The following is a 144179-nucleotide window of genomic DNA, read 5'->3' on the forward strand; positions in this document are numbered from 1 at the left end:
TTTATTGTGAATGTGTAGGCTATATTACATGGATTAATTATACTTTTAAAAATGGCTTGTAGGCTATGTGTGGAAGTCAGGAGATGCTAAATGTGTTTATGTTAATTAACGGTCAATTACCGTGAGACCGACAGTTATTTGCTTGACAATCACTGGCTGATGAAATTTCGTGACTGCCACAGCCCTAGCTGGGACTACTTGTTCGTTTACGTTTCACAAATTCTGCTTGGTAACTCCTACGGCATTTTTGCTGCCAATCTTCACTGTAATTTCACAGGATACAATTTTATACACGCATCAGTCATTATGTCAATTCTTATCATGGCCTTGAGGTTTGGACCATGAGTAAAATAGCAAATAATGATAACCTCTCTAAGTACTGTATACTGTAGCTCAGTTGATAGAGCATGGCGTTTGCAACGCCAGGGTTGTGGGTTCGATTCCCACAGGGGGTATGAAAAAAAATAAAAAAAAGAATGTATGCACTAACTAACTGTAAGTCGCTCTGGATAAGAGCGTCTGCTAAATGACTAAAATGTAAATGTAAATGTAATACTTTCTACCACACTCTTTGTCAAGCTAGAGGTTTACCCATATGAGCATGTAAGTTATTAATACTTCACGAGAGTATGTCATGAAAGTGTGGAAGCATGTGACTTGCATGAACACTTACCATAAGATCAGCTGTTCTCTGTGAACCTATAGCTTGATTTCCTATCATGCATCCCAGAAATATATCGACATGCATGCGGAATCACGCTTTTCACTCTTACTGCTTTAAGATGTCTCGTAGTGTAGCAACTAGCAAGACACTTCCCTTAAAATAAAACAGAATCCTATGTCATTAACCTACAATGCATTTGTAATCCGACACCGGCATCTAAAATGTCACATTATTTTGAAATATTTCCAAACCAATAGTTTGGCTGCTATGTGTAGGCTATGCAAGGCTTATGCACTACTTGATGATGTGTGTTTGTAAGTAAGTATGAATGAATGATCAAGTCACAGAGGAGTGCTACACGATGTCTTCACACATAACATCTTAATGACTGGCATATGTCCTCTCTCTTAGTCAATGGGCAAGTTGAGTAATTATTCTGGGCTATAGCACGTGCCTACTGTACACTGTAAAACGTTTCCCTGTAATATACAGCATTATACTGGCAGCAGAGATGCTGTAAAATGATTTACAGTAAGATAAACAGTGGTATTATACAATACGGCATTATACTGTAAATTAATGAGCATACTGTAATCATTACAGCAACACAGCTGTATTATATAATTACAGTAATTTGCTGGCAACTCTGCTGCCAGTATAATGCTGTATATTTACGGTACATCATTTTCCATAATCAGTTTTACGGTACCATTGCTCTTACTGTAATATTTTTTCCGGTAATTGTAATGAATGAACAAATGAATGAATGATTGGATGAATTAATTAAATTAATTGAGGCAAGATTGTGTTTGTATTTTACAGTAATTGCATGATATTGGTGCAAGCAGGTTGGCTGCTTGGTATTGTGTTCATATATTACAGCATATCAAATATATATGTGGTTGTACCACCTAGCTATCTTAAAATAAATGCACCAATTGCAAGTCACTCTGGATAAGAGCATCTGCTAAATTACTAAAATAGTAAAAGAAATATGAACAAAAAATATATACAGTACCAGTCAAAAATGTTGACACACCTACTCATTCCAGGGTTTTTCTTTATTTGTACTATTTTCTACGTAAAACAAATGGAATCATGTAGTAACCAAAAAAGTGTTAAACTAATCAAAATATATTTTATATTTGAGATTCTTCAAATAGCCATCCTTTGCCTTGATGACAGCTTTGCACACTCTTGGCAATCTCTCTACCAGCTTCACCTGGAATGCTTTTCCAACAGTCTTGAAGGAGTTCCCACATATGCTGAGCACTTGTTGGCTGCTTTTCCTTCACTCTGCGGTCTGACTCATCCCAAACCATCTCAATTGGGTTCAGGTCGGGGGATTGTGGAGGGTAGGTCATCTGATGCAGCACTCAATCACTCTCCTTCTTGGTAAAATAGCCCTTACACAGCCTGGAGGTGTGTTGGGTTATTGTCCTGTTGAAAAACAAATGTTAGTCCCACTAAGTCCAAAACTGATGTGATGGCGTATCGCTGCAGAATGCTGTGGTAGCCATGCTGGTTAAGTGTGTCACAGACAGTGTCACCAGCAAAGAATCCTCACACCATAACACCTCCTCCTCCATGCTTTACGGTGGGAAATACACATGCAGAGATCATCCGTTCACCCACGCCGCGTCTCACAAAAACACGGCGGTTGGAACCTAAAATCTCCAATTTGGACTCCAGACCAAAGGACACATTTCCACGGTCTAATATCCATTGCTAGTTTTTCTTGGCCCAAGCAAGTCTCTTCTTCTTATTGGTGTCCTTTAGTAGTGGTTTCTTTGCAGCAATTCGACCATGAAGGCCTGATTCACACAGTCTCCTCTGAACAGTTGATGTTGAGATGTGTCTGTTAGTTGAACTCTGTGAAAAATTTATTTGGGCTGCAATTTCTGAGGCTGGTAACTCTAATGAACGTATCCTCTGCAGCAGAGGTATATCTGGGTCTTCCATTCCTGTGGCGGTTCTCATGAGAGCCTGTTTCATCATAGCGCTTGATGGTTTTTGCGACAGCACTTGAAGAAACTTAAAAATTTCTTGACATTTTCTGGATTGACTGACCTTCATGTCTTAAAGTAATGCTGGACTGTCATCTCTCTCTGCTTATTTGAGCTGTTCTTGCCATAATATGGACTTGGTCTTTTACCAAATACTTGTCACAACACAACTGATTGGCTCAAATGCATTAAGAAGGAAAGAAATTCCACAAATGAACTTTTAACAAGGCACACCTGTTAATTGAAATTCATTCCAGGTGACTACCTCATGAAGCTGATTGAGAGAATGCCAAGAGTGTGCAAAGCTGTCATCAAGGCAAAGGGTGGCTATTTGAATTTGAATATAAAATATATTTTGATTCGTTTAAAACTTTTTTGGTTGCTACATGATTCATATGTTTTGATGTCTCCACTATTATTCTAAAATGTAAAAAATAGTAAAAATTAAGAAATCCTTGAATGAGTAGGTGTGTCCGAACTTTTGACTGGTAGTGTGTGTGTATATATATATATAAGTATTCAGACCCCTTGACGTTTTCCACATTTTTTTACATTACAGCCTTATTCTAAAATGGATTAAATAATTACAGTCCTCATCAATCTACACACAATACCCCATAATGACAAAAACTGAAATATCACATTTACATAAGTATTCAGACCGTTTACTCAGTACTTTGTTGAAGTACCTATTACAGCCTCGAGTCTTCTTGGGTATGATGCTACAAGCTTGGCACACCTGTATTTGGGGAGTTTCTCCCATTCTTCTCTGCAGAGCCTCTGAAGCTCTGTCAGGTTGGATGGGGAGCGTTGCTGCACAGCTATTTTCAGGTCTCTCCAGAGATGTTCGATCAAGTTCAAGTCTGGGCTCTGGCTGGGCCACTCAAGGACATTCAGAGACTTGTCCTTAAGCCACTCCTGCGTTGTCTTGGCTGTGTTTAGGGTTGATGGCCTGTTGGAAGGTGAACCTTCGCCCCAGTCTGAGGTCCTGAGCACTCTGGAGCAGGTTTTCATCAAGGATCTCTCTCTACTTTGCTCCGCTCATCTTTCCCTTGATCCTGACTAGTCACCCAGTCCCTGCCGCTGAAAAACATCCCCACAGCATGATGCTGCCACCACCATGCTTCACCGTAGTGATGGTATTGGCTAGGTGATGAGCGGTGCCTGGTTTCCTCCAGACGTGACGCTTAGCATTCAGGCCACATAATTAAATCTTGGTTTCATCAGACCAGAGAATCTTGTTTGTCATGGTCTGAGAGTCCTTTAAGTGCATTTTGACAATCTCAAGGCGGGCTGTCATGTGCCTTTTTACTGAGAAGTGGCTTCCGTCTGGCCACTCTACCATAATGGCCTGATTGGTGGAGTGCTGCAGAGATGGTTGTCCTTCTGGAAGGTTCTCCCATCTTCACAGAAGACCTTTGGAGCTCTGTCAGAGTGACCATCGGGTTCTTGGTCACCTCCCTGACAAAAGCCCTTCTCCCCCAATTGCTCATTTTGGCCAGTCTTGGTGGTTCCAAACTTTTCCATTTAATAATGATAGAGGCCACTGTGTTCTTGGGGACCTTCAATGCTGAAGAAATGTTTTGGTACCCTTCCCCAGATCTGTGCCTCGACACAATCCGGTCTCGGAGCTCTATGGGCAATTCCTTCGACCTCATGGCTTGGTTTTTGCTCTGACATGCACTGTCAACTGTGGGACTTCATATAGATAGATGTGTGCCTTTCCAAATCATATCCAATCAATTGAACTTACCACAGGTGGACTCCAATGAAGTTGTAGAAACATCTCAAGGATGATCAATGGAAACAGGATGCACCTGAGCTCAATTTCGAGTGTCATAGCAAATGGGATGAATAGTTATGTCAATAAGGTATTTCTGTTTTTTATTTTTAATAAATTAGCAAATATTTCCAAAAACCTGTTTTCGCTTTGTGATTATGGGGTATTGTGTGTAGATGTAAACATTTATTTAATCCATTTTAAAATATGGCTGTAACGTAACAAAATGTGGAAAAAGTGAAGGGGTCTGAATTCTTTCCGAATGCACTGTAAGTATGCACACCCGAGTCAATACATGTTAGAATCACCTTTGACAGCGATTACGGCTGTGTGTCTTTCTCGGTAAGTCGCTAAAACTTTGCACTCTTGGATTGTACAATATTTGCCCATTTATTATTTTCAAAATTCTTCAGGCTCTGTCAAATTGGTTGTTGATCATTGCTAGACAACCATATTTAAGTATTGCCATAGATTTTCAAGCAGATTTAAATCAAAACTGTAACTCAGCCACAGGAACAATCACTGTCTTCTTGGTAAGCAAATCCAGTGTAGATTTGACCTTGTGTTTTAGGTTATTGTCCTGCTGAAAGGTGAATTCATATCCCAGTGTCTGGTGGAAAGCAGACTTATCCAGGTTTTCCTCTAGGATTTTGCCAAATTCCATTAGGTGAATTTTTTTCCTGAAAAACTCCCTAGTCCTTGCCAATGACAAGTATACGTGATGCAGCCACCACCATGTTTGGAAATATGAAGAGTGTTACTCAGGGATGTGTTGTGTTGGATTTTCCCCAAACAAATTTAATCTCTTTACCACTTTTTCTTCTAGTTTTACTTTAGTGCCTGGTTGCAAACAGGATGCATATTTCGAAATATTTGTATTCTGTACAGGCTTCGTTCTTTTCACTTTGTCTTTTAGGTTAGTATTGTGGAGTATCTACAATGTTGGAATATTTGTATTCTGTACAGGCTTCCTTCTTTTCACTCTGTCATTTAGGTTAGTATTGTGAAGTAACTACACTGTTGTTGATCCATCCTCAGTTTTCTACTATCATAGCCATTAAACTCTGTAACATTGGCCTCATGGTGAAATTAGGAATGACGCCTGTATTTTTGTAGTGACTGGGTGTATTGATACACCATCCAAAGTGTAATTAATAAGTTCACCATGCTCAAAGGGATATTAAATGTCTGCTTTTTTATGTTAATGAGCCAGAAACAACAATACCATGCTCCCACTAGTGGTCAGAATGGTTTTTGGCGCTCCAAAAATACGGTAGGGTACTGTATTCTGTGGGGTGAAATTATATTACCAATTTAAATACAGTACTTATTTACAGGAATTTTACTGTTAAACCAACGTTTCATTGGAATTTACTGTATAATTTATCAGTTTCACCTAAAATCACCCAGAGTGCATTGCGATTTACAGCTATTTATTGTAAATAATTAATACAGTACATTGCTGTTAGTTTTATTGTGTAATACTGTAAAAACAACAATATTTTTAACAGTGTAGCCAGCAGCTGCTGTAAATATTATTCCACTTCACCGCCACTTCAAGAAGATATCTACTAAAATAGTCTGAGCTTCATGCGTCTCACCCGACAGCATGAGGTTGGTGCCTGAAACTGAAAATGTGACTCTACAGTAGGCATAAGCTATTACTGTAAAGAAATACAGTATATTAGAGTAATTTTTACAGGAAACATCCAATTGCAGTTAATAACAGTATTTTTCAGCATCTTACGCATATTGCAGTGGAATCTACAGCATTAATTCTGTAAAACACATTTAATGTATTTTTATGTATAAGTCTTAGTGTACGCTAAGCAATATTCCATGTTAGGGCAATGTCACTGATCTAGCCCCAGATAATGTTAATAGTTGGTCATTGATAGTCACATTTTTTAGATGCAAGTACTGCTTTACTTCCTCTTCTGTAAATATTATAGTGAAGAAACGGTAGTAAAGGTCCAGTAGAAAGCTAAAACAGCATGATCTCTCCAGCTCCAAAGATCACTCACAGGGCCATTTCTGCCGGGATACACTATGATTCATATTTGACTGACAGCTTCTCTAATGTGATTTTTTTTCTTTTTTTTTTTTCTTTTTTTTTTAAATTTATTTATTTATTTATTTATTTTTTTGGGGGGGGGATGGATCAGCTTAATATTGCAGATATATTGTATCTTCTATCAATGTAATTGTCTGCATCACTTCCAATCCCCCATGTTTTTTTTATTTTTTTTATTTTTTATATATATATATTCCCCTTTATTACTTTTCAACCCCACCATCCTTTCCCTACTTGGAGTAAATTAGTGAACAACAACGCCCAGGCCTCTACTTCCGGTCTATACTTACTATCTACACCTTATGGACAGAGTTAATTTTACAATAATTCTATATATATATATATATATATATATATATATATATATATATATATATATATATATATATATATATATATATACACATATACACACATATATATATATATATATATATATACACATATACATATATATACATATTTTTTTATTTTATTTTTTGCTCCTGAACTTCTTCTACTCTCAACCTCTCCGATCATTTTCATGATGTCCATCCGGTTTGCTTCTAAATGCCATATCTTTCTAACTGTGCTCTTTCCCAAAAGCTCCCAACATACAACCTATATACTTATTATGGACACAGTATGCTTACATTATTAGCTATCTTTGTTATTATTTGTTGTTATTTGTTATTAGTCCCATCCTTCAACTCTATTCAATACCTCCCATCTATCTCTTAACACCATCCATATAGGATTTCTATTTGCCATATATATTTCAACCGTACTGTGATGTTTTACAAAAGTTCTGAACCTTTCTATTCTCATTGCTTCTACAGATTGTGAATTAAAAATAAACATTTTTGCTAAAAGTATTATTATATTATTGATTGATTGACTCTGACTTTTCAGATCACCCAGTAATGCTATCTGCAAGGTTAATTCCAGGTAAATATTGCAATCCTTTAGCCATTCCTGGACCTGTGTCCAAAAACAAGCTACAAATGGACAGAACCAAAACAAATGATCTAATGATTCTATCTCTTCACAGCAAAATCTGCAGAGCTGGGAAGATTGTATCCCCCATATAAATAACATTCTATTGGTAGCAAGAATTTTATATAATAATTTTAATTGAAAGATTCTAATTTTTGAATCCGGTGTCGTTTTGCGTGTCAGTTCATAAACACTATGCCATGGGATCGGTACGTCAAAGATCTCTTCCCAACTATTTTGCAATCTATATGGGACGGCTGTCAATCCTTTGGTCCTTAAGTGAAACTGATATACTTTTTTATTTATCACAGTTTTCCTTAACCAATTATGTTCTTTAATGCAAGGCCGACAGACAAGTTCCTTACTTTCTCCCCCTTCAACTTTCCTCTTCCACTTTTGCGGTAAGGCTGCAATTATTTGGTTGTAATTTTGGGTAGAGCAGACATTTCCATATGTTTTTGTTAGCTGCATGTGCGACACAACTCCACCAGTCCTACCGATGATATCATTTACGAAGATTATACCTTTTTTAAACATTCTGTCAAAAAATAAAGGTTTTTTGTCAATTAGTATATTTGAATTTAACCACAATATTTGTTGCATTATTTGTTCTGTCGTTTCTGGAGGATTAAATTGAAATTGCAACCAACTTTCTATGGCTTGTTTTAGAAATAGTGACATTTGGGAGATTATTTCCTTTTCAAATAACTGAAAGTGAGAGGTTGTAATCTGAATAAAGGGAAAAAGGCCTTTCTTGAACAGTGGGTGAGACAATCTTACTAATTTGCTTGAGAACCAGTTCGGATTTAAGTATAACTTTTGGATGACTGAAGATTTTAGTGATAGGTCTAATGCTTTAATATTTAATAATTTCTGTCCTCCGAATTCATATTCATTATATAAATATGCTCTTTTAATTTTGTCTGGCTTGCCGTTCCAAATAAAATTGAATATTTTTTTCTCATATAATTTAAAAAACTGTTTGCTAGGCGTAGGCAAGACCATAAGCAAATAGGTAAACTGGGATAATACTAAAGAGTTAATCAGGGTGATTTTTCCACAAATTGACAGGTATCTTCCTTTCCATGGTAGTAAGATCTTATCTATTTTTGCTAACTTTCTATTAAAATGTATTGAAGTGAGATCATTTATTTCCTTTGGGATATGTATTCCGAGTATATCCACATCACCATCAGACCATTTTATTGGTAAACTACATGGTAATGTAAAAATTGTATTTTTTAGTGATCCAATACGTAATATAGTACATTTGTCATAATTTGGTTTTAATCCAGAGAGGTTAGAAAATGTATCTAGATCCTCTATGAGGCTGTGGAGGGATTCTAGTTGTGGATCTAAAAGAAAACATGAATCATCTGCGTACAATGACACCTTTGTTTTTAAGCCCTGTATTTCTAATCCTCTGATATTATTATTGGATCTGATTTTAATAGCTAACATCTCGATGGCCACAATAAATAGATATGCCGATAGTGGACAACCTTGTTTCACTCCTCTTGACAGTTTAAAACTTTCTGAGAAATAGCCATTATTTACTATTTTACACCTAGGGTTACTATACATGATTTTGACCCATTTTATAAGAGATTCTCCAAAATTGAAATGCTCCAGGCATTTATATATAAATTCCAGTCGAACTTTATCAAATGCCTTTTCGAAGTCTGCTATGAATAGCAGGCCTGGTTTCCCATATTTTCCATAGTGTTCTATTGTTTCCAATACTTGCCTTATATTATCTCCAATGTATCTTCCATGTAAAAAACCTGTCTGATTAGAATGAATAATATCCGACAATACCTTTTTAATTCTATGCGCTATACATTTTGCTAGGATTTTTGCATCACAACACTGAAGTGTAAGGGGCCTCCAATTTTGTAAATGGACTGGATCTTTATATTTTCCACTTGTATCCTGTTTCAGTAATAATGAGATCAGACCTTCTTCTTGAGTGTCAGATAATCTACCATTTACATAGGAGTGGTTAAAACATGCTAATAACGGTCCTCTTAGTATATCAAAAAAGGTTTGGTATACCTCGATTGGTATGCCATCCAACCCTGGAGTTTTCCCGGACTTAAAGTCTTTAATTGCATCCAGAAGTTCCTCCTCTGTAATTTCACCTTCACATGAGTCTTTCTGTGTGGCTGTTAATTTGACATTATCAATAGAAAAAAAATCTCTACAATTAGCTTCAGTTAGAGGAGATGGAGGCGACTGAAAAGAAAACATATGCTTAAAATACTTTGTTTCTTCCTTCAAAATATCATTAGGTGAATTATGGGTGACTCCGTCAATTGTAACCAGTTTCATTAAGTTCTTTTTGGTAGCATTCCTATGTTGTGATTTGTTTGTGCATGGCCTGGTCAGAGGTGGGGCTGTGCCATCAGTGACAGTCCTGTGTCAGTGTGGGGCTCCTGTTAATGTATCTGCTGGACTCTTGCAGGCTACTGTGCACAGCATGGTGATCAAGGATTGAGGGAAAAGTTTTATCATGTTTAGCCTTGCTTGTTATTGTGCAATTGTTCATCTACAATTTAGGTTTTCACATTCTTGGATTACAAGTATGGAGTGCGATTGTAATAACTATGCTGTAATTTGTGGCTTTCAGTGCTGTTGTACTTGTTTGAAAATCACTAATTTGTCATTAGGCAATGCTCTTTACGTCATTGTGTTGCCATCACAAAAACAACTCCCAAAAAGTAAACTCACACCCATCTTTCTCTGTGGGGGGTGCAGGTAGATGATGTATGCTCTGGCTGTCCTTGGCTGAGCCATACCACAATCCAGAGCATTTTTTCATTGTTTGTCATGGTATAGAAACAGACAGACACAATAGACACAAAATGTTGTACGTGTCTACTAAATCCTCAGGGAATAGATTATGACCACCTTGTGATTTTTGATAATGTCACTTTTTTTCTCAGACATGTATGTTGTAGTCTCATCAGTAAGCTGGTCTAGCTAAAATATGGGCTTAATGGACACTGCTTCAATTAGTAAAAGGTATACTTCAGCCAAAAATGTTATTACATTAGGAACATGTGGATTTATTAGTTTGTATATTTTTGTTGCTGCGAATAGTCGGTGTACAAAGATGGTAAGCATTCAGGGTCAATCCACTTAAAACCCTTTTAATGAAGATGGTAAACAGCTGCCGTATGTTGCGTAGGTAAATATGTGCTTAGTTTGACTCAATCAGAACAGTGAAAGTCATGTACTATCAACAGGGATAAGTAACTGTTTTTATAATCTGGGTCAGCAGCTTTAGAATATGATAAACATTATCATGTAACCCAATAGAAGCTCCTTATCTGTCCCAGGTTCTCGTCCATTATTTTGAATCAGTAGAAAACTGACATTGCACAATAGTTCTACCCATTTTCACTATGTATGTGTGGGCTTCTTCAGCTAAACTCACTGACTCACCTCTGCTCTGTCTCAGTGGCCGGGCGCTAACAATCTGGCTTTGTGTCTCCACTTGTGGGTAGAGGAACTCTGGGGCTGGGAGAGCGAGAGGGAGTGAGTAGGCACACAGAGCCATGCTTTCGCCTTCATACACTGCTGGAGCCATAGAGTAACGTCACAGTCAAGGCTTTGTTTTGGGCGCTCTGATTCCAAAATGCAACAATGTGTAGCAATACTTAGCCTTTTAGAGCACATTGAAATGAAACACTGCCAATTTCAAATATGTACAGAACTGGATGTGTTTAGTCTAGATGCCATAATAAAAACAGTATTGTATATGTGTTTGCCTTGGCTGTCATGTAAAACATTTTGAGTATTCAATGTTTCTATTGTTGAGAGATAACATAACTGATTGTCTATTCCTCACTCTGTTCTGAAATTCTGCCGTGGGTGGAATTAGATTGCATGCTTAGCGATTAATAGCTCTTGAAATTTTAACATTTTGCTTTGCCACACTGTGTGGGCTAGAACAAAGGGGTTTGTCACAGTGCAGACAAAGAAACAGAATAACACACACACACACACACACACACACACACGTGTCTGTGAACACTACACCCCTTCTCTTTCTTTCTCTCTCTTTTTCTCTCTCTGTCCTCGACCCTCCCTTCTCTCAACCACACAGTCTAGCATAGCATAATCTCTCTCTCTACGGTACAGTTCACTCAAGCAGACTCCCACTCCTGGTGTACACAGGAAGTAGCTTTATTAGTTGGTTCATCCCTTTTATACAGACATTTCCTCTGAGTCAGGCCCAAACAATGGGCAAGAGACAAATCCTTTTGACTAACAAGCAAACAGAGTGGAGTCCAGTGGAGTCCAGTTCATGACTGTATTCAATGAATTCCCTGGTCTTTTTATATGTTCTATATCTGGGGATGTCACCATAGTCATATCAATTCAAATTTGACTGGTTTAGCAGATGTTATTGGGGGTGTAGCGAAATGCTTGTGTTTCTAGCTCCAACAGTGCAGTAATGTCTAACAAGTAATATCTAACAAATTCACAACAATACACACAATACACACTAATCTAGAGTAAAGGAATGGAATTAAGAATATATAAATATTTGGACGAGCAATGTCAGAGCGGCTTAGACTAAGATACAGTAGAACAGAATAGAATACAGTATATACATATGAGATAAGTAATGCAAAATATGTAAACATTATTAAAGTGACTAGTGTTCCATTATTAAAGTGGACAGTGATTTCAAGTCTATGTATATAAGGCAGCAGCCTCTAATGTGCTAGTGATGGCTATTTAACAGTCTGATGGCCTTGAGATAGAAGCTGTTTTTCAGTCTCTCGGTCCCAGCTTTGATGCACCTTTACTGACCTCGCCATTCTGGATGATAGTGGGGTGAACAGGCAGTGGCTCGGGTGATTGTTGTCCTGGATGATCTTTTTGGCCTTCCTGTGACATCGGGATGCTCTCAATTGTGCATCTGTAAAAGTTTGTGAGGGTTTTAGGTGCCAAGCCTAAGGAGGCAATATATTTTTCTATAGCCCCTTTAATAGCAGCAACCATGGTCTAACCTTTTCTCTTGTCTTCTCTTTCCTCAGGTGGTATGTGTTTATGGAGATAACTGAACTCGAGCCGACTTTAAACCGTGTCATGACCTGAAACCTGGAAGTCCCCTAAAACCCAGCTACCAGACCTTAGCTACAGGAACAGAGTGTGTCCTGATCACAACCACTACTCCCCCGGCCAGTCCCACCAGACCCTGTACCTCTGAGACGATGTGAATGTGGACTGGGTTGTGGGTACAGAACCCCAAGGGCCCAGTCAGGAAGATAATCAGACCTTCAGGCTGATATGGACTATTGGATCAACACCTACTGAATCCTGTCAGCTCTGCTTGGAACTGTGAGTAACCCCTTAGTCAATTTCATTTAAACTCAGTCAATTTAGGGAATCAATCTAAATGCAATCTATTAATGCAAAGGGTCCCTTGTTTTCAATTAGGATTTCAATTCAATTCTTGAAGTGACTTTGTTCCGACACAGTGATTAGTGGCGTATGGGAGATTACAAAAACAAGATTATGGTACAGCTTCAATGTTAGTGCATATTATACTGTGACGACTTGTATATATGGTTAAGCTTAGCGCATGTTAGCTGAAAGCAAAGCCTATAACAGAGGCTCAATACTGTATCATGCTTCTGAACAGACAAATATTCAACCTTCCATCATCCCACAACAAAGGAAACATATCAGTTTTTGTCAACTAGCCATTCTTATGACAATTGATGTCAGAGTTATAAAGCATATAGTGGTGATCGGGACATTTGTCTGTAGCATGGCCTGCTTCTTGCCAGTGAAGTCATCCTTCCCTCTAGTACTGTTGCTGTTTGTCTGATAGGGAAGTTTCCCATTATGGCTGCTAATGCTTTACCCAGGGCCCAGACATTTATCTTCTCCAGCCTATCATCTCTCCTCAGATTCTCTCCTCCTCTGTTCACCCACTCAACTGACATGTATTTGATCTCCACTTCTACTGTCTGCTCCAGCCAGACAGCCATGCTGCTGACTGTTTGGGTGTTGCTTTCCACTTTCATTGTTTTCTCTCTCCTTGTAAAAAACCCTAAACATTTTGTGTGTCATCCATCTTACTCCCCGAAGCAAAGATGCTGCTTTTAGGTTTTATTGATTCATGGAGAAATCTGAACTTGAATGGATGTGGGTTGGGTTGCCATATAAAGATGAATGTTTTCTCTTTGTTTCCTAAGACAAAGGGTACACTAGTCTAGCCTATCTGATGAAATACCTTTACAATTGGAGATAAGGAAAGATTTCAAGGGCAGTAAATGGATTGCTATATTTTGGATGCCTTTTCTATGCCTGGATACAATTTTACAATCCCTGTATGTTTGCACCATGTCCATTTGTAAAGAACATGCACAAAACATATTTACATGCTCGTGGATACAGTATCCATTGTCCTCTGACATTGGAACCCATAAGATATGTTTTAACAATTTATAAATCATGAATTTCTTAATCCATGGCTCACCCATTACTATGTGCCCTTTAGTTGGGTTCATCTGAGTTCTTGTCAGGTCGTATACCGTAATGTTTTTCTTTACCCACATCATGTCAGAGTGGATATTGTGGTCACAGTGTGCAATTAGGAATTCAATGCATCCTCTTCATCAAATGAAAGTGCCATTCAGTTATACATGCAATCATGTGTGTGTGTGTGTGTGTGTGTGTGTGTGTGTGTGTGTGTGTGTGTGTGTGTGTGTGTGTGTGTGTGTGTGTGTGCGTGTGCAGATGTGCAATAACTTTCAGGGCTTACTGGAGTAAAGTAACAATGAACATTAGGATTTTCCACTCAGGGTTATGGCTGGGATTAATATTTACCTACCTATCAGTGTTGCTGAAGGTCAAACTAGATCAGAGGGGATTCATCACATTTAAACAGTTACTTTCACGTCGTTTGACACACATACCTATGACCGTAGTATTTATATTAGCAATTGCTGCACAGCTTAGTGGTGGATCAAGTGAATGTTTTTGATCCAGAACTTGTATGTTTTTGATCCAGAACAAATAAGATGAAATGTGAGTGAAATATGAATTAATGTTATTGTACATTGGCTGTAATCAAATCAAATCAAATCAATTGTATTTGTCACATGCGCCAAATAAAACAGGTGTAGACCTTACCGTGAAATGCTTGCTTACAAGTTCTTAACCAACAATGCAGTTTTAAGAAAGATTAGAGTTAAGAGAATATTGACAAAATAAACTAAAGTAATAAAATAAAAGAGAAACTATAAAATAACAATAACGAGAGTGAATGTGCGGGGGTACAGGTTAGTCGGGGTAATTGAGGTAATTTGTACATGTAGGTAGGGGTAAAGTGACTATGCATAGATAATAAACAGCGACAAGCAACAGCGGAAAAAAGGGGGGGGGGGGGGAGTCAATGCAAATAGTCTGGGTAGCCATTTGATTAGCTGTTCAGCAGTCTTATAGCTTGGGGGTAGAAGCTGTTAAGAAGCCTTTTAGGCCTAGACTTGACGCTCCGATATCGCTTGCTGTGCGGTAGCAGAGAGAACAGTGTATGACTAGGGTGGCTGGAGTCTTTGGCAATTTTTAGGGCCTTTCTCTGACACCGCCTGGTATAGAGGTCCTGGATGGCAGGAAGCTTGGCCCCAGTGATGTACTGGGCCGTACACACTACCCTTTGTAGCGCCTTAAGGTCGGAGGCCGAGCAGTTGCCATATGAACAGGAAGAAAAAACCTCTAAAATCTGAAAGCTCCTGTACAGTTGTAATACATACAGTACATTTAACTGCTTATCTCTGCTTGAATTAATAATAAAGAGAAATGTAAAGGTTCCAAGTCTCTTGAAAGGATAAGATACAATAAATATATGAGCATGCTATTTCTTATTTCTCAAGGTCTGTCATGCTTGCTCATGTTTGCGTGTGAGAGTTGAGGTGAGGCACAGCTGTTCCTTGTTGGGATAAAGCTGTCATCAGATTCTCCACTTCCTGCATCTTTCTTACCATTAATTTATTTTGGTACATTATAATATTTATACTGAACAAAAATATAAACGCAACATGCAACAATTTCTAAGATTACAGTTCATATAAGGAAATCAGTCAATTGAAGTAAATTCCTTAGGCCATAATCTATGGATTTCACATGACTGGGAATACAGAAGTGCATCTGTTGGTCACAGATACCTTAATAAAAAGGTATGGATCAGAAAACCAGTCAGTATCTGGTGTGACCACCGTTTGCCTCATGCAGCGCGACACATCTCCTTTGCATAGAGTTGATCAGGCTGTTGATCGTGGCCTGTGGAATGTTGTCCCACTCCTCTTCAATGGCTGTGCGAAGTTGCTGGAAATTGGCGGGAACTGGAACACGCTGTCGTACACGTCGATCCAGAACATCCCAAACATGCTCATTGAGTGACATATCTGATGAGTATGCAGGCCATGGAAGAATTGGGACATTTTCAGCTTCCAGGAATTGTGTATTGATCCTTGTGACATGGGGCCATGCATTATCATGCAGAAACTTGAGGTGATGACGACGAATGAATGGCACGACAATGGGCCTCAGGGTCTCATCACGGTATCTCTGTGCATTGAAATGGCCATCGATAAAATGCAAAAGTGTTCATTGTCCGTAGCTTATGCCTGCCCATTCCATAACCCCACCGCGACCATGGGGAACTCTGTTCACAACGTTGGCATCAGCAAACCGCTTGCCCACATGACACGATATACGTTGTCTGCCATCTGCCCGGTACAGTTGAAACCGAGATTAATCTATGAATAGCACACTCCATCGAAAGTGAGCATTTGCCCACTGAAGTCGGTACACGACGCCGAACTGCAGTCAGGTCAAGACCCTGGTGAAGACGACGAGCACGCAAATGAGCTTCCCTGAGACGTTTTCTGACAGTTTGTGCAGAAATTATTTGGTTGTGCAAGCACACAGTTTCGTCAGCTGTCCGGGTGGCTGGTCTCATACGATCTCGCAGGTGAAGAAGCCGGATGTGGAGGTCCTGGGCTGGTGTGGTTACACATGGTCTGCGGTTGTGAGGCCGGTTGGACGTACTGCCAAATTTTCTAAAATGACGTTGGAGGCGGCTTATGGTAGAGCAATTAACATTTAATTCTCTTGCAAAAGCTCTGGTGGACATTCCTGCAGTCAGCATGCCAATTGCACGCTCCCTCAAAACATGAGACATCTGTAGCATTATGTTGTGCAACAAAACTGCACATTTTAGAGTGGCCTTTTATTGTCCCCAGCACAAGTGGTACCTGTGTAATGATCATGCTGTTTAAACAGCTTCTTGATATGCCATATCTGTCAGGTGGATAGATTATCTTAGCAAAGGAGAAATGTTCACTAACAACAAATTTGTGCACGCAATTTGAGAGAAATAAGCTTTTTGTGCATATTTAATATTTCTGGGATATTTTATTTCAGCTCAGGAAACATGGGAACAATACTTTAAATGTTACGTTTATATTTGTGTTCAATGTAGTTTAGCAACTTTCTCTTTTGGTTTTTATGTTTTGTTGTAGATAAATGCATCCATTAATGTGTAATTAATTGCTAACATTATGTATTAATAACATTACCTGCATGGAGAAATCCTCATTAGGTAAATGCATTTTGGATTATGGTAATAACATCATGCAATGCTTGAGAATTGCTACTGCAGCATGCTTAATGCCATTGAGGCAGTTTTATTGAATTCACTTTGGGAGCTTTTATGATCAACAGGTGTTGATGACACTGTAGTTATGGGTCCAACTCTTAACATGCTTTTGATAGTACGGAGAAGGACTCTACTTGGATGAATGAGTTAAATTAAGTAGCTCAGACACATGAGGATGCTTTAGATCTCCCCTGGTCTGCATACACTACATGACCAAAGTATGTGGACACCGGCTAGTCTAACATCTCATTCCAAAATCATGGGCATTAATATGGAGTTGGTCCCTCCTTTGCTGCTATAACAGCCTCCACTATTCTGGGAAGGCTTCCCACTAGATGTTGGAACATTGCTGCGTGGACTTGCTTCCATTCAGCCACAAGAGCATTAGTGAGGTCGGGCACTGATGTTGGGCGATTATGCCTGGCTCACAGTCGGCATTCCAATTCATCCCAAAGGTGTTTTTAACGGGGTTGAGGTCAGGGCTCTGTGCAGGCCAGTAAAGTTCTTCCACACTGATCTCGAAAAATAATCGTCTAGAATGTCATTGTATGCTGTAGCGTTAAGATTTCCCTTCACTGGAACTAAGGGGCCTAGCCCGAATCCTGAAAAACTGCCCCAGAACATTATTCTTCCTCCACCAAATTTTACAGTTGGCACTATACATTCACTATGCATTTGGGCAGGTAGCGTTCTCCTGTCATCTGCCAAACCCAGATTTGTCTGTCGGACTGCCAGATGGTGAAGCGTGATTCATCACTCCAGAGAATGCATTTCATGAAGCTCCCGACGAACAGCTCTGGTGCTGACATTGCTTCCAGAGTCAGTTTGGAACTCGGTAGTGAGCTTGTTAACACTGAGGAGAGATTGGACACCTTCAATATATATATATATATATATATACACACACACACTCTACCGGTCAAAAGTGTTAGAACACCTACTCATTCAAGGGTTTTTCTTTATTTTTACTATTTTCTACATTGTAGAATAATCGTGAAGACATCAAAACTATGAAATAACACATATGTAATCATGTACAGTGGGGAGAACAAGTATTTGATACACTGCCGATTTTGCAGGTTTTCCTACTTACAAAGCATGTAGAGGTCTGTAATTTTTATCATAGGTACACTTCAACTGTGAGAGACGGAATCTAAAACAAAAATCCAGAAAATCACATTGTATTATTTTTAAGTAATTAATTTGCATTTTATTGCATGACATAAGTATTTGATACATCAGAAAAGCAGAACTTAATATTTGGTACAGAAACCTTTGTTTGCAATTACAGAGATCATATGTTTTCTGTAGGTCTTGACCAGGTTTGCACACACTGCAGCAGGGATTTTGGCCCACTCCTCCATACAGACCTTCTCCAGATCCTTCAGGTTTCGGGGCTGTCGCTGGGCAATACGGACTTTCAGCTCCCTCCAAATAATTTCTATTGGGTTCAGGTCTGGAGACTGGCTAGGCCACTCCTGGACCTTGAGATGCTTCTTACGGAGCCACTCCTTAGTTGCCCTGGCTGTGTGTTTCGGGTCGTTGTCATGCTGGAAGACCCAGCCACGACCCATCTTCAATGCTCTTACTGAGGGAAGGAGGTTGTTGGCCAAGATCTCGCGATACATGGCCCCATCCATCCTCCCCTCAATACGGTGCATTCGTCCTGTCCCCTTTGCAGAAAAGCATCCCCAAAGAATGATGTTTCCACCTCCATGCTTCATGGTTGGGATGGTGTTCTTGGGGTTGTACTCATCCTTCTTCTTCCTCCAAACACGGCGAGTGGAGTTTAGACCATCTTCCAGATGGTCAATGGCAAACTTCAGACGGGCCTGGACATGCGCTGGCTTGAGCAGGGGGACCTTGCGTGCGCTGCAGAATTTTAATCCATGACGGCGTAGTGTGTTACTAATGGTTTTCTTTGAGACTGTGGTCCCAGCTCTCTTCAGGTCATTGACCAGGTCCTGCCGTGTAGTTCTGAGATGATCCCTCACCTTCCTCATGATCATTGATGCCCCACGAGGTGAGATATTGCATGGAGCCCCAGACCGAGGGTGATTGACCGTCATCTTCAACTTCTTCCATTTTCTAATAATTGCGCCAACAGTTGTTGCCTTCTCACCAAGCTGCTTGCCTATTGTCCTGTACCCATCCCAGCCTTGTGGAGGTCTACAATTTTATCCCTGATGTCCTTACACAGCTCTCTGGTCTTGGCCATTGTGGAGAGGTTGGAGTCTGTTTGATTGAGTGTGTGGACAGGTGTCTTTTATACAGGTAACGATTTCAAACAGGTGCAGTTAATACAGGTAATGAGTGGAGAACAGGAGGGCTTCTTAAAGAAAAACTAACAGGTCTGTGAGAGCCGGAATTCTTACTGGTTGGTAGGTGATCAAATACTTATGTCATGCAATAAAATTGAAATTAATTACTTAAAAATCATACAATGTGATTTTCTGGATTTTTGTTTTAGATTCCGTCTCTCACAGTTGAAGTGTACCTGTGATAAAAATTACATACCTCTACATGAAAACCTGCAAAATCGGCAGTGTATCAAATACTTGTTCTGCCCACTGTAGTAACCAAAAAAGTGTTAAACAAATCTAAATATATTCAAATAGCCACCCTTTGCCTTGATGACAGCTTTGCACACTCTTGGCAATCTCTCAACCAGCTTCATGAGGTAGTCACCTGGAATGTATTTCAATTAACAGGTGTGCCTTCTTAAAAGTTAATTTGTAGAATTTATTTCCTTAATGCATTTGAGCCAGTCAGCTGTGTTGTGACAAAGTAGGGGTGGGGGGTATGCAGAAGATAGCCCTATTTGGTAAAAGACCAAGTCCATATTATGGCAAGAACAGCTCAATTAAGCAAAGAGAAATGACAGTCCATTATTACATTTTACATTTTAGTCACTTTTTTGGTTACTACATGATTTCATATGTGTTATTACAATGTAGAAAATAGTAAAAATAAAGAAAAACCCTTGAATGAGTAGGTGTTCTATAGCTTTTGACCGAGAGAGAGGGAGAGAGAGAGAGAGAGAGAGAGAGAGAGAGAGAGAGAGAGAGAGAGAGAGAGAGAGAGAGAGAGAGAGAGAGAGAGAGAGAGATCCAAAAAGAAGTTTTACAATGGCAGTATTAATGATTATATCTATGCCATACAGCATTTTCTAAGGCTAAGATGATTTTAACAGAGAATAAAGTGGTGCTCTCAAGTCTGCACATGAATAAAACACTAGACAATAACTGTACTCTTATTTACTACAGCCTATGTATCCTGGTATGTCCTTCAGGCTACATGGTTACTCAGTGGTAACAGGAGATTCCTCTTCGTTCAAAGTGATCATTCCGAGAAAATGATATTTCTCATTTGGTTTTCACTGTTTCTCACTCCCTCCTATCCAAGTGCTGCTTTTTGCTATTTCTTTATGTGTGCGGCTGCAATGTGAGATGCACATCCCTTGAGCTTATGTTTAGCTTTGCTCCTGTCTGTCTAGGACTGCAGGGGATCTGGTTTCTGTTGTCTATGAGATAATGCTGCCTGTTTGGACGTTGATATGTGTATTTTAGGGATGTGAGGTCAGAGGAGATGCACCATACTGCTAAGTGGATATGCTAGGACAGGACAGGAAATTGATAGGCTACAAGGAGTTACAGAATCATACGGTCAGAGGGCCTGGCATCATCCCCTTATTTTCACTGACAACACTGACATCGTCAGGCCAGAATTTGTTTGTGTTGTGTGCGCCCTCTAGTGGAATTTATTTAGTGGATTTGTTTTGTTTACTGCATTATGTATTCACTCATGTTCTGTTTTATCTCCACAGTCACAATGGTGTTGTTTCTGACTGCAACTATAATAACCTTGAATAACTCCTCTCATGAGAACCAGACTACAGGTAAGTAACTTTCATATGAATAGGGAATTAAACAGAGCCTCGTTTCCCAGTAGCGATGTAACTTAAGCATTTCGATGAGCTTACCAGATGCATTGTTTATTACGAGTCAACTTTTTAAGAGTGTTTCCCAAACAAGCACGTAGAGAGAACGTTCGCTAAGTGCATCGTTAGACCATTAGTCGATACTGATATAATCGAAAGAAAAGCAGCGCTGCTCTCAGATCAGCTTTCTCCATTCAAATCTTACCTTAGCATTATAATTATAACAAAATACTAATGACAGATCAGCTCCTAGAGATATATTACCACTTATGGCTGCAAATATTGAGGCGGCTTATTCTAAATGCTGAACCTATCCATTTTAGTATTAGTATTTATTAGGATCCCCATTAGCTGCTGCAAAGGAAGCAGCTACTCTTTCTGTGGTCCAAACAGGATTAAAACAATTACATCACAACAAAACAACAGCCTACATCAAAAATAAAACAATACATCATACAAGACATTATTACATTATTAATCTATTATTACAAATTTAAAATATAGTATAGTATTACAATGTGTTTGTGTGTAGAGTGTGTGTGTTAGAGTGTGTGTGTGTATGCATTTGTGTGTGTGTCCGCGTTGTGCTGTGAGGTGTTGTTTTAGCAGTTTTTTTAAATCTGATTTTACTGCTCGCTTGAGTTACTTGATGTGGAAGAGAGTACTATGTAGTCATGGCTCTGTGTAGTACTGTGCGTTTCTCAGAGTCTGTTCTGGACTTGGGGACTGTGACTCAAAAGAGTTCTACCTGGAACCAAAAAGGGTTCTACCTGGAACCAAAAATGGTTCTCCTATGGGGACAGCCGAATAACCGTTTTGGAACCCTTTTTTCTAAGAATGTGGGTGTCTGAGCTGTGTGTTACCTGTTTGAACAGACAGTTTGGTGCTTTCAACACGTCAATACCTCTCACAAAGACAAGTAATGATACAGTCAATCTCTCCTCTACTTTGAGCCAGTAGAGATTGACATGCATGTTATTGATATTAGCCCTTCGAGTACATAAAGCCCTTTCCTGCAGTTTTAATTACCAAATCGCCTACTAGTTGTCTCATGGGTGGAACATAATTAATATTCTTCATAATGTCATAATTGATAAACATTATTTCAAAAAACCTTCCGAAAACCTGGTCTTTCTATGTAAACAAATGTGTTATATTTCAGTCTTCTGTAGGGTTGAATATTTTCCCGGTATTTTACAAATGTTCCATCCTGAGAATAAATCACTTTTCTCCTGGGTAACCCAGTATTTCCCGCCAACACCGGAAGTGTCATTCAAAAGCATTATAAGGTATATAAATAGGCCTATTTCTGGAATTGATTAGAGCTTTGATCGAAAATTCATGCCTGATGCAACCTGAGCCTGATGAGCCATACATTAAATGCATTTAATGAGCCCTACATTAAAGACATTTAATGAGCCCAAGCCCAAAAAAGCCCAAATGATTGTGCTGTTATACAAAACATATATGATATAGGCTACTGCACATTTCGCACAACAGAAAAACATAAAAGCCAATAGATGTACAGTAGCTATGCTCTCTTGGGTAAATAAATTAAACAAGCCCCAGTAGGCTTATCTGTATTACTGTACTGTATTGTATTATACTGTAATATATGGACTGGAATTACGCACATCATTCAAACCATGATAAAGTAGGGAGAGAACATGCAATTCTGGTGCAGCACATGCAGCCTACAAAGTTACAAATATAGGCTAGCAAATTTGATTTTAATTTTGAAATATAATAGGGTCTATTTGTATAATTACTAGGCTGATGCATATATAAAGGTCATAATATGTACCCTAATGTTATTAGCCTACCTCCTCTTTCTCTCTCTATTGTTGCTTCATTCCTTCCTCGCTTTCAACAGTTAAATGAATACGTTTCGTTGTCCTCATCTTCATCATTCAAATGTCATCCTTGAATAATATAGGACTAGAATTAGATGCAGAAGGCGTTCACCTCTCTTCACGAAGATTGAATGGTTATGGGTCTGAATAAATAACTGCTATTGTCTACCGCCATCGTGTGTTCGCTCTTCTTTCAAACTACCTGTCAGTTCTATTGGCTGCTGTATTTAACATTAAGCAAACGAGTTGCGTCCCTCTTCAAATAGTCTATTGGTAAAATAAATGCAAAAAAAAAAAAAGAATGTTCAGCAAGATATTCTAGTCTAGCTTTTCCTGCATGGGACTTAAGCTGTTAAAAAATATATATATCTTTACAATAAAATAATAAGGTGACCCCGAAAGCCAGATGGAGATGGGTAAATTAGTGCATTTGTCTTTATATTACTGTAGCATAGACTATGCTGCAGCAAATGCAGGCCTACTGGTCACAAGAAGAAAGTTACCATGATGAGATGATAGGTCTACATGCATTGTGAACTGTGCTCCATACTGAGAGAGGCTGTCTGTCCCCACCCTGAGCTTTGATGATTCATCATGCAGATGTCGTAGAGAAGCCAGATTTAGACATCGCATATAATTTAACAGTTCCATTTCACGCCATTCTGTTCATATATATAATTTATTTAGGGAGTGGTTTTGGGTGGTACATCTCGGTAACCGGGTTCCCGCCATTCAACCCTAGTCCTCTGTATATGTATATAAAGTGTAATATTGGGATGCAAACTCAAAATTGAATACATTTCAACTCTATATCTGACATGGTACCGGTGTCTTCTTCTTTAAAGCCCATGACCATGTGTGTGAGGTGTATACTTTTGTTTCAAAGTACATTTGTTTAAAACTACCAAGAAACACTCTGTGTGACCCTGATTTAGCCCACTGCAGTAAAAGGTTTATGGGCCAGCCGTGCTGCTCTCTTCTTGGCCAACTGTAATTTGCTTATGTCCTTCTTTGTGGCACTTGATCATATAACTGGGTGTGATAAAACTAGGGCCTATAGGACTCATTTTGTTTATTGTGATGTCAAGAAAGCAGAGCAGCACTTTCTCACAGACATACCTCTCCCCATCTATATATATATCTATCTATCTATCTATCTATCTATCTATCTATATATATATATATATATATATATATATATATACAGTGGGGAGAACAAGTATTTGATACACTGCCGATTTTGCAGGTTTTCCTACTTACAAAGCATGTAGAGGTCTGTAATTTTTATCATAGGTACACTTCAACTGTGAGAGACGGAATCTAAAACAAAAATCCGGAAAATCACATTGTATGATTTTTAAGTAATTAATTTGCATTTTATTGCATGACATAAATATTTGATACATCAGAAAAGCAGAACTTAATATTTGGTAAAGAAACCTTTGTTTGCAATTACAGAGATCATACGTTTCCTGTAGGTCTTGACCAGGTTTGCACACACTGCAGCAAAGATTTTGGCCCACTCCTCCATACAGACCTTCTCCAGATCCTTCAGGTTTCCAGGCTGTCGCTGGGCAATACGGACTTTCAGCTCCCTCCAAAGATTTCTATTCGGTTCAGGTCTGGAGACTGGCTAGGCCACTCCAGGACCTTGAGATGCCTCTTACGGAGCCACTCCTTAGTTGCCCTGGCTGTGTGTTTCGGGTCATTGTCATGCTGGAAGACCCAGCCACGACCCATCTTCAATGCTCTTACTGAGGGAAGGAGGTTGTTGGCCAAGATCTCGCGATACATGGCCCCATCCATCCTCCCCTCAATATGTTGCAGTCGTCCTGTCCCCTTTGAAGAAAAGCATCCCCAAAGAATTATGTTTCCACCTCCATGCTTCACGGTTGGAACAGTGTTCTTGGGGTTGTACCCATCCTTCTTCTTCCTCCAAACACGGCGAGTGGAGTTTAGACCAAAAAGCTCTATTTTGTCTCATCAGACCACATGACCTTCTCCCATTCCTCCTCTGGATCATCCAGATGGTCATTGGCAAACCTCAGACGGGCCTGGACATGCGCTGGCTTGAGCAGGGGGACCTTGCGTGCGCTGCAGGATTTTAATCCATGACGGCGTAGTGTGTTACTAATGGTTTTCTTTGAGACTGTGGTCCCAGCTCTCTTCAGGTCATTGACCAGGTCCTGCCGTATAGTTCTGAGATGATCCCTCACCTTCCTCATGATCATTGATGCCCCACGAGGTGAGATCTTGCATGGAGCCCCAGACCGAGGGTGATTGACCGTCATCTTGAACTTCTTCCATTTTCTAATAATTGCGCCAACAGTTGTTCCCTTCTCACCAAGCTGCTTGCCTATTGTCCTGTACCCATCCCAGCCTTGTGGAGGTCTACAATTTTATCCCTGATGTCCTTACACAGCTCTCTGGTCTTGGCCATTGTGGAGAGGTTGGAGTCTGTTTGATTGAGTGTGTGGACAGGTGTCTTTTATACAGGTAACGAGTTCAAACAGGTGCAGTTAATACAGGTAATGAGTGGAGAACAGGAGGGCTTCTTAAAGAAAAACTAACAGGTCTGTGAGAGCCGGAATTCTTACTGGTTGGTAGGTGATCAAATACTTATGTCATGCAATAAAATGCAAATTAATTACTTAAAAATCATACAATGTGATTTTCTGGATTTTTGTTTTAGATTCCGTCTCTCACAGTTGAAGTGTACCTATGATAAAAATTACTGTGACACTCTGGCTCCATGGACTTTGATTATTGAGCCAGGGTTGTTCATTTTCATTGTTTGGGTGTATTTCTATGTTGGGGATTCTAGTTGTTCATTTCTATGTTGGGTGATTGTGTTTGATTAGTCATATGACTCCCAATCGGAGGTAACGAGTGTCAGCTGTTCGGCTCGTTATCTCTGATTGGGAGCCATATTTAAACTGTGTGGTTTCTCCTTGGTTTGTGGGTTTTTGTTCCATGTTTCTGTCAGTGTTACAGAGGACTTCACTATCGTCATTTGTTGTTTTTCGTGGTTGCTTTATTAAATAAAGTCATCATGTTCACTCCACGCGCTGCGTATTGGTCCGCTTCTTCAGACGATCGTGACAGAAAAACCCACCATAGAAGGACCAAGCAGCGTGTCCAGGAGCAAGACAGCTGGACATGGGAGGAAGCACCTGGTAAAGAGATCGAGAGGCTGGCGATGGCCCAGGTGGGCAAATCGTGGTCCTGGGAGGACATGCTCGGGGGCAAGGGACCTTGGGGGAAGATCAAGGCCCTGGCGAGAGAGGAGCAACGGCGTCAGCAGGGCCATCATCGTTGGAAGGACGAGAGGCAACCCCAAAAAGTTTTTGGGGGGGGGCACATGGCTTGGACGACGGGGCTAACGGAGGCAGAGAAGGGGCGAATTCAAGAGGCAACCAGGTTACGGGGGTCACTGGCCAAAGTAGGGAAAGGAGATGTAGAGGCACGGCGTGAGAGACTGAGGTGTGTATCCAGTCCGGTCCGGCCCGTTCCAGTTCCCGGGGTAGAGCCAGTGGTGTGTGCCTCCAGTACGGTCCGGCCTGTTACGACCCCTCGCACCAAGGATACGGTGCGCTTCGCCAGCCCGGCCCGGCCTGTTCCGGCCACTCGCACCAGGGATACGGTGCGCTTCGCCAGCCCAGCCCGGCCTGTTCCGGCCACTCGCACCAGGGATACGGTGCGCTTCGCCAGCCCGGCCCGGCCTGTTCCGGCCACTCGCACCAGGGATACGGTGCGCTTCGCCAGCCCGGCCCGGCCTGTTCCGGCCACTCGCACCAGGGAGACGGTGCGCGTCGCCAGCCCTTTCCCACCAGTGCCTACACCACGCCCCAAGCCTCCTGTGTGTCTCCCGAGTCCTGTGCGTCCTGTTGCTGCTCTCCGCACTAGGCTTAATGTGAGTCCCCAGGGTCCAGCATGCCCTGTTGCTTCTCCCCGCACTAGCCCTGAGATGCGTGTCCTCAGCCCGGTACCTCCAGTTCCGGCACCACGCATCAGGCCTACGGTGCGTCCCCAGGGCCAAGCATGCCCTGTTGCTGCTTCCCGCACTAGCCCTGAGATGCGTGTCCTCAGCCCGGTACCTCCAGTTCCGGCACCACGCATCAGGCCTACGGTGCGTCCCCAGGGTCCAGCATGCCCTGTTGCTTCTCCCCGCACTAGCCCTGAGATGCGTGTCCTCAGCCCGGTACCTCCTGTTCCGGCACCACGCACCAGGCCTACGATGCGCCTCAGACGGCCAGAGTCTGCCGTCTGCCCAACGGGGCCTGAACTGTCCGTCTGCCCAACGCCGTCTGAACTGCCCGTCTGCCCAACGCCGTCTGAACTGCCCGTCTGCCCAACGCCGTCTGAACTGTCCGTCTGCCAAGCGCCGCAGGAACTGCCCGTCTGTACTGAGCCTGCAAAGCCGCCCGTCTGCCATGAGCCTTCAGAGCCGTCCGCCAGACCGGAGCCGCTAGAGCTCTCCGCCAGACAGGAGCAGCCAGAGCCTTCCGCCAGACAGGATCAGCCAGAGCCTTCCGCCAGACAGGAGCAGCCAGAGCCTTCCGCCAGACAGGAGCAGCCAGAGCCTTCCGCCAGACAGGATCAGCCAGAGCCTTCCGCCAGACAGGATCAGCCAGAGCCTTCCGCCAGACAGGATCAGCCAGAGCCTTCCACCAGACAGGATCAGCCAGAGCCTTCCGCCAGACAGGATCAGCCAGAGCCTTCCGCCAGACAGGATCAGCCAGAGCCTTCCGCCAGACAGGATCAGCCAGAGCCTTCCGCCAGCCAGGATCCGCCAGAGCCGTCCAGCCAGGATCCGCCAGAGCCGTCCAGCCAGGATCCGCCAGAGCCAGCCAGCCAGGATCCGCCATTCAGTCCGGTGCTGCCCCTCAGTCCGGTGCTGCCCCTTAGTCAGGTACTGTCCCTTAGTCCGGTGCTGCCCCTTAGTCCGGTGCTGCCCCTTAGTCCGGTGCCGCCCCTTAATCCAGTGGGGTTTAGTTGGGGGGTGGTCAGGTGGAGGGGGCTACGGAAGCGGATAGTGACTAAGGTGGGGTGGGGACCACGACCTGGGCCAGAGCCGCCACCATGGACAGACGCCCACCCAGACCCTCCCCTAGACTGTATGCTGGTGCGCCCGGAGTGCGCACCTTTAGGGGGGGGTACTGTGACACTCTGGCTCCATGGACTTTGATTATTGAGCCAGGGTTGTTCATTTTCATTGTTTGGGTGTATTTCTATGTTGGGGATTCTAGTTGTTCATTTCTATGTTGGGTGATTGTGTTTGATTAGTCATATGACTCCCAATCGGAGGTAACGAGTGTCAGCTGTTCGGCTCGTTATCTCTGATTGGGAGCCATATTTAAACTGTGTGGTTTCTCCTTGGTTTGTGGGTTTTTGTTCCATGTTTCTGTCAGTGTTACAGAGGACTTCACTATCGTCATTTGTTGTTTTTCGTGGTTGCTTTATTAAATAAAGTCATCATGTTCACTCCACGCGCTGCGTATTGGTCCGCTTCTTCAGACGATCGTGACAATTACAGACCTCTTCATGCTTTGTAAGTAGGAAAACCTGCAAAATCGGCAGTGTATCAAATACTTGTTCTCCCCACTGTATATATCTATATCTATATCTATATCTATATATATATATATATATATAATAAATTTTTTAGATCAGCTTTAATATTGCAGATATATTGTGGTTTCCATCAATGTAATTGTGTTAATCATTTCCAATCCCCCATAAAACAATCATCATTATATATATATTTGGGCTGTCAAAGTTCATGCGTTAATAACTTGTTAATGCTTAAATTTTTAATGCCGTTAATTCAAGCCCTGGCAGCCGATGCGCTAGTTTGACAACCACTTTACTAGCTAGCTACTTTTATGACTGAATGATGAAGAATGCTAGTAAGGGGCTTTTAAATGGCAAATTCAATTTCAAATCACTCCCAGATGGCTCTCTGGATAAAACCAAAGAAGTTAGCATCTACTGCAAGGCTGAATTTGTTTATCACCGAAGTACATAGAGTCTTCGTTATCATTTACAAGCAAAACATACTGTTGACGCTGTCAATACAAGTAACGTTACTAGTAGCAATGGAGGACATCGTCGGCAGGCTAAGCTAGACGAGTGTGCGCGCGGGAGGCCTATGGACAAGTCGATGAGCAGCAAGCTAACACAAGCAATAGCCAAGTGGATAGCTACAGCTTGCAGGCCAGTCCACATTGTGGAGGACGAAGTCTTGAGGGATATCATTCGGATAGCATCGAACGACTCAACATATTAGTTACCCTCGAGAGCCACTGTCGTTACAAGAATACACAAGTTGTATAAAAGCGAGAGGGCTACGAAAGCGGAGGAGTTGAAACATGCAACGGCTGTTGCTCTCACGGGAGATCACTGGACTTCGGTCAGTAACCACAACTACGTTGGTTACTGCGCACCACATCGATGAAAACTGGAAACTGAATTCACACGCTCTGGCCATTTCATGGATCTAGTAAAGCAGTGGAACATTGAAAATAGTTTGCACAGACATTGCACGGAACGTGATTACAGCTGCGAGACATCTGTCTTTTGAACACCAGCCCTGCACTGTGCACTGTCTCCAAAGGTCCATCACGGTGTCCCCACAGAACAGCGGGTTCGACCATGCCCTAGCCAAATGCTGAAAAATTGTTGGGCATTTCAAACACAGCCCACCAAACTCTGCAGAGCTAGGACAACATCAAGTTGCAAATGGGCTAAAGAAGGAGTCACTCGCACAAGATGTCACAACAAGATGGAATTCCACTCTGGAAATGGTCAAGCGTGTCCACAGAAACCAAGAACCACTGAGATATGCTCTGGCCCAACAGAACGAACACCACCATGCCAACCACAGCTGAACTGGAGAAACTGCAGATGCTGGAGGCACTACTGAAGTCCTGCAGGTAATATTCTTTATCCCACTAGTAGTGTTTATAATACAGTTTTTCTGAATTGCTAAAACACTAAACCCCATTCTCTGAACCAAATGCTCAGTGGCCTAAACCCATTTGTCGAATCAGTCACTCTTTTTGCAAAACTCTAAACACATTCTCACTCACTAAAACACACTCACCACCTGCCCTGCCTGTAGCTTGTAGTTTCTGTCTATACTCACCCAACCCAGACCCTACTTGTGTGAAAATATAGACATTGTAGTTACTGTATGTGTTTTCAGTAACACTATTCAATATTTTATTTTACAGACAGTTCTGGAGTTTGATGCCGCCGAACTGCCGCATGAGTTCATCTACGTGGATGAGGCAGGCTTCAATCTGGCCAAAACCAGGCGTCGGGGCCGTAACGTAGTTGGACAAAGGGCTGTTGTAAATGTCCCTGGGCAGCGTGGGGGAAATATCACCTTGTGTGCTGCAATTAGTGTCCAAGGAGTCCTGCATCATCATGCCACTCTAGGTCCCTTCAATACAGGACAGATCATTGCATTTCTAGATGCACTACATGCAGTTGTGCAGGACAGACCACAGCAGCCCAGGTTTGTTGTTATCTGGGATAATGTTAGTTTCCACCGGGCTGCTCTGGTCCAAGATTGGTTCAACAATCATAATCATTTCACAGTTGTATACCTGCCCCCTTACAGCCCCTTTCTAAATGCAATGGAGGAATTATTTTCAGCGTGGCGGTGGAAAGTATATGATCGGCAACCACATGCCCGCATGACTCTTCTGCAAGCAATGGAAGAGGCATGTGGAGACATTGAGGTGGGATCAATCCAAGGGTGGATTCGGCACACAAGGCGATATTTTCCCCGATGCCTAGCCCGCGAGGACATCGCCTGTGATGTTGACGAGGTCTTGTTGCCAGATCCGAACAGAAGGCGTGATCCATAAGCCCCCCCCGCCCCCCACCACACACACGCACACGCACACACACACAGAACAAGTATATGTTTTTTCCCCCAATAGCAATTTATCCAGTAATTGTTTAGTTTTTTTACTTTTGTTTTGTTGCTAAATTTGATGTTAAGAATTTCTGTGAGAATGTTTGTTTTTTTGTAAAAACTTTTTTGTAAATACTGTTTGATTACTGCAGAAATTGTACTTTTGAGTTTTACAGAAGACAATGACAATAAAATGACAATAAAAATAGAAACACAAAGACTGCAGTGTTTTATATAAAGCCCATCAGTGTGTGTATGGTTTTGTTGCAAGAATTTCATTTTTAGAAAGGAGTGTTACAGTTTTTTCCAACTGCTTACACACGTTTTCAAAACTATGTCGCCTTTTTTCAAAACTCTACACACAATTCCCAAAACTGCACACACAAAATGCTAAATGCCTCACATCTCCTTCAAAATGTAACACTTCATTCAAAATGCCATAAACACATGTCAGAATGAAGCATTTGCATCAAATGGCAAACACTACTTTCATAATAGTAAATTTTTGGATATACCATGTAAACACTGTTATTCTAAATCTAAAGCTCTTTGGTCTTTCATAGGCTTATATATACATTTCAATACAATGTTCTACAGTGAAAGTAATCTGCTGAGATGGGTAACAAGTACACTGTAAACACCAATGCAATGTAGAAACAGAACATATTTATTAGGCCAAACATTACTGTTGTATACAGTAGCATACAACAAAACCATAAACATATGTAAACCAAAAGTATATTCTTTAGAATACAGTAAAGAACACAATTGTGTGTAGGGGGTCCCGGGGGTGCAGTCCAGGAAATGGTAGGGGGGGGGGGCAGTCACCAGTGCTAAGCTACGCTTCATCTCTTCTCCGGGCTGGGTCTGGCCACAATACTTCGTCCACATCACAAGATACGTTTTCTCTTGCCAAACATCGAGGGAAGTATCTCCTAGCATGGCGTATCCAACCTTGGACAGAGGCAACCTCTATGTCCCCACATGCGTCCTCCATTGCCTGGAGAAGCGGCATGCGGGCATAGGGTTGGCAATCATACACTTTCCAGCGCCAGGCTGAGAAGAATTCCTCTATGGGATTTAGAAAAGGTGAATATGAGGGTAGGTACAAAACTACAAATTGTGGATGGGTGGCAAACCAGTTTTGGACCAGAACAGCCCGGTGAAAACTAACATTGTCCCATATAACCACAAATCCAGCAGGCTCCTGATCTGGATCAGGGACAAGCATTGTGTAAATTGCATCCAGAAAAGTGAGCCTATGGCCGGTCTTGTACGGACCCAGTGTGGCATTGTGATGGAGGACCCCGTTTTGAGTGATGGCAGCACACATAGTTATATTACCCCCACGCTGTCCAGGGACATTGGTAATTGCCCTCTGTCCTTTTACATTTCTTCAGCGGCGCCTGGTTTTGGTGAGGTTGAAGCCAACCTCATCCACATAAATAAATCTCCTTCCTTCTCTTCTTTGCCCTCGTCCTCTTCTTCCTCTTCCTCTTCCTCTTCATTTTCCTCTTCCTCCTCCTCCTCCTCTTCCAACACTTCGTCTTTGAATTTGTCCTCGTTGTTGTCCCCTGCCTCTCCCTCCTACTCCTCTTGCTCTCTGTCCATTGTTGGCATCCATTGTTCAAAACAGGTAATCTGACCTTTGACCTATTTATAGGCCTATACTACAGTAAAGCAGTGATTGGTTAGTGATCAGTTAAGCAATTAGTGTTTGCACATGTGAAGAATGTGTGTGTGACCTGGTGAATAAGTGTAGCATTTTGAATGGTTGTGTTTGGAAAAGGAAAGCAAGTCACTTCCTGTTAGATTTTTGTGTTTTAGGTAGAGAATTGTGTGTAGTGTTTTGAAAAAAGTGTTTTATGCAATTGACAACTGAGTCAAAGGCTGAGAAATAGCTTATGGTTTTGGAGATTTGGTGTGTAGTTTTGCACTTTGAGTGAGAGGTTTCAAAAATCGTGTGACATGAAAAGATTTTGTGTGTAAGCAGTCGGAAAAAACTGTAAATGTACATGGGCATCCATCTCCAATACTCTCTGTAACAGACAAAAGGATATACAGATGAGTAAATATGGTATGTCTGAAGTACTGGAAGTAGTGTTGCATACATACCTCTACAAAGTCATGTCGCAGATTGTTGACTCTGTCAGAGTTTCTCTCAAATGGCACCTTGTAAAGTTGTTTCATCGTCACTTGGTGCCATTGGAGGATGCGTTGTATGGTCGACAGGCTTACAGCATTGATGTTGTTAAATATGGTGTCATTATTCAAGATATGCTCTCTTATCTCTCAAATCCTAATTGCATTGTTGGCCAAAACCATATTTATAATTGCAGTCTCTTGTACATCTGTAAACAAGCGTCCTCGTCCTCCATGATGTCTTTGCCTTTCCACTCTGTACAGAATTCAAACACAGTATGTGTTCAGCATAGGAACTGTAAACAATGTACACAAAAATGTAGTACAGCATGATAACCAACCTCATTCATTCAATGCAGTGCAGTAAATGGATGGCTTAGAGTTACAAATGTTTATGCAATACTATGCAGTCATAAATATTTTACAGTACATTACTGTAATGCTAAAATAGTAATTAGGTAGTTGCATACCTGTTCTCATTTCTGAAGGTTCGAATTATGGACGCCACTGTAAATCGACTCAAGTTGGGCTGGACTCTCAGTCCAGCCTCTCTCATGGTCAAACCGTGGTTGATCACATGATCAACAAGTGTTGCCCTAATCTCATCAGAGATGGCTCTCCTTCCTTCTCTTCTTTGCCCTCGTCCTCTTCTTCCTCTTCCTCTTCCTCTTCCTCTTCCTCTACCTCCTACTCCTCCTCTTCCAACTATTCGTCTTTGAATTTGTCCTCGTTGTTGTCCCCTGCCTCTCCCTCCTACACCTCTTGCTCTCTGTCCATTGTTGGCATCCATTGTTCAAAACAGTCCTATACTACAGTAAAGCAGTGATTGGTTAGTGATCAGTTAAGCAATTAGTGTTTGAACATGTGAGGAGAGTGTGTTTGACCTGGTGAATAAGTGTAGCATTTTGATTGGTTGTGTTTGGAAAAGGAAAGCAAGTCACTTCCTGTTAGATTTTTGTGTTTTAGGTAGAGAATTGTGTGTAGTGTTTTGAAAAAAGTGTTTTATGCAATTGACAACTGAGTCAAAGGCTGAGAAATAGCTTATGGTTTTGGAGATTTTGTGTGTAGTTTTGCACTTTGAGTGAGAGGTTTCAAAAATTGTGTGACATGAAAAGATGTGTGTAAGCAGTTGGAAAAAGCAGTTGGAAAAAACTGTACGTTTTGATTGCAGTGTTTCATTTTGGCATATATGTGAGTTGTTAATCTCCAAGTGCTATGTCTGATTGGCTTGTGTGTTGAGTTTTGACATAATGAGCCAAATTCTGCAAAAAGTGTGTAAGCAATAGGCAAAAACTAATATATACAATAAATAAAAAATTCTGTAACTACATGCCCTGGATTATGTGTTCTCCATTTTTTGATGTAGTGTCTAATGAACGCTCTGTAGTGTTTATATATTGACTGGCTGTGTGTATGATCTGAAAGCATTGTTTGATTTTGAGCACAGATTAAATGGTTTTGAGGCGATTGTTTGATTTTGCCAGAAGAGTCAGGGGTTTTGTGAATGTAGTTTGAAGATTTGGTTTTGTGTTTAAAGTTTTGAGAAAATGGGTGAAGGTTTCAAGAAATGTGTCTTAGCAATCGAGAAACTGTAAAATTTGGTTTGTGTGTGTGTGAGAGAGAGAGAGAGAGAGAGAGAGAGAGAGAGAGAGAGAGAGAGAGAGAGAGAGAGAGAACATGTCAACAGGCTTGTTCGTCTATGTAGCTGGCTGAGTGAAAAGAAATAGGAGGACGACTGAAGTGTATGGTCACAGGTTTATGTTCTGTGGAATTCATTACATTGTTGGACAAGTTAATGTTCTTTGTATCCATAGATACAGTATTTATTTTCTCATAGCCAACCCTCCAATCAGTAATTGGGAGAATAATCATTTGGAATGGCTGAAGCTTTAACTGTGTGTGTGTGTGTGTGTGTGTGTGTGTGTGTGTGTGTGTGTGTGTGTGAATTTATGAGGGAGCATTAGTAGGCCTACTGGGAGCATTAGTAAGTTTCAGGACTTTTATATTGCTTAACTTGTTTATGGTGAATATGCCATTAAAAACATTCTGATACAGGATATGTTTTGTGTTTCAGTCCCTACATGCCTATAACTCAATACACTGCATTTTTTAAATGGAAAAATATTTATTTAGTACCAAATTTGAGCAAATAAAAAATGTGCGATTAATTGTGATTAACTACAGAATTTTATGCGATAAATCACAATGATAATATTATAATTTTTTCTTTCACCCCCCTTTTCTCCCCAATTTTGTGATATACAATTGCGATCTTGCTGCAACTCCCCAACGGGCTCGGGAGAGGCGAAGGTTGTGTCACGTGTCCTCCGAAACATGAACCGCCAAACCGCGCTCTTTAACACCCGCCTGCTTAACCCGGAAGCCAGCCGCACCAATGTGTCGGAGGAAACACCATTCAACTGATGACCGAAGTCAGCCTGCAGGCACCTGGCCCGCCACCCGGCCCGCTAGAGCACGATGAGCCAAGTAAAGCCCAACCGACCAAAACCTCCCCTAACCCGGACGACGCTGGGACAATTGTGTGCCACTCGGGAGGCCGCAATTAATTATTTTAATCCCTTGTCAGCCCTAAAATATATATATATATATATATATATATATATATATATATATATATACACAGTGGGGAAAAAAAGTATTTAGTCAGCCACCAATTGTGCAAGTTCTCCCACTTAAAAAGATGTGAGAGGCCTGTAATTTTCATCATAGGTACACTTCAACTATGACAGACAAAATGAGAAAAAAAATCCAGAAAATCACATTGTAGGATTTTTTATGAATTTATTTGCAAATTATGGTGGAAAATAAGTATTTGGTCAATAACAAAAGTTTCTCAATACTTTGTTATATACCCTTTGTTGGCAATGACACAGGTCAAACGTTTTCTGTAAGTCTTCACAAGGTTTTCACACACTGTTGCTGATATTTTGGCCCATTCCTCCATGCAGATCTCCTCTAGAGCAGTGATGTTTTGGGGCTGTCGCTGGGCAACACGGACTTTCAACTCCCTCCAAAGATTTTCTATGGGGTTTAGATCTGGAGACTGGCTAGGCCACTCCAGGACCTGGCAATGCTTCTTACGAAGCCACTCCTTCGTTGCCCGGGCGGTGTGTTTGGGATCATTGTCATGCTGACAGACCCAGCCACGTTTCATCTTCAATGCCCTTGCTGATGGAAGGAGGTTTTCACTCAAAATCTCACGATACATGGCCCCATTCATTCTTTCCTTTACACGGATCAGTCGTCCTGGTCCCTTTGCAGAAAAACTGCCCCAAAGCATGATGTTTCCACCCCCATGCTTCACAGTAGGTATGGTGTTCTTTGGATGCAACTCAGCATTCTTTGTCCTCCAAACACGATGAGTTGAGTTTTTACCAAAAAGTTCTATTTTGGTTTCATCTGACCATATGACATTCTCCCAATCCTCTTCTGGATCATCCAAATGCACTCTAGCAAACTTCAGACGGGCCTGGACATGTACTGGCTTAAGCAGGGGGACACGTCTGGCACTGCAGGATTTGAGTCCCTGGCGGCGTAGTGTGTTACTGATGGTAGGCTTTGTTACTTTGGTCCCAGCTCTCTGCAGGTCATTCACTAGGTCCCCCCGTGTGGTTCTGGGATTTTTGCTCACCGTTCTTGTGATCATTTTGACCCCACAGGGTGAGATCTTGCGTGGAGCCCCAGATCAAGGGAGATTATCAGTGGTCTTGTATGTCTTCCATTTCCTAATAATTGCTCCCACAGTTGATTTCTTCAAACCAAGCTGCTTACCTATTGCAGATTCAGTCTTCCCAGCCTGGTGCAGGTCTACAATTTTGTTTCTGGTGTCCTTTGACAGCTCTTTGGTCTTGGCCATAGTGAAGTTTGGAGTGTGACTGTTTGAGGTTGTGGACAGGTGTCTTTTATACTGATAACAAGTTCAAACAGGTGCCATTAATACAGGTAACGAGTGGAGGACAGAGGAGCCTCTTAAAGAAGAAGTTACAGGTCTGTGAGAGCCAGAAATCTTGCTTGTTTGTAGGTGACCAAATACTTATTTTCCACCATAATTTGCAAATAAATTCATTAAACAATCCTACAATGTGATTTTCTGGATTTCTTTTCTCAATTTGTCTGTCATAGTTGACGTGTACCTATGATGAAAAATACAGGCCTCTCTCATCTTTTTAAGTGGGAGAACTTGCACAATTGGTGGCTGACTAAATACTTTTTTTCCCCCACTGTATATATATATATATATATATATATATATATATATATATATATATATATATATACATACAGTATATATATATAATTTTTTAGTGTTGGGGAAATTCGTAAAAAAAGGTCAGTGTCCTCATATGTAGTTATGGCCCTGTGCACATGTTGTTACACATCATGAAATATATTGAGGCAAACATTACAGACAGCAGCCTAGAATTAGCAAAATAGAATTCAATGGAATGAACATAAAATGTATGTTAATGTGATTGAACTATATAGGCCAACGTAGCCTATAATTTATTTATCTTTTGCAATCATCTACATTTTCATTTGAAGCATCATTTTATTCTTTGCTTGTATTTGTAGTCAAATTCGTTAGAGACAGATCAAATAAAATAAAATTGCATTTGTCACATGCGCCGAATACAACAGGTGTAGTTACAGTGAAATGCTTACTTACAAGCCCTTAACCAACAATGCAGATTTAAGAAATAATACCAAAAGAATTCACAAAAAATACAATATAAAATAATACAAAATAAAAGTTACAAATAATTAAAGAGCAGCAGTAAGAATAACAATAGCGAGGATATATACAGGGGGTACCGGTACTGAGTCAATGTGCGGGGGCACCGGTTAGTCGATTCTATTCAGCAGAGATCTTCTATGTATAAAGTGACGCGGAAGGGCAAAAAAAGCATCTAACGACGCACTTAGCTGTTCTAACAGTGGTCTGAGGCAGTCGGTAAATAACGAGCATTTTCAAGTGCATCTTCAGTAACGATGGTTTTGGGAAATAGCTTGGCTACTAAAGATGGTTCTAGCGATGATCTTAATGCTATGAATGCTCTGGGAAACGAGGCCCTGAGCAATCGGCATACATTAACTCGATCCTAACTTTAAACAATTCTTAGACATGCACAGTTCAATTATCTATTAAAATGGGTGCATATAGATGTGAAATTATTGACAACACTTGTATGTGTAGTATACAAAATAATATATGTATCTTTGTTTCCCAGAAACCCCCACCCCCCAGGGTGGCCATGTTCTTTCCTCTACGCTGGTCATCTCTCTTCTTCTCATCATCATCATCATTCTCCTGACAGTATACTTCCTAAGGTAATAGACAACACTGGGTGGCTTAACCGCACCCCCACCCTTTCCTATATCATCAGCCCAGCCCACCCCCACGCTGTGTGTGTGTGTTGGAAGTGTTCCAACAGCTGCTCTTCCAGTAAAACAGAAAACAAATGGCTAGCTGGGTCATATTAGACCATTCTCTCTCTCTCTCTAATCTCACACTCTCTCTCTCTCGATCTCACACTCTCTCTCTCTCGCTCTCACACTCTCTCTCTCTCTCTCTCTCGATCTCACACTCTCTCTCTCTCGCTCTCACACTCTCTCTCTCTCTCTCTCTCGCTCTCTCACTCTCTCACTCTCTTGCTCTCACGCTCACTCGCTCACTCTGTCAACTCCTCTCTCAGTGGTGAGGGTACTATGTGCTTCTCATGAGAAAGAACAGCTTTCAGTTCAGAAGGTGGGTTTCTATTTATTCTGACTTGTTGAGCTGAAATATTATCTTTCATCGGTCATGGTCCTCTGTAGCTCAGCTGGTAGAGCACGGCGCTTGTAATGCCAAGGTAGTGGGTTCGATCCCCGGGACCACCCATACACAAAAATGAATGCACGCATGACTGTAAGTCGCTTTGGATAAAAGCGTCTGCTAAATGGCATATTATATTATTATAACATTTTTGTTTTGTTTCCTCTTTTGTTTCCTTTTCCTCTTCTCTGTCACACTCTCTGGTTAGGTTTAGAAACAACAGGAAGGCTCTTGTCACCTCAGTTGATAAGAAGATTCCAAATGGCTTCTTGGAAGATAAAGGTACGTCTCACAACTTCACCTTTCCACATACATCTTATGTATAGGGCTGTTGCGGTAACCGTATTACCGCCACACCGGCAGTCATGAGTCATGACAGTAAAATTCCGCGTGACTGTTGACTCATAGTAATCTCCTCTTATGCACTCTAGACATGCGTTAGTAGTACCCAACTCGCTAACAATCATCAGGTCTTAATGGCCTGGTACTCAGGGCTCAGGGCTGTATTGTCCTCTGACGTCAATGCATATGCAATCGAAAATCACATCAAACACTTATCATCAAAACAGTATGTGCTTTTAAAACTCACCTCACTGTGATGATCAATTTGAAGAAAGAAGTTCAACAACAGGTTGAAACTGAGTGTAAAACATGATCGTTGTGGATGTTGTTTCAAAGCCTAAAACACCGAAATGGGCAGCACTTTCTAAGGTGATGGATGATTAATTCAAACACCCATATGCATATTAGAGCATATGCATAGGCCTACAGTCGTGGTCAAAAGATTTGAGAATGACACAAGTATTGGTCTTCACAAAGTTTGCTGCTTCAGTGTTTTTAGATATTTTTGTCAGATGTTACTATGGTATACTGAAGTATAATTACAAGCATTCCATAAGTGTCAAAGGCTTTTATTGACAATTACATTAAGTTTATGTAAAGAGTCAATATTTGCAGTGTTGACCCTTCTTTTTCAAGACTTCTGCAATCCGCCCTGGCATGCTGTCAATTAACTTCTGGGCCACATCCTGATTGATGGCAGCCCATTCTTGCATAATCAATGCTTGGAGTTTGTCAGAATTTGTGGGGTTTTATTTGTCCACCCGTCTCTTGAGGATTGACCACAAGTTCTCAATGGGATTAAGGTCTGGGGAGTTTCCTGGCCATGGACCCAAAATTTCGATGTTTTGTTCCCCGAGCCACTTAGTTATCACTTTTGCCTAATGGCAAGGTGCTCCATCATGCTGGAAAAGGCATTGTTCGTTACCAAACTGTTCTTGGATGGTTGGGAGAAGTTTCTCTCGGAGGATGTGTTGGTACCTTTTCTTTATTCATGGCTGTGTTCTTAGGAAAAATTGTGATTGAGCCCACTCCCTTGGCTGAGAAGCAACCCCACACATGAATGGTCTCAGGATGCTTTACTGTTGGCATGACACAGGACTGATGGTAGCGCTCACCTTTTCTTCTCCAGACAAGCTTTTTTCCGGATGCCCCAAACAATCGTAAAGTGGATTCATCAGAGAAAATGACTTTACCCCATTCCTCAGCAGTCCAATACCTGTACCTTTTGCAGAATATCAGTCTGTCCCTGATGTTTTTCCTGGAGAGAAGTGGCTTCCTCGCTGACCTTCTTGACACCAGGCCATCCTCCAAAAGTCTTCGCCTCACTGTGCGTGCAGATGCACTCGCACCTGCTTGCTGCCATTCCTGAGCAAGCTCTGCACTGGTGGTGCCCCGATCCCACAGCTGAATTAACTTTAGGAGACGGTCCTCGTGCTTGCTGGACTTTCTTGGGCGCCCTGTAGCCTTCTTCACAACAATTGAACCTCTCTCCTTGAAGTTCTTGATGATCCGATAAATGGTTGATTTAGGTGCAATCTTACTAGCAGCAATATCCTTGCCTGTGAAGCCCTTTTTGTGCAAAGCAATGATTACGGCACCTTGTTTCCTTGCAGGTAACCATGGTTAACAGAGGAAGAACAATGATTTCAAGCATCACCCTCCTTTTAAAGCTTCCAGTCTGTTATTCTAACTCAATCAGCATGACAGAGTGATCTCCAGCCTTGTCCTCATCAACACTCTCACCTGTGTTAACGAGATATTCACTGACATGATGTCAGCTGGTCCTTTTGTGGCAGGGCTGAAATGCAGTGGAAATGTTTTTTGGGGATTAAGTTCATTTTCATGGCAAAGAGGGACTTTGCAATTAATTGCAATTCATCTGATCGCTCTTCATAACATTCTGGAGAATATGCAAATTGCCATCATAAAAACTGAGGCAGCAGACTTTGTGAAAATTAATATTTGTGTCATTCTCAAAACTTTTGACCACGACTGTATATCTAAGCCCAACCCGGAAAATTGTAATAATGATTTAGCCGTTATACAACAAATAGCATACCGCATGTTACACATGGCAGAAAAACATTTTAAAAATACTGATTGAAGATATCTTTGGTACATAATTGGTGTAGCCTAAATTAAACAAATGTGGTGTTACCCTACAATTATAGTGAATTTGTATTTGATTTTGAACAGCCTAGTAATGGTGAATTCTTTAAAATATATTTTTGTATTTAATAGGCTGACATTACCTTTAGCTGCAGAATATCTCACCACGTGTGTTTCCATCTCCTCCCCTCTCTATGCATTCCTTTCTCCAGTAAGCAGAGAGAGGGCCTGTCAACAGTTTAATTAAATATGTTTCGTTGTGAAAACATGTTACTATCGATGTTCCTGAACATATTTCATTGGTTTCCCAAATTAAGCACTGGGTAGCTGCAGGAACAGGGTTGGAGAGCCCATGGCATACAGAGTTTGGGCAGAATATCACCTGTTGGGTAGCAAAATAATCTGAGGAGCCTACCTGACATGAGTGAAAAACGTTCAGGCGGGAAATGACAAATATTTTTTGTCTTGCCCCTGTTCCTGCCCATTTCATAATGGGCCATTCTAAATCGAAACAAATTTGACATATTAGTAAAGACAAGATTACATTGAGAATAGTCTGATGTGTGAAAAATTATCACTTGAAGAGAGAACAGCATGTGCAGACTGAGGCAAGAAACAGAGCGACATTTTGCGACTTTCTCAAATCATTAATAGCCCATAGTCGCATCATGCAGCCCATATATATTTTGATTTCTAAGGCATTCTAAGGTTTGTATCATTCACAGTAGCGGGAGAGAGAGAGTGAAGGTTGCGACGGCGCATTACCATCTGAGTAGGGGCAGAGTGAGTAGTGTTGGAGGAGAGCGAGAGAGAAAAGGATACAAAGTAGTGGTCGGAGACATGGAGGGGAGTTGCAGTGAGATTAGTAGAAAAACAGCATCTAGTAAAGATGAGGTCAAGCGTATTGCCTGCCTTGTGAGTAGGGGGGGACGGTGAGAGGGTGAGGTCAAAAGAGGAGAGGAGTGGAAAGAAGGAGGCAGAGAGAAATGCGTCAAAGGTAGATGTAGGGAGGTTAAAGTAACCCAGAACTGTGAGGGGTGAGCCATCCTCAGGAAAGGAATTTATCAAGGCGTCAAGCTCATTGATGAACTCTCCAAGGGAACCTGGAGGGCGATAAATGACAAGGATGTTTAGCTTGAATGGGCTAGTGACTGTGACAGCATGGAATTCAAATGAGGAGATAGACAGATCGGTCAGTAGGAAAAGAGAGAATGTCCACTTGGGAGAGATGAGGATTCCTGTGCCACCACCCCGCTGACCAAATGCTCTCGGGGTATGCGAGAACACATGGTCAGACGAGGAGAGAGCAGTAGGAGTAGCAGTGTTTTCAGTGGTAATCCATGTTTCCGTCAGCGCCAAGAAGTCGAGGGACTGGAGGGTAGCATAGGCTGAGATGAACTCTGCCTTGTTGGCCGTAGAACGGCAGTTCCAGAGGCTGCCGGTGACCTGGAACTCCACGTGGGTCGTGCGCGCAGGGACCACCAGGTTAGAGTAGCAGCAGCCACGCGGTGTGAGGCGTTTGTATATCCTGTGCGGAGAGGAGCGAACAGGGATAGACAGAGGCATAGTTGACAGGCTACAGAAAATGGCTACAATAATGCAAAGGAGATCGGAATGAAATGAACTAAACATCTGGGAAAGCGAGAGAGCGGTGCCTCCCTCACTTACGTTTCACTGAAACACCCAAATATATCTCTCCCAACTTCCACCTCAGAAACTATAATTGTTGTAAACTACAGAGGTTCAATGTTTTCTAGGAATAGACTAACTTAGTTTATTCAGCTAGCTAACTTGGTACAGTATTCTTCCGTGAAAACCGTCCAGGGCACCAAATCCTATGACACCACAGCCAACTAGCATGCCAGCCTCCAACAACACGGTTTAGCACCAATACTCGGCCACAACAAACCACCAGTGTGTCAACAAGCCAAGCAGATAATTTGTGTCCGTGTCTAACGTTGTGGGTTAGTCCCGACAGCTTGAGCGAGTCCGTCATCAACTTATTCAGCCAGTTAGTTAGCTAGAATAGTTAGCATACTAGCTAGCCATTGCTTTCTGCCAACGAAAAAACCCCTCCTCCCACGGCACGAACACACAGAGAGAGCCAAGCTAACGTTAGCTAGTCACCCATGTCCCAAATTCCCTTGAACGACTCTGGTTACCAGTATGTAAAAACAAAACACAAATGTAGGTTATAACTTACCCCTAGCAGCTACTGTTAGCCAGCCAAGTGCAAAGCTAGCTACTGAATCGACTCAGCCAGTTTGCGTCTGTTCGCTAGGTCGTTCCAGCTTTTGTTTAGTAGCTATCCAGCTAGCAACAAGCTAGCTACATTTCGAGCACAGTAGCTACCAACCACCCAACGCCAACGCTTCAACTAAGTTCAATTATATTCTTCTTGTTATAAAATCATATAATAAAAAAATAATGAGACTGGCAGACTTTTGCATGACAATAACCGGCTGACAAAATTTCATGACTGCCACAGCCCTACTTATGTATACAATATTTAATTTCACCATTGATTGTGTGTTGTGGGATGTGATGCAAGCCTTAGGTTGTGTGTGTACATAGTTCTTCTTGAATTTCACTACTGATCTGTACTCTAGATAAGTCGTCACAATCAAAACACAAAGTCAGGTCTGTTCTGTAGCAATATCATACTGAAGCCCTATGCTGCTACTGAGATCTGTCAAGATGAACTAACACGTCTAAAATGGTAGAAAATGAGGAAAATATTCACAGTCTACCTTACCACACACAGTTGAAGCAAAATGCATTGTAACTTTCTAACCTTGTAATTAATAATCATAATTCATTACATTTGTAAAGCACTTTTCATTATACAGAATAATCTCAAAGTGCATAACATGTAAAATGTAAACCAAATAGAAAAAAATTAACACAACTAAACAGGGCAACTGACACAAAGAACACAACTGAAGCTACAAGGGACAAGTACACTAAGGAGCACAGCTGTCAACAGAAAGAGAAAGGTCTTTAGGCCCATTTTAATGTAGCCCAGAGTCTGTGGTGCCTTCAGGTGGTCCGGGAGGGCATTCCAAAGGCTGGGGTGGTCTAGCTGAGGGTGCGGGAGGGGTTATGGAGGGAAAGCAGTTATTTGAGATAAGGAGGGGCATTGCCATGAATACACTGGAAAGTCAGCAGGAGGGTTTTGAATTCAATACGTTTCCGCACTCTCATCAGGATGCTGGCAGCTCTGTTCTGGATGTATTGGAGCTTCTGGAGACTCCTGCCAGAGATCCCGATGAAAACTGCGTTGCAGTAAACCAGCCTTGAGGAGATTTAAAAAAAACGTTTCTGCATCAGAAAAGGGTGGGACAGAGTTGGCAGTGTTCTTGAGGTGAAAGAATGACGCTTTACACAGGTGTTTGATGTGGCTGTCAAAGGTCTGGGAGGAATCAAGCTTTACACCCAGATTGGAAACTGAAAGGGAGAGAGGGTTGTTCTGTCCTGCAATGGTGAGGTGTGTTATTGTAAGTTGTAATGTAACTTTCACATGTAAAGTACAATGTTTAGCAAGTGTGAGTGAGAGTTGAAGACCCAGTCAGTTGTTTTTATGAATCACCTGTTTGATGTCACCCTCCTTATGTTCACTTCATCACATGTGATAAGGTGATCTAGTTATTCCCCTTTAAAAAACAAAAAGGCAGAATTATTATTTCACAGTTATTTTACAATTATTGTACTGAATGTATATACATTGACATTGACATTTCATATTTTTTTATTTATTTTTTACACAGGAGAGCAGACAGTGGTCCTCCTCCCACGATCCCCATCTCCATCCAAGCGTCACTTTCTCATCCCCCTGGACTCGCTAGAAGACCAGTTCCGGATTTGCTCGGCAGACGACTGCAAGCTTTTCAGAGAGGAGTTCAATGTAGGTTCCTTTTCATAGAACACATAGTGGTCACAGTAGTGTGATACCTTCATTTGTTAATGCTAATAATGTCATGTAGAGTTTATAGTTCTTTATGTTGTTACATATTATGCTGCATGTATGAGGGCTTCATTAATGGCTTCATAGTTTGACCCCCTGTGTTTGTGTTGTGTCTGTGTAGTCACTACCCTGTGGCTACCAGCACAGCTCCTTTGAGGAGGCTAGCAGGGTGATCAACAGGGACAAGAATAGATATCCCAACATCCTACCATGTGAGTGATGGAATTTTTATGGGAATACGTTTTGCAACCATTAAACCCACTTAAGAGAGATAAAACAATTTAATAAAATGTTATGAAATAATTCTAAATAGGCTACCTATTTTCCTAGTACAATTTTGTCTCTTTCTTACATTTTCAACAGATGACCATTCCAGAGTGTTGTTAACTCAAATCGATGGTTATTCTTGTACGGACTACATAAATGCCTCATACATAGATGTGAGTTGTTGATATTTACTATGTATTTCGTTCCATCCTATTATGAATAATTTCAATGCATCCAGTGTTACTTCCTTTCTCATTACGGTCTAATAAATACTGTAACTTGCCAAAACACATTTTCTTTTTCACCAGGGTTATAAAGAGAGGAACAAATTCATTGCAGCTCAAGGTAAATAAAGCTATGTGCAACATTATTGTGCAAAATACTGTACTACTAGAGGATTCATTATTTTAAATGAACTCCTTTACGTAAGCATATGCTTTTTTCTAGCACCATAGGCCTACTGTATATCTATAGTATGTCTTCTTACGTCTGTGGTAAGCGTGTCACTCTCTTTTCCATAGGCCCAATGCACGACACTGTGGCAGACTTTTGGCGGATGGTTTGGGAACAGAAGACTGCTACTATAGTGATGCTCACTAACTTGAAAGAGAGAAAAGAGGTGAGTTTCTCTTCTCTCACTTTGGCTGCTCCCTTATCTGCTTAGACAACCAGTAAAGAATGTATTCAGAGTTGCTAATGGGATCTCATGTGGAATTATTTGACAGTTCGACATCCATAGATGTTCTAAAGAGCCTTTGCTAGGCCCCTTGTCTTCTCACACCTCAAGGATCATGGGTATAATTTATTTGACCCTTTCCTAACATTCCCAATCCATACAATGTGTCACACAAAATGACTTGGCATCACATTCCATTGAACCTCAAGGGGCTGATCAATAAAGAACAAAACATTTACATTTACATTTACGTAATTTAGCAGACGCTCTTATCCAGAGTGACTTACAAATAGGTGCATTCACCTTATAGCCAGTGGGATAACCACTTTACATATTATTATTTTTTATTTTTTTTTGGGGGGGGGGGGTTGGAGTAAGGGAGGGGGGGGGGGGTAGAAGGATTACTTTATCCTATCCCAGTTATTCCTTAAAGAGGTGGGGTTTCAAATGTCTCCGGAAGTTGGTGAGTGACTCCGCTGTCCTGGCGTCATGGGGGAGCTTGTTCCACCATTGGGGTGCCAGAGCAGCGAACAGTTTTGACTGGGCTCAGCGGGAACTATGCTTCCGCAGAGGTAGGGGAGCCAGCAGGCCAGAGGTGGATGAACGCAGTGCCCTCGTTTGGGTGTAGGGACTGATCAGAGCCTGAAGGTACGGAGGTGCCGTTCCCCTCACAGCTCCGTAGGCAAGCACCATGGTCTTGTAGCAGATGCGAGCTTCAACTGGAAGCCAGTGGAGTGTGCGGAGGAGCGGGGTGACGTGAGAGAACTTGGGAAGGTTGAACACCAGACGGGCTGCGGCATTCTGGATGAGTTGTAGGGGTTTAATGGCACGGGCAGGGAGCCCAGCCAACAGCAAGTTGCAGTAATCCAGACGGGAGATGACAAGTGCCTGGATTAGGACCTGTGCCACTTCCTGTGTAAGGCAGGGTCGTACTCTCCGAATGTTGTAGAGCATGAACCTACAGGATCAGGTCACCGCCTTGATGTTAGCGGAGAATGACAGGGTGTTGTCCAGGGTCACGCCAAGGCTCTTCGCACTCTGGGAGGAGGACACAACGGAGTTGTCAACCGTGATGGCGAGATCATGGAACAGGCAGTCCTTCCCCGGGAGGAAGAGCAGCTCCGTCTTGCCAAGGTTCAGCTTGAGGTGGTGATCCGTCATCCATACTGATATGTCTGCCAGACATGCAGAGATGCGATTCGCCACCTGGTTATCAGAAGGGGGAAAGGAGAAGATTAGTTGTGTGTCGTCAGCGTAGCAATGATAGGAGAGGCCATGTGAGGATATGACAGAGCCAAGTGACTTGGTGTATAGCGAGAATAGGAGAGGGCCTAGAACTGAGCCCTGGGGGACACCAGTGGTGAGAGCACGTAGTGCGGAGACAGCTTCTCGCCACGCCACTTGGTAGGAGCGACCGGTCAGGTAGGACGCAATCCAAGAGTGAGCCGCGCCGGAGATGCCCAGCTCGGAGAGGGTGGAGAGGAGGATCTGATGGTTCACAGTATCAAAGGCAGCAGACAGGTCTAGAAGGACAAGAGCAGAGGGGAGAGAGTTAGCTTTAGCAGTGCGGAGAGCCTCCGTGACACAGAGAAGAGCAGTCTCAGTTGAATGACCAGTCTTGAAACCTGACTGGTTTGGATCAAGAAGGTCATTCTGAGAGAGATAGCAAGAGAGTTGGCTAAAGACGGCACGCTCAATAGTTTTGGAGAGAAAAGAAAGAAGGGATACTGGTCTGTAGTTGTTGATATCAGAGGGATCGAGTGTTGGTTTTTTGAGAAGGGGTGCAACTCTCGCTCTCTTGAAGACGGAAGGGACATAGCCAGCGGTCAAGGATGAGTTGATCAGCGAGGTGAGGTAAGGGAGAAGGTCACCGGAGATGGTCTGGAGAAGAGAGGAGGGGATAGGGTCAAGCGGGCAGGTTGTTGGGCGGCCTGCCGTCACAAGTCACAAGATTTTATCTGGAGAGAGAGGGGAGAAAGAAGTCAAAGCATAGGGTAGGGCAGTGTGAGCAGGACCAGCAGTGTCATTTGACTTAACAAACGAGGATCGGATGTCGTCAACCTTCTTTTCAAAATGGTTGACGAAGTCATCCACAGAGAGGGAGGAGGGGGGACGGGGGGAGGGGGAGGATTCAGCAGGGAGGAGAATGTGGCAAAGAGCTTCCTAGGGTTAGAGGTAGATGCTTGGAATTTAGAGTGGTAGAAAGTGGCCTTAGCAGCAGAAACAGATGAAGAAAATGTAGAGAGGAGGGAGTGAAAAGATGCCAGGTCCGCAGGGAGTCTAGTTTTCTTCCATTTCCGCTCAGCTGTCCGGAGCTCTGTTCTGTGAGCTCGCAATGAGTCATCAAGCCACGGAGCTGGAGGGGAGTACCGAGCCGGCCGGGAGGATAGGGGACATAGAGAGTCAAAGGATGCAGAAAGGGAGGAGAGGAGGGTTGAGGAGGCAGAATCAGGAGATTGGAGGGAGAAGGATTGAGCAGAGGGAAGAGATGATAGGATGGAAGAGGAGAGAGTAGCGGGAGAGAGAGAGCGAAGGTTGCGACGGCGCATTACCATCTGTGTAGGGGCAGAGTGAGTAGTGTTGGAGGAGAGGGAGAGAGAAAAGGATACAAAGTAGTGGTCGGAGACTTGGAGGGGAGTTGCAGTGAGATTAGTAGAACAACAGCATCTAGTAAAGATGAGGTCAAGCGTATTGCCTGCCTTGTGAGTAGGGGAAGACGGTGAGAGGGTGAGGTCAAAAGAGGAGAGGAGTGGAAAGAAGGAGGCAGAGAGAAATGAGTCAAATGTAGACGTAGGGAGGTTGAAATCCCCCAGAACTGTGAGGGGTGAGCCATCCTCAGGAAAGGAACTTATCAAGGCGTCAAGCTCATTGATGAACTCTCCAAGGGAATCTGGAGGGCGATAGATGACAAGGATATTAAGCTTAAATGGGCTAGTGACTGTGACAGCATGGAATTCAAATGAGGAGATAGACAGATGGGTCAGGGGAAAAATTGAGAATGTCCACTTGGGAGAGATGAGGATTCCTGTGCCACCACCCCGCTGACCAGATGCTCTCGGGGTATGCGAGAACACATGGTCAGACGAGGAGAGAGCAGCAGGAGTAGCAGTGTTTTCAGTGGTAATCCATGTTTCCGTCAGCGGCAAGAAGTCGAGGGACTGGAGGGTAGCATAGGCTGAGATGAACTCTGCCTTGTTGGCAGCAGAACGGCAGTTCCAGAGGCTGCCTGAGACCTGGAACTCCACGTGGGTCGTGCGTGCAGGGACCACCAGGTTAGAGAGGCAGCAGCCACGCGGTGTGAGGCGTTTGTGTAGCCTGTGCGGAGAGGAGAGAACAGGGATAGGCAGAGGCATAGTTGACAGGCTGCAGCAGATGGCTACAATAATGCAGAGGAGATTGGAATGAAATGAACTAAACATCTGGGAAAGGAGAGAGCGGGGCCTCCCTCACCACAACTCCCAAATATAAATCTCCCAACTTCCACCTCAGAAACTATAATTGTTGTAAACTACAGCGGTTCAATGTTTTCTAGGAATAGACTAACTTAGTTTATTCAGCTAGCTAACTAGGTGCAGTATTATTCCGTGAAAAACGTCCGGGCACCTCGTCATAAGACGCCACAGCCAGCTAGCATGCCGGTCTCCAACAACACGGTTTAGCGCCAATACTCGGCGACAACAAACCACCAGTGTATCAACACGCAAGCAGATCGTTCGTGTCCGTGTCTAACGTTGTGGGTTAGTCCCGACAGCTTGAGCGAGTCCGTCGTCAACTTATTCAGCCAGTTAGTTAGCTAGAATAGTTAGCAAACTAGCTAGCCATTGCTTTCAGACAAAGAAGAACCCCTCCTTTCATGGCACGAACACACAGAGAGAGCCAAACTAACGTTAACTAGTCACCCATGTCCCGAATTCCTTGAACGACTCGGGCTATCAATATGTAAAAAACAAAACACAAGTGTAGGTTATGACTTACCCCTAGCAGCTACTGTTAGCTAGCCAAGTGCAAAGCTAGCCACTGAATTGACTCAGCCAGTTCGCGTCTGTTCACTCGGTCGTTCCAGCTATTGTTTACTAGTAGCTATCCAGGTAGCAACAAGCTAGCTAAATTTCAAGCACAGTAGCCACTTGCTACCTAACGTTAACGGTTCAGACAATGAGGTTAGAAAACAGCTGAATGGTAGGCAATTATTGTATGTAATTATTGTAGGCAGCCAGCTGGCGTAATTACAGGCACTCTCAGGCGTGAAACAACTATGGGTTTAGCTGCACCCAAGGTTTGATTATAATTAGTCTGAGAGTCTCATTAATGGTCTAGAACATCAGAGTGATGAACTTATTGACTGACAGACTATCACCTCTGTCAACTATATCAAATATAGAGTTTGTGGTCAGTAATATAATAATATAATATAATACTATGCCATTTAGCAGACGCTTTTATCCAAAGCGACTTACAGTCATGTGTGCATACATTTTTACGTATGGGTGGTCCCGGGGATTGAACCCACTACCCTGGCGTTACAAGCGCCATGCTCTACCAATTAATCCTCATTTAAGTCTCTGCCATTCACATTGGTGAAACTATTCAAATAGTGTATATTTTGTAAGTTTTGCTTTGCTGAATGTCCATTTCGCCTCTCTTCAGGACAAGTGTTACCAGTACTGGCCAGACCAGGGCTGTTGGATGTATGGGAACGTGAGGGTGGCAGTAGAGGACTTTACTGTACTGGTGGACTACACCATCCGCAAGTTCTGTGTACAATATGTAAGTATCATTGTACACGCCTACATGACAACCCTGCGCATGAACCCTCACATAGAAAACATGATGCTGTGAGAGACTGTGACATGGTATTTAAAGTTTATTATCTAAATGATTTATGTGTTTTCCTGTTGTAAACAGCAGGGGAGTGATGGCCCCAGGGCCCCCCGCCTGGTCACCCAGCTCCACTTCACCAGCTGGCCAGACTTTGGGGTGCCCTTCTCCCCCATCGGCATGCTCAAGTTCCTCAAGAAGGTGAAGACGGTCAACCCGTCCTACGCAGGACCCATCGTGGTGCACTGCAGGTACTGAACCAGGGGAGGAGACTGGGAATTGTATCTGGAAATTCCTATCTACAGGCTGTGCTAAATGTAGGCTATAGTGGTTAATATACACTTCATGGTATGTATAAGATAACAAAATTGTAGTGTAAAATAGTTTACTAAAAAAGTATGCCAATCATTGTCCCTTTATTTTGTATTGGTATGGCTGGAATTTCAATGCCTGTGTCATGTCATATAAAACTACCTCACCCAGGGGCATCATGAACAATCTAAGGGGGCACAAAGTACGTGAGGATGGTAGGGGGGAGGTCAGTTGGAGAATTTTGCATTATTCAAACACTAGCATAATAATTATGCTTGATTCTATGTATATTTTTCAGCATATCTAAGCATACCGCTTGAGCTGTCTGTATCCTCCTGACAGGTGGTTCTTTTTTTAAAGAAAATATATATGCTTCTCTGCATCTTTGCTAAAATCTGGGTAAAAGATTGAAAGGAATGTGAGTCTTATTCAGTACATTTAGTTTTTGCTTGCTTTTCTAAAGTCTACCAACCTTGCCAGCAGGCATGCCAGCTAAGACAGTTAGACAAGCTAGCTACTCTAACTTGATTGATAGCCTGAAATGGCTTCTTGGTAGCTAGTTATGAGGTTGGGAAATTGGGAACCTATCTGGGCTAGATAAAGCCAACTTCATAAAATTGCTGGGTGGCTAGTAATATATATATATATATATATATATATATATATATATATATATATATATATATATATATATATATATATATATATATATATATAAAACACACTACAGGTCAAAGGTTTTAAAACACCTACTCATTCAAGGGTTTTTCTTACTTTTTACTATTTTCTACATTGTAGAATAGTAGTGAAGACATCAAAACTATGAAATAACACATTTGGAATCATGTACTAACCAAAAAAAGTGTTAAACAAATCTAAATATATTTTTTTATTTGAGATTCTTCAAATAGCCACCCTTTGCCTTGATGACAGCTTTGCACACTCTTGGCATTCTCTCAAGCAGCTTCACCTGGAATGCTTTTCCAACAGTCTTGAAGGAGTTCCCACATATGCTGAGAACTTGTTGGCTGCTTTTCCTTCACTCTGCGTTCCGACTCATCCCAAACCATCTCAATTTGGTTGAGGTCGGGGGATTGTGGAGGCCAGGTCATCTGATGCAGCACTCCATCACTCTCCTTCTTGGTCAAATAGCCCTTACAAAGCCTGATAGTCCCACTAAGCGCAAACCAGATGGGATGGCGTATCACTGCAGAATACTGTGGTAGCCATGCTGGTTAAGTGTGCCTTGAATTCTAAATAAATCACAGACAGTGTCACCAGCAAAGCACCCCCACACCATAACACTTCCTCCTCCATGCTTTACGTTGGGACCCACACATGCAGAGATCATTCGTTCACCTACTCTGCGTCTCACAAAGACACGGCGGTTGGAACCAAAAATCTCACATTTGGACTCATCAGACCAAAGGACAGATTTCCACCGGTCCAATGTCCATTGCTCGTGTTTCTTGGCCGAAGCAAGTCTCTTCTTCTTATTGGTGTCCTTTAGTAGTGGTTTCTTTGCAGCAATTTGACCATGAAGGCCTGATTCACACAGTCTTCTCTGAACAGTTGATGTTGAGATGTGTCTGTTAGTTGAACTCTGTGAAACATTTATTTGGGCTGCAATTTCTGAGGCTGGTAACTCTAATGAACTTATCCTCTGCAGCAGAGGTATATCTGGGTATTCCATTCCTGTGGTGGTCCTCATGAGAGCCAGTTTCATCATAGCGCTTGATGGTTTTTGTGACTGCACTTGAAGAAACTTGAAAGTTATTGAAATGTTTCGTATTGACTGACCTTCATGTCTTAAAGTAATGATGGACTGTCGTTTCTCTTTGCTTATTTGAGCTGTTCTTTCCATAATGTGGACTTGGTCTTTTACCAAATAGGGCTATCTTCTGTATACCCCCCCTACCTTGTCATAACATAACTGATTGGCTCAAACGCATTAAGAAGGAAAGACATTCCACAAATTAACTTTTTATGAAGGCACACCTGTTAATTGAAATACATTCCAGGTGACTACCTCATGAAGCTTGTTGAGAGAATGCCAAGCGTGTGCAAAGCTGTCATCAAGGCAAAGGGTGGCTATTTGAAGAATCTAAAATATATTTTGATTTGTTTAACAGGTTTTTTGTTACTACATGATTCCATATGTGTTATGTCATATCTTTGATCTTCACTATTATTCTACAATGTAGAAGAAACCTTGAATGAGTAGGTGTTCTAAAACTTTTGACCGGTAGTGTATATATGCTACATGACCAAAAGTATGCCACACTTGTTGCTGACAGGTGTATAAAATCGAGCACACCGCCATGCAATCTCCATAGAGAAACGTTGGAAGTAGAATGGTCCATACTGAAGAGCTCAGTGACTTTCAACGTGGCACCGTCATAGGATGCCACCTTTCCAACAAGTCAGTTCGTCAAATTTCTGCCATGCTAGAGCTGCCACAGTCAACTGTAAGTGCTGTTATTGTGAAGTGGAAATGTCTAGGCGCAACAATGGCTCAGCCTCGGAGTGTTAGGCCACACAAGCTCACAGAACAAGACCGATGAGTGCTGAAGCGCGTAGCGCGTAAAAACCATCTGTCCTCGATTGCAACACTCACTACCAAGTTCCAAACTGCCTCTGGAAGCAACGTCAGCACAATAACTGTTTGTCCATGGCCGAGCATCCGCACACAAGCCTAAGATCACCATTCGCAATGCCAAGCGTCGGCTGGAGTGTTGTAAAACTTGCCGCCATTGGACTCTGGACCAGTGGAAATGCGTTCTCTGGATTGATGAATCATGCTTCACCATCTGGGGAGTCTGACGGACAAATCTGGGTTTGGCGGATGCCAGAAGAACTCTGCCTGCCCAAATGCATAGTGCCAACTGTAAAGTTTGGTGGAGGAGGAATAATGTTCTGGGGCTGTTTTTCATGGTTCAGGCTAGGCCCCTTAGTTCCATTGAAGTGAAATCTTAATGCTGCAGCATACAATTACATTCTATACGATTCTGTGCTTCCAACTTTGTGGCAACAGTTTGGGGAAGGCCTTTTCCTGTTTCTGCATGACAATGCCCCCGTGCACAAAGCGAGGTCCATACAGAAATGGTTTGTCGACTTGACTGGCCTGCACAGAGCCCTGACCTCAACCCCATCGAACACCTTTGGGATGAATTGGAACGCCAACTGCGAGCCAGGCCTAATCTCCCAAAATCAGTGCCCGACCTCTCTAATGCTCTTGTGGCTGAAAGGAAGCAAGTCCTCGCAGCAATGTTCTGACATCTAGTGGAAAGCCTTGCCAGACGAGTGGAGGCTGGTATAGCAGCAAAGGGGGGACCAACTCCATATTAATGCCCATGATTTTGGAATGAGATGTTCGACAAGCAGGTGTCCACATACTTTTGCCATATTTGTGACCTACAACCTGGATTCGGTCCTATGTAGCAACATTTAAAATTGTGTTTTTTACATTGGAAAAAAGTACAGACTCAGAGCAAGAAAATAGTATATCATACACTGGTCCTCTGTAGCTCAGCTGGTAGAGCACGGCGCTTGTAACGCCAAGGTAGTGGGTTCGATCCCCGGGACCACCCATACGTAAAAATGTATGCACGCATGACTGTAAGTCGCTTTGGATAAAAGCGTCTGCTAAATGGCATATTATTATTATTATTATTACTGCAGTTGAGGAACATTGAGAAAGTAATTATGTTGATAAACTTCTAACCCCACTTTTGAGAAAATGGCCCGTGAATGTATTGGAGAGCTCTTCTTTGTCTACACCCATTCAGCATCGTTCACACCCTCTTAAGCCTTAGCCCCACCCATCTCTTTAAGGATTCACAGTGTAGTAAACAAACAAAGCTTTCAAGACTAAAAGTGGTGAAAGTAGTAGCAAAAAGTAGTAGTAAAAATACACTTTATTTAGTCCTTTGCCTATATCCTAATCTGACTTTGGTGCAGGTCATGTTGTTCTTCACATTACCGTTTCTGGTAAACACACACTATATCAAATAAAATCTACGTTTATTTGTCACATGCACAGGATGTGTAAACAGTACAGTGAAATGGTTACTTGCATAGTGGAGTCTTTTGTTTAGACGTAGCTAGCTAGCTAAACAACCATAATCCCAACTCTAATGCCGCATTCAAAACAACTGGGAACTCCAACAACAAAAAAACTATGACTGGGAAAAAACTATTTTAACGGTCATCTAACTCGGAATTCCAACTCGGGAATTCGGGCCTCTTTCTATAGCTCCTACATAGATCATACACATAACATTAGCTAGCGAGGCAGCCAGCTAACATTAGCTAGCTAGCTAACAGTACGCTTCAACTTGCAATGAAAACGACTTTCTGACAAAATTAAAAACGTATAATATCTGAAAATGTAGCTAGACTCTTACCCGTATACATGGATGAACACTTCTCCCTCTGTCATGGATGCCATGGTTGCCCTTAGTTTGAAGATGTAATCCGGAGACAGGTGTTTTATACAACAGCCTTCTACCTGTGTTCTCTTTTTGCACGCTCTCCGCATTTGGCAATCATTTCTCTGCTTCCACCGGGAATTCCACTGATTTCAAAACTCGGTCAACTTCTTCCGTGACAATGTCACCGTTTCTTCCCCACCATTGTCATCAGAAGACTACAATGTCTGGTTCAATGAAAATGTTTTTACCTAAATCAGGGATTTCCTCATTGTCTGACTTAGTCAGAGAGTGTCAGCATGGCACGAGAAAGTAGTCCATCACAATGTTTTCCCAATGAGCTTTGTCTATAGCGCTATTAACTTCAGGGCAGCAATGTTGAGAGCAGTAGCAAAACTTTTTCAGTTCTTCATGATATCTTTAAAAAAAAGCAGAGGTAGACAGTATTATCCACACATACTGAGCAGCTCATGTTATAGACAAAAGCATGCTACATGGCAGACCAATCCAAACTCATCTCTCGGCATGTCCAGCCCATCCATTATCTCAGCCAATCATGGATAGCGGGAAGGTTCCTGTATTTTTCCGTGGCTAAACCAACTACGCTCATTATTTAACAGTTATATTTGTATTTACAGATGGCATACAAGTTTGTTATTAAGGCACATGAAAGTTCACATGTTCAAGAAGGCATTTCTGCAACAACAAAAATAAGTTCAAATGCCTCTCCTGTGAAGTAGTGACGTGTGACATACACCTAGTTTCCTAAAGGAAAACAAGAGTTTTTCTTAATTGTTTTACTATTTTCTACATTGTAGAATAATAGTGAAGACATCAAAACTATGAAATAACACATATGGAATCATGTAGTAACCAAAAAAGTGTTAAACAAATCAAAATATATTTTATATTTGAGATTCTTCAAAGTAGCCACCCTTTGCCTTGATGACAGCTTTGCACACTCTTGGCATTCTCTCAACCAGCTTCATGAGGCAGTCACCTGGAATGCATTTCAATTAACAGGTGTGCCTTGTTAAAAGTTAATTTGTGGAATTTCTTTCCTTCTTAATGCGTTTGAGCCAATCAGTTGTGTTATGACAAGGTAGGAGTGGTATACAGAAGATAGACCTATTTGGTAAAAGACCCAGTCCATATTATGGCAAGAACAGCTCAAATAAGTAAAGAGAAATTACATTCCATCATTACTTTAAGACATGAAGGTCAGTCAATCTGGAACGTGTCAAGAACATTGAACGTTTCTTCAGGTGCAGTCGCAAAAACCATCAAGCGCTATGATGAAACTGGCTCTCATGAGGACCGCCACTGGAAAGGAAGACCCAGCGTTACCTCTGCTGCAGAGGATAAGTTCATTAGAGTTAACTGCACCTCAGATTGCAGCCCAAATAAATGCTTCACAGACTTCAAGTAACAGACACATCTCAACATCAACTGTTCAGAGGAGACTGCATGAATCAGGCCTTCATGGTCGATTTGCTGCAAATAAACCACTACTAAAGGACACCAATAAGAAGAAGAGACTTGCTTGGGCCAAGAAACACGAGCAATGGACATTGGACCGGTGGAAATCTGTCATTTGGTCTGATGAGTCCAAATTTGAAATGTTTGGTTCCAACCGCCGTGTCTTTGTGAGAAGCAGAGTAGGTGAACGAATGATCTCTGCATGTGTGGTTCCCACCGTGAAGCATGGAGGAGGAGGTGTGTGGGTGCTTTGCTGGTGACACTGTCTGTGATTTATTTAGAATTCAAGGCACATTTAACCAGCATGGCTACTACAGCATTCTGCAGCGATACACCATCCCATCTGGTTTGCGCTTAGTGGGACTATCATTTGTTTTTAAACAGGACAATGACCCAAAACACACCTCCAGGCTGTGTAAGGGCTATTTGACCAAGAAGGAGAGTGATGGAGTGCTGCATCAGATGACCTGGCCTCCACAATCACCCAACCTCAACCCAATTGAGATAGTTTGGGATGAGGTGGACCGCAGAGTAAGGAAAAGCAGCCAACAAGTGCTCAGCATATGTGGGAACTCCTTCAAGACTGTTGGAAAAGCATTCCAGGTGACTACCTCATGAAGCTGTTTGAAAGAATGCCAAGAATGTGCAAAGCTGTCATCAAGGCAAAGGGTGGCTACTTTGTAGAATCTAAAATATATATTTTTTAGGTTACTACATGATTCCATATGTGTTATTTCATAGTTTTGATGTCTTCGTTATTATTCTGCAATGTAGAAAATAGTAAAAATAAAGAAAAACCTTTGAATGAGTAGGTGTGTCCAAACTTTTGACTGGTACTGTATATATATATATATATATATATATATATATATATATAATTTTATTTTATTTTAATTTTAATGAACAGATCAAACCTGAGGGGGCACGTGCCCCTGTGCCCCCTATGGGCATGACGCCTCTGACCACACCACTGAAGTCAGACACTTGCAGGATCAACTGTTGAAGCAGGTGTTGGCACTGGGGCTTTGCATCCTGAATGGGCCTCATTGATTGCTTTCCAACACCCTAAGCTGGTATCCCAGACTGCTGTCTGTGTGACTGGCCCTTCAAGCATGGTGGATGTTGTTGGCTTGTGGACATGTAGCCTTTTAGAATATTGCTTGTGGACATGTTGCAATTTAACACATTTTAGGCCATGCCACAATCAAGATTCCTGTGGCAAACTGGGCCACATAAATACAGTGCATTTGCTTTCAATTGAATCATCTAACTTGCCTCAGAGTTCTATGACAATGTAAGGGTCACTGTTCTCTTCTGTCTTTTGTCTTTCCCCAGTGCTGGGGTAGGAAGGACTGGGACGTTTATCGTCATAGACGCCATGATTGACATGATGCATGTAGAGCAGAGGCTGGATGTCTTTGGGTTTGTGACCAGAATACGGGAGCAGCGCTCTCAACTCGTCCAGACCGATGTAAATGTTTCCTGACATTTAAATGTGTTCCTGCTGCACAAACAAGCAAAGATTCCTCTTTCACCCAATCTCTTGCTCTGTCTGTATTTCAGATGCAGTACTCATTCATCTACCAGGCTCTGTTGGAGTATTATCTGTATGGTGACACAGAGCTGGATGTGTCCTCTCTGGAAGGCCACCTGCAGAAGCTCCACAATACCAGAGCACCCCTCGACAGGCTGGACCTAGAAGAAGAGTTCAGGGTAAGGGCCAGTCACACACTTACTGTATATATCCTTTCCTAAATTGTCTCACATTTATAGTCACATTCAAATGAGGGTAGCCATCTCTCTTAAGTAGTCCTAATTTCACCCCATTTTCTCTTCTCAGAAACTGACCAATGTACGCATAATGAAGGAGAACATGAGGACTGGAAATCTTCCTGCCAACATGAAGAAGAACCGTGTGCTTCAGATCATTCCATGTAAGGAGTACTCTGACACTCTTAACTGTTCCATAATACATCACAACCCTACCACCATCAAACTCTTAGTGCTGTATTGATGCTTGATATAAATTCATTTTAGGCCTAAGAACTTTGCCAAGTTACCCCTATGAAGTAGTATTACTTTTGGAATTAATATACTGTAGGTAAATGACACAAACGACACAAGTAGTTGAACTATTGATGGAAATAAATGAAGTTGTTATGGTTTTTGCTTTACCACAGATGACTTCAACCGGGTTATATTATCAATGAAAAGGGGCCAAGAGTTCACGGACTACATCAATGCATCATTTATTGATGTAAGTATTTAGTAAGCACATTTAACTTTCTCCAGAGCTGTTTATGTCTTTACGTATATGATGCCCTGAACAGTATGTGTGTTATTTTCCAGGGCTACAGACAGAAGAACTACTTCATCGCTACCCAGGGTCCCCTGTCCCACACGGTGGAGGACTTCTGGAGGATGGTGTGGGAGTACAGGTGTCACTCTATCGTCATGCTCACTGAACTCAAGGAGAGGGAACAGGTACGGACCCCACTGTGGCAAGAGCTAACTACAACTTAATCAGTAAATAACAGCTGTTTGTTACTTCAGCAATGGTCATCAAAATTGTTAAAAGGTTTAAAATACAATTCTGATGAATGCTACTGTTGGATAATGGATGAAGTTACTCTGAACTTTTTGCATTTTTAAAATCCATCTTATATTGACGGAATTATAGAACATAAAACATTGCACTGGCACGGACAAGTAATGAATGGAGTTCAGGCATTTCGGTATTTCGGTATTTCGGAATTCAGGAATTCAATTCATTATAAATTGTTACCTTTTTTCTTCTTCTAATATATACATTTTCTTAGTATATCAGGTTATTTTTTTTAAACTTTGTGATAAAATTAAGAAAATCATATGTGCCTCTTTTGCATATACAGTGGGGAAAAAAAGGATTTAGTCAGCCACCAATTGTGCAAGTTCTCCCACTTAAAAGATGAGAGAGGCCTGTAATTTTCATCATAGGTACACGTCAACTATGACAGACAAATTGAGAATTTTTTTTCCAGAAAATCACATTGTAGGATTTTTAATGAATTTATTTGCAAATTATGGTGGAAAATAAGTATTTGGTAACTTCTTCTTTAAGAGGCTCCTCTGTCCTCCACTCGTTACCTGTATTAATGGCACCTGTTTGAACGTGTTATCAGTATAAAAGACACCTGTCCACAACCTCAAACTGTCACACTCCAAACTCCACTATGGCCAAGACCAAAGAGCTGTCAAAGGACACCAGAAACAAAATTGTAGACCTGCACCAGGCTGGGAAGACTGAATCTGCAATAGGTAAGCAGCTTGGTTTGAAGAAATCAACTGTGGGAGCAATTATTAGGAAATGGAAGACATACAAGGACACTGACAATCTCCCTCGATCTGGGACTCCATGCAAGATCTCACCCCGTGGGGTCAAAATGATCACAAGAACGGTGAGCAAAAATCCCAGAACCACACGGGGGGACCTAGTGAATGACCTGCAGAGAGCTGGGACCAAAGTAACAAAGCCTACCATCAGTAACACACTACGCCGCCAGGGACTCAAATCCTGCAGTGCCAGACGTGTCCCCCTGCTTAAGCCAGTACATGTCCAGGCCCGTCTGAAGTTTGCTAGAGTGCATTTGGATGATCCAGAAGAGGATTGGGAGAATGTCATATGGTCAGATGAAACCAAAATAGAACTTTTTGGTAAAAACTCAACTCGTCGTGTTTGGAGGACAAAGAATGCTGAGTTGCATCCAAAGAACACCATACCTACTGTGAAGCATGGGGGTGGAAACATCATGCTTTGGGGCTGTTTTTCTGCAAAAGGACCAGGACGACTTATCCGTGTAAAGGAAAGAATGAATGGGGCCATGTATCGTGAGATTTTGAGTGAAAACCTCCTTCCATCAGCAAGGGCATTGAAGATGAAACGTGGCTGGGTCTTTCAGCATGACAATGATCCCAAACACACCGCCCGGGCAACAAAGGAGTGGCTTCGTAAGAAGCATTTCAAGGTCCTGGAGTGGCCTAGCCAGTCTCCAGATCTCAACCCCATAGAAAATCTTTGGAGGGAGTTGAAAGTCCGTGTTGCCCAGCGACAGCCCCAAAACATCACTGCTGTAGAGGAGATCTGCATGGAGGAATGGGCCAAAATACCAGCAACAGTGTGTGAAAACCTTGTGAAGACTTACAGAAAACGTTTGACTTGTGTCATTGCCAACAAAGGGTATATAACAAAGTATTGAGAAACTTTTGTTATTGACCAAATACTTATTTTCCACCATAATTTGCAAATAAATTCATAAAAAATCCTACAATGTGATTTTCTGGATTTTTTTTCTCTCATTTTGTCTGTCATAGTTGACGTGTACCTATGATGAAAGTTACAGGCCTCTCGCATCTTTTTAAGTGGGAGAACTTGCACAATTGGTGGCTGACTAAATACTTTTTTTCCCCTAGTGTATTTAATCAAATATTTGTCTCTGTAAAATTATCATATTTCTCCACTTACCATTTGTCTGTCTCTCAGTCTGTCTACCCCCTTTCCCCCCTCTCTCCCTCTCGCTCACTTTACCTTTCTCTCACTTACGCTTTCCTGGAATTCTACTGTTCATAGAGTTTCGGAAATCTGTATTATAATTCATACCTTCTGCAGTTCAGACATTATTTAGTTTCTCCTCTTCAGGGAACATTCCTCTAGCTGCATCAGAGTGGAAACGGCTAAAAAGATCAAACTGGTCAGAAATTAAGGTTTTCACATTTCCAATGAAGCTCTGGGGTCTCTTAGAAGCAATTCAGAAAATTGTTTTTGAGCCATGAATGTCTCCCTAAGAGGCACTTTTTAAATAATTACTTGTTACAGAAATATTTTATTATATTTGAGATATATTTCTCAGAAACACCAAGGACCTGTGGCAAAATACATTATCAAGCATGTAAGAGTCTATGTCTGCGCCTGCATGGAAGTCTAATTAGCATAATACAAAAATGTTTAAGCTAGACATTTGTGTTTCGCATGGGCTGCGTCTCAATTCACCGCATCCGCCGATGTCGGCCTTCCGCATCTGCGATGGAAGGTGGCAGAGCTACCGCTGTGTTTGTCAGACCAAGAGAAATCCTGAAAATCAGTCTTCTCACAAAAACTTCTGCAGAGTCCGAACGGTTTGAGCTACATAATATGACCCCACCAACAAAAGCTGAGCCTCTCACAAATACGTACATGTTTGTTGTTTTGCTCTACGACGCCCACAAGCTTTACAAGACTCGTCTGAAGGTAATCCAGTACCAGGCCAAAATATGGAAGTGAATAGGGCAATTCGATGTTAAAGGTATACGGGTCATTCCACAGTGAAAAAACAACAACAACAAATTGTTCAGATATAGGAAAGACACTTCAAAACATACTTCCTTTGAGGTGTTTTTTGACTATTTGTTTTGCCATGTATGAATGTATTATTCAATAATAGCAGTAAGGCCAAATTCAATTTTGTATAAAATTATCTATTGTCTATCTATTTATCTATACCTACAGGTATCCTATAATTCAAAATCAAATAGCTAAATGATCCACGGTATGACCATCTTAAAACAATTCCATATGTTAGCTTAGCTCTCCAAAGGTTTAGACTCTAGGGGGTTTTAATGAGAGGCAATGCTGTTGGCTAGGACACAAAACGTTTGTTTTTTTATTTTATTTTTTATTTCGATTTATCAGCACCCCGGATTGACTATCCAAATAAAGTGTTACGAACTGTCCTTCAATGCACATTTTGCCACATGCAAAATGGTTAAATCAATCCCATGACAACATTGTTTACTCCAGTAGTTGTATTCATAGCATTATAAAGTAAACATACCATTGAACTTCTAATGTTTTTTATTTACAGTACAGTATTGATTGGTTGATTCAAGGATAGTTATTGACTCAATGTTGTCATATTGTTGTTATATTTTCAACCACATACCATCAGAAAAGCTGCCACTCCACAAAATAAAAAGTTTGTCACAGTCTTTCAAACAAGTGATTGGCTTTTTCTCTTCACACAAGGACAGGGAAGATTGTGCCCAATAGCAGTTCTGGCTGACTGTACTAAACTGTCTTATCTGCATTCGACAACCGCTTTAATCAGATGGCCATTACACATGCATCTGGGACTTCCATCCACCTTATTACGGAGTTGTGCAGACCTGTATCGAACAGCCCTTTCCCCGAGCCATGATCATATACAGTGGGGAGAACAAGTATTTGATACACTGCCGATTTTGCAGGTTTTCCTACTTACAAAGCATGTAGAGGTCTGTAATTTTTTATCATAGGTACACTTCAACTGTGAGAGACAGAATCTAAAACAAAAATCCAGAAAATCACATTGTATGATTTTTTAAGTAATTAATTTGCATTTTATTGCATGACATAAGTATTTGATACATCAGAAAAGCAGAACTTAATATTTGGTACAGAAACCTTTGTTTGCAATTACAGAGATCATACTTTTCATGTAGGTCTTGACCAGGTTTGCACACACTGCAGCAGGGATTTTGTCCCACTCCTCCATACAGACCTTCTCCAGATCCTTCAGGTTGCGGGGCTGTCGCTGGGCAATACGGACTTTCAGCTCCCTCCAAAGATTTCCTATTGGGTTCAGGTCTGGAGACTGGCTAGGCCACTCCAGGACCTTGAGATGCTTCTTACGGAGCCACTCCTTAGTTGCCCTGGCTGTGTGTTTCGGGTCGTTGTCATGCTGGAAGATCCAGCCACGACCCATCTTCAATTCTCTTACTGAGGGAAGGAAGTTGTTGGCCAAGATCTCGCGATACATGGCCCTATCCATCCTCCCCTCAATACGGTGCAGTCGTCCTGTCCCCTTTGCAGAAAAGCATCCCCAAAGAATGATGTTTCCATCTCCATGCTTCATGGTTGGGATGGTGTTCTTGGGGTTGTACTCATCATTCTTCTTCCTCCAAACACGGCGAGTGGAGTTTAGACCAAAAAGCTCTATTTTTGTCTCATCAGACCACATGACCTTCTCCCATTCCTCCTCTGGATCATCCAGATGGTAATTGGCAAACTTCAGACGGGCCTGGACATGCACTGGCTTGAGCAGGGGGACCTTGCGTGCGCTGCAGGATTTTAATCCATGACGGCGTAGTGTACTGGGTGTATTTGCAGACATTATATAAAGGGGTGGAGCAGGGCTGCAACCACCAAAGACCTCTGTTTAGGCCTAACGCAGCGCTAACTTGCGCTGTCTAGACTGCCTCATTAATGAATACATACTGTTGTTGTCACATTCTTTTGCATAATTTAATAAGTGTGTAGAGAAGGATACCCACGCGATTTAAAAACAAAATGCTTGGCTCTAGATTATACCTATCTATGCATACTTTACACCAGGGGTCTCCAACATGTCGATCGCTAGCTACAGTGGCTTGCGAAAGTATTCACCCCCCTTGGCATTTTTCCTATTTTGTTGCCTTACAACCTGGAATTAAAATGGATTTTTTTGGGGGATTTGTATCATTTGATTTACACAACATGCCCACCACTTTGAAGATGCAACATATTTTTGGGGGTGAAACAAACAAGAAATAAGACAAGACAACAGAACTTGAGTGTGAACAAAGTCAATACTTTGTAGAGCTACCTTTTGCAGCAATTACAGCTGCAAGTCTCTTGGGGTATGTCTCTATAAGTTTGACACATCTAGCCACTGGGATTTTTCCCGTGTAGCTCAGTTGGTAGAGCATGGCGCTTGCAACGCCAGGGTTGTGGGTTCGATTCCCACGGGGGGCTAGTATGAAAATGTATGCACTCACTAACTGTAAGTCGCTCAATGGAGCGTCTGCTAAATGACTAAAAAATAAAATACAATTTGCCCATTCTTCAAGGCAAAACTGCTCCAGCTCCTTCAAGTTGGATGGGTTCCGCTGGTGTACAGCAGTCTTTAAGTCATACCACAGATTCTCAATTGGATTGAGGTCTGGGCTTTGACTAGGCCATTCCAAGACATTTAAATGTTTCCCCTTAAACAACTTGAGTGTTGCTTTAGCAGTATGCTTAGGGTCATTGTCCTGCTGGAAGGTGAACCTCCGTCCCAGTCTCAAATCTCTGGATTTGAGTTTTCCCTCAAGAATTTCCATGTATTTAGCACCATCCATCATTCCTTCAATTCTGACCAGTTTCCCAGTCCCTGCCGATGAAAAACATCCTCACAGCATGATGCTGCCACCACCATGCTTCACTGTGGGGATGGTGTTCCCGGGGTGATGAGAGGTGTTGGGTTTGCACCAGACATAGCGTTTTTTTTTTTCATTTCTAGTCTCATCTGACCAGAGTACCTTCTTCCATATGTTTGGGGAGTCTCCCACTTGGCTTTTGGCGAACACCAAACGTGTTTGCTTATTTTTTTCTTTAAGCAATGGCTTTTTTCTGGCCACTCTTCCATAAAGCACAGCTCTGTGGAGTGTATGGCTTAAAGTGGTCCTATGGACAGATACTCCAATCTCCGCTGTGGAGCTTTGCAGCTCCTTCAGGGTTATCTTTGGTCTCTTTGTTGCCTCTCTGATTAATGCCCTCCTTCCCTGGTCTGTGAGTTTTGGTGGGCGGCCCTCTCTTGGCAGGTTTGTTGTGGTGCCATATTCTTTTCATTTTTTAATAATGGATTTAATGGTGGGATGTTAAAAGTTTCTGATGTTTTTTTATAACCCAACCATGACCTGTACTTCTCCACAACTTTGTCCCTGACCTGTTTGGAGAGCTCCTTGGTCTTCATGGTGCCACCTGCTTGGTGGTGTCCCTTGCTTAGTGGTGTTGCAGACTATGGGGCCTTTCAGAACAGGTGTAAATATACTGAGATCATGTGACAGATCATGTGACAAATAAAGTCCACATGTGTGCAATCTAACTAATTATGTGACTTCTGAAGGTAATTGGTTGCACCATATCTTATTTAGGGGCTTCATAGCAAAGGGGGTGAATACATATGCACGCACCACTTTTCCATTATTAATTTTTTTGATTTGGATTTTTTTTTTCATTTCACTTCACCAATTTTGACTATTTTGTGTATGTCCATTGCATGAAATCCAAATAAAAATCCATTTAAATTATAGGTTGTAATGCAACAAAATAGGAAAAACACCAAGGGGGATGAATACTTTTGCAAGGCACTTTACCTGTAGCTCGCAGCCCACCTATGAGTAGCTCGCACAAAACAATTCTGAAAGTACATGCATTTTTCACGTTTCACCTTAAAGTATCAGACACTCCCAGCTACTATTTAATCAACCCAACTTTGACATTATCTCACCCCTGGTTAGCCACTATTGGCTTAAAAAGCCAATTCTAACTCAATATCTGCTAATTAATTTCCAGCAATATTGCCCCTGTCTGTCTGTGTGGTGCACATTGTTATTTATCACTCCGTGTGTAGCATGTTGATGTGATAACCATCTTGTGGGTTGACAGAAATACTTTCCCCAAAACCTTCTCAATTAAATGTTAACTGCAAAGCAGGCTTACCTGATAGAAGTATACCATGAGTAAGTATCTGTCACGGTCGTCTATGTCGTCTAAGTATGACCAAGGCGCAGCGTGTCCAAGAAACATGACTTTATTAATTAAACGTTATAGAACTACAAAACAAAAGACGACTCAATGAAGTCCACGGTACACTGACCGAAACGGAACAAAAACCCACAATTCCCACAGGAAAACATTCAGATTAAATATGGCTCCCAATCAGAGATAACGAGCCGACAGCTGACACTCGTTACCTCCGATTGGGAGTCATAGACCAAACCTAGAAATGAAGCCAACAGAAAGGCAAACCTAGAAATACACCCAAACCCAACATAACAAAATACACCCTGGCTCAAATACAAAAGTCCCGGAGCCAGAGTGTCACAGTACCCCCCCCTAAAGGTGCGAACTCCGGGCGCACCAGCATACAGTCTAGGGGAGGGTCTGGGTGGGCGTCTGTCCACGGTGGCGGTTCTGGCCCTGGTCGTGGTCCCCACCCCACCTTAGTCACTATCTGCCTCCGTAGCCTCCTCCACCTGACCACCCCCCAACTAAACCCCACTGGATTAAGGGGCGGCACCGGACTAAAGGGCAGCACCGGACTAAGGGGCAGCACCAGGATAAGGGGCAGCACCGGGCTAAGGGACAGCACCGGACTCAATGGCGGATCCTGGCTGGCTGGCTCTGGCGGATCCTGGCTGGACGGCTCATGGCTGGCTGAAGGATCTGGCTGCTCATGGCTGGCTGACGGATCTGGCTGCTCATGGCTGGCTGACGGATCTGGCTGCTCATGGCTGGCCGACGGATCTGGCTGCTCATGGCTGGCCGACGGATCTGGCTGCTCATGGCCGGCTGACGGATCTGGCTGCTCATGGCTGGCGGAAGACTCTGGCTGATCCTGTCTGGCGGAAGGCTCTGGCTGATCCTGTCTGGCGGAAGGCTCTAGCGGCTCCGGTCTGGCGGACGGCTCTGAAGGCTCATGGCAGACGGGCGGCTTTGCAGGCTCAGTCCAGACGGCCAGTTCAAGCGCCTTTGGGCAGACGGGCAGTTCAGGCCCCGTTGGGCAGACGGCAGACTCTGGCCGTCTGAGGCGCACCGTAGGCCTGGTGCGTGGTGCCGGAACTGGAGGTACCGGGCTGAGGACACGCATCTCAGAGCTAGTGCGGGGAGAAGCAACAGGGCATGCTGGACCCTGGGAACGCACATAAAGCCTAGTGCGGGGAGAAGGAACAGGGCATGCTGGACCCTGGGGACGCACATAAGGCCTAGTGCGGAGAGCAGCAACAGGACGCACAGGACTCGGGGAACACACAGGAGGCTTGGTGCGTGGTGTAGGCACTGGTGGTACTGGGCTGGAGCGGGGAGGTGGCGCCGGAAATACCGGACCGTGCAGGCTTACTGGCCCCCTTGAGCACTGAGCCTGCCCAACCTTACCCGGGTTGATGCTCCCCGTCGCCCGACCAGTACGGGGAGGTGGAATAACCCGCACCGGCCTATGTGGGCGAACCGGGAACACCATGCGTAAGGCTGGTGCCATGTACGCCGGCCCGAGAAGACGCACTGGTAGCCGGATGCGTTGGGCCGGCTTCATGACATCTGGCTCAACGCTCACTCTAACCCGGCCGATACGTGGAGCTGGAATGTACCGAACCGGGCTATGCCTGCGTACAGGAGACACCATGCGCTCTACTGCGTAACACGGTGTCTGCCCGTACTCTCGCTCTCCACGGTAAGTCCAGGGAGTAGGCGCAGGTCTCCTACCTGACTTCGCCACACTCCCTTTAAGCCCCCCCCCAAGAAATTTTTGGGTGGTACCCACGGGCTTCCAGCCTTGACTCCGTGCTGCCTCCTCATACCGCCTCCTCTCGGCTTTAGCTGCCTCCAGCTCTTCACGAGGGCGGCGATATTCTCCCGGTTGTGCCCAAGGACCCTCTCCAGCCAGTATCTCCCCCCATGTCCATGAATCCTTAGGAGCAGGGTCCTGTTGCCGCTTGACACGCTGCTTGGTCCTATTATGGTGGGTTTTTCTGTCACGGTCGTCTATGTCGTCTAAGTATGACCAAGGCGCAGCGTGTCCAAGAAACATGACTTTATTAATTAAACGTTATAGAACTACAAAACAAAAGACGACTCAATGAAGTCCACGGTACACTGACCGAAACGGAACAAAAACCCACAATTCCCACAGGAAAACATTCAGATTAAATATGGCTCCCAATCAGAGATAACGAGCCGACAGCTGACACTCGTTACCTCCGATTGGGAGTCATAGACCAAACCTAGAAATGAAGCCAACAGAAAGGCAAACCTAGAAATACACCCAAACCCAACATAACAAAATACACCCTGGCTCAAATACAAAAGTCCCGGAGCCAGAGTGTCACAGTATCTATTTTGTATCTATTATTTGTTATTTGCAAACTTTGCCATGAAATGAGCAGCAGCAGTACAGAACCATCGCTAGACCGGCACATTAGACGGCACATTCCTCACTACTAGATGCACAATTAAAAGGCCAGATTCACAATTAAAGGGGAATTACACTCAAAAATTGTAATATGATGTGATTTACGAATTGCCATGGACTCAGAACATCCAATTTGTTTGTTTCTCTATGAACAATTGTAATAAAATTAATTAAATAACTGAGACATAATTTGGGAAAATACAGTTGAAGTCGGAAGTTTACATACACTTAGGTTGGAGTCATTAAAACTTGTTTTTCAACCACTCCACAAATTTCTTGTTAACAAACTATAGTTTTGGCAAGTCGGTTAGGACATCTACTTTCTGCATGACACAAGTAATTTTTTCAACAATTGTTTACAGACAGGTTATTTCACTTATAATTCACTGTATCACAATTCCAGTGGGTCAGAAGTTTACATACACTAAATTGACTGTGCCTTTAAACAGGTTGGAAAATTCCAGAAAATGATGTCATGGCTTTAGAAGCTTCTGATAGGCTAATTGACAATATTTGAGTCAATTGGAGGTGTACCTGTGGATGTATTTCAAGGCCTAACTTCAAACTCAGTGCCTCTTTGCTTGACATCATGGGAAAATCAAAAGAAATCAGCCAAGACCTCAGAAAAACAATTGTAGACCTCCACAAGTCTGGTTCATCCTTGGGAGCAATTTCCAAACGCCTGAAGGTACCACGTTCACCTCTACAAACAATAGTACGCAAGTATAAACACCATGGGACCATGCAGCCATCATACCGCTCAGGAAGGAGACGCGTTCTGTCTCCTAGAGATGAACATACTTTTGTGTGAGAAGTGCAAATCAATTCCAGAACAACTGCAAATGACCTTGTGAAGATGCTGGAAGAAACAGGTACAAAAGTATCTATATCCACAGTAAAACAAGTCCTATATCGACATAACCTGAAAGGCCACTCAGCAAGGAAGAAGCCACTGCTCCAAATCCACCATAAAAAAGCCAGACTACGGTTTGCAACTGCACATGGGGACAAAGATCTTACTTTTTGGAGAAATGTCCTCTGGTCTGATGAAACAAAAATAGAACTGTTTGGCCATAATGACCGTCATTATGTGTGGAGGAAAAAGGGGGATGCTTGCAAGCTGAAGAACACCATCCCAACCGTGAAGCACAGGGGTGGCAGCATCATGCTGTGGGAGTGCTTTGCTGCAGGAGGGACTTGTGCACTTCACAAAATAGATGGCATCATGAGGAAGGAAAATTATGTGGATTGGGAAAATGGCTTAAGGACAACAAAGTCAAGGTATTGGAGTGGCCATCACAAAGCACTGACCTCAAACCTACATAGAATTTGTGGGCAGAACTGAAAAGTGTGTGCGAGCAAGGAGGCCTACAAACCTGACACAGTTACACCAGCTCTGTCAGGAGGAATGGGCCAAAATTCACCCAACTTATTGTGGGAAGCTTGTGGAAGGCTACCCGAAACGTTTGACCCAAGTTAAACAATTTAAAGGTGATGCTGCCAAATGCTAATTGAGTGTGTGTAAACTTCTGACCCACTGGGAATGTGATGAAATAAATAAAAAGCTGAAATAGATCATTCTCTCTACTATTATTCTGACATTTCACATTCTTAAAATAAAGTGGTGATCCTAACGGACCTAAGACAGGGAATTTGTACTAGGATTAAATGTCAGGAATTGTGAAAAACTAAGTTGAAATGTATTTGGCTAAGGTGTATGTAAACGTCTGATTTTTATAGGGCCCCCCTTATAGTTGTTTATTAACCATTGTTTTACCAGGTATATTTACAGAAAATATAGTGCACTACTTTTTCTTGTACACTAAGGACCTGGGGAAGAGTTGCAGGTGAGAGGAGAAGAGAATAATGTGCCTATTTGAAAGCTAGAAAAAGATGAGTAGTTTTAAAAGTAGCTAGAAGAGGTTGGAGACCCCTGCTTTACATTGTTTGAGAGATCAGTATCACTATAATCAGAATGTTTATTCGGAAATTGCTTAAATTTCAGCGCGTCTAATTAAAAAAAAAGTCAACTGTATAAAATGTTTACTTTTTTCATTTGCACAAAAAATCAACACCCAATAGATGCACTGGAAAACCATTGAGCCCATTTCAGCCGTTACCAGAGTGTGTTTAACAGGTCATTACAAATGTTTCCGAGGTCGTAACGTTAATGGAAAATAACTAATGGCACAAGCAAGAGTGGGAAAGAGTCACCAGTGTAAAATTAAAGCAATCAATCCAGTCGATTTTGCACCCCTCAAACACAGGAAATAGAGATCCTCAGGTGGGCGTGGCATGCACGTTGCTAGTTAGCTGCCTCTAATAGTGATAGACAAAATATTTATTTATCTTAGAATTTTTTTTTTTTGGGGGGGGGGGTTAAATGTTCTATAGTCTTGATCTTCTACAGAAATGTCCATGTAGAATTGCCTTACATCAGGGGTGTCAAATTCATTTTTCCCCGAGGGCCCGTATTTGGACTTCACAGTAGTCCGGAGGGCCGCTCAAACATTTGTTATATTTCCTTGTCGTCAAAATTAGCAAAGACATTTCTATCCATCGTTTTTCTGTATTTTCAATGCGCCCTGACTGTCTAGCTTTCAATTAGTGGATTTTTAACAAGCTAGACAGAGAGACCATATAAGTCTAGGTCCATTATCATTATATTTTCTTTTAAACCATGATAATTACTACACAGTTTCGATTTGTTATTAGTCATTTCAACGTAGATTTAGGTTGTTTTTCCCACCTGTGGGCTATATGTTTGACACCCCTGCCTGACATTAATCTGTCCCCAGGACAAATGTTTCCAGTACTGGCCAGCAGAGGGCACTGTGACGTTTGGAGACTACACTTTGGAGCTGAAAGGGGATGCCCTATGTGACACTTTCACTCTGAAGGACATTGTGCTCACATATGGACCAGTGAGTTTCCTTCACATAAACAAGCATTTACGCGAGCTACCCGATATGGATGTATTTTAAATATATTATTTGTGATGTAAATTATTTTTGTCCTTTAGGATCACTGGGTTTGGTCCTCTAATCAATGGTATTCTGTTATCTAAATGTGTGTCTTATCTTGAAGTGAATTGTGTCAGGTTCATGTTAGGTTTATTTTTCGTTACCAGGTATACTAATGTATGTAATGATGAATCACATATGTTTCCCATCACCAGGAAAAACAGTCAAGGCACGTCCGGCACTTTCATTTACACGGCTGGCCTGAGATCGGAATACCGGCAGAGGGAAAGGGAATGATCGACATCATTGCTTCAGTGCAGAGACAGCAACAACAGTCTGGAAACCACCATATCATAGTACACTGCAGGTAAGGGACATGTACTGTACACACAAACCAAATCTGGGAGCCCAAAACACTCTCATTACTACTGCCCTTTTAATTACTTGGAGTGTAAAAAGTTGAGGGAGGGGGGGTGCTAAGCTGACATATGTAATTGTTTTCAGATGGTCATACTATGGATCATTTAGCTATTTGATTTGGAATTTTAGGACCCCTTTAGGTATAAAAAAAATATATATCCAATTTCTTTTGGATAAAATATAGATTTTGGCCTTTACTACTAAAGCCCGTAGAAACGCATTGAATAACACATTCATAAATGGCAAAAAGGACAGTCAAAAAATGTATCATAAGAAACAAGGTTTTGAGGTATCTGTCCTAAATCAAGGAGATATTTAAAAAACTCAGGAAATATATACAGTGAGGGAAAAAAGTATTTATTTCCCTGCTGATTTTGTAAGTTTGCCCACTGACAAAGAAATGATCAGTCTATAATTTTAATGGTAGGTTTATTTGAACAGTGAGAGACAGAATTACAAAAAAATAATCCAGAAAAACGCATGTCAAAAATGTTATAAATTGATTTGCATTTTAATGAGGGAAATAAGTATTTGACCCCCTCTCAATAAGAAAGATTTCTGGCTCCCAGGTGTCTTTTATACAGGTAACGAGCTGAGATTAGGAACACACTCTTAAAGGGAGTGCTCCTAATCTCAATTTGTTACCTGTATAAAAGACACCTGTCCACAGAAGCAATCAATCAATCAGATTCCAAACTCTCCACCATGGCCAAGACCAAACAGCTCTCCAAGGATGTCAGGGACAAGATTGTAGACCTACACAAAGCTGGAATGGGCTATAAGATCATCGCCAAGCAGCTTGGTGAGAAGGTGACAACAGATTATTCGCAAATGGAAGAAACACAAAAGAACTGTCAATCTCCCCCAGCCTGGGGCTCCATGCAAGATCTCACCTCGTGGAGTTGCAATGATTTTTTTTATTTTTATATTTTTTTCACCTTTATTTAACCAGGTAAGCCAGTTGAGAACAGGTTCTCATTTACAACTGCGACCTGGCCAAGATAAAGCAAAGTAGTGCAATAAAAACAACACAGAGTTACATATGGGGTAAAAAACATAAAGTCAGAAATACAACAGAAAATATATATACAGTGTGTGCAAATGTAGCAAGTTATGGAGGTAAGGCAATAAATAGGCTATAGTGCAGAATAATTACAATAGTATTAACACTGGAATGCTAGATGTGCAAGAGATTATGTGCAAATAGAGATACTGGGGTGCAAAAGAGCAAAATAAATAACAATATAGGGATGAGGTAGTTGGGTGGGCTAATTTCAGATGGGCTGTGTACAGGTGCAGTGATCGGTAAGGTGCTCTGACAACTGATGCTTAAAGTTATTGAGGGAGATAAGAGTCTCCAGCTTCAGAGATTTTTGCAATTCGTTCCAGTCATTGGCAGCAGAGAACTGGAAGGAATGGCGGCCAAAGGAGGTGTTGGCTTTGGGAATGACCAGTGAGATATACCTGCTGGAGCGCAGACTACGGGTGGGTGCTGCTATGGTGACCAATGAGCTAAGATAAGGCGGGGATTTGCCTAGCAGTGATTTATAGATGGCCTGGAGCCAGTGGGTTTGACGACGAACATGTAGTGAGGACCAGCCAACAAGAGCGTACAGGTCACAGTGGTGGGTAGTGTATGGGGCTTTGGAGACAAAACGGATGGCACTGTGATAGACTACATCCAATTTGCTGAGTAGAGTGTTGGAGGCTATTTTGTAAATGACATCGCCGAAGTCAAGGATCGGTAGGATAGTCAGTTTTACGAGGGCATGTTTGGCAGCATGAGTGAAGGAGGCTTTGTTGCGAAATAGGAAGCCGATTCTAGATTTAACTTTGGATTGGAGATTCTTTATGTGAGTCTGGAAGTTGAGTTTACAGTCTAACCAGACACCTAGGTATTTGTAGTTGTCCACATACTCTAGGTCAGACCCGTCGAGAGTGGTGATTCTAGTCGGGTGGGCGGGTGCCAGCAGCGTTCGATTGAAAAGCATGCATTTAGTTTTACTAGTGTTTAAGAGCAGTTGAAGGCTACTGAAGGATTGTTGTATGGCATTGAAGCTCGTTTGGAGGTTTGTTAACACAGTATCCAATGAAGGGCCAGATGTATACAAAATGGTGTCGTCTGCATAGAGGTGGATCTGAGAGTCACCAGCAGCAAGAGCGACATCATTGATATACACGGAGAAAAGTGTCGGCCCAAGAATTGAACCCTGTGGCACCCCCATAGAGACTGCCATAGGTCCAGACAACAGGCCCTCCGATTTGACACACTGAACTCTATCTGAGAAGTAGTTGGTGAACCAGGCGAGGCAGTCATTTGAGAAACCAAGGCTATTTAGTCTGCCAATAAGAATGCGGTGGTTGACAGAGTCGAAAGCCTTGGCCAGGTCGATGAAGACGGCTGCACAGTACTGTCTATTATCAATCGCGGTTATAATATCGTTTAGGACCTTGAGCGTGGCTGAAGTGCACCCGTGACCAGCTCGGAAACCGGATTGCATAGCGGAGAAGGTACGGTGGTATTCGAAATGGTCGATGATCTGTTTGTTAACTTGGCTTTCGAATACTTTCGAAAGGCAGGGCAGGATGGATATAGGTCTGTAGCAGTTTGGATCTAGAGTGTCACCCCCTTTGAAGAGGGGGATGACCGCGGCAGCTTTCCAATCTCTGGGGATCTCAGACGTTATGAAAGAGAGGTTGAACAGACTAGTAATAGGGGTTGCGACAATTTCGGCGGCTAGTTTTAGAAAGAAAGGGTCCAGATTGTCTAGCCCAGCTGATTTGTAGGGGTCCAGATTTTGCAGCGCTTTCAAAACATCAGCTGTCTGAATTTGTGTGAAGGAGAAGCGGGGGGGGAATGGGCAAGTTGCAGCAGAGGGTGCAGAGTTGGTGGCCGGGTTAGTGGTAGCCAGATGGAAAGCATGGCCAGCTGTAGCAAAATGCTTGTTGAAATTCTCGATTATTGTAGATTTATCGGTGGTGATAGTGTTTCCTAGCCTCAGTGCAGTGGGCAGCTGGGAGGAAGTGCTCTTATTCTCCATGGACTTTACAGTGTCCCAAAACTTTTTGGAGTTAGTGCTACAGGATGCAAATTTCTGTTTGAAATAGTTAGCCTTTGCTTTCCTGACTGCTTGTGTATATTGGTTCCTAACTTCCCTGAAAAGTTGCATATCGCGGGGGCTATTTGATGCTAATGCTGTACGCCACAGGATGTTTTTGTGCTGGTCAAGGGCAGTCAAGTCTGAGGAGAACCAGGGGCTATATCGGTTCTTAGTTCTGTATTTTTTGAATGGGGCATGTTTATTTAAGATTGAGAGGAAATTACTTTTAAGGAACAACCTTGAGAACGGTGAAGAACGATCATGAGAACGGTGAAGAATCAGTCCAGAACTACACGGGAGGATCTTGTCAATGATCTCAAGGCAGCTGGGACCATAATCACCAATAAAACAATTGGTAACACACTACGCCGTGAAGGACTGAAATCCTGCAGTGCCCGCAAGGTCCCCCTGCTCAAGAAAGCACATATACAGGCCCGTCTTAAGTTTGCCAATGAACATCTGAATGATTCAGAGGAGAACTGGGTGAAAGTGTTGTGGTCAGATGAGACCAAAATCGAGCTCTTTGGCATCAACTCAACTCGCCGTGTTTGGAGGAGGAGGCATGCTGCCTATGACCCCAAGAACACCATCCCCACCGTCAAACATGGAGGTGGAAACATTATGCTTTGGGGGTGTTTTTCTGCTAAGGGGACAGGACAACTTCACCGCATCAAAGGGACGATGGACGGGGCCATGTACCGTCAAATATTGGGTGAGAACCTCCTTCCCTCAGCCAGGGCATTGAAAATGGGTCGTGGATGGGTATTCCAGCATGACAATGACCCAAAACACACGGCCAAGGCAACAAAGGAGTGGCTCAAGAAGAAGCACATTAAGGTCCTGGAGTGGCCTAGCCAGTCTCCAGACCTTAATCCCATAGAAAATCTGTGGAGTGAGCTGAAGGTTCCTGTTGCCAAACGTCAGCCTCGAAACCTTAATGACTTGGAGAAGATCTGCAAAGAGGAGTGGGACAAAATCCCTCCTGAGATGTGTGCAAACCTGGTGGCCAACTACAAGAAACGTCTGACCTATATGATTGCCAACAAGGGTTTTGCCACCAAGTACTAAGTCATGTTTTGCAGAGGGGTCAAATACTTTTTTCCCTCATTAAAATGCAAATCAATTTATAACATTTTTGACATGCGTTTTTCTTGATTTTTTTGTTGTTATTCTGTCTCTCACTGTTCAAATAAACCTACCATTAAAATTATAGACTGATCATGTCTTTGTCAGTGGGCAAACATACAAAAGCAGCAGGGGATCAAATACTTTTTTCCCTCACTGTATATATATAATTTTTTTTGCACATTTTTAACCCCTTTTTGGGGTAGGCACAAAACTACCTTCATACTTCCATTAGTTTTTTAAAACCGGTACAGGTTACCTTTAGGGGGTCGTAGAGCATAACGGAGAACACCATTGTGTTCCCATTAATTTGTAGCCCAAATGGTTCGAACGCTACCAAACAGAAGTTGGCACGTCGACGGTACCGACATCAGATGAGTCTCCTGACCCTTGTGGTGGTCGAAGAGCAAAACGGAGAACACCATCATGTTCGTGAGAGTCTCCCCTTAATCGTTTGTAGGTCAAACCGTTCGGACGTTACAGACGTTTTTGTGCTAGCTCTACCACCTTTCACCACAGATGTGGAAGTGCAACACTGGCAGATGCGGTGGATTGAGACACATCCAATGCAAAAAAACAGATACCTCTAGCTTAATCTGACAGATTCTGATGGGGATATTTTTTGTTATGTAGTGTGTCAATCGTCTCTAGGGGTTTAAAAACACATTAGGATCATACCAAACACAAAATAATGTTTTAAAGAAAATCTATGACTTTTCTCCATTTTGCCTTTGTAGACTCTGTTCTACAGCCCAACTCTTTATAAAGACTTGTGTGAAAGACTGCTGTAAAAGCTCTGATCAGAACATGCGTAGCTCCAGGTGAAGTACTTCTCATGCAGCACGGCCCACTGGGATTGATCCAATCCACTGATTCACAGTCAATTAAAACCTCTCAAAGTGAAATCTCCTACCACTCCGGCTTTGATTAATCTGATAGAATGAGCTAACAACAGGAAATGGTGTCATCACTCTCTCATATTCCTTCATCAGGGCCTGTCTAAAGAGGAGATTTTTAAAGCTTATTCTCATCCGCTGGGAGTGGGGGCTTGCCCATTACAATCACCCTCTCTCTTCTCGCTCTCTCACCGGCATTGTAAGCACTGACTCAATCCAAAGAGAGTGAGAGATAGCAGACTTATTAGTGCTACCGTTTGGATTAGTGTCTTTAAGGGAGGCTGATTATTAGTACTATTAGTCAAAGGTCACCTTTTCTCCAACTAATTGCTTTCAATACAAATGGGAAAGGATGGTGTAAGTTGTAGGGTTTGCAGTATAGCCCTATGGTTAGGGAAATGGGAGAATAGGAAGCTGTAGATCTAGGAGCTCTACTGTTAGAGATCTCTCCTATCAACCACTAACAAGATCCTTTTGTATATATAGAGTATGTGGACACCCCTTCAAATTAGTGGATTCGGCTATTTCAGCCACACCCGTTGCTGACAGGTATATACAATCAAGCACACAGCCATGCAATCCCCATAGACAAACATTGGCAGTAGAATGGCCTTACTGAAGAGCTCAGTGACTTTCAACGCGACACCGTCATAGGATGCCACACACAAGCCTAAGATCACCATACGGAATGCCAAGTGGTGTAAAGCTCGCCACCATTGGACTCTGGAGCAGTGGAAATACGTTATCTGGAGTGATAAATCACGCTTCACCATATGGCAGTCTGACGGACAAATCTGGGTTTGGCGAATGCCAGGAGAACACTACCTGCCCGAATGCATAGTGCCAACTGTAAAGTTTGGTGGAGGAGGAATAATGGTCTGGGGCTGTGGCAACAGTTTGGGGATGGCCCTTTCCTGTTTCATCTTGACAATGCCCTCATGCACAAAGCGAGGTCCATACAGAAATGGTTTGTTGAGATCGGTGTGGAAGAACATGAATGAGCCTGCAATGAGCCTTGACCTCAACCCCATCGAACACCTTTGGGTTGTATTGGAACGCCGACTGCGAGCCAGGCCTAATCACTCAACATCAGTGCCCGACCTCACTAATGCTCTTGTGGCTGAATGGAAGCAAGTCCCCGCAGCAATGTTCCAACATCTAGTGGAAAGCCTTCCCAGAAGAGTAGAGGTTGTTATAGCAGCAAAGGGGCAACCAACTCCATATTAATGCCCATGATTTTGGAATGAGATCTTCAACGAGGAGGTGTTCACATACTTTTAGTCATGTAGTGTAACTTACCTGTTTTGCTGCACCAAGGAAATCCAACACGATAAAATACATAGAATGTTGTGAAATTAGTGCATTGCTTTGGCGCTCAATGCAGCCCAAACGGCATGACAGTGAACTGGTAGAGCCCTGAGGGTGTATGGAATGTAGTATACTCCCTTGACTCACATTCAGTTCTAAGCACATATTCAATAAATTGCTTGGAGTAACCCTGGATTGTAAACTGTCATGGTCAAAACATATTGATACAACAGTAGCTAGGATGGGGAGAAGTCTGTCTATAATAAAGCACTGCTCTGCATTCTTAACAGCACTATCAACAAGGCAGGTCCTACAGGTCCTAGTTTTGTCGCACCTGGACTACTGTTCAGTCGTGTGGTCAGGTACCACGAAGAGGGACTAACATTAATAATATGCATGTCAATCTCTCCTGGCTCAAAGTGGAGGAGAGATTGACTTCATCACTACTTGTGTTTGTGAGAGGTATTGACATGTTGAATGCACCAAGCTGTCTGTTTGAACTACTGGCCCACAGCTCGGACACCCATGCAGACCCCACAAGACATGCCACCAGAGGTCTCTTCACAGTCCCCAAGTCAAGAACAGACTATGGGAGGCGCACAGTACTACATAGAGCCATGATTACATGGAACTCTATTCCACATAAAGTAACTCATGCCAGCAATAAAATTAGATTTAAAAAACAGATAGAAATACACCTCATGGAACAGCGGGGACTGTGAAGCAACACAAACATAGACACGTGCATACAAACACACGATAACATACGCACTATACACACGTACACATGGATTTTGTGTTATAGATATGTGGTAGTAGAGTAGAGGCCTGAGGGCACACACTTAATATGTTGCGAAATCTGTTATGAATGTATTGTAATGTTTTTAAAAATGTATAACTGCCTTAATTTTGCTGGACCCCAGGAAGAGTAGCTGCCGCCTTGGCAGCAGCTAATGGGGATCCATAATAAATACAAATACAGTACCCTCTAATGGTAGTTACTGGCCTTTAGAGCAAACGTATCTGTTGCTGTAGATGCTGATGATTCTGTCCTGGGTTTATTTCTCAGTGCTGGTGCGGGTCGGACCGGGACATTCATCGCCCTGAGTAATATTCTGGAGCGGGTGAAAGCAGAGGGCCTACTGGACGTGTTTCAGACAGTCAAGAGCTTACGTATGAAGAGACCACACATGGTTCAGACTGTGGTAGGTATTACATATCGTAGCATAAACACATTGTTTACCATGTTTGGATACAATTTCTATCATAGGTGATGGTAGCCTACATTAATGAAAATATACAGTATAAAGATGACATACATTCAAATTATCTTCAAAATAATGACAATTATGTATTTCAGTGATTTATGTTTGTGTTGTGTGTTTTGTTTGTTTGTTGTTTCAGGAACAATATGACTTCTGCTACAGAGTGGTTAAAGATTTTGTTGACATTTTCTCAGACTATGCCAATTTCAAATGACAATATCTGCTACACCCATGTATTTTTCCACCTAGCATATACCATTTTGTTGGAACCTTCTTTTCTAAGCTCTTTTAAGCTCTTTTTACACTTTGCACCTATCACCAGTACTTAAACGTATTGTATCATATTGTAATATATTTGTTTGTTTGTCTGTCTGTTTTTTTGTTTGCTCGTTCAAAACAGCCCCAAATAAAATATTATATTATGTCTATTTAGTCATGGACTTTTCAACTAGCTTTGTGTCCTCAGTATTTGAATTGAAAACCTAAGACCATTCGATCAAAAACGGGAATGAAGGGTTTAATTGAATAGGTCCTCTGACTCAAGACAATACTGAAAATATGTTATTATGTTAACATTATGTATATACACTGAGTGTATAAAACATTAAGGACACCTTCCTAATATTGAGTTGCACCTGGTCAGTCTATGTCATGGAAAGAGGAGATGTCCTTAATATTTTGTACACTCAGTGTATTTATTAATTAACTTATGCATATAATCTTTATCTATTTATATAATGTAGAATTTAATGTACATTTTGAGTATGTAAAAAAAAAAAAAATACCATGAGATTGCCTTTCATTGCCTGTGGTCTGTACCATAGCTATGGCACATACTATGGAAGTCCACAGATTGGACAAAAAAAATGCTGTTGTAAAGATACACAACCTGCCATAAGAGTTTGTCAATGTATTACTGACCTTACAAGTGACAAGTGACTTAAAGTGCCATTCAATATTTGCGGTGTATGATATGTTTTTTCATATCAACAGCATATTGAGTATCCAATGGAAAACAATATATTTGGAAAACTTTGAATTGCCATCTGATTCAAACAGCTATTATCATCTAACCTCACCAACAAATGGCTGTTCATATACATACAGTTGTAAAAAAAATGTTTGGGTTGGAATATATAGCATTCATATGCTTTTCAAAATAACTACAGTATATTGGACCTAACATTTCAGCATTTGTATGTTTGCATGAAGCAGTACCATACAAAGATTAGAAAAAGTTTCTGATTAAGTAAAAATTAAGTTTTTCAAGACTAACTTAAGAAGTTAGATTTCAATAAAATATAATTTTCACTATTTCCATATAGTTAATAAAACAGCCTTCATCTATGTAATTAACATGATTGGGGTTAAGGCAAATTATTATAATACCAATATACCAAAAATATATGCTTTATTCTCAACTTGAAAAGTGTAATTTAGAGACAGGCATCAATTTCCTCTTGATATGGAGTGTTCAGTCACAGTGCCCTCATATCAATCACTAATTAACTTAATTATTATTTATTGTAATTTAGCAGACACTCTTATCCAGCGCAACTTACAGGAGCAATTATGGTTAAGATTTTTCACCTAGCCGCCTCAGGGATTCAAACCAGTGGTCTTTAATTTACTAGCCCAACACTCTTAACCGCTAGGCAACACGTTAGGCTATCTGCCACCCGGTTATTGACAATAGCACATTTCAGGAAGCTAGTTTCTGAAATGTCTATGTTCTGTCATTTACTATGAAATATATATACAGTATATGATCATAAATGTAATATAATAAACATTCAAATTACCTGGTTAACTGGTTATTAAGTGTTGGTAGGCTATCCTTTTCATACCAAAGGTACATTTATGGATTCATTACCTCTTTGGCTATCTGTAGCTCAGTTGGTAGAAAAATGCGCTTGCAACCCCAGTATAGTGGGTTCGATTCTCAGGACCACCTGTATGTAAAATGTATGTACTAATGACTGTAAGACGCTTTGGAAAAAAGTGTCTGCCAAATGGCATACTGTATTAGGTAAAGAGATAAGGATTGTGTAATCATATAATGGTCTTCATTTAGAATCAATCTTATGTACAGAGTATGGAATTGAGGCCTAATGTAGTGCACAAGCATCTTGTTCCTGTACTGTCTCTTGTCATAAGTCTGTTTGACGTTTACATTTTATTTGCAAATTCTGATTGCAATAAATGCATTGAAAATAAACTAATTAGCAATCAATTTCTGAATATTTGTAAAAGATACAAAACATGGGTATCAAACAGTGGAGGCTGGTGGGAGGAGCTATAGGAGGACGAGCTCATTGTAATGGTTGAAATAAAAATAATGGAACGTTATCAAACATATGGAAACCACAAGTTTGACTGTTGTTTTATTCCATTCTAGCCATTACAATGAGCCTGTCCTCCTATAGCTCCTCCCACCAGCCTCCACTTGTATCAAAGTAACTTTTTTATTGAGCAGAATATATTATTTCATTTACAAACATTACATATTTTATAATATGTGCACTGACTTCACCTCTTAACACATTACGAATATGTTTGTTTCCATCGAATTCAGTTTGAAGCTTATGCACTAAGCAGGTCCCGTTTGTGACATTTAGTGTCCATTAGGCACTTAGTGTGTCACACCTGTGGAGAAGGGATTATAATCCTGATGACACAGACTGTTCCATGTCTAACGACCCCTATAAAAGGGACCCATGATTATTCCCACCACACTGTAAGAAGGAATAGACAGAACGGAGACAGTATGTGATTCATTCATGTGCTTTCAAATACATTTAAAATAGTTAACTATTGTGCATTTATGTGTTGATAATATATACTAGTTGCATATTCAATAGGTAATCAATGCAAGACAATCCCAAGCTGTATTTGAGTTTAGATAAAATATTTTTGACTATCAAATGTAGCTTGTATTTTACTGGCTTTTTTTCCAGCTTCCATGGATCTTAGCAGCAGAACGGTTGTGCAGGTGGTGTTATTGGCGTTCATAGCTCAGGTCACTTTCTCTCAGCATTGGTCATATGGGTGGCTACCTGGAGGGAAGAGAAGTGTTGGGGAGCTGGAGGCCACCATCAGGGCAAGTACTATTTACCCTATGTTTACCCGTATATAAGTAACTATGTCTACCTGTACATACATGTAATTGTCCTTTAACTAAATCTATTGTGTTTTAAGTAAAAACCTGTGTACATGTATATATACACTCATGGGTCAGTTCCCCATTCACAAAAGTGGATCGGTCCTACAGACAGTGAGTCACGTGGCCGTGGCTTGCTATATAAAGCAGGCAGACAAGCATCAAGGTATTCAGTTACTGTTCGATTAAACGTTAGAATGGGCAAAACAACTGACCAAAGCGACTTTGAACTTGGTATGATCGTCGGTGCCAGGCGTGCCAGATCCAGTATCTCAGAAATGGCCGTCATTTTTGGTGTGGGATATTTGTTCAAGAAGCAGTCTTTTCAAGAGTACATATGCAATGTTTATTAAGCTCTTTGAGGGTGTTGCATATGGAGTATATGGGTAATAACATTACATATTCCTCTTACATATTGCTATCAAGATGATGGACACAGGAGGTGTAATGGCTCTTCCTGAGGAGACAGGTGCCCATGTCCCAGAGAGACTGAGACCATATGACGTAGTAAGTATTCATATTCATATATTAGGTTAGATATTGTATTCATTGTATTTCTAATGGTCAATTCCTTGTTTCGTCTGAAGATATTGAATTGATGTCTCCTTGTAATATGTTGTAAAAAGATATGCCAAAAAGAAATGTTAAGATGAGAGTATTGGCTGACAAATAGAAAGCTTCCCTGAAGTGATACTTATAAATGTATGGATACAATGTTGCTCATTTCTGATACATCAGTATAATATACTGTAGATACAGTATTATACAACATAAAGTAGACTTCTGAAGTTGACACTTTGTTTCCCTAGATATCGAAGAAACGCATGCCACATAAATAAAGAACTGTGAGACCATTCTTCACAACGAAGCAAGAAGACAGCGATGATGGGGCATTCAAGTACAGTTCTGTCCATTTTCAACTAAGATCACATTTAGATTGATGTTATTTACTTGAAGTATGACATTTTAACCTCCTGTAAAATTGTAATAAAGAGTGATTGAAAGATATGTCTCTTTGTATCTCCTTACAATACAGTAGCTGCAGTGTCCTATCCAATTTTGGATTCATCAATTAGTGACCCATCATAAGATTGAGATGCAGTTGACAGACCATAAATTGATTATTATTGTACATTTGTTTTCCATGACCGACAAGCATGATCAACTTGTAGTTCAACAACCTTAGCATGACAACAGCTGGTGATTAAGTAAATGTATTAAAATGAAATAGTGTCATTAGATTTGAAAGAGTGGTTTATGTCCCTTTTATAATTAGATCTTATTGCTTGTCAGTCATGCATAATTTCATCCAGAAAAAACACAAGACCAATAGCATTTTGAAACAGGACATTTGTTTTACCTCAAATGTATGTGAGAGTATGTCACCTGTTGAATAATTGAATTTTGTATAGTTAAAAATTATTCTGAAATGTCAAGAGGGTTGACATTTTTCTACTAGTTTTGCCAGGATCATAGACATCACTAAAAGCCTGTTTAAAACTTTAATGTCGTTCAATAAATTGGTGTTCATTATACACATTTGAATTTCATATCAGGCAAGAAAAGGAATCCACAGGGGGCATATGTTTTAAATAGAACTCATTTTCTGGCAAAGCCCAACAGACATGGTACCTCACTAATCGCGTAGTGCATTAGGGGCCCATGATTCATGAACTGTGCCAATACAAGGGAGACCCTTCATTGTTAGTGTGTGGTTGTAATGCACACCAATGAACCCAAACCCGCCTGTACTTTTGGGAAAAGGTGAACATTTTTAAAGCACATAGAATTTGAAATAAATTAAACCACTTTCCATTGCACTTTCAGAACAATGGTTCTTCATTTGTGATACCTAACATCGTTGGTTTAATATTCATGGTTAAATTTGCATAATGCAATCATTTTCTTGGATGTTATATATATACAGTTACTTTTAAAAAGTACTTTACTAGTTTTTGTTACTTGAGAACTTGCTCCATCTATTACAACAAAGAATATATATTATTTAGCTGGTAATAACAACGTTATGTACGTTTTGTTTGTGTGATACTTGTCTGAATTGACACTCTTAAAATTAAAAGTGCAATTTAGAACCAAATTCAGTTATTGAGAGCGATGCCATAGGGAACCATTTAGGGTCTCTGAAGAACCATAAATGGGTTGGTTCTTTGAAGGACCATACAAAAATTAAAAACCAAAAATGTTTCGGCCCTCCAAGACCGGAATTGAATAGCCCTGCTGTAGGGTTTTAAGCTTATTTGCATATTTTCCTGGGTGCCCTTCAAGTGAATTTTAGAGTTACCAGTACCACTCATGACTGTGTTTGCTAGTGACAGAGACATGGTTGTTGCATTCATTCCTGTGGCCTTCACCAAGTGAGATCCTAAGTGAATATGTTGTCATTAAAATATAAACAATACAATACATATTTCGGTCCCGCTTTAAATTACGTGCAGCTTATAAAGGCTTCATAAAGCCTTCATAAAGCCTTCATAAACACGACATAAATGTGTCACAAATCATCTATAACCATATGTCATGCTCTATAAAGAGTTCATAAATGTGGCATAACAGTGTGACAACCACCAATGTCAAATAGTCCAGCTTTATAAAATAATATTAAATTGAGGCTTCACAAAGAATTTATAACCTTATCATGCATCTTGGTAGAGCAGGATAATGGGTTCGATTCCCGGGACCATCCATATGTAAAAATGTATGCACACATGACAATAAGTCGCTTTGGATAAAAGTGTCTGCTTAATGGCATTACTATATTACTCAAAAACAATTATTGGATGTCCCAACCTATTTCCCTCTTGGGTGCATAGCCAATATTGGACCTGACCTCAACTTTCCCCAAAATGCTGTGCTGCAGGATGTCACACGCTAGTAGGGCCTTTTAAAATCTGTTTGTATTTTATGGCTAATTCTGTATTTTTTTCCCTAATTCTGTTTCTGGGTTTTGTTTTTCCAGGTTTTGGATTTCTCCTAGTTTTTTCTGGTTTCCCCCAGTTTTATTCACACTTTTTAATAGAAAAACAACACAATGTGATTTTCTGTGTTCACAACAATGCTTAAACCGCATCAGGGGACCACTTTTGAGGTCTGGGAAAAATCTAAGAAACTTAGATTTTGTGTGTAGTTACCCTGTGAGCATGCACTGTTGTTTGGTTAGCAGTGTTTCTGTAGCACTTCAAGTGCACATGATGCAGTTTGCAAATCAAATGTCCACTTGTGGTGCCACTGGACAGCGAGAAATGAGTAAGATAACCTTTATTTATTATAATTTAAATGAGTTTGTAATAGTTAAGCATTGAGTTAGATTACATAACTACCCCAATCGTTATTTCAAATAATTTCGGTGACTTCACAGCAATTGCTAGCCAGCCAACGTTAGATAGCTAGCTAATGTTAGCAGCATAAGCTAGCTAGCTAGCTATACCAATACAAAATGTAGCTAGCTAGCAGTATCAACTAAATAACCCCCCCCCTAGATACAGCCACGTCTCATAGTCACGTCATGAGATTTGTAAATGAAATAGAATGTAATAATATGAATCGAGTTTCCCATCTACCCATTTAGAGTATTTCTGGTGCAGCACAGAAATGTCCTTATCCAGATGGTTTTACAAAGGTATTTCCTAACATCCTGCTAACTTTCTTTGCTGTTACTTTTAAGGTTGGAACCAATGATTTATATATACACTAGATGACTGATAGGGGGTGCTGTGTTGAAGCCACCGTGCCTCCATCTTGGCGCTCTCCCACCATTATACAAAATATTTTGGATGCTATAGAAAAGCATTTATTATTGTCTACATTTGTTTTGCCACGTGTATTATATTACAGACACCTTAATGCATAATGTAAAATTATATTATGTGAGCTAAACTGGCAAATAAAAAAAAGGAAACAAATATTTTAACAAATTCCTTAAAGTATATATGTTTTTAGATTACTATTTCTACTGTCCCCACAACAGCAAAATAATATTTAAATACATGTAATTTTGTCCTTAAAACATTTAATTGAAATACTGTAGAGTTCCATTCATTCATATGGAGGAATTCACTCTGTCAATTAGGTTAGTATTGTGGAGTAACTACAATGTTGTTGATCCATTCTGAGTTTTCTCCTATCACAGCCATTAAACTCTGTAACTGTTTTAAAGTCACCAATGGCCTCATGGTGAAATCCCTAAGCAGTTTCCTTCCTCTCCGGCAACGGTGTTAGGAAGGACGTCTATAACTTTGTAGTGACTGGATGTATTGATACACCATCCAAAGTGTAATTAATAACTTCACCATGCTCAAAGGGATATTCAATGTCTGCTTTTTTTTATTTTACCCATCTACCAATAGGTGCCCTTTTTTGCGAGGAGTTGGAAAACCTCCCTGGTCTTTGTGTTTGAATCTGTGTTTGAAATTCACTGCTCGACTGAGGGACCTTACAGATAATTGTGTGTTTGGTGTACAGAGATGAGATAGTCTTTCAAAAATCATGTTAAACACTATTATCACACACAGGGTGATTTCATGCAACTTATTATGTGACTTGTTAAGCAAATCTTTACTCCTGAATGTATTTAGGCTTGCCAAAACGAAGGGTTTGAATACTTATTGACTCAAGACATTTCCGCTTTTCATTTTTAGTTAGTTTGTATACATTTAGAAAAAACATAATTCTACTTTGACATTATGGGGTATTGTGTGTATGCAGTGACAAAACAATCTAAATGTAATCAATTTTAATTTCAGGCTGAGTATTACAGGACACTACATAACGTGTCAATAAATAGGTTATCATAGTTCTGCTGATTTATGGTTCTCTCATAATCCACAGGTTACTGTAGGGTGTGAGAGGTATTTAGATGGGTTGATTGACCTGCAAAGCTTGCATTTGTTTGTGTGTGTGTCAGAGCCAAGATGATTTGGAGTAGTCCTTCCTGAGATTACCGCACCAGATATTCCTATTCTGTTCCCATGCTGGAGACCAGGGCTTGATTACAACCTGTTACAATGATCCAAACATTTTGTTGCTGATCTTTCAGTGGGTGAGAGGGTGAATGTGTCAAAGACCTGACTGGGCCCTGCACGGTATGGCTCGTTACATTGGTGTGTGCGTGTTTGTGTACTGAAGTACCTATAACTTGGTTTCAGAAGAAAGCCACATTCAATTTCCTTATGTGTGTGTCAGAGCCAAGATGATTGGGAGTAGTCCTTCCTGATTTACTGGGCTCAGTCCCAAATGGCATCATATTCCCTATATAGTGCACTACTTTAGACCACTGTGGGTCAGGAGTGGTGCCCTACATAGGGAATATGATGCTATGGGCCTGGTCAAAAGTAGTGCCATTTGGGATGCACACTGAGTCATGTAGCTCCTTCATATACACCTGGGGCTGACAGAGCGGTAGACAGACTGACAGACCTGTAGACAGACTGACAGACCGGTAGACAGACTGACAGACCGGTAGACAGACTGACAGACAGACTGACAGACCGGTAGACAGACTGACAGACAGGTAGACATACTGACAGACAGACAGACAGACAGACAGACTGACTGACTGACTGACTGACTGACTGACTGACTGACAGACAGACAGACAGACAGACAGACAGACAGACAGACAGACAGACAGACAGACAGACAGACAGACAGACAGACAGACAGACAGACAGACAGACAGACAGACAGACAGACAGACAGACAGACTGACAGGTAAAAGACAGACTGTATGTAACAGAGATATTTCATCTACACATCGTGTATGACCAGTATGAAAATGTATGCACTCACTAACTGTAAGTCGCTCTGGATAAGAGCGTCTGCTAAATGACTAAAATGTAATGTAAAATGTTATGTTGGGGGCTTTCATCAAGCTAAATGTTTCTTGGTGTAGCATTGTCCCCAGGCTATTGCGCACACAGCACATACGTGTAAGCCTGGGATATAAACCATTCAAAGTTTGCCTTAGTAGGAGTGACCATAGCATTCTATGGGAGTGACCTTACTGAGTAAAGTATTTGTCATCAGGCTACATCCTTTGCTAGAAAAACATTCCCCCAGATCGTCACTAGTTAAAACAGCCACAAAGTCCTAATTATGGCTAAACCCCGCCCATTTCCACAATTTATCTTCTTAAAATTAGATGTTAGACCTAACCTTAACCCTAACCTTAACCATACTGCTAACCTTATACCTAACCCTAACCTTAAATTAAGACCAAAAAGCAAATGTTTGTTTTCAGGAATTTTTACAATTCAGCCAATTTTGAGTTTGTGGCTGTGCTATATAGTAGAAACCATCCCCTCTGGCCTCAAGGAAGAAAAAAACGACATGCCCTACCTTCCAGCTAGCTAATTACGTAGCAAAGGACATATCTAGCTAGCTAGCTAGCTAATGGCTTCACCGAGAAGAAGAAAGACTACACCCTTAAATTCTGCGGTCAATGTGTGTGGTGCTTGCGGGAAAAACTATCCAAATAAGACCTACAAACACCATCTCTTTATTGCCAAGACATCGGACCGATACGACAGAGGTGCACACGACACGTGGGGGAAGGTGTTGTGGAAGATGATTGGTTGGTCGATTAAGCCAATGAGTAATGCTTCACCCGGCACTCAATATTGGCTAACGAAGGCCAAGTTTGATGCGTTGAACGAGATTGGGTGTAATGTGACTAACACGTTAGAGTGTGTGCCATCCTTCAAAACAAAATGTCAGTCTTTATAAAGCATATGTTTCTATCATATTTGACATAGTGGGTTATGTCACATTTGACATTGGTGGTTATGTCACGCAGATATGCCACATTTATGAACCCTTTATAAAGCATGACATACAGTTATAGATGCTTTGTAACACATTTATGTAGTGCTTACGAAGGCTTCATGAAGCCTTTATAAGATGAACGTTGTTTAAAGCGAGACCGATATGGTCATAAGGCCTTCTTTTGAGGGCCTAGTTACCCTAATACAGTGGCCTGAAACTCGTAGTTTACAGGCCACATCAGGCCTGCAAGTCACGTTATGCTGGTTTGCAAAGTTATGTGTAATTCAGCCAGAGTGGGAATATCCACCATTTTGAATTTGTATTCACCCGCAACTTCAGAATGACTGCCAGGTTGGGAAGACTAAGATATGAGACTAAACATCAAAACTGGAACAACCATTTCAGTAACGGGTGCAATAAGTCCAAGTAACAGATTGGGATAGTTTAATAAAATGGTATGCTATTTATATTTGAGTAGCATAAGATTAATTAATCAATCAATGCAAAAACAAAGCAAAAAATCAACCTGCAATAGAGCATAGTGGGAAATGTGATCATGATGGGTGTGGTTTGGTTTCAACTCTGGTTATTAACACCAACAATGGGGTTATTTTACACCACTGAGTGTTAATTTAACTCTTTACAGTGTTACTTTAACTCTTGCATCAACACTAGAAATGTTATACTGACAAATCACTAGTTAATACTGTCCCATTTGCTGTGTGGTATGAAAGGGACACATCTGCAGGCTTCCATACATTTAAAGAACCTTTTAAAATTCTGAAGAACCATAGATGCCACATTAAGAACCCCACACTTAACTCAAAAGTTGTTTATCGGGCATAAGTTCTCCAAGGAACCTTAAGAGCTGAGGAAGAACCATTTAAGAACACATTTTTTTCAGTATAGGATTATGTTTCTCCAGGGAGACAACATACTTTTAACTAATATATATTGTTTATTTAATCAGTGCAGTTTTTCATACTTTTTAATCCAAGTAACACATAATTGGTTCATGAGGCAGGATGAGGGTATATATTTGGTAAAAATATGCCCACACATTAATTTTATGTTGTTCCAATTGTAACCAGTGCACCTTCTTAAATCCCCCCTTTCTTTTCCAGATGTCCTCACCAAGGACCTAGTTAATTGCAAATATTTTAATACAAAACAAAAATTGCCGTTATCTATGTTTCCAAATTTGATTTAACCTCACTTTCTCCTTTCCATACCCCCTGGTGAATATTCACTTTGTTTACCTCAAATTAAACCTCATATTGTTTACAGCCTCTTAGTCCCTGAACATTTTATAGCATTTTGGAATTATTTATTTATTTATTTTTGGTAATGATTGTAGTGTTGGGATTCATTTCAATGTTGCCCTCATCTGCATGAAAATTATATAATTAACTTTTGATTAACCAGCTCGGTTGAGTTTGCTCCCCCATGCACACTGGTGAATAGTACCCACTGCATTCTAATGACTGTTTTCCAATTGAGTGGTGACCTTTTCATCAAAAACCTGCAACTGGAGCTTAACAACAGTGGCAAATAATCATGGTGGAGACAATGGTAGAGGTCGGCAGGCTAGGATGTCATCTTTAAATATAACAACAGAGATGAAAGCAACCTTATAGGGCTTTAGTGGTGGTGGCGGAAAGTCAAGCGCTTGTGTTAGTGGTTGGCTATTGTTAAAGATTTGGAGGGCATTGAGAGGGAAAGGACAGGAAGGTAGAATGGTCCATTGTTAATTGTACTCGCTCGGAGGGAATACTATTATGAAGAGCAATACATTTTGATTCTTTGTGCCATTTATTAATCTTCAAAACAATACTTATTTTGATAATAGCTTCAGGAAAAAGATGTCTCAAAACCGATCCATCCAAGGCCAAAGCATTTCATTGAAATATATCTGTCAATCGAGTACATCCAACAAGCATCTTACTTTGTTTTCATAATTTCAGTATCAGTTTAGAGATTATTATCTATAACACTTGGTCTCAGTATACTTGCATTGAAGAGAAAGAAAAAATGCTATTTTCAAACATTCATCAGTTAGACCAGTTAAGATTGAGTGTATGATGAAGTTGTATGCCCTAGTAGGTGACTTATTATTATGTCTCTTATTATTAACAGCTTGGTGAATTTCCCATGAGGTAACCGTGAGATGGAATATCAATTGAAGTTTCATGTGGGTAGTACAATGTTCCCGCAGGCTTTAGAGAGAAGCAAAGTCAGTCTTCAGAGAGAGTTTAAATGCCAGGGAGGCCATCAAATACTTCAGAGGGAACTTAAAGAGATTTTAGTCTCATAGTAAGGATATCCATCAAAGAACTTGGGATGACAAGGTTATATGGTGGTCTAAGGCAATCATTCGCCTATTTGATTAGACAGTCTATATTATTTGACATATCAAATCATTTTGATATATTTTGTAGTGATTATATTATTGTTAAACTTTGGACTGTGAGCAAGAAAGCACCATTTCAATGTAATGTGCCAAAACTAAAATTGCCTAATGGATGATGATGGTCTCATAATACATCAAATATTACATTTTAATGTTTTGCCATATCCACATTTCCCCACATGGTGACACTCTTGAGCTGTCTGATTATGAATCTAGTCCATACCTCATCCAGCACTTCAATCAAATAAGTTGAGCATTCCTCAAACTCAAACAAAGAATTGAATCAAACAGCTGTCACTTCAACCGATTGCAACATGCATGTCGCATGTTGGTGAAAACATATAAGAATAATATATTTTAATTGCTGAGGCTGGGTTGCACTGATCTTAACATCCGGTTGTGCGGCACATGCTGCTGTTTTCACAAAATGATTTGCTAAGATGAACAAAAGTACATAATGAAAGTATAAGCATGTCTCTCTCATTAACACATACTGTAAATAAACATTGTAGTTTCTGAGTTACTGTAACAACAGGTGTTTGCTATAAGAGGAATTTTCTACAGTACACATTAGTTATTACAGTAGACTGGGCTTCTCTCTCCTACTGTATGCTGGCAGGGAACCTTCCTGTTGAGAACCGCGTTCTATCCTTTGATCAAAGAACAGTGTTAAAGCACTGTGAGAAGAAGTAAGTATGAAATATTAATGAATACAGCTGTGCTTTGATGGATATGTGTGTCGTTCCATGAAATGTGCCCCTTTTGGGTATAGTATAAGTTGGTGAAAATATATTTTCATTTCACCTCATTTTAATATTGTGTCATGAAGAGCACACGTTCAACTTAATAAAAAAAACATGTTTTCCCATCTCAAGAGGTTAAATAAAGAATTACTATATTAAGTGCCTATTAAGTGTCAAATAAAGTTACAGGGATGACCGTAACAGGGTTGACGATTTCATCTTAAATCAGCCATAAATCCCCTAGTGACAGAAGCTTGCAATTAAATGCAAGCTTCAACAAAACGTTTTAATTGTAAAAAATAATGTTTGCCTGTATATTTATGGGTAACAGGGTTGACGTGTTATGCTAGACCCATTCAGTTTTCCACAATAAAACCCCAGAAAATGGCCAAAAATAGTAGAATCAGCTCACCTGCTTTTGAGCCATGATTTGACTATTAGATGTTCAATGTTTCAAAAAAATTAATAATAATAATTAAGGAATAGTTTCACCATATTACATTTTTCTGTTCACATAACAGTGTTGAGCTTAAAATGAAGACCTGTTTTTTTTTTACATCTTCAAATTAAGGGGGATATCATCATTCATATGAACTCATGAATAGCAAATATGTTTTTTTAATGAAATAAATAATAATCTTCAGAAATGACTTTGTCAAAGCAACCAAATAACTAGGGCTTTACAATAATGGTGAAACTTAGAGAAATGTTGGGGTTAAGTGGGTTAAAATCTTCCTAGAAGTCACAGACGGTGCACATAAGGACATTTTGGCACTTTAGAAAGTCTTTATTCATATTAAAAATCTAATTTATTTAATGTTCCATGTGGTCTATAATAAAGGGAACCTCATTTAATATAACAGGCTTTTAACATTCAAATTTGGTGCACATTTTCTAATTACAATATCAAAGGGATATCTTGGGGATCATACTTAGGCAGCCATTTTGCCTACCTATGTTGTGGGATCTTGTTTCTATTTCAGTTTAGACGTGTTGCTGTTAGCCTTTAGAACTTCACGTTCAGTTGCTTTTGTTATTTTGTCAAGTGTTTATTTAATAAATTAAACATGTACGCATACCACGCTGCACCTTGGTCCAATCCTTTATACAACGAACGTGACAAAGTACCCCAGTAAGACACTGCTAAAGGCCAGTGTTTGTGTTTTGGAAATATTAGCAGCTTGTTTCTTACAACAGTTAGCACTGAATGTTAGCGCTGTTTTGTTCGCACATAGATCAATCATGAATCATACAGCATGTGTAAATAATTTATTCAAGAGGATTGTGATATATAAATAATAACATCATTCATTTTTGTTTGATTTTGAAATCTCTTTTGGACAAATCGAATAATGAGTTTCAAGAAACCAGTTCTACTGTGGAGCCAGAGTTCCTACAGATGGTATGAGATCACAACAGCAGACGAGGTGGTTGAGGCTTTGTCACCACTTTGTGCAGCTTTTCATTTCCTGTTCCTAATGCCCATTGGGATCTGTGACTCATCGGAGGTTATAAGTTAATAATGTACTGTAGAACTGTTGTTCTCATCTGAATTAAGGGGGATAGCATCATTCACATGAACTCATCAATAAGATATGTTTTCTGAATGAAACATTTGGCATTTCTTGTGACTTCATACTTAGAGAGATATCCTTCTCCTGTTGCCCTCTCTTTAATCTTTTCGGATTTAAATTTCAGCCTTTGGACCAGAGTTGAGATAATGTCCCTGTACTGTTAGAGGTGTGTCATAACAGTAACACTACTTATGTGATAATTTGGGTACGCCACTCCCCATGACCCACAACATCTAATACTGGGCCCATACCGTAAGCCTTCCTCCCTAGACTTTTCTATGGCATGTCCCCTAAGTAAGTTTTAGCATGTCGCTACACAGCAATTAGCAGTATATGGCAAACTGTGAGGGAGGACAGGATCCATGTCCACATTTCAACCCCAGATCATGAGTCTCCAACCCGACTTCAAGGCAAGCCATGCAATTAGCCACAATAATAATCATGTGTTATAAGGGAACAAAGATAGGGGAAACAGTGCTGGGGTGAGATGTGAATAGGGGGCTAATGGGGGGGGTATATGTTATATGGAGATTATCAAACATACAATACAGTGATGAATTACTTTCTGGCCTCTAATTATCCGTTCCCTTATGTGTGGACCAACAGCATGTTTTTTGCATACTAGCCATCTCTGGCCAGTGGCCTTCAGATATCACACTGGGTTTCTAGCTTTTATTTATTGTAAGAAAGGAGTGCTAGACGTAACTCATGCAGCTAGGCTGCTGAGAAGAAAGGGGAGATCCACTGACACATTTCTTAGTTTACTTTGCACAGCTAATGAAATACATTTTAATATATTTTGTATTAGTACAGAAAGATGTGAGCTATTTTATATCAATATTTGACCATTAGAGATTTGCTATGTTGATTCTGTCCCAACATGTTTGAAATTACCCATTATTTTACCACTATACCAGAGGTTAAAACTTCCGCATGCCAATAGATAGAAAAACAGACTGCCTTGCTCAGAGCACTAAACATAGCTCTATTCTCTGTGCTCTGAGAACAAGCCATTTCTCAAGTCTACCATTGGGCTTTATGGAGGATATTTCACTGGGTGTTGTGCAAAACGAGCCAGTTCCCCAGAGTAGCAGCAACTTCACCTTGGTGGGGTAATGCTGTGATATTCTGTTTATTCTTCACTCACTTCATTTTACTCAGAGCAAAGCCCCTGGAGATGGCTTATCTTAGAGCTGGAACAGGTGCACTCTAATTTACTCCTATTGCTTGGGGAGCCCAGGGCCCCTGTAGAGAAGAAAGTAGCGATGTAGCGCACTCCACTGTACGCCACAAACAGCCAGACAAAGAGCATTTAATGGAAAACGAAAAAGCTACTGCTTTGAGAGCAGCTCTATCGTTAGAATGTAGCAGTCCTTTTCTTGACTTTTGGAATTTAGTTTTTTTCTCACATAATTTGGTGAGTTCCATTCATACAACACACAGTCTGATTGTGCCCACATCCAGTTTTAAATAAACATCAACTCCCAGCACTAAGTAGAGAAAGTTCAGATGAAACTATGCTAGTCTCAAAACATGGATATTTTATCAGTTTTATTTTACATTTGATCATACATGAACACATCTTGTCTCATTAAGACATAGTGGTTGCCTTTGTTCCCCAAAAACAAAACTATTCCCAATATTTTTATCTATTTAATTCTCTTGATTTTGACATTAGGAAGGTGATCTAGTAGTGGAGCCTTTTGTCCCACTGGCACAGTGTGTTGATCTTATTAGGCAACATAGACAGTCTGGGCTATGGCCTATACGCTTCTCAGCCTGGAAAAAAGTTTGTATCCCCTCTCATCGTCATTCTCCAGTTCCTTTAGAATGAGTTAAACTTTCAAGTAAGAATTTATTTTCCAATTCCTTCTTTTTAGGAACCATGGATTCGAAGAGTAGAGCTGGTTTGTTATTTGTTTGGTATATTATAGGTCTGAATTCAGTCAGTATTTTTGTTTTGTGTTGTTATTCTCTGGAGGATTATGCAATCAAAAGCAGATGCCTCAAGCAGTCTGGAAAGTGCCTCTTGTGAATAAGAGAAAATCTTGTACACAGCATTTGGGCGAGGGAGGGGGGGGGGGGGGGGGGGGGGGGGGAGTAGGAATGAAAACATGGCAACAAAGCAAACATATATGGTATTGTTCCATGTACAATATAGGCTTACCTGTATGCTGCTCATTTTTCAAAGAGATACAGTATGCCAACCCTCTAGATTATGTGGTTCAATCCATAACTGTTTGAGTATAAAATTAATACACATTCTTCAAAACAAAAAATACAATTTCCTTCTTAATCAATTGCATTAGAGTGATTTTTCCTTATGGCTCTCACAGATGAAAAATGTAACTTCTTTAAGGTGTGTGTGCGTGCGCATGCGTGGGTGCATGTGTGTGTTTTTTATGTGTGCGTGTGTGAGATGAAAGATTATATGCACTTTTAATGAGTGTATCTACTCTAAGCGCTTGTTTTTAATTACCTTGCTGTGTGACAACATTTTCTGGGTGTTTATATATGCCTGAAAGGTTTTCACTTTTCGCTGTTGTCAACTCAAGAGCATTTGAACCAATCAATACCTGTCTGTCCTGTTGCACACTCATAGTTGGCCATTAGGAGAGAGCTGCTTATAGTAAGCTCAGCCAATACTATTAGCCCTAGCCTAAGGGCAGTTCCATTCCTTAGTCAGGGTAGGCACCTGCCCCCGTCATCCCCACCTCACCCCCTTAACCCCCCTTCACTCCTCCCCCACCATTAAGCAGCTCCCACTGGACATCATTTGGACACATCGGCCAAAGAGCACTTCTTTATTCCCTCTCTTTTCTTACCCTGGCTCCACCAAAAATCAATACATCTCCCCTTTTTCTTAGTTTCACATTTTGCCTCAATATGATTCACCTCTCAGCTGAATACACATGCAGGATCGGCTTCTTTTATCTCCTATTTCCTGTGAGTTATAGGTCCACAGCTCTCATTTAAAGCAAAGAAATAGAGAAATGATTGGCAAGTTATTTTGCTCTTTTGATACAAAACAGATCCTATAATCACTATTTTATAAAGCTACTAGGTAGTTCATTTTCTTCTTACACCTTGTGATCTGGTCTCTCAGAGCATTCGATGTTACCATTGTAGGTTCACAAATGACTGCCATTGTAACAATAATATTGGCAACATAAAAAACAAATCTCCAATGTCAATTTTACAAACACTGTGTTCATGGTATATGAAATCCATCAACCCTCAAATATCTTCTCTGTGATTGTTAGACTCTATTCTACATCTCACTAGGGCCGAGATTCAATCCGTATAACTTTGTCGACAATGGTGCTTTTAAAAACAATGTTCCCACATTTGCGGAGACCGCATGCATGGTAAAGACTGGATATGTCGGCTCAATCGAAAATTACCTTTAAATGACGCATTGTCCACAAAGTGCGATTGGATTAAATCCCAGCCTAGGTTTCTCTTCTCTTAGCGATGTGTCATACCAACCCCATAAAGAAGACAGGAGACCAGAACACCTACTTATTACTTCCATATTTTATTGCAGGGCTCCAACTACAGACAATACACTTTTGCAGACCAAAGTAGTATATGTTCTAATTAAGGTAGCTACAGTCATTCACTTACTCAGGCCAACCTTCCCCATTTACAGCCATAAGGAGAGGAAGACAGCCCTAAGTTTCGGACACTCCTGTTAATATTAATAACTCTGAAGAGTGATATAACTGGTTGGTGGTTCCGCAGCGCTGGCGATCTCTGTGGTCACCTCAATCGATCGGGGTCCTAATGAGCAGCAGTAGGGTTGTGGCTAATGGTGTTGTGTCTGGCGTCCGTTGTAAATGCCCACACTGAGATTATAATTCCCAGAGGGCTGTGGGAAAGGTTGGGCCGAGCCAAGCCCTCAGGGTGGTGGCGACACACTTCAGAGGTCAAGGTAAAGGATAAAAATGAACAGAGTCAGGGTTTCCCTCGCTTTCTTGAGGGAAAAAAGATCTAGTACTGTGTGCACTGTTGTCTATCTCAATCCTAAAGTCCATATTCACAGATTGTAACTATGCATATTTGGTATTACAGTAATAACAACAAAGATCGGATTTGAGATGAATTCCCTCTAAAACTAAATTATGACAATCACATTTCCTCCCTCTAAGCAGTTGAAACTAGTCTAATATTTTATCAAACCACCCTGTTTTGTTAGCACTGTTGTATTGTCCACACCAAACAAGATTTATCCAAAGTTGCATTCTAGTTGTTGAAACTATTACAGCACCAAAGTCAGGGGGACTCCACTAAACCTCCTATTGTAAATGGTATTAAGAGACCCCGAAAGAGACCTGGCTTGACAGACTGGTTATCGCTTATATGACTTCAGAGATTTTTCTGGCACAAACACACCCATCCCCTTCAGATAGCAGGGGAGTCATTGTCCTTTTCGATGCATGGACATTCTGTCTTTGTTGTGAGACAGCCAAAAAGTTCAGCACAATCAGTAACAAGTACATATTAGATACTTGTTATCGTTGAACCAGTAACATGTCGGGAAAGAAATCCACTTTTTTTTCCAATGAAATCTGCACTTCATAAGTAAATCAAGAATTGTAATCGTATTCAAAATAACCTTTGTTTTTTAATTATTCTTCCTAAGAGTGTACTTTTACACCACGGTAACAACAATATTTTACCAGTGCAAGTTTGATTGTATTCAGCCCCATAGAGTATTAGTAGGCCTCCATTGTAATGAAGTCAGCCAACCCAGTGCCCTGGTGGAGTCATGCCCCATTTAGAGTCACAATGCCATGTCCTAGCAAATGCTGAGCATGTAAAACAGATCTGTCAATTATGCAACATGAACAGGAGGATGTGTTGAGTGACATGGGGGATGGACAGGGGGCTGACTGTGCCTCGGGCAGATGGGGGTACCGCTTTGAAGTGAGTGTGTGGGCCCTGCAGAGTGGTGCAAGGTGTGCTGGGTAATCTGGCTGCCCCCTATGTTTCTCCAACTCTCTTGCCCACTCTTCATATATTATATCACCTTTTCTCTCTCTCACATCTCTCTCTTGCCTACTTTCTCTCACCCCTGCCCCCTTTCCCTCATACCTAATGTTCTTGCTAGTCTTATATAGACATTTTACAGAAAAAGAGTCAACAGTCATAAGAAGCAGACTCATCAGACGTTTACATATTTTAAACTACATTAGAGTTGACTTGGAAGAGAAGCTAGGTGATTGCCATTGATCCGTGAACAGTTTAGTGCCAGAGACTATTACAGTTATAGTATAGCGTAGTAATATTGGGGTAATTGGGGTAATATTGTTACTGTAGTGTTATAGAATTGGTATTACTCATTGATAGAGTGAATACTGAACGTTCTCCTCTCTAGAGTCTCCGCTGGCTGTCTTACAATAGCAGGCTTAATTACGCTAAGTTCATAGCAGAGAAAAAGTTAATGGTTGACATTTAGCTCCACAACGAGTGCTCCTTCCAATAACAATAGAAACCCAAATAAGACCTCATTAATATGCATAACGGCACCCATGAACTTAATTGTCAAGTTGCTTTTATCAACCTGTCAAAGGATTGACAATTAAAACAGCCTCCTTTAAAACTTTAATGAGAAGCAAGTAGGAGAGAGGGAGGATGGGGGAACAAAAAGACGCGAGCTTCATCCGTCATGAAAGACACTAAAAGACAACTATACCCATTATTATTTCCTATCAGGAAAAAAACTATGCAAATGATATTATGCATTTTTAAATAATGAGTCAATGAGTAATATTTAATTTATTACCTATACTCTTAGAATGAATATTTAATGATGTTTTCAAGTTGATTAATTGATTAGATAATGTTGTGTTGAGCTTTATCAGCAAGTTTCGCCTCAATGTCCTGAATGTCTGCCCTTCTTGGTGAAATCCAGTTGAAGTGGATAGCAAAGTTAAGCTGGCAAACTTCTGAACTCTATAGCACAGAGGAAGAATATCTCCTGCTGACACATACTGAAAGCTAGAATAATGGTCAAGTTATCTTACGCCCTACGAGGGAGACAGAGGCACCATTTTCCACGTTGATACCAGTATGTTTATTTTCCAGTGGGGAGTTGAAAGTGCTGACTCACTCCCAGTGTGCTGGTTGTTGTGCTCCCTTACAGATGTGACCGTTAATATGCTTGCATCCATAATCATTAGTGTGTCTCAGTGCACAGGTAGCGGATGGGGCCCAGTGCGTCTGACATTTTGTCTCGGTTCACTGTGCTCCCCTGCAGATGTGATCGAGACACACCTGCTCAGGGGCTCTCAAACGGACCGGTGCCATCCGTCACAGCTCACGCAAAGCTTGCTCTGTCAGAACAAGGCCCTGGTTCCAGTCCAACAGCCCTAAGACTGTAGGTCAGCGGACGTCTCTGGTGGTAACCCCCCCCACATCATATTCCATCCCCACCCCACATACACACACACACACACACACACACCCACACACATACACCTCTCTTTCCTCAGGTAAGCTCTCAGATAAAGCATGTAAGACAGAATATAAACAAATTAATTCACAGAGACAAGGATGTTCAACTCCTTGCATGAGTAACTCAAACTTCTGTTCAGGTCTTTCATGGACATGCATTACTTGCGTTCACATTTGTTTACACACACATATGCATGCACCATATCTCAAGCCGGCATTGGTTCCCATGCTCTGATCAGGCCAGCTGGCTCAGAACCCTAACCAAACTAAACTGGTGACAGCACGGGACTCACCTGCTCCTCGCTTCCAGATATCTTCGTGAACCACGGACCACTGAACAAATAGGAGATTTAGAAATAGCCAGTGTTTGTCTTCAGCTTTCACAGCCAGCCAGCTATATAAGAATATCCAAATAGACATAATATACTTCCCTGCCCATAGGTTACTGCATCTCCAGTAGCAGCTCATCAGGATGGAAAGTGTTGTTGAACAGCAACAAGGGGAGAAATACCCTTAGGCGAAGCTAAGGGAATAGCTGTCTGTGGACTCACAGAAACACATCAATGGATGCTACTGTACATGCTTAGACCAACAAACAGAAATCAGTCACTGATGTGCCATACTTTATTATAAATACATTCATATTAAAGTCTTGATAAAGGCATCAATGTTGTCACATTTCTAAATCCAACCCCTTTCATCTCCTTTGAAATGTGTTTTGTATAATTGATTCAATAATAAGAGACATTTAAGAGATAGAGTATAGAGTCTGTGAATGTAATCATCATTCTTAGCTTCAATATACTGTATCTTTCCATTTGGTCCAACAGTAGGTCTATGTGGATGAGTTATATTCTACCTTCATAGTTTGGTCGTCATGGATTCTTGACAACAAACTCTTCCTCTCAGTGTGATGAGAGAGCCCTCCCCAATCTCACATCCTATGCCCCCACCTTCTCCCCTCCAACCCTCTCCTCTGTCCCCTTCATCTCATCAACATCCAGGTCTCATTCAACACGCACTGGAGACAACTGACAACATGTGAGGTTCTTGACCAGGAAGAGAGACTGGACCAGGGGGATCACCATAACAGGTAGCCTTGGGGTGCTGACTCGGGCTGGGGAAGCCGGGGGAGAGAGGCTGTACCACTGTACCACCACCCTGACTGTTTTTGTCTGTGTGTCTCTGTGTCTGTGTGTCTGTCCGGTGATCATGAACAGGTCGGTCCCAGACAGGTGCCTTCAGGAACCCCCAGGCTACTCACAGCCTCCCTCTCTTCTGCTACGTTATCTGTCACTAGGGATTTCACTGAAGTATGGAAAGCAGAGAAGTGTATCTGGGAGATACATTCTAAATATGTAGCTATACAGATGCTTTTCTTTTGCATAAGTTCTTGATTCAATCATTTAAGAGAGACAAAGAAAAATACTTGTGGTTGAATTATATCACTATATGTGAGTCCCTATCTCCAATTGAGTAAATGTACTATTTCTAAATGTTTAGATTTCAAACAACAGTTGGACAACAATAACCCTTCACAGATTGATAACGTCTCCAGCCTCATAGAGCCCTCTGGATTTACAGTAACATGCTCTGTTATAGAGTGTGAAACTCCCTGCTAACTCCAAAAAATCATAACTAATGAGTCCATTTAGCGCCCAGTACCAGACTCTGGCCAGCGATCTGCAGGGGAATTCACAGGCAATTTGCCACCAACTTAAGGGCTCTGCTCCCAAACGTTATCAATGAGCTTGTCAGGTAAAGGCCTAACCTTCGTTTGTTCCCTCCACCTCCCACCTTTCTTCTCCAGTCCTCGTACTGTTCCCCTGGCCCCGAAGAGGAACCAGCGGCATGATGTCACACACCTGTTTGGCTGGAGGCAGGGGCCTGGAGACTCTAGGAGCTGTGTGGTGTCAAGTTGGCACCCCTGGTACGCCCTGTGGATGTGTCAAAATGGCAGATGATGTTCGGGGTGTGTGCAGCTGCTAGCGATGAAGAGTGCCAAGAGCGCAGGTTTCCTGCAGTGAGTTTTAATTTGCTCTACCCATCTTCTGAAGAGCCCTCCTTCACACACACACACGCGCTCGCATACACCTTGCTACCACCACTGCAGCTGTGGCGGGGGCCACAGGGATTGGATGGGAGAGTTAGGGAAAAGTTGTGAGGGGACACAGAGAATAACTTACCATTCTGAGATGAATCAAACTCAAAACAAAGTTACTAGCCCAAATCCAGGTCCTTGTTTGTAAAATACTTTTAGTGGCATTCAGTTGGTAAAAACAAAGAAAAAAACATCCCAAAACTTGCTCATGGTATTTGTGGCTGGCGTTGCTGTTATGCCAGGGGTGCATCTTTCCTGACTCCACTTATGCAGTTGTCACTGGTAACTTAAATCCCCATTGATCAGACAGCGAGAGTGAATTTCCCACTTTGCGAACAAACCCATTTTCACACGGGACACACACAGATACCTGACAGTTACACCCAAACAAGCCGTGCTGTTTACTCCAGAACAAACACATAGATGCCAACCAACAAATCTATTCTCAATACACACATCACCCTAGACGTAAAGAGATTCAATTTTCGCCTACCGGGAGGGTTTCCTTTTTTTTTATCCCAAAAAAAATTCCCCTCCTGTGTCAAGACAGCTGCCTTTGATCTTGGCATCTAATATACAGGGCTAAAAAACTATAGTTTGCTGTGAGCTGACAGATAAAACAGAGCAAGACGCCATTACCCTGCAAAGCTGAATAATGAGGAGACCTGAACACACAGAAGACAGGAGCCCAGTTGAATTACCATGGTCTCTCATCCAAGGTGGGAGCTTTTTGACAGCTTTCCAGGCAGCACAACACATTTCCATACTGACTTTGCTCTGAAGTGCCAAAGAAAAGCTTTGATGAAAACATAACTGGGAAACTGGAGGAAAAAAAAATATTCCGTCGAACAACAAAGACCGAACGACAATGGAAAACCAAGCAGAGTCAAGCTGCAGCTTTCTGTTCTCTAATTACAGTGTCGATATGCAGTTGAATGTTCTGCTAGTCTTGCACTCACACACATAGTATACAGTTTAGCAGTGTCCTTCTCTTTGAATTACCATTGGAGTAGACACACACCTAACAAGCCATCTCTAAAATCATTGATTTCATTCCAATAGGAGACAGATATTAAACACTTAGTACATCACCATCATACAATGTAGTTAGATCCTATATTCAATCTACACTATAAAACCAAGTGTTTAGGATCTGAACATATAATTAAATACTTTTCTGTAAACCTTTTTAAACGCGTTAATTTAACATTTCAATGAAAACCTGTCACAGTGTTTAGATTGTAAACACCAGAACATGTTTATTGCTCTAACACTTTTGAAACACATGAACACGTTTATTCAGCACAAGGTGTTTAGGTTTTAAACACTGAACACTGGGTGTGTTGTTTTAACACTGTATGGTGTATTGCCATATTTGCATATTTCCCGGCATGCCTTTCGAGTGAATGTGAGAGATACCCACACATGAATGTGTTTGTTAGTGACAGATAGATGGTTGTTGCATTCACTAACTGGTATTCCTGAAGCCTTCACCAAGTAACTGCTTGAGTGAATGTTTTTCAATTAAAACTAAACCCTTTATGACCACATATTTAAAAATTCATGACCTTTAGTTACGGCCTCAACATTGTGGTCTGAAATGCCTGGCTCATGGGCCACATCAGACCTGCAAGTCACAATACACTTGTTTGTGAATTTATTAGTAATTCCTATCAGAATCCAGCCAGAGGGAGGATATCCAACAACTGGAATATCTTATCACCCACAACCTACACCCAGAATGAATGCTATGGCGAAAGTCTAAATAAATAAGACTACCTAAACCATCTAAACTGGAACAACCATCTCAGTATCGGGTGCAATAAGTCCAACCCCTTACAGATTGGAATAATCTCCCGAGTGGCGCAGTGTGATAGCTGTGCCACTAGAGATCCTGGTTCGAATCCAGGCTCTGTCGTAGCCGGCCACAACTGGGAGACCGTCGTTGTCCAGGGTAGGGGAGGGAATGGCCGGCAGGGATGTAGCTCAGTTGGTAGAGCATGGTGTTTGCAACGCCAGGGTTGTGGGTTCGATTCCCATGGGGGACCAGTATGAAAAAAAAAATAACAATGTATGCACTCAGTAACTGTAAGTCGCTCTGGATAAGAGCATCTGCTAAATGACTAAAATGTAAAATGTAATAAGTCCAACCCCTTACAGATTGGATTAGTTTAGAAAAATGTAAGATATTTATCTTTGTATAATATACAATAAATGAATCAATCAATGTGCATGAGGAAACATAGATATTAAAACAAAATATTCTAAAAATCAACCTGCAACAAAGCATGCTGGGAAATATGATAATGAGTCCCCTCCCACATCTTTTTCACTCAGAGAGTTAACAGAAATGAACTCAACACAGCGATTGAAAATATTTCTTGAATCAAATGTCCCATTCAGTTGTGCTGAAATGTAGGTAAGATGACAGACATTCCTAACACTGATCTGAATAAAAGGCATGGAAAGTCACATCAATTTCTAATGACTAAATGCATTCTAAACAGGATGATGGGAAAGCAAACACTAGTGCAATATAGGTGTTCTCCTGATTGGAAACTGACTGGAAAAATCTGACTATCATGTTTACATGACTATCATGACTACATGGAACTCTATTCCACATCAGGTAACTGATGCAAACAGTAAAATCACATTTATAAAACAGATGCAAATATACCTTATGGAACAGTGGGGACTGTGAAGAGACACACACAAAGGTACAGACACACACATACGCACATAAGCGCTAACACACGCACTCTACACACACGTACATTGTAATATTGTTGGATGGTGGTATTATCCATTTTGTATTGTAGTTATGTAGTGGTGTAAAAATAATAATGTTATATGATGTATTGTTTTATATTTTGTTTTATATGTAAGTGCCTTAATGTGTTTGGACCCCAGGAAGAGTAGCTGCTGCCTTGGCAGCAGTTATGGGGATCCCTAATAAATACAAATACAAATCTTGCATTCTAAAAGCCTGTGTTTAAGATGAGAACACTTATTGGCAAATCTAAATGCCTAATGTTTAAGTTTTAAAAACAGACATTTAGGTTATAAACATGTTTCATGGTTTTACAGTGTAATAGAATAGGTTTGGATGTTAGATGTTTGGCAAAGACATGGTGTACTGTCTTGTTGGCAGGGCCCTGTGCCACATTATGTTGCTGACTCTGGGTCTTAACGACAGGCTAAACGAAGCGGGCACTACGGCCCCCTGGATAGGTCATTACCCAACCGTGGCCAAGAGCTAAACTGGAGCAGGGCTCTTTAAAGAGGGGAGCAGGTGTGTTTCACCATAGGGGCTGGACCCAGCCCAAGACCAAACAGCCTTAACAGTCTTTATATCCTTCATAATGAGGCCATGGTCTCCAGTCTCCACAAACCCACCCTAACTCAGCCCACATGGGCTAAGGAAGGAGGTGTGGACACCCCAACCCTCTCTCTGGTTAAATGGTGACAGAATTAAATGACTTGCCTCCCATGCAACTAAATTACAATAGAATGCCATGAATACTATTATGCATGCTTACAAAGACTTGTAGGCACCAGTCAGTCAGAGTTGTTCCCATTTAAGCAATTACTCAAGGAAGTTTTCAGAAAAATGTCTATGGAGCATAACATCTCCACATGTTGTTATTAGAAGGTCAAATTAAGAAACCAAGATCCAATGTTAAATAACCAGTTTCTCCGGTTTACCTGAAAATTGTCTTGCATTAGGGAATGTGTGTGTGTGTGTGTGTGTTATTGTCCCTCTCTTCTTCACCTGTCTGAGTGTGCTCTCTGGTATGGTCTCTCAGCTCCCCAAAGTCTTCTCAGCCCTGTCAAGAAAGTTGAACTTGATCAACATCAAACAGCATAGCATTCAAAAGTATTAGTGTTCCCTGTTGATGGGCGCTCTTGCTATCACAAATCAGTCCCTGAGCTACTTCATAATTTATGTCTAATTCATCAGTGCTGTCTACTTGCACGCATGCAGGAACTAACACATGTACACACAGCCACACGCACACACATCCACCAACGCACCCCTGCGATCTGCGTCTTAGCCTTTGTTTCTATTAGTTTTCTTTTAGCATGATTTTATTACAAATTTGTCAATGTGTTTAATCTACTAAAATATAACTTCATTTCTGAATGCATGAGGTCCGTACAAAGATAAATATATTGAGGTCAATTGGACCTGTACACAGTGGATCTAGATTATTGCATAGATCCAGCAGCTCTTGTGTTTTCCGAGCATCCTGGGGTGTTAGTCCTTGGGTGTGAGTCCTGGGGTAGCCCCATGGTGCCTTGACCCCTGACCTGGCGTGGGCGATCCCACCAGATGTGTAGTGTGTGCTGGGACGGAGTAGAGGGACGTCTCAGTCTCATGCGGGGAGGCCATGTCTCCCAATTCTGCCACAGAGAGCATGGCCAGAGGGGCTCTGTCAGCACCGTTATCAATCATACCCTCTCTCTCTCCTTCTCATGCTTTCACTCTCTCACTTTCTCTCTGTCCTTCTCTGTTTCTCTCTCTCTTTCTTGCTTTCTCTCTGTTCCTATATTGCTTTCTCTCTCTTACTCTCACAAACACTCTCCTTTTTTCTTTAACATTATTGTACTAATATATTTTAAAGAGTGTCATAGTATGTGCTGATGAAGCAGACAATGATCAAACTCATTAAATCACTTCTAGAAAATCAGAATAAAAGTTTATCACCTGCAGTAAGATACAGAGTGGCAGTTGTCACAGCCTGCCAGTCTGTTGTAGTGTTTTCTCTGACACATGGCTTTTTGAAGGCCCCGGGCCCCTCATCATGACAAACTCTCACATCTGCACTAAGGGCAAATGGGTTACAGCCAGCGGAACAGACAACAACAAAATAAACAACATACCTGGGGTGGATCCCCTCCAATTCCGGCCTGCCAGTCTGGCTTTGGTGCATTTTTAAAACATCACTACGTAATTGAAGCCAACGCTCCGACTGACACATTTGCATGGGGGTGTAGGCTGCGGAGCAGCTGGTACGCACCAGTACGACTCCGGCTCAACCAGTCCCTCTGACTTCATGTGTAGCACTTAATTGGTTCCCAAGGCAAGAATGAAATATTTAGCTTGCACGTCCTTTAATGCGATTGATTTTGATCTGACAGCTGTGCCTGTCCCATGCGAGGGGAGAGAGAGAGAAGGCAAGGGCTGTCTGGGCTCTTTGCCTGTTTATAGCACAACATTGTCACCCGCTCAACCACACACAAACAACGCCAGGGTCATAGAGTGTAAAGGATCATTCATAGGTGCCATATCATATGCTTTCAACTCAAAACTTTGTCTAACGTGTAAGCATGACCTGTGCCCATAGCTTAATGCATAGTAAAGTACAGTGGGGAAAAAAAGTATTTAGTCAGCCACCAATTGTGCAAGTTCTCCTACTTAAAAAGATGAGAGAGGCCTGTAATTTTCATCATAGGTACACGTCAACTATGACAGACAAATTGAGAAAAAAAATCCAGAGAATCACATTGTAGGATTTTTAATGAATTTATTTGCAAATTATGGTGGAAAATAAGTATTTGGTCACCTACAAACAAGCAAGATTTCTGGCTCTCACAGACCTGTAACTTCTTCTTTAAGAGGCTCCTCTGTCCTCCACTCGTTACCTGTATTAATGGCACCTGTTTGAACTTGTTATCAGTATAAAAGACACCTGTCTACAACCTCAAACAGTCACACTCCAAACTCCACTAAGGCCAAGACCAATGAGCTGTCAAAGGACACCAGAATCAAAATTGTAGACCTGCAACAGGCTGGGAAGACTGAATCTGCAATAGGTAAGCAGCTTGGTTTGAAGAAATCAACTCTGGGAGCAATTATTAGGAAATGGAAGACATACAAGACCACTGATAATCTCCCTCAATCTGGGGCTCCACGCAAGATCTCACCCCGTGGGGTCAAAATGATCACAAGAACGGTGAGCAAAAATCCCAGAACCACACGGGGGAACCTAGTGAATGACCTGATGAGAGCTGGGACCAAAGTAACAAAGCCTACCATCAGTAACACACTACGCCGCCAGGAACTCAAATCCTGCAGTGCGAGACGTGTCCCCCTGCTTAAGCCAGTACATGTCCAGGCCCGTCTGAAGTTTGCTAGAGTGCATTTGGATGATCCAGAAGAGGATTGGGAGAATGTCATATGGTCAGATGAAACCAAAATATAACTTTTTTGGTAAAAACTCAACTCGTCGTGTTTGGAGGACAAAGAATGCTGAGTTGCATCCAAAGAACACCATACCTACTGTGAAGCATGGGGGTGGAAACATCATGCTTTGGGGCTGTTTTTCTGCAAAGGGACCAGGACGACTGATCCGTGTAAAGGAAAGAATGAATGGGGCCATGTATTGTGAGATTTTGAGTGAAAACCTCCTTCCATCAGCAAGGGCATTGAAGATGAAACGTGGCTGGGTCTTTCAGCATGACAATGATCCCAAACACACCGCCCGGGCAACAAAGGAGTGGCTTCGTAAGAAGCATTTCAAGGTCCTGGAGTGGCCTAGCCAGTCTCCAGATCTCAACCCCATAGAAAATCTTTGGAGGGAGTTGAAAGTCCATGTTGCCCAGCGACAGCCCCAAAACATCACTGCTCTAGAGGAGATCTGCATGGAGGAATGGGCCAAAATACCAGCAACAGTGTGTGAAAACCTTGTGAAGACATACAGAAAACGTTTGACCTGTGTCATTGCCAATAAAGGGTATATAACAAAGTATTGAGAAACTTTTGCTATTGACCAAATACTTATTTTCCACCATAATTTGCAAATAAATTCATAAAAAATCCTACAATGTGATTTTCTGGATTTTTTTTCCTCATTTTGTCTGTCATAGTTGACGTGTACCTATGATGAAAATTACAGGCCTCTCTCATATTTTTAAGTGAGAGAACTTGCACAATTGGTGGCTGACTAAATACTTTCCCCCCCACTGTATGCAATCACCCTATGTTAATCCATACATAAATGTATGCTTATGCCAGATATACAGTATGTAACATTTTGTGACTGCCGTAAATGTGCGCATTGAGCCAGAGCATGCAGACAACCATGCAGACAATCGCCATTGCACTGCACACTGCCCTATCCCACCATGACAAGAGAAATACCTACAATATGTAAGAATGTTTTTCATTGACTACAGCTCAGCCTTCAACACCAAAGTGCCCTCCAAGCTCATCACTAAGCTCAGGGCCCTTGGTCTGAACCCCTCCATGTGCAACTGGGTCCTGTACTTCCTGACGGGCCGACCCCAAGTGGTGAAAGTAGGCAACAACACCTCCTCCAGGCTGATCCTCAACATGGGGCCCCACCGGGGTGCATGCTACAGGGAGGAGGTGAGAGCCCTGGTGGAGTGATGCCAGGAAAATAACCTCTCCCACAACGTCAACAAAACGAAGGAGCTGATCATGGACTACAGGAGACAGCTCTGAAAATGTCGATCTGTTTTGGGAGTGACCACAGTTCCTAAAAATATCAGTCCTCACCCGAAACAGGTAACCCTCATTGAGTATTGTATTAATCCACGTCCTTGTTTGAGGCATCGGCCAAATGGCACAGTTCTAAGCAGTCTTGTATCTATTCCAATTCAAGCCAACCCCATGGCTATTTCATACAGAGGGTTACCTGCTGAACATAGCATGTTTGTGTTAGAGACTCCGTCTAATCTGAAATCCCGCAACTGTGGCCTTGGACTGATTCATGTACATTTCAGAAGTTTGATTTCGAAAATGGATCTTAATGTAATTCTGGACATTTGGATAATTACTAACACTTGGTTAAAAAAAGTCTGTGCCAGAATCTGATGTGTCTCTAAATAGATATAATGTTTATAGATCTGACAGAGCTGGCAGAAGTGGGGGTGTTGCCATATTCATAAAGAACAACTTGAATGTTGCTGTGTGTATTACCAACTCTGTCCCCAAGCAATTCGAATGTCTTGTCCTAAATGTGGGCCTTGGTAATAATACCCAACTAAAGTTAGTGGGAGTTTATCGCCCTCCCTCGGCCCTCCCAATTGCTCTTAGTAAATTGTCTGACTTGCTGTCTAACTATGCTAAATCTGAATTATTCATATTGGGTGATCTTAACCTGGATTGGTTGATGCCAGTATCAGATAGACTGAAATATATTTATACTGAGAACATTTTACTCAACTGATAACTAAACCAACCCACCCCAATTTAAAACACCAGGGTGTGACAAATCTACTCTTTTGGACATCATTCTGACAAACACACCTCATAAGTATACAGCCGATGGAATCTTTGCTAACGAGCTCAGTACCGATTGTCCCATTGCCTACATTAGAGATACTAAGCTACCAAAATTGTATGCACACATTATCACAAATATAGAAATTTCAGAACATTCAATGAGCAACATTTCCTGTATGACCTGGGATTGTATGATTGGGAGGATGTGTCCTCAATCTCTGATTTGGACCAGGCTTTTAAATGTTTTACCTCTCTATTTAACTCTGTTGCAGATAAGCATGCCCCATATAAGAGATTAAGGGTAAAAGACAGATCTAACCCATGGTTCATGCATGAATTGTCTGAAAGATTTCATGAAAGAATATTAGCTTGGGCTAAGGCTAGATTGACTGATTCTACCTCTGACTGGAAGTCCAGACATTTGAGAAATAATGTCTTACTCTGGTTAGAAAAGCAAAGTCAACATACTTCTTGAATTGTGTATCTGAGAGTGGTGGAAATCCAGTGGTCAAATCTTTGAAAAATACATCTCAACCCCCTCATTACTCCAACAGGTTATGACAACCTCTGGTCCCATAACAGAAAAAAAGGACAGTTGTGGTGCTTTTAATAACCATTTTGCCTCAGCTGACCATCTATTTGAAAGAATGATATCTGAAAATACCTCAAGTTCCAATAGAGGGAGCCCTTTATTCACCTCTAAACAAATAACATAGAATCATGTACTTCCAGGCACTCACTCATTTTTTCCCATTTGAACCATTTTATGTCAATGATGTATTAAGTATGTATTGACCTTGCAATAAAATTATGTAAAAAAAGAAGAAACTTTGACCCACATTTTTGATTGAACAACTGCTTCTGGTGCTATCCCTAACATCTGGAAGGGGATCCTTCTAACCTAGATAACAACCGCTCAATTTCTAAACTACCTTGCCTTGCAAAAATATTAGAATCACTGGCTGGTCCTCATTAAAGTCCCGTAGATCACTTTGTTACTCCTTTTGTTTACAAAGCTCTACTTTACAAGCTTCTGACTTACCTAACTTCGTTGTTAAAGTATAAAAACATGAGATACCAAACCCGTTCACAGGGTTGGTTAACTCTTTAGATTTCTCGGGTCTCCACTGAACTAGATAAATCTGCTTTTAGTTTGGATTCCCTGGTGCCACAAGGGCAGTTTAAACCCCCCTAGAGTCGATGTCTGTGGCCCCGCTGAATTCTAAATAGCATAATAAAAAAATCTCCATCAAAATCTGTCAGTTTTTAGCTAGAGATATCTGGGGGGATTTGCATGGGCTGCGTCTCAATCCACTGCATCTGCCGATGTTACCCTTCCGCATATGTGGTGAAAGGTGGACGAGCTAGAGCGATGTTTGTCAGACCATGAGACATCCCGAAAATTGGTCTTCTCACGAAAACGTGTATAGCGTCTGAACGGTTTGGCCCACAAACTCACATTTCCCTCTGTAGAAAAAAAATGTTTTGCACTAGGACGTGCCAAGCCTCACAAGACTAATCTGAAGGTAGCCGGGTACCATTTAAACAAATGAATGGATGTATATATTGAGATAGTTATGTGCCTAAAATAAGGGGTTAAATACAGTTGAAGTCGGAAGTTTACATACACCTTCGCCAAATACATTTAAACTCAGTTTTTCACAATTCCTGACATTTAATCCTAGTAAAAAGTCCCTGTCTTAGATCAGTTAGGATCACCACTTTATTTTAAGAATGTGAAATGTCAAAATAATAGTAGAGAGAATTATTTATTTCAGCTTTTATTTATTTTATCACATTCCCAGTGGGTCAGAAGTTTCGATACACTCAATTAGTATTTGGTAGCATTGCCTTTAAATTGGTTAACTTGAGTCAAACATTTCGGGTAGCCTTCCACAAGCTTCCCAAAATAAGTTGGGTGACTTTTGGCCCATTCCTCCTGACAGAGCTGGTGTAACTGAGTCAGGTTTGTAGGCCTCCTTGCTCGCACACGCTTTTTCAGTTCTGCCCACACATTTTCTATAGGATTGAGGTCAGGGCTTTGTGATGGCCAGTCCAATACCTTGACTTTGTTGTCCTTAAGCCATTTTGCCACACCTTTGGAAGTATGCTTGGGGTCATTGTCCATTTGGAAGACCCATTTGCGACCAAGCTTTAACTCCTGACTGATGTCTTGAGATGTTGCTTCAATATATCCACATAATTTTCCTTCCTCATGATGCCATCTATTTTGTGAAGTGCACCAGTCCCTCCTGCAGCAAAGCACCCTCACAGCATGATGCTGCCACCCCCGTGCTTCACGGTTGGGATGGTGTTTTTCGGCTTGCAAACAATCCCCTTTTCCTCCAAACATAACGATGGTCATTATGGCCAAACAGTTCTATTTTTGTTTCATCAGATCAGAGGACATTTCTCCAAAAAGGACGATCTTTGTCCCCATGTGCAGTTGCAAATTGTAGTCTGGCTTTTTTATGGCGGTTTCGGAGCAGTGGCTTCTTCCTTGCTGAGCGGCCTTTCAGGTTATGTCGATATAGGATTTGTTTTACTGTGGATATAGACAGTTGTGTACCTGTTTCCTCCAGCATCTCCACAAGGTCCTTTGCTGTTGTTCTGGGATTGATTTGCACTTTTCGCACCAAAGTACGTTCATCTCTATGAGACAGAACGCGTCTGCTTCCTGAGCGGTATGACAGCTGCGTGGTCCCATGGTGTTTATACTTGAGCACTATTATTTGTAGAGGTGAACGTGGTACCTTCAGGCGTTTGGAAATTGCTCCCAAGGATGAACCAGACTTGTGGAGGTCTACAATTGTTTTTCTGAGGTCTTGGCTGATTTCTTTTGATTTTCCCATGATGTCAAGCAAAGAGGCACTGAGTTTGAAGTTAGGCCTTGAAATACATCCACAGGTACACCTCCAATTGACTCAAATGATGTCAATTAGCCTATCAGAAGCTTCTAAAGCCATGACATCATTTTCTGGAATTTTCCAAGCTGTTTAAAGGCACAGTCAACTTAATGTATGTAAACTTCTGACCCACTGGAATTGTGATACAGTGAATTATAAGTGAAATAATCTGTCTGTAAACAATTGTTGGAAAATTACTTGTGTCATGTACAAGGTAGATGTCCTAACCGACTTGCCAAAATGATAGTTTGTTAACAAGACATTTGTGGAGTGGTTGAAAAACAAGTTTTAATGACTCCAACCTAAGTGTATTTAAACTTCCGACTTCAACTGTACATTAAAATATATATATACTCTACCTTTCAACAATTTTAGAACACCTACTCATTCAAGGGTTTTCTTTATTTTTATACATATATTTCTACATTGTAGAACAATAGTGAAGACATCAAAACTATGAAATAACACATGGAATCATGTAGTAACAAGAAAAGTGTTCAAGAAATCAAAATATATTTTATATTTGAGATTCTTCTAAATTAAGTGTGCCTTGATGACAGCTTTGCACACTCTTGGCATTCTCTCAACCAGATTCACCTGGAATTCTTTTCCAACAGTTTTGAAGGAGTTCCCACATATGCTGAACACTTGTTTGCTGCTTTTCCTTCACTCTGCGGTCCGACTCATCCCAAACCATCTCAATTTGGTTGAAGTCGGAGGTGTGTTGGGTCATTGTCCTATTGAAAAACAAATGATAGTCCCATTAAGCCCAAACCAGATGGGATGATGTATTGCTGCAGAATGCTCCCACACCATAACACCTCCTCCTCCATGCTTTACGGTTGCAGAGAGCAGCCGTTCACCCACACCGCGTCACACAAAGACACGGCGGTTGGAACCAAAAATCTCAAATTTGGACTCCAGACCAAAGGACACGTTTCCACCGGTCTAATGTCAGTTGCTTGTGTTTCTTGGCCCAAGGAAGTCTCTTCTTCTTCTTATTGGTGTCCTTTAGTAGTGGTTTCTTTGCAGCAATTCGACCATGAAGGCCTGATTCACACAGTCTCCTCTGAACAGTTGATGTTGAGATGTGTCTGTTACTTGAACTCTGTGAAGCATTTATTTGGGCTGCAATTTCTGAGGCTGGTAACTCTAATGAACTTATCCTCTGCAGCAGCGGTAACTCTGGGTCTTCCATTCCTGTGGCGGTCCTCACGAGAGCCAGTTTTATCATAGCACATGATGGTTTTTGCGACTGCACTTGAAGAAACTTTCAAAGTTCTTGAAATGTCCAGATTGACTGACCTTCATGTCTTAAAGTAATGATGGACTGTTGTTTCTCTTTGCTTATTTGGGCTGTTCTTGCCATAATATGGACTTGGTCTTTTACCAAATAGGGCTATCTTATGTATACCCACTCTACCTTGTCACAACACAACTGATTAGCTCAAACTTTTAAGAAATTAATTGGAATGCATTCCATGTGACTACCTCATGAAGTTGGTTGAGAGAATGCCAAGAGTGTGCAAAGCTGTCCTCAAGGCAAAGGGCAGCTATTTGAAAAATCTCAAATATAAAATATATTTTGATTTGTTTAACACTTTTTTGGTTACTGCATGATTCCATATGTGTTATTTCTTAGTTTTGATGTCTTCACCATCATTCTACAATGTAGAAAATAGTAAAAATTAAGAAAAACCCTTGAATGAGTACGTGTTCTAAAACTTTTGACCGGTAGTGTATGTGTATGTTTTGTATTGTTTATTTATATATATATATATATATATATATATATATATATATATATATATATATATATATATATATACAGTGAGGGAAAAAAGTATTTGATCCCCTGCTGATTTTGTACGTTTGCCCACTGACAAAGACATGATCAGTCTATAATTTTAATGGTAGGTTTATTTGAACAGTGAGAGACAGAATAACAACAAAAAAATCCAGAAAAACGCATGTCAAAAATGTTATAAATTGATTTGCATTTTAATGAGGGAAATAAGTATTTGACCCCTCTGCAAAACATGACTTAGTACTTGGTGGCAAAACCCTTGTTGGCAATCACAGAGGTCAGACGTTTCTTGTAGTTGGCCACCAGGTTTGCACACATCTCAGGAGGGATTTTGTCCCACTCCTCTTTGCAGATCTTCTCCAAGTCATTAAGGTTTCGAGGCTGATGTTTGGCAACTCGAACCTGCAGCTCCCTCCACAGATTTTCTATGGGATTAAGGTCTGGAGACTGGCTAGGCCACTCCAGGACCTTAATGTGCTTCTTCTTGAGCCACTCCTTTGTTGCCTTGGCTGTGTGTTTTGGGTCATTGTCATGCTGGAATACCCATCCACGACCCATTTTCAATGCCCTGGCTGAGGGAAGGAGGTTCTCACCCAAGATTTGACGGTACATGGCCCCGTCCATCATCCCTTTGATGCGGTGAAGTTGTCCTATCCCCTTAGCAGAAAAACACCCCCAAAGCATAATGTTTCCACCTCCATGTTTGACGGTGGGGATGGTGTTCTTGGGGTCATAGGCAGCATTCCTCCTCCTCCAAACACGGCGAGTTGAGTTGATGCCAAAGAGCTCCATTTTGGTCTCATCTGACCACAACATTTTCACCCAGTTCTCCTCTGAATCACTCAGATGTTCATTGGCAAACTGCAGACGGGCCTGTATTTGTGCTTCTTGAGCAGGGGGACCTTGCGGGCATTGCAGGATTTCAGTCCTTCACGGCGTAGTGTGTTACCAATTGTTTTCTTGGTGACTATGGTGCCAGCTGACTTGAGATCATTGACAAGATCCTCCCGTGTAGTTCTGGGCTGATTCCTCACCGTTCTCATGATCATTGCAACTCCACGAGGTGAGATCTTGCATGGAGCCCCAGGCTGAGGAAGATTGACAGTGCTTTTGTGTTTCTTCCATTTGCGAATAATCGCACCAACTGTTGTCACTTTCTCACCAAGCTGCTTGGCGATGGTCTTGTAGCCCATTCCAGCCTTGTGTAGGTCTACAATCTTGTCCCTGACATCCTTGGAGAGCTCTTTGGTCTTGGCCATGGTGGAGAGTTTGGAATCTGATTGATTGATTGCTTCTGTGGACAGGTGTATTTTATACAGGTGACAAACTGAGATTAGGAGCACTCCCTTTAAGAGTGTGCTCCTAATCTCAGCTCGTTACCTGTATAAAAGACACCTGGGAGCCAGAAATCTTTCTGATTGAGAGGGGGTCAAATACTTATTTCCCACATTAAAATGCAAATCAATTTATAACATTTTTGACATGCGTTTTTCTGGATTTTTTTGTTGTTATTCTGTCTCTCACTGTTCAAATAAACCTACCATTAAAATTATAGACTGATCATTTCTTTGTCAGTTGGCAAACGTACAAAATCAGCAGGGGATCAAATACTTTTTTCCCTCACTGTATATATATACAGTGGGGAGAACAAGTATTTGATACACTGCCGATTTTGCAGGTTTTCCTACTTACAAAGCATGTAGAGGTCTGTAATTTTTATCATAGGTACACTTCAACTGTGAGAGATGGAATCTAAAACAAAAATCCAGAAAATCACATTGTATGATTTTAAGTAATTAATTTTCATTTTATTGCATGACATAAGTATTTGATCACCTAAAAAACCAGTAAGAATTCCGGCTCTCACAGACCTGTTAGTTTTTCTTTAAGAAGCCCTCCTGTTCTCCACTCATTACCTGTATTAACTGCACCTGTTTGAACTTGTTACCTGTATAAAAGACACCTGTCCACACACTCAATCAAACAGACTCTAACCTCTCCACAATGGCCAAGACCAGAGAGCTGTGTAAGGACATCAGGGATACAATTGTAGACCTGCACAAGGCTGGGATGGGCTACAGGACAATAGGCAAGCAGCTTGGTGAGAAGGCAACAACTGTTGGCGCAATTATTAGAAAATGGAAGAAGTTCAAGATGACGGTCAATCACCCTCGGTCTGGGGCTCCATGCAAGATCTCACCTAGTGGGGCATCAGTGATCATGAGGAAGGTGAGGGATCAGCCCAGAACTACACGGCAGGACCTGGTCAATTACCTGAAGAGAGCTGGGACCACAGTTTCAAAGAAAACCATTAGTAACACACTACGCCGTCATAGATTCAAATCCTGCAGCGCACGCAAGGTCCCCCTGCTCAAGCCAGCGCAAGTCCAGGCCCGTCTGAAGTTTGCCAATGACCATCTGGATGATCCAGAGGAGGAATGGGAGAAGGTCATGTGGTCTGATGAGACAAAAATTGAGCTTTTTGGTCTAAACTCCACTCGCCGTGTTTGGAGGAAGAAGAAGGATGAGTACAACCCCAAGAACACCATCCCAACCGTGAAGCATGGAGGTGGAAACATCATTCTTTGGGGATGCTTTTCTGCAAAGGGGACAGGACGACTGCACCGTATTGAGGGGAGGATGGATGGGGCCATGTATCGCGAGATCTTGGCCAACAACCTCCTTCCCTCAGTAAGAGCATTGAAGATGGGTCGTGGCTGGGTCTTCCAGCATGACAACGACCCGAAACACACAGCCAGGGCAACTAAGGAGTGGCTCCGTAAGAAGCATCTCAAGGTCCTGGAGTGGCCTAGCCAGTCTTCAGACCTGAACCCAATAGAAAATCTTTGGAGGGAGCTGAAAGTCCGTATTGCCCAGCGACAGCCCCGAAACCTGAAGGATCTGGAGAAGGTCTGTATGGAGGAGTGGGCCAAAATCCCTGCTGCAGTGTGTGCAAACCTGGTCAAGACCTACAGGAAACGTATGATCTCTGTAATTGCAAACAAAGGTTTCTGTACCAAATATTAAGTTCTGCTGTTCTGATGTATCAAATACTTATGTCATGCAATAAAATGCAAATTAATTACTTAAAAATCATACAATGTGATTTTCTGGATTTTTGTTTTAGATTCCGTCTCTCACAGTTGAAGTGTACCTATGATAAAAATTACAGACCTCTACATGCTTTGTAAGTAGGAAAACCTGCAAAATCGGCAGTGTATCAAATACTTGTTCTCCCCACTGTATATATATATATATAGAGAGAGAGATATATTATTTCCTGATCTTTCTTATATCTCTCAGATATAGGACAGACACTTCAAAACAAACTTCCTTTTCATTTATTGGTGGACCATCTGTTTATCCATGTATGAAGCTGTTATTCAATGTGTTTCTATTTGCTAATAGCAGTAAGGCCAAATTCAGTGTTTCATCAAATAATTGTGTATATGCTTTTGATACCTTAAGGGGTCCTAAAATTCTATATCAAATAGCTAAATGATCCTTGGTATGACCATCTTAAAACAATTCCATATGTTAGCTTAGTAGAACCCTCTCCAGAGGGAGGCACACTGCCTGCCCTCCAGGACATCTATAGCACCCGATGTCACAGAAAGGCCAGGAAGGACCTCACCCACCTGAGCCACGGCCTGTTCATCCCTTTACTATCTTGAAGGCGGAGACAGTACAGTTGCATCAAAGCTGGGACCGAGAGGCTGAGAAACAGCTTCTATCTCCAAGCCATCAGACTGTTAAATAGTCACCTCTAGCCGGACTCTGCCCAGTACCCTGCCCTGATCCTTAGTCACTGCTCTAGCCAGCTACCACCCGGAACTTTACCCTGCACTTTAGAGAATGCTGCCCTATGTACATAGAGTCATTTAACACTTGTCAGATTTTAATAATGTTTACATACTGTTTTAACCATTTTAGATGTCTATACTGTATTCTAGTCATGGCTCATCCTATATAACTACTGCTGTACACACCTTTCTATTAATATACTCTCCATACAATCTATACACACCATTATATATACACTGCTCAAAAAATAAAGGGAACACTAAAATAACACATCCTAGATCTGAATGAATGAAATAATCTTATTAAATACTTTTTTCTTTATATAGTTGAATGTGCTGACAACAAAATCACACAAAAATTATCAATGGAAATCAAATTTATCAACCCATGGAGGTCTGGATTTGGAGTCACCCTCAAAATTAAAGTGGAAAACCACACTACAGGCTGATCCAACTTTGATGTAATGTCCTTAAAACAAGTCAAAATGAGGCTCAGTAGTGTGTGTGGCCTCCACGTGCCTGTATGACCTCCCTACAATGCCTGGGCATGCTCCTGATGAGGTGGCGGATGGTCTCCTGAGGGATCTCCTCCCAGACCTGGACTAAAGCATCCGCCAACTCCTGGACAGTCTGTGGTGCAACGTGGCGTTGGTGGATGGAGCGAGACATGATGTCCCAGATGTGCTCAATTGGATTCAGGTCTGGGGAACGGGCGGGCCGGTCCATAGCATCAATGCCTTCCTCTTGCAGGAACTGCTGACACACTCCAGCCACATGAGGTCTAGCATTGTCTTGCATTAGGAGGAACCCAGGGCCAACCGCACCAGCACATGGTCTCACAAGGGGTCTGAGGATCTCATCTCGGTACCTAATGGCAGTCAGGCTACCTCTGGCGAGCACATGGAGGGCTGTGCGGCCCCCCAAAGAAATGCCACCCCACACCATGACTGATCCACCGCCAAACCGGTCATGCTGGAGGATGTTGCAGGCAGCAGAACGTTCTCCACGGCGTCTCCAGACTCTGTCACGTCTGTCACGTGCTCAGTGTGAACCTGCTTTCATCTGTGAAGAGCACAGGGCGCCAGTGGCGAATTTGCCAATCTTGGTGTTCTCTGGCAAATGCCAAACGTCCTGCACGGTGTTGGGCTGTAAGCACAACCCCCACCTGTGGACGTCGGGCCCTCATACCACCCTCATGGAGTCTGTTTCTGACCGTTTGAGCAGACACATGCACATTTGTGGCCTGCTGGAGGTCATTTTGCAGGGCTCTGGCAGTGCTCCTCCTGCTCCTCCTTGCACAAAGGCAGAGGTATCAGTCCTGCTGCTGGGTTGTTGCCCTCCTACGGCCTCCTCCACGTCTCCTGATGTACTGTTCTGTCTCCTGGTAGCGCCTCCATGCTCTGGACACTACGCTGACAGACAGAGCAAACCTTCTTGCCACAGCTCGCATTGATGTTCCATCCTGGATGAGCTGCACTACCTGAGCCACTTGTGTGGGTTGTAGACTCCGTCTCATGCTACCACTAGAGTGAAAGCACCGCCAGCATTCAAAAGTGACCAAAACATCAGCCAGGAAGCATAGGAACTGAGAAGTGGTCTGTGGTCACCATCTGCAAAACCAGTCCTTTATTGGGGGTGTCTTGCTAATTGCCTATAATTTCCACCTGTTGTCTATTCCATTTGCACAACAGCATGTGAAATGTATTGTCAATCAGTGTTGATTCCTAAGTGGACAGTTTGATTTCACAGAAGTGTGATTGACTTGGAGTTACATTATGTTGTTTAAGTGTTCCCTTTATTTTTTTGAGCAGTGTATATAGCACCAGTCAAAAGTTTGGACACACCTACTCATTCAATGGTTTTTCTTTACTTTTAATATTTTCTACATTGTACCATAATAGTGAAGACATCAAAACTATGAAATAACACATATGGAATCATGTAGTAAGAAAAAAAGTGTTAAACAAATCAAAATATATTTTATATTTGAGATTCTTCAAATAGCCACCCTTTGCCTTGATGACAGCTTTGCACGCTCTTGGCATTCTCTCAACCAGCTTCATGAGGTAGTCACCTGGAATGCATTTCAATTAATTTCTTAAAAGTTAATGCGCTGGAGCCAATCAGTTCTGTTGTGACAAGGTAGTGGGGGTATACAGAAGATAGCCCTATTTGGTAAAAGACCAAGTCCATATTATGGCAAGAACAGCTCAAATAAGCATAGAGAAATGACAGTCCATCATTACTTTAAGAAATGAAGGTCAGTCAATATGGAACATTTCAAGAACTTTGAAAGTTTCTTCAAGTGCAGTTGCAAAAACCATCAAGCGCTATGATGAAATTGGCTCTCGTGAGGACCGCCACAGGAATGGAAAACCCAGAGTTACCTCTGCTGTAGAGGATAAGTTCATTAGAGATACCAGCCTCAGAAATTGCAGCCCAAATAAATGCTTCACAGAGTTCAAGTAACAGACACATTTCAACATCAACTGTTCAGAGGAGACTGTGTGAATCAGGCCTTCATGGTCGAATTACTGCAAAGAAACCACTACTAAAGGACACCAATAGGAAGAAGAGACTTGCTTGGGCCAAGAAACACGAGCAATGGACATTAGACTGGTGGACATTTGTCCTTTGGTCTAGAGTCCAAATTATAGATTTTTGGTTCCAACTGCCGTATCTTTGTGAGACGCGGTGTGGGTGAACGGATGAACTCTGCATGCTTATTTCCCACAGTAAAGCATGGAGGAGGAGGTGTGGAGGTGTGGAGGTGCTTACTGGTGACACTGTCTGTGTATTATTTAGAATTCAAGGCACACTTAACCAGCATGGCTACCACAGCTTTCTGCAGCGATACGCCATCCCATCTGGTTTGGGCTTAGTGGGACTATCATTTGTTTTTCAACAGGACAATGACCCAACACACCTCCAGGCTTTGTAAGGGCTATTTTACCAAGAAGGAGAGTGATGGAGTGCTGCATCAGATGACCTGGCCTCCACAATCCCCCGACCTCAAACACATTTAGATAGATTGGGATGAATCGGACAGCTGATTGAAGGAAAAGCAGCCAACAAGTGCTCAGCATATGTGGGAACTCCTTCAAGACTGTTGGAAAAGCATTCCAGGTGAAGCTAGTTGAGAGAATGCCAAGAGTGTGCAAAGCTGTCATCAAGGCAAAGGGTGGCTATTTGAAGAATCTCAAATATAAAATATATTTTGATTTGTTTAACACATTTTTGGTTACTACCTGTTTCCATATTTGTTATTTTATAGTATTGATGTCTTCACTTTTATTCTACAATGTAGAAAATAGTAAAAATAAAGAAAAACCCTTGAATGAGTAGGTGTTCTCAAACTTTTGACGGTAGTGTATATATTTATACTATATACAGTGAGGGAAAAAAGTATTTGATCCCCTGCTGATTTTGTATGTTTGCCCACTGACAAAGACATGATCTATCTATAATTTTAATGGTAGGTGTATTTGAACAGTGAGAGACTGAATAACAACAAAATAAATCCAGAAAAACGCATGTCAAAAATGTTATAAATTGATTTGCATTTTAATGAGGGAAATAAGTATTTGACCACTTTGCAAAACATGACTTAGTACTTGGTGGCAAAACCGTTGTTGGCAATCACAGAGGTCAGACGTTTCTTGTAGTTGGCCACCAGGATTGCACACATCTCAGGAGGGATTTTGTCCCACTCCTCTTTGCAGATCTTCTCCAAGTCATTAAGGTTTCGAGCCTGACGTTTGGCAACTCGAACCTTCAGCTCCCTCCACATATTTTCTATGGGAGTAAGGTCTGGAGACTGGCTAGGCCACTCCAGGACCTTAATGTGCTTCTTCTTGAGCCACTCCTTTGTTGCCTTGGCCGTGTGTTTTGGGTCATTGTCATGCTGGAATTCCCATCCACAACCCATTTTCAATGCCCTGGGTGAGGGAAGGAGGTTCTCACCCAAGATTTGACGGTACATGGCCCCGTCCATCGTCCCTTTGATGCGGTGAAGTTGTCCTGTCCCCTTAGCAGAAAAACACCTCCAAAGCATAATGTTTCCACCTCAATGTTTGACAGTGGGGATGGTGTTCTTGGGGTCAGCATTCCTCCTCCTCCAAACACGGCGAGTTGAGTTGATTACCCAGAAATCCTGCAGCGCCCGCAAGGTCCCCCTGATTAAGAAAGCACATACAGTGGGGAAAAAAAGTATTTAGTCAGCCACCAATTGTGCAAGTTCTCCCACTTAAAAAGATGAGAGAGGCCTGTAATTTTCATCATAGGTCCACGTCAACTATGACAGACAAAATGAGAAAATAAAATCAAGAAAATCACATTGTAGGATTTTTTATGAATTTATTTGCAAATTATGGTGGAAAATAAGTATTTGGTCAATAACAAAAGTTTCTCAATACTTTGTTATATACCCTTTGTTGGCAATGACACAGGTCAAACGTTTTCTGTAAGTCTTCACAAGGTTTTCACACACTGTTGCTGGTATTTTGGCCAATTCCTACATGCAGATCTCCTCTAGAGCAGTGATGTTTTGGGGCTGTCGCTGGGCAACACGGACTTTCAACTCCCTCCAAAGATTTTCTATGGGGTTGAGATCTGGAGACTGGCTAGGCCACTCCAGGACCTTGAAATGCGTCTTACGAAGCCACTCCTTCGTTGCCCGGGCGGTGTGTTTGGGATCATTGTCATGCTGAAAGACCCAGCCACGTTTCATCTTCAATGCCCTTGCTGATGGAAGGAGGTTTTCACTCAAAATCTCACGATACATGGCCCCATTCATTCTTTCCTTTACACGGATCAGTCGTCCTCGTCCCTTTGCAGAAAAACAGCCCCAAAGCATGATGTTTCCACCCCCATGCTTCACAGTAGGTATGGTGTTCTTTGGATGCAACTCAGCATTCTTTGTCCTCCAAACACGACAAGTTGAGTTTTTACCAAAAAGTTCTATTTTGGTTTCATCTGACCATATGACATTCTCCCAATCCTCTTCTGGATCATCCAAATGCACTCTAGCAAACTTCAGACGGGCCTGGACATGTACTGGCTTAAGCAGGGGGACACGTCTGGCACTGCAGGATTTGAGTCCCTGGCGGCGTAGTGTGTTACTGATGGTAGGCTTTGTTACTTTGGTCCCAGCTCTCTGCAGGTCATTCACTTGGTCCCCCCATGTGGTTCTGGGATTTTTGCTCACCTTTCTTGTGATCATTTTGACCCCACAGGGTGAGATCTTGCGTGGAGCCCCAGATCGAGGGAGATTATCAGTGGTCTTGTATGTCTTCCATTTCCTAATAATTGCTCCCACAGTTGATTTCTTCAAACCAAGCTGCTTACCTATTGCAGATTCAGTCTTCCCAGCCTGGTGCAGGTCTACAATTTTGTTTCTGGTGTCCTTTGACAGCTCTTTGGTCTTGGCTTTAGTGGAGTTTCGAGTGTGACTGTTTGAGGTTGTGGACAGGTGTATTTTATACTGATAACAAGTTCAAACAGGTGCCATTAATACAGGAAACGAGTGGAGGACAGAGAAGCCTCTTAAAGAAGAAGTTACAGGTCTGTGAGAGCCAGAAATCTTGCTTGTTTGTAGGTGACCAAATACTTATTTTCCACCATAATTTGCAAATAAATTCATTAAAAATCCTACAATGTGATTTTCTGGAATTCTTTTTCTCAATTTGTCTGTCATAGTTGACGTGTACCTATGATGAAAATTACAGGCCTCTCTCATCTTTTTAAGTGGGAGAACTTGCACAATTGGTGGCTGACTAAATACTTTTTTTCCCCACTGTATATATATATATATATATATATATATATATATATATATATATATATATATATATATATATTCCAGTCTCTGGCATTTTCTCGTGCTGATATTTATTTATTTTATTTATTTCGGGATGATGTGTGTATTGTGTTTTTTATATATATATATTGCTAGGTATTACTGCACTGATGGAGCTAGAAACACAAGCATTTTGCTGCACCTGTGATAACATCTGCAAATCTGTGTACGCGACCAATATATGTTAAATTGATTTTAGAAAGTAGTATGTTATGTGAACTGCACATCACTTTAACAGCACTTATCCAATGCGCACTTATCATGAATCTACTATGCTCACAGAACATACTATTAACAGTGAACCAGACATCCAGTCAAATTGGATTAGTCTAATAAATAGTAGAAATGAGCTACGCAAAGCAATGGCATGGTGATGGCATCACATGATAGAAGTGCATTAAATAGGATACCATGCACGGAATCCAAACTTGAGCCCCTCCCCCCTGTCAAATGTACTAAGCTGCAAATGACTTATAAACAGATATATCCTTAGTTTAACCGCAGCTATTTCCTCCACTGTATCCTACCTGTCAAGCTCCCAACATCACAGGCTAATTCTTTATTAAGTGAAAGGGCATTAGGGGGTGAATGATCTAATTTAAGTACAGTGGGCAGAATAAAAGACTCATTAAACCCCATATTTTTACATTAGTAATTTTGGAGCTTCACTTTTAATGAATGTGAAATGACAGGCCTTCCATTTATACACACACATTCTTTGGGCTGTCCAACAAGGAATAGAGGCCAGGGTGAAAAGATTTTCAAAAGAACAGATATGAGAAACTGCTTTATGTTTTGGGAGTAATTGTTTATTTATTATTGTGAATTGAATGAAGGCATACTTATATTAGGAAGTTATAAAGAGCATTGTTTAGGGTACTGAAGTGATCGTGAGACAAAGTAATCAGGATACGTGTAGCCACAAATGTGACCTTGTTATTGCCACTCATTCTTCCTGTGTACCTGGAGAGGCACCTGCATAGTTTAATGATGTGCCCCATTTCCACTCACCTCTGTATAAACCCTCTTTGCTATTTTAGCTGCGTCATCCTTAATGGTCCATCCTGTCCTCTAATTTGATCATTAGGAACATGACCTAATTTTAATGTTCTGCTTAATTATCTGGCTGGCGAGTAATGGAAAATCTGCAATGGATTTCAGCACAATTCCTGTAGAGCTTACTGTAATGTACAGTACGTTAAAGAGGGTGAAAGTACTTAGGAATATGCTCACTGTAGTCATTCAACGCCTTCAATGTTAGTACTTATTGTATAATGTCTAGACATGAAGCTGGAGGTAAAATAGTGAGCTCAGTTGATTTGAATGTTGACTGAAATATGCGAAAGATTATTTCTGAATTGTGTTGAAAAGGAGGTGGGTTGATCTTGTAAACGCCCAATGAAGGAATAGTTATATTTGTGCAGTTATGGTCCCTAAGGTTTCTGCATCCTTGTATCTACAAATAGGAACGAGTCAGAGCATGTTACAGCACAGCGTAAGTTCGTAACGTAAGTTAAAAAAAATACAAAAAGTAAAATGTTATGGTATACATTTTTTTTAACATTAGCTGACCCCTGCATGGAAACAGATCTATTTTTCTCGGGTTTCAGGAAACTCTTGGAAGGCAAAAGCAACATCCTGAGTTGGTGAGGAGACAGGAGAGGTGCTGACACGCCGACAGGCAGGGGATCCTGGGAAAAGCCACAGACAGGAAGAGCCTGACTGACTTTGACCCCTGGGGTCAAGGCTGGGGGTTTGGCAAATGAAAGATGTTTCCAAGCCACACTAACTATCGTATAGTTTCACAGGAGAGAGGCTGGGAATATGCTGTGAATAATGGGAGATCTTTTATTGCACGTTTCTTTTGTTTTGCTCTGTGTATCAAAATGTGTTTAGCATCAGAGCTATATTTAATATAACTGTGTATTGAATGTCCCCCAAATTGCATTATAGTTAACTGCACTTCTATTCATTCACCAATAGAAATACTGTAATACTTAATTATGCAAACTTTGAAAAGGCAGAGACAATGTCAAAAGAAACTGTAAGGCAAACTGTACCTTGCACTAAGTAATTAGATAAACAAAAGTAGATTGTATAACTCTCTTGCTCTGTGTTTTGAATTGGGGCGGAGCAGAGGAAATTTTCTTTACTTTTTCAGGGCTGTTGGATAATTCTCTATAGGCCTTTTACAATGAAACCAAATTGGGTGGGAGCTTGTCCTTTCCCCAGTCGGGCAGAAGGACACATAAATCAAGGCGTCTATTGTTTGTCACCCATCTCTCTGTTTCTCAGCTGAGGCCAACCACGATCCAACCCAGAGTTTTTGGGGTCCAAACTTATCCATCAAACCAGCGAGTGGCCGCCAGCCGGCTACACCCCCAGCGATCGATGGGTGTGATGTTCGCTCCCTCTTGGCCCGTGTGTGTGTGTGTATATGTGTGTGCACCTCCCTCCACATGGAATGGGGAAGAGGAACCTCATTTTTTCTGGTTTTAGCCCCGGGGCACTACTGTGATTTTACCCTGTGCTCCTGGCCTGACGTCATTAAAGATGCATGATGATGGATACAATGAAGTCAAGCACTCCGAGTTGGGGAAAAACCTTGCTTGTTTTTTTCCTTCTTCTTGTTTTTAGGATCACACAAATAATATATCAAGACTGTTGAAATTTAGAAATGACAATGGTATACATGTGAGTAATCTTTTAGTGAATATCATAAGAAGAAAAAGTCAGCTCGTTTTTAATGGTGAGACATAATTTGGCCAGTTGGTGGTGCTGCAGTTACAGTGATTGCCTGTGTTGTGTGCTCAGAATGAGTGGAAGCTAGGCTGTAGCAAACTGGCCTGACAAAATGTGGAGTAACCATGCACATTTAGATTTTAATATGAAGGATCAATAATTTTTTTCTCTAAACATTTACAATCATTACAAAGAATATGTGTTGACATCACCAACACAGGTCTTTTATGTCTAGGGCTCTATTCAATACATATAGTGGATATTTGGCGTTAGAGTGTGATTTAAATTTAAACGCAAAGTTCCCTCATTAGCAGAGACTGCATTCACGGTAAATGCTGCAGATGTCGGCTCAATAGGAAATTATCTTTACATTTTTGTTGTGGGGTTATTCATGAAACTACATCCACTGTTTTCTACCAAAGTGGATCAATGTATGTCTCCCATGTAATATGCATGTCAACAAACCACAATAATGAGTAATTGCTATAAATTCTGGGTTTGTCTTATAGTTTGGAGACCGTGTGCGTGCGTGTGTGTGAGTGTGCGTGTGTGTGGGTGTTTGGGCTCAGTGCCTGTGAGGAATCAGTGAAAGGAAAGACGGGGGGACCAATTTGACAGCTGTGCTCCTCTGGTTCAAAGTTCATGTCAGATCCTCGATGAGCCCAAGGTAAAATGTTTCACAGGGGCAGAACCAGTCTGTGAGTATCAGTTGCCGCAATAGCTAACAGAGTGGCAGTAATAGGACCTCAATCATGTGTCAGCACCTAAAAGGAAAGTCTAATAACATACCCCTCCAAAACAAGAAGAAAAGTGAACAAATTCAATGTTAAACTACCAACCTAAGGTGTGATATGCATCGCAAACTCTCTCTCTCCCCCCCCCCCCCTCTCTCTCTCGCTTCCCTTTCTCCAGTAGTGACAGCCTGTCTTAATGTCTGTCCTGTGTCCCTTATGGGGAGTGGGATCCGGCCTGACTGGAAGGCCTTGCAATAAGCCTTTATCAGCCAAGCCCACACAGTACCAAGGGGCCCCGGTCTCCTCCAGAAGCCCCTGATGTGGAGGGGAGATGGACAGAGCTCCGTGGTCCTCTGGTCGAGCATCAGAACAGGATTCAGCCCATTGTGCCATTCAAATTAAGCAGGCATCAAAAGGGAGAGCGGAAGCTGTTGTGCCTATATTGTCTTGTGTTATTTTAACCGGCTTAACTCAAGCCTCTTCATGGACGAGTGTGCTGCATGCTGTTGGATGCCGATGATGATAAGTGGCGGATTGTATGTTAAGACTGCTAAGCTGTTGGGTTGGCTGAACTGGGTTGCTGGCTCAAGTAGCTGTTGTTGTGCCTGATTTTGGCTGAAGTTGAACCGCTTCAATAGGTTACCAAGGATTTTCCACTAGAAATCGCTGACTTGGCTGTCCATGTATACTGTCTCTTCATGTGACCATAGGGACTTCTGTCTATTTCATGATGTTTTCATGATAAAACATTTTTAAAAAGCAGAACAACAAAAATACATTTCCAGTAATATCAAAATAAGCCCATGGCATGGATGTCTATAATGTCCTTTTTACCATTTAGAATGCTATGGTCGATATCTACAATACCTATTTTATTTTAAGTGTTCCATTAAATATAGACCGCTCTGTTGTCAACATATTAAAAATGAGAGCTGTCCCCACTTTAATAATGATGCCAATAACATCTTAATACATGCTGCAATAAACATACAGGCAAAGATGAAATATGTTTCTTATTGTCTTGGTATAGAAAATATGCTATCTCGACACAGAAAATAATCACCCAGTAAAACGGAACAGCTCCGTCACTGCAGAGTACTTGCTTCCCTTTGAAAGTTGTCTATTTAATTTCACTCCTCAGTCCTCGGCGCTGTAGTTATTAACTTCCTTCATATGTCAAGTCAGTGACACCTCCTCCATTCTCCTCTGTTTGTTTAAGTGTAGCTCCGCATTGTTTGCTTCTGTACTTGACGTGTTAATAGCTTAATAACCTAATCTGGCAAATAATGGCACCTCGTCACAAAGGCTGAGGCCAAATGTATACAAGGAAGGCGGTAATGTATGATGACAGTAATCTGAATAAAAATGTATTTAATGGGGTCGTCTCATTTGCAGTAAATCTTCACTTCTTCCGCAGACAACTGGTGCTCTGTGGACAGTCAGTCAGACTTCCTCCTCACTCAGCTGTCTCATTACACTGACTTTCATGTAGGAGAGAGAGGAGAGAGAGAAAGAGAGCAAGAGGAAGAAATGGAGAGAAAGAGAGAGAAAGAAAGACCTCGACAGGAGACAGCGAAGCATTGAGAAAGCTTGCAACTTTCAAAGCCATTTTCTCCTCTATTGTTCATGGAAAGAGAGGAGTAAGTTAGCAAGGGAAGTTGAGCTACACACCAATTTCAAAAAGTCTCACATTCTTTTTGACAGATGTGGTGTCAGCTTTGCAGTTTAATTAAAAGGAAATGGAGGTGATGATTGCGACACAGACGTGATCTGATATGATAATATATTTATTATCATCAAGATGACTGTCATTAAGGATGTGTCAGGGAGCTATTCATTGTGGGATTCGAGGTCCTGAGCTGTCAAGTGTGTGATGCTGTGGCTGTCAGAAAGGAGAATGTTGTAAGAATGATTTGACTATGCCAGTCACAATTAATAATTTGTTCAGAAATTAACATTGAGCCCTAAATAGAGTTTTGATGTTTCTTTGACCAAAGCACAGAGCAGTTAAGCCTCACACCAATGATGCTAATGAATAATGAATATGTTCATCTGAGGACCAGAATACAATTCCAAAGAAGACAAGAAATACAGTGCGTAATTTCTATAGTTTTGTTAGCAATATTTCTGTGACTGTTAATTGTATTTATAAAAGTCTATTACTAAGCCATTGAAGTTAAGGAGAGATGTGTCTAAAATATTATGAATGAAAAGTAATACAATACGAATATCTGAATACTGAAAATAACAAGTACATAACATTTTCACCTTAAATTTAAGACGTTTCGATGCAATCCTACTCTCCTTTTTGCTGTACCTTTCTGAAAATGAATATGTTTTAGTCAATTTAATTGCTTATGTGACAGCTAATCATCAAGGCATTCATTTATTTATTGGACTTCATTTGAACTTCTTCCTCTGTGATAACATATCCAGCCTTACTCTCTAGGGTCACAAGATACTGATTAAACCGTAGCAACCTCCTTCACTATTATGGAGATGGGGAGGAGTGTAGCAATCACAACCCATGGAAGTATCATCAACACACCACTGAAAAGAAATGGACACGAACGGGTACTCATGTTAAAAATGACTTTTTTAATCCATATTAGTAAGAATGTTCTGGCTATTTAGATTAGAATAACTTTATTTTTCTCATGAGGGTACGTCTTAAATCAAACCATTCAAACAACACAAACACCAAAAGACAGAGCTGAACATTTGGAGAAGCCATGGAGAAGACAACAATGTAGTGAGCAACATCTGCCCTCAGCTCCTCTGAGAAGCGGAGCATTAGCTGGAATGGTCTAGCTGCTGGTGGCTCATCTGGAGATGGTTGTGAGCTGGGATTGGTGCGCTGGCTTTAGGGAAATCAGCCACTGTTCTCTCTCTGCGTCCCAAGCTTGGCCATTAACTCACTGCCAGCAGCTCAGCTCTGGGACGAGGAACAACAGATGCCAGCCACTGAAAAGCCTCCAGCACTCCAGCTAACCAATCCCAACTGAGTCGAGACGAGCCTCTGTAGATTTTTGGACATCCAGCGAACAAATGTGGACATGAAAGGGGGAAGAGGAGGGCTGTTCAGGAGGTAAAGATGTGTTAACCCTCTTGAACTTGACAGGAGACGATGCTGGAGCTCAGATTAGCCCCTCAAAGCCCAGCTTTCACAAAAGGTTAGTGTGTATGTCTGCACATGCACGCATGCCTGTGTGTGTGACTGTGTCCAAGTAAGTTGGAATTGTCTACACAATTCAAGGATATGTAATTACAGGTGACCAATGTAGTTACCCTGTAGTTACACCTTTTGACAATCATCCAATATCCTAACTTGGAAAAAGCAACACTGCCTATGCCCAGGCTACAGCATTTATTGGGAGCTAAAGGACGAAGATGGACATAAATTCACGTCATCATCTTTTCTATGCTGCCCCACCCTGCCCAACATTGGACCACCACAACTCCCATTTAGCCAATGAGAAGTCTTAGACTTTTAGTCCCTGTAAAGTCCTGACACTGTAAAATCCCCTCATGTCCAGAGAGCTGAGGTGAATGGTGATGTAATTGGCTGTTCCGTATGAGGATGACCATATGAGGATGACTACACCAAAGCAGCACAGCAACCCAAAAAAGTGAGGACGAGTGAAAGAAGGAAGAGAAGGGGAGGGGGGAAGGGGGGGGGGGGGCAATGTGAAACGCACAAAGGCTGGGTAAACACAGCTAGGCCTGCATCTGGAACCAACTAAAAAGATGCTTAATAATGCAGAGCCGAGCAGGCGAGTCCTCAGCAGCTGTTGTGTGCGCAGGACCATGAAAGACTCTCCTCTCCTCCATCTGACAGCTGGCTCCATCTCCTCTATCTCCTCTTTCCATCTTTCCATCTCTCCATCCATCCATCTCTCTCTCTCTCTCTCTCTCTCTCTCTCTCTCTCTCTCTCTCTCTCTCTCTCTCTCTCTCTCTCTCTCTCTCTCTCTCTCTCTCTCTCTCTCTCTCTCTCCCTCTTTCAGTGGTCCAGAGTGACAAGGAGACACCAGATTAGGGATTAGCCAATCCCTGCTATCCTCAACTGCTCCATCTTCCTGCTAGGCTACCCATACAAGCGCGAGGAGGAGAAGAGGAGAAGTAAGGGCGTTAGGTCAAGAAATGTCAGTCAGTCTATTGTATGTGACTGCACGCAGAGAAAGTGATTATGGTGTCTGACCAACTCGTTATTTTCTCGGCCAGGATCGTTCAAACAACTAAAAAACATGTTAGTCTGTAACTAGGCCTATACTCAGCAGGATTATTGATTGGCAGTTTGGCGTATGGTGATTCTTCGCTCCAATGACAATTTTTGAATTTGGTTTTAACATCCACATACAGTGGGGGAAAAAAGTATTTAGTCAGCCACCAATTGTGCAAGTTCTCCCACTTAAAAAGACGAGAGAGGCCTGTAATTTTCATCATAGGTACACGTCAACTATGACAGACAAAATGAGAAGAAAAAATAATCCATAAAATCACATTGTAGGATTTTTAATGAATTTATTTACAAATTATGGTGGAAAATAAGTATTTGGTCAATAACAAAAGTTTCTCAATACTTTGTTATATACCCTTTGTTGGCAATGACACAGGTCAAACGTTTTCTGTAAGTCTTCACAAGGTTTTCACAAACTGTTGCTGGTATTTTGGCCCATTCCTCCATGCAGATCTCCTCTAGAGCTGTGCTGTTTTGGGCTGTCGCTGGGCAACAAAGACTTTGAACTCCCTCCAAAGATTTTCTATGGGGTTGAGATCTGTAGACTGGCTAGGCCACTCCAGGACCTTGAAATGCTTCTTACCAAGCCACTCCTTCGTTGCCCGGGCGGTGTGTTTGGGATCATTGTCATGCTGAAAGACGCAGCCACGTTTCATCTTCAATGCCCTTGCTGATGGAAGGAGGTTTTCACTCAAAATCTCACGATACATGGCCCCATTCATTCTTTCCTTTACACGGATCAGTCGTCCTGGTCCCTTTGCAGAAAAACAGCCCCAAAGCATGATGTTTCCACCCCCATGCTTCACAGTAGGTATGGTGTTCTTTGGATGCAACTCAGCATTCTTTGTCCTCCAGACACGACGAGTTGAGTTTTTACCAAAAAGTTCTATTTTGGTTTCATCTGACCATATGACATTCTCCCAATCCTCTTCTGGATCATCCAAATGCACTCTAGCAAACTTCAGACGGGCCTGGACATGTACTGGCTTAAGCAGGGGGACACGTCTCGCACTGCAGGATTTGAGTCCCTGGCGGCGTAGTGTGTTACTGATGGTAGGCTTTGTTACTTTGGTCCCAGCTCTCTGCAGGTCATTCACTAGGTCCCCCCGTGTGGTTCTGGGATTTTTGCTCACCGTTCTTGTGATCATTTTGACCCCACGGGGTGAGATCTTGCGTGGAGCCCCAGATCGAGGGAGATTATCAGTGGTCTTGTATGTCTTCCATTTCCTAATAATTGCTCCCAGAGTTGATTTCTTCAAACCAAGCTGCTTACCTATTGCAGATTCAGTCTTCCCAGCCTGGTGCAGGTCTACAATTTTGTTTCTGGTGTCCTTTGACAGCTCTTTGGTCTTGGCCATAGTGGAGTTTGGAGTGTGACTGTTTGAGGTTGTGGACAGGTGTCTTTTATACTGATAACAAGTTCAAACAGGTGCCATTAATACAGGTAACGAGTGGAGGACAGAGGAGCCTCTTAAAGAAGAAGTTACAGGTCTGTGAGAGCCAGAAATCTTGCTTGTTTGTAGGTGACCAAATACTTATTTTCCACCATAATTTGCAAATAAATTCATTAAAAATCCTACAATGTGATTTTCTGGAAAAAAAATTCTCAATTTGTCTGTCATAGTTGACGTGTACCTATGATGAAAATTACAGGCCTCTCTCATCTTTTTAAGTGGGAGAACTTGCACAATTGGGGGCTGACTAAATACTTTTTTCCCCACTGTACGTAGCCAACACATATACAGTTTTACATACACATAGGTTGGAGTCATTAAAACTCGTTTTTTCAACCACTCCACAAATGTATTGCTAACAAACTATAGTTTTGGCAAGTCGGTTATGACATCTACTTTGTGCATGACACAAGTAATTTTTCCAACAATTGTTTAAAGACAGATTATTTCACTTATAATTCACTGTATAACAATTCCAGTGGGTCAGAAGTTTACATAAACTAAGTTGACTGTGCCTTTAAACAGCTTGGAAAATTCAAAAAAATAATATCATAGCTTTAGAAGCTTCTGATAGGCTAACTGACATCATTTGAGTCAATTGGAGAAGTACCTGTGGATGTATTTCAAGGCCTACCTTCAAACTCAGTGCCTCTTTGCTTGACATCATGGGAAAATCAAAAGAAATCAGCCAAGACCTCCGAAAAACAATTGTAGACCTCCACAAGTCTGGTTCATCATTGGGAGCAATTTCCAAATGCCTGAAGGTACCACATTCATCTGTACAAACAATAGTATGCAAGTATAAACACCACGCAGCCGTCATACTGCTCAGGAAGGAGACGCATTCTGTCTCCTAGAGATTAACGTACTTTGGTGCAAAAAGTGCAAATCAATCCCAGAACAACAGCAAAGGACCTTGTGGAGATGCTGGAGGAAACAGGTACAAAACTATCTATATCCACAGTAAAACAAGTCCTATATCGACATAACCTGAAAGGCTGCTCAGCAAGGAATAAGCCACTGCTCCAAAACCGCCATAAAAAAGCCAGACTACGGTTTGCAAATGCACATGGGGACAAAGATCTTACTTTTTGGAGAAATGTCCTCTGGTCTGACAATGTAGAAAATAGTAAAAATAAAGAAAAACCCTGGAATGAGTAGGTGTGTCCAAACTTTTGAATGATACTGTATATATATATATTTAATTCCATACAGTTAATGGCAAACAAAGGTTATTGTTTACAGTTTAAATTACATTTCATCACTCGAAATACAGTACTCTCTGTGTATTCATCTTTCCTTTAAATATTCAACCTGAACAACTCTGGCAACCTATTATAGTTTCTTAAAATATTCCCTTGTATTTTGTCTGTATCAAAGAGAATCACTTGTCTTTTTGTAAACTGCCAGCTTGCATTTGGCAGAGTCTAAAACACATACTCACTGAAAATAATTGCTGTTATCTGTTAAAGCTAATAAATGCATCTAAAACATAGCTATTTGAAATAAAATTACATGCAGTTCACAATGTGTGACATACTGCCAAATGCTTTAGAAAATCCCAATTCTATTACATTAGATGTGTTGGTAGTAAGCTCTTGATCATGCAGGCTATTATGGCAAAATAATTCAAATCAAGGACTACATATAAGTATTAGGTATCTTGTACATGTAGTTTAAGATGGCACTAAACACACAGTGTTGGAACTTAAGTCAGAACAATGATGTGTTATTTAGGCTAACACAGGGGTGTGGAATAAGTTCACTTCCTCAGAATTCCTGTCCTTGTGACACAAGCCCAGTACTGTAACGAGCCTACAGCTATAGTTATAGTACCTAGCTAGCTCCCTGTGTGCATACCTTTGAATCACTCAGCCGATAGCTCTCTGAGTGAGCCATGCATCTGAAGAACATTAAAACACTTTCTCATGGAAACCAGGCTCCCACAGGGCAGTAGCAAGCAGGAGCAAACCCACTCTCTCCCCAGCCCTTTGCCACCGAGGATACTGCACTGTACCAGGAGGAAAAGGCTCAGCTCGGACAGACAGCGGTGGTTAATATTTTAATAGCCTACGGCAGACACACTTCTCAATTTCAGTGTATCTTGTTGGTGGATGTAAAAACCCATTCTTCTCACAGTTAAGATCCAGATTTGAGCTTTTAATTATTATTTTTTGAATTCCCCAACCATCTCCCTATGTTCTTTTCCATTTGTGCTGTGCAGTTTTTCTGAGAATCGAGCCCTGGGAGTGCCTGACAGTGTCCTACTTAACTTTTCACTTTAATTCCTGTGATTTTTCTTTTTCCAGTGTGAGGGACGATTACTGATCAATCCACGGCTTCTCTTCAAACACCCACGTTTATATTGATCAATGATCTCCTCTCTCCCTTTGTACAAAAAGAGGAAACTTTTTAGAGCAGGTAAAAGTGATAAAATCCCCTTATGACATTACAGCACTGTACTGTGAGATGTTTCAAAGAGAAAACATGTTTGCCTGCAAGTAAGAACTCTTTGGAGTTCAATGAAAGCCACTTGGTTTTATAGAGCTGAAGTGGGCTCTCAACGCAACTTCGCCACAACAACAACTTTGCTATTTTCAGTAATTACCTTTTTAAACTCACAAAACCTCTGAAAAGTACCTCTCGTATTCATTCGGTGAGTAATTCCTGTGTTTCTCCAGTGAGTAACAGTAACATAATTGAAAACATAGAGAGAGGGAGAAAGGTAGAGAATGAAAGATTGTGCGAAAGCACACACAAGCACACACACACCTGGACATCATCACTGGCTGCATGGTTGAGAGTGGAACACTTTTATCTGGCTCCTCTTGATTCATGTGAGAAGCACTGTAACAGAGGCCTCACCATCCCTTGGGTGTGGTGTGTGTGCGTGTATGTGTGTGCGTGCGTGTGCACGTGCCCGCTCTGAGCTAGCCGTCAGCACTGCCTGCAGGTAAGGAGCTTTGGTTAGAGCATCAGCTGCAATCAGGAATGAGAACGGGTGAGAGTCAGACAGACACTGCCCTGGGTTATTATGATGGAGTTAGACCATTCACTCAGGGGATCACTGCAAATATTAATGTTACATCTGTAACATAACCACTATGGAAAAAGGAGGGGGACACCCCAGGATAAAATGAAAACAATAATTAAAAACCAGTCATAACATAATTAGGCCTATTTCAATTTCCACATACTGTCAAATACATTGGATGGCAGACAGTCAACGCTAAAAATGCTACATAGCTAAGTAACTAACGTAATGCATGCTTTCCTTTTGTTTTGAGAATGGGACAATCAAGACTCCCCCCCCCCACCATGACAAATTCATAAAGTAACACACAGAACCTCAAGCAATTAGAGGGTCTAAATTGTGGTGAACAATCTGTGGCCTCTTGGACACTCCTGAACCCCAAATCCCCGGTGCCCCATGGGAAATAAGGCCTTATTAAAAATGGAAGAACATTTTCATCCCCACTACGGCCATTCTATTGTTATAATATATTGTAAATTAATTCTCCTAACAGAAATGTATCATTCCAACAGTTTTGCCTGATTCCAGTGTTCTAACTGTATCATCATCTCATTTGTCCAAAAATGACCTAATTTGCTGACCAATATATTGAAATAACAACATGGATATTATCTAAATGAGATCTTTTTACATTTTAAGTAGGTATCTTCAGCTAAATTTGACTTACTCAGTTAACCAAAAAATATGAATTAATTCAGAAAATGGCTCTTTACTTAAGGGATTATTTTGAATCCTCATCATTAAGGAAAGAAAGGCAAGAAGAGATAACATGTACTTTCCTGCTCAATTTGATTCCTCTTTTCAAAAAAGCAGTCTCACAAGTTTTGGGAATATTGGTTGCGTTGCACCCTTTTCGGGAATAGCTGAGATCCCTTCGCATGGATGCTCTTTCTTTGTGCTGTGTTGCATCACTGAGAATAAACATTCTGTCTTTGATTGTTTTTCCCATAGAACCCCAGAGTTTAAAAAGTAGTTTATATTTGTTTTACTTCAAAATGAAAGGCAGGTCAGTCTTCTTTATACTGTAGGCATACTGCAGTAGTGGTGCATGGGTCAAATCAATGAAGAAGCCAAGCCAACCCAGTAAGAACGCCATATTACAACCTATGTTGCTCTAATCCATTAGTTCAGTGTTTCCCAACCCTGGTCCTCGAGTACCCCCAACAAATTTTAATTGTAACCCTGGACAAGCACACCTGATTCAACTTGTCAACTAATCATCAAGGCCTCAATGAGTTGAATGAGGTGAGTTTTTCCAGGGCTACAATGAAAATGTGTACTGTTGGGGGTACTGGAGGACCAGGGTTGGGAAACACTGCATTAGTTCATACGCCACCTTGATATACAATAAGGCCTTGACAACAACAAGACAACAGTCACACAGTGTCGGAATAAATTCAACTACACATACGTTTCATCACAAAACCAGAGAGCAACATATGTCCGGTGAAGTCCACAAAGCAAATATTGCATGTAACAAACAATTATATCACCTGCAGCATGGTCAAGCAAGTCGTTTTTAACATTTTACCAAACAACTACTGATATAGAACCACATAGTTACCTCAAGTCAGCACAAAGACAACAGGAACACTGCCTCTGCTATTCCAGCTGCCTCTGCCATTTCAATGTAGACATTTAAACATCATCAAATCAACAAGGCTATATATGCTTAGTTTAATACACTGAAAACAAACTTAAACATGCCAAAAACAATTTAGTCCAGTCAATGTTGCTAAATATCATGTGGCTGTCCATGGTACTGATTTCTATCTCTTTGTGTGTGTGCTTGCGTGCGCACACAAGTATAACTTTTTTACTCACCCTACTTGTAGACTAGTTGAACGCCAATGCCAACCTCCTCTCTTTCATGTTGGCAAAACAGTCTATAGTACACATTTAGTTATTGTTGTCATAGGTAGGGCTGTTGCGGTGACCGTATTACCGCCACACCGGTGGTCACGAGTCATGAAGGCAGTCAAATTCCACTTGACCGTTTAGTCACGGTAATTAGACTTCTCCAAGCTCTGATACTGCTGCTGGTCATTAGTAGCCTACCAAACTTGCTAACTGCCTGGTACTCAGCACTCTAATGTCCCTCTAATCACTCTGACATCAATGCAAATGTAATCGAAAATCTAATCAAACACTTCATGAGAGGAGGATCATATCAGCTTTCTATAGGCTACTATATTTATTTCTCAACTTTGCTAATATTAAATACATTGCTTATATTTACAACAGGAGTATAGCCTACCTGGCTGGCATGAAAATGAACCACGTGAAAAGCCATCCTCCATTCGCTATTTAAGTGCATAGATGACATTTATTTTTTCCCGCTGCCCCTGTTTCGATACAGGTGCATGATAATAGTCCAGTCTAAATCAAAACAAATTTCACACATATATTATTTAGTATATGTAAAGCCAAGATTAAATCAAGGATAGTCTGATGGGTGACAATATTAGCCTATCACTTGTGAATTATATATTATCACTTGTGAATGATGCCCAGCATAAGAAACAATGCCTTTTTTTTGTGACTTATTCTAATCATAGTCACACACCTCATGTAGCCTAGCCCATAGGCCTACATGTTTTGATAAGGTTTGTATCATAACTAAATTGGCCAAATAACTTCTTAAAATTAAGCAAGTTAATCCGCTTTACAAGGGGTGTAGAGCCTAACTGGCATGCATAAGCAACACGTGAGTTTCAAGTTTGGGGAAGATAATGTTCACCATAAAATTGCACCTTTAAAATAAAAGCATTGAATGCATAATTGCATTTGCGGTCACTTTTGATAATGGTGTTTTCCCAGTAATGGAACATTTGCGCTTATAGCCTACTGCCATGTGCGCATTGCTGCGCTTATAATGTGAAGAAATAGCCTAATAGTTTATCAACATTTTAAGCTAAACCTTCTGATCTGTTGCGTCAGCCACATTGCGTAAAAAATGTGTTTTGATTCTAGTGGTTGTAGTCATATGGGATCTATCACATCCCACAACTGTCCCAGACTATGTTTGGAATATTTATTTCTCGCACAGCATAGAATAGGTCAACTTTGTACTATGGGGGATAGTAGATTGACATAGGCTAGTGTTTGTTAGGTCTACTCATGTTGTTGGCTGACGAAATTTAAATGTGGACAGTTCTTCCAATATGTTCAATATGCACCTCGGAATTGGATAAGGACGCTCTCAGTTGCATCCCCGATGTGTCTGTCTTCACTTGTAGCCTGTGAGAAAGACCTGATCACATGATGGAGAGTCACGTGAGTGAGAGGTGCTTCTGAGCGTGCAGCATTTACATTTACATCATTAAGCAGACGCTCTTATCCAGAGCGACATACAAATTGATGCATTCAATTTATGATAGCCAGTGGGACAACCACCTTTTTTTTCCTTCTTTTTTTTATGGGGGTGGGGGAAGAAGGATTACTTTATACTATTCCAGGTATTCCTTAAAGAGGTAGGGTTTCAAGTGTCTCCGGAAGGTGGTCAGTGACTCCGCTGTCCTGGCGTCCAGAGGTGGATAAACGTAGTGCCCTCTTTTGGGTTTAGGGTCTGATCAGAGCCTGAAGGTAAGGAGGTGCCGTTCCCCTCACAGCTCCGTAGGCAAGCACCATGGTCTTATAGTAGATGCGAGCCTCACTGGAAGCCAGTGGAGTTTGCGGAGGAGCGGGGTGACATGAGAGAACTTGGGAAGGTTGAACACCAGACGGGCTGCAGTGTTCTGGATAAGTTGTAGGGGTTTATTTGGCACAGGCAGGGAGCCCAGCCAACAGCGAGTTGCAGTAATCCAGACGGGAGACGACAAGTGCCTGGATTAGGACCTGTGCTGCTTTTTGTGTAAGGTAGGGTCGTACTCTGCGAATGTTGTAGAGCATGAACCTGCAGGATCGGGTCACCGCTTTGATGTTAGCAGAGAACGACAGGGTGTTGTCCAGGGTCACTCCAAGGTACTTTGCACTCTGGGAGGAGGACACAATGGACTTGTCAACCATGATGGTGAGATCATGGAGCGGGCAGTCCTTCCCCGGGAGGAAAAGCAGCTCCGTCTTGCTGAGGTTCAGCGACCTGTCAGGTAGGACACAATCCAAGAGTGAGCAGTGCTGGAGATGCACAACTCGGAGAGGGTGGAGAGGAGGATCTGATGGTTCACAGTATCAAAGGCAGCGGATAGGTCTAGAAGGATAAGAGCAGAGGAGAGAGAGTTAGCTTTAGCAGTGCGGAGAGCCTCCGTGACACAGAGAAGAGCAGTCTCAGTTGAATGACCAGTCTTGAAAACTGACTGGTTTGGATCAAGAAGGTCATTCTGAAAGAGATAGCAGGAGAGTTGCCTAGAGACGGCATGCTCAAGAGTTTTGGAGAGAAAAGAAAGAAGGGATACTGGTCTGTAGTTGTTGACATCGGAGGGATCGAGTGTGGGAGAAGGGCACAATGGGGATGCATTTTTTTAGGGTGCATTAAAGCCACACAAAGGGGATGCTGCCATGAAATTTGAGGCATTATCAAGTGCTTGTCAAATTGTGAATGAGTGACTGATGTAGTGTGTTCAGACTGCACAAAAAAACAAATCAGAACTCATGCCCCTAAGATACTTTTTTCAAATCATCATTAGAGTCGCATCATGCAGCCTTACAATGTATTAAAAATCTAAACATATTGCCCAACGTTTGTAGAACAACTAAAGTTACATTAATAACTCTAAATTAAGCATATTGGAATACCTATTTCTTTGTTAACCGCTCAACACAGAATAGCTGCATGTGCGCACTCCCTCAAATCGTTTGGAGAAAATATCCTTTCTATTTTATTCAGCTTTGTTCAATTGTTTTCTTCATACTATAAAATAATTCCACTGAATTGTAAGCAAATCTTGTCTGCTAAATGAACTAGTGTAGCCCACAGCCATTTGGCACAGCCACATCAGGACCTAACATAAGGACAACTCAGAGTATGCTATTCTGTTCTTCTGAAATAGACTACATTTTCTTCATATCATGCTTCTTTAGACCTGTCTAAAATAAATAATGGATTTATTGTGAAAGTGTAGGCTATATTACATGGATTTATTATAATTTTTAAAATGTAGATGTTCCAAAGGTCTGCATCAGTGGCTTTTATGCTATGTGTGGAAGCCAGGAGATGCTAAATGTGTTTGTTAATTAACGGTCAGTTACCGTGGGAAATTTCGTGACCACCACAGCCCTAGTCATAGGCAACCTAGCTAAAATGTTTGCTAGCCTAAGTTCCTCGCATGGGCAACAATGAACCAGCTAAGTTAGCTAGCTAGATAGCTAGCTAGTTAACGTGAGCCTACTAGGCTACATTATGAACTTCAATTGTCTAAGGCCAGTGGCACAACATACAGTATTAATTTATCGTTAGATCCGAATCACCGTCATAATCATTGGCCTGTACAGAGAATTAAGTCAAAACCACAAGTCCAAATCCCCATCTATTGCTTAGGAAAGGGCTGATTTAGCAAGCTAGCTACTGCAGGACATCAACACAAGCAGACCAGAAACAGACATGTTTTTCAGAAAATTACGTTTTGCTTATGAAGTGATTTGATTGGTCTGAAGCCAAATCCAAACTGGCCTCCCTTGGGGGGCTTTTGCTGCACCAGGACAACCCATAGTTGAGCTCAGCTCAACGCTGACTGGCTAATTATTGTATTTATTTTTTATCAAGGGAGGCCAAATGCTTGCTGGCATCAATCAATCAAATGCTACAGCGACAATATGTTATACTCTTTTGGTCCAGACAGCATCAGATACATGG

The 144179-nt window shown here is 41.6% G+C and overlaps 1 pseudogene across 1 annotated transcript; it reads left to right on the forward strand.

Annotated features, from left to right (window-relative positions):
- The first annotated feature begins 12733 nt into the window (after window positions 1–12733).
- On the forward strand, window positions 12734–80784 carry LOC311132280 (receptor-type tyrosine-protein phosphatase epsilon-like; annotated as a pseudogene). Its single transcript has 20 exons — window positions 12734–12854; window positions 21011–21082; window positions 38296–38395; window positions 39088–39161; window positions 45098–45234; window positions 45416–45506; window positions 45658–45734; window positions 45870–45906; window positions 46083–46180; window positions 50885–51004; window positions 51143–51306; window positions 58612–58747; window positions 58840–58989; window positions 59117–59210; window positions 59457–59533; window positions 59626–59760; window positions 72053–72178; window positions 72433–72584; window positions 80137–80272; window positions 80472–80784. The product of its transcript is annotated as a receptor-type tyrosine-protein phosphatase epsilon-like (transcript).
- Window positions 80785–144179: the final 63395 nt, after the last annotated feature.

The sequence above is a fragment of the Coregonus lavaretus genome (assembly GCF_964263955.1).
Source record: "Coregonus lavaretus genome assembly, chromosome: 1".
Taxonomy (NCBI): domain Eukaryota; kingdom Metazoa; phylum Chordata; class Actinopteri; order Salmoniformes; family Salmonidae; genus Coregonus; species Coregonus lavaretus.